Source organism: Phocoena sinus, chromosome 10 (genome assembly GCF_008692025.1).
Source record: "Phocoena sinus isolate mPhoSin1 chromosome 10, mPhoSin1.pri, whole genome shotgun sequence".
Classification (NCBI taxonomy): domain Eukaryota; kingdom Metazoa; phylum Chordata; class Mammalia; order Artiodactyla; family Phocoenidae; genus Phocoena; species Phocoena sinus.
The window spans coordinates 52,298,742-52,401,241 of NC_045772.1; the positions used below are offsets into that span (position 1 = coordinate 52,298,742).

General features: G+C 41.0%; 2 protein-coding genes across 7 annotated transcripts; one reads left to right on the forward strand and one right to left on the reverse strand.

Annotated features, from left to right (window-relative positions):
* Positions 1–3,128: 3,128 nt before the first annotated feature.
* TBC1D30 (TBC1 domain family member 30) lies at positions 3,129–91,455 on the reverse strand. Of its 6 annotated transcripts, none has more exons than XM_032646480.1 (13): positions 90,986–91,455; positions 86,442–86,606; positions 46,995–47,056; positions 46,403–46,468; positions 43,817–43,942; positions 41,801–41,986; positions 29,938–30,106; positions 27,832–28,000; positions 23,373–23,478; positions 14,367–14,479; positions 12,525–12,664; positions 9,955–10,161; positions 3,129–6,697 (listed from the first exon to the last, which is right to left on the reverse strand). In XM_032646480.1, the coding sequence occupies exons 1-13, from the start codon at positions 91,422–91,424 to the stop codon at positions 5,910–5,912; spliced, it is 2,736 nt and encodes a 911-aa protein (XP_032502371.1). In that variant the 5' UTR covers positions 91,425–91,455; the 3' UTR covers positions 3,129–5,909. The 6 variants fall into 6 exon arrangements, with proteins under 6 accessions (XP_032502371.1, XP_032502372.1, XP_032502375.1 ...); XM_032646481.1 differs by having other exon boundaries at positions 3,129–6,625; positions 90,986–91,454; XM_032646483.1 differs by having other exon boundaries at positions 5,910–6,697; positions 91,374–91,438.
* On the forward strand, positions 68,800–70,158 carry LOC116760934 (heterogeneous nuclear ribonucleoprotein A1-like). The gene has a single exon (XM_032646486.1). The coding sequence runs from the start codon at positions 68,859–68,861 to the stop codon at positions 69,750–69,752; it is 894 nt and encodes a 297-aa protein (XP_032502377.1). The 5' UTR covers positions 68,800–68,858; the 3' UTR covers positions 69,753–70,158.
* Positions 91,456–102,500: the final 11,045 nt, after the last annotated feature.

The window sequence follows — 102,500 nt, forward strand, 5'->3', positions numbered from 1 at the left end:
TCATTTTAGAAGGATCACTCTGGCAGCAATGTGTAGCCACGGCAACAGAGAGAGGTGGGGTAGGATGGGAGAGACTCGTTGAAAGACATTTAAAATAGGTTGACCAGTGGTTGTCAAATCTAGTTCAGTATCAAAATTTCTAGGGGAGGTTTTTGTGTTTTGTTGTTGCTTTATTTTGTTTTAATACAGATTTCTAAACTCTCCAGGGGTTGGGAGACACCTGGGTTGAAATATCAGCTAAGTCTCACCCAGAAAGCTGTTGGCCCCTTAGGGAAATGGATCCACCTCCTTCCCAAGGATCAACATCACCTAAAGAAAAACTAGAAGTGCTACAGGAATATGTAGAAGGAATGCAAATATTAAGAAACAGTCAACTTTCTGGTTTTTTAACCTTAAACAGAAGACTCTCGAGGCCCCTGGGATGCAGGGTATAGCAGTCAGATAAGGCTTGCCTGTGCTGGAAGGAATGAAGAGAATGGGATTGAGGGTGACTTTGGAAAAGGTCAGTGGGTTTGATCAGAGCTGAGCACCAGGAAAGAAGTAGACTCAGATTCAGGACATAGGCAGCAAGGAAATTCATGGGAGCTGATCCAACCCCCAGAGTCTATGGGTCCCCATTTGGTCCCTATTTAATTGAGCCCAGGCTGCCTTTGTGGAAGAGCTACACTGCACAGTTCTGCTTTAGCCATCATCCAGTAAGGGCTTCCCATCCGTAGCTGTATCCTAGTGATTCTATGACTCCAGACTTCACTGAAACTTTCATCTGAACTGCCTCATGTGAATAAGAGATAACTGCCATTTCAATGGCCCCAATACTCATGGGCCATTGCACTTCCATCCTGTAGATCAACCATAATTAATGTAACCATTACCCCTATTCTCAGATGTTTACATTGTTTATACTGTTTTTAAATTTCCTCTAGTAAATTTAACAGTGCAATGAAAATTTGCACACAAAACTTTCACTGCTATCACTTGCAACTCTAAAATATCTTAATATGCTTCAATGAAACCCAGAAATGGCTATGTTCTCAAGTTCAAAGATACCAAATCTCAAGCACCACTTCCTTCTCAAAGGATGCAATTAGGGATCATTTGATAAAGTTAAATATTTGTTGATTTTTTAAAAATCTCTTAGTGAGCAAAGAATAAAAGGTACTTTCCTTAACCTGATAAAAGATACCTACCAGGAATCTCAGGAAACATCTTACTTAATGGTTTTCTTAAAAGTCAGGAATGAGATATGAATGCCCATTATCACTGCTTCTATCAATGATGGAGGTCCTAGGGAAAAAAAAGAAAGAAACTACTGCCTCATCCGGAGGTGTAGAGAAACAGGCATTCTGCTTGTATATATAGTAAGTTCAATCTTCAAGGATGGCAATTTGGCAATACATATATATAAGTTTTAAAAATGCACATACTTTCTGACCCTGCAACTCCACCTGGATGAACATACCCTAAGAAAATTCTTAGGGTTGTGTACAAAGTTATAAGTATTAGGATGTTCTCTCCAGTACTATCTACAATCAAAAAATACCTGTTTGAGATACACACTACCATATATAAAACAGATAAACAACAAGGATTTACTGTACAGCACAGGGAACTATATTCAATATCTCTTAATAATCTATAATGGAAAAGAATCCAAAAAATTATACATACATACATGTATAACCAAATTACTTTACTATATACCTGAAACTAACACAATATTGAAAATCAACTACACTTCAATTTAAAAAAAAACACCTCGTGGACGAGACACTGGTTATATGAATTCTGGCATAAACACATGATGAAATAACAGTTACTGAAAATGATACTGTAAAAGAGCATTTAGTGGAAAGAAAGCTTAGTTTTCTCAATATACCTTTTGGTAGATAGTGGTGTGTATATACACGAACACACATAAAAAAACATAGTGGAGAGACCCATACCAGAATACCAATGATCCCTCGTGCTCTTTCTGTTTTCTAGATTTTCTTAACACATGTCATTTTTCTAATTAGGAAACTAATATATTTAAAATGCTGCCTCAAATGACAGCTGTAGGTAGCAAAAAGAAGTGGCTCAGCAGCTCTATTTACAATAGCCAGGACATGGAAGCAACCTAAGTGTCCATCGACAGATGAATGGATAAAGAAGATGTGGCACATAGATACAATGGAATATTACTCGGCCATAAAAAGAAATGAAATTGAGCTATTTGTAGTGAGGTGGATGGACCTAGAGACTGTCATACAGAGAGAAGCAAGTCAGAAAGAGAAAAACAAATACCGTATGCTAACACATATATATGGAATCTAAAAAAAAAAAAAAGGTCTGAAGAACCTAGGGGCAGGACAGGAATAACGACGCAGATGTAGAGAACGGACCTGAGGACACGGGGAGGGGGAAGGGTATGCTGGGACGAAGTGAGAGAGTGGCATGGACATATATACACTACCAAATGTAAAACAGATAGCTAGTGGGAAGCAGCCGCATAGCACAGGGAGATCAGCTCGGTGCTCTGTGACCACCTAGAGGGGTGGGATAGGGAGGGTGGGAGGGAGGGAGACGCAAGAGGGAAGAGATATGGGGATATATGTATATGTATAGCTGATTCACTTTGTTATACGGCAGAAACTAACACACCATTGTAAAGCAATTATACTCCAATAAAGATGTTAAAAAAAAAAAAAAAAGTGGCTCAGAAAGAGTAAAGGGAGATTTTATGAGGGGAGATGGCAGGCTGTACACTTGACCACGGCTCTCCGTTATCTAGAATCCATAAGACCAGGAAGCTAAATGGCATTCTTATTGTTCTATTTTATTAAAACAAAGAAAAATGACAGATCCACAGGTTATTTTTATACACACACATACTTCCACACACACATACACACATTCCTGAATAAACTCTTTTACTCATATTCGGGAACTCGCCATTTTGCCAAGATCTTGGCAGGTCATGGGCCACCCAGCAACCCAGTGATTAGACTGGCGGAGATGGAGTTTATTGGGCTGTTCTCTTGGTTCGCGTGACCAAGGTGGGGTAAAGCTGACACAGGGTAAGAGAAGGGGGTGGGGAAAGTCACAACAGCGTTCTCTGCAGGCGCTCAGATAAACAACGTCACAACAGCTACAATAATGAGAATCTTTATGCATATATTTTTGTAATCAGTACAGTCCGTCAGAACAAGAGAGACTGAAAAAGGGAATACAATATTCCAAACAGTTACAGCCCCATAGGTTGACATTACAAACTAGGTTTAAAGTATCTGGAGGCTTTTGTAAGAGAACCGAGGTGCAGAGACATGAGGAGTCGGCTCCGGCCTAAGTGCTGACGGGGTACAGACATATCTACAAATGAAGAAACCGCTACTTGGTAAGTACTTGGTGCTGGCATACAGTGTCCAATACAAAGAAGATAGAAGTCCATACTGGTCTCTTCGTACATGCTGTGTGCTACAGGCTACTGCAGATCCTTTATTCTCTAAAGTAGGCAAAGCTCACAAGTTGACCGATACACATGGTGATTACATGGTACAACGCATGCACTTTAACAGGACAGAGTGCTTTAACAGGAATCTGTCAGGTTTGGAAATCCTGATGAGGTCATTTTTACCTCAAAGGACTATTTTCCTTTCAGTAGTTTATTCATTCATTTCAACAAATACTTATCCCAAGCCGTGTGCCATCACATCCATTCTTTCCTCAGGAAGACCAACCCCAGGAAACAGATACAGCATGTGCTACTAACCCTAAGACAGGTGGCAGACAGCGATGGCACACGCCTAAGAACTGCAGTAAGTGCCCTCCACCGCCTTACCCACCTCCCCAAACCCAGACCCTCCGGGAGCTGGGAGCTGACTCAAGAGAGAAAAGAAAAATTCTCTATTCAAGTCAGACATCCCTCAAGGGGAAATGACTATTCTGACTCACTGGGGAAGGGGGAGGAGGAGAGAATACAAGGTGGAATGTAAAGTTCAGCAGATGGAAGAAAATCGTATCACTGCCCTAACTTTGGAAAATGCAGTGGGTCTCGTCCCGGGGGTGGTATGCAAAGTAATCCCAACTCTCCACCTACACCCTTCCCAAGACACAGGCTGCGGGAGTGGCTGCTTTTTAAGAAGCTGCATGCTGACTTCAGATGGCACAGAATTCTCCTGCAAGACCAAAACTGCAATAACTTATTAGTCATAGTTTCCATCTTCAGTCCTTTGGAGGGTAAAAATACCACAAAAGGGATAACTTTTCTCATTGTATATATCATTCTTGTGTTTTCTGTGCAAAAAAGCCCACACAACCACATTCTGTTTTATTATAAAAATTAGTGCCTCTCATAGTAAAAACTCTTTCTAAAACTATAGCTTTGGTTTCAGAATTAGCAATCCAATTAGCCCAAATGAATACTGACTGCCTCATCAAAATGCCGGCAAGCCTAGCCGAGGTCTTCCAGGGAACGAGGATAAAAATGCCAAGTCTATCTTCTAATGTTGGTGGGAGAAGGGGATTGAGGAGTGAGCCTTTTGTCCAGCCAAAATGACAGCTGCATGAAGCATTTTTTAAATGAACTACGTTTTCGGATAAGAAGGTCAAAGCTGGTTTTATGAAACGCCATCACAGGACTCTGTACCATCTGGAGAAAGGTCCTTTGAGTCAGGAGGGAGTGCAGTGAATAGCTTCCCAGTCTTGGTTTCTAGAACCTATGTAGCCAGTGCACCTGGGTACAAGGAGCATAAAACCCATCTATTGAACTGGAGGCAATGTGGCTGAGTCACATTGAGTACCGGGAGTATTTACCTTGAGTATCTGAAGTACTACTTCACCTCTGTGTGGCTCAGAGTTCCCATCTGCATGGTGGAGATAACAGGTGCTGTCTCTGGGGAGGAACGGGCGAGCCAGAGCTAGAAAGCCCTGGGGCCTTCTCCAGGGAAAGGCAGTGTTCAAGTAAGAAAGTACTCAACAAAGTACTCCCACCCGTTAAAAAAAGCACAAAATTCAAGTAACAGAGTTGCAGGTGCCATGTTCCGGCTTTTGAGCAGAGGCTTCTCGCATCTGCAGTGGAGAACTGATAGGTAAATGAGCTGCATGGTGGAGGCCAGACAAGCTCTGTATAGAGCCCATTGATCATCCCACCAATGAGGACCAAAACTCTGCTTAAGAAGCGAACACGAAGCTCGAGGAAAGCTCAGTGGAGTGCTTAAGGCATAACCCATTTGTGTCCTCTTCATAAGACCTTCCAGCTGATGATCAAGCTACATTTCAACAGATAAAGGTTTTCTTTCTTTTGCGGGTAGAAATAGAAAGCGAAAGAAAGGCTCTCTAGATTTTTCTCCTGCATTTTAGCACAAGAATAAAAACCAGTTTTGAGACTGGCTGAAAGAAACTACTGAAGGAAAACTCACACATACAAACATTCCCCCCAGTGGGGCATGAAGAGGGAAATTGGGAAGTTCTTTGCAACTAAGAAACTTACTTTCTTTTAACAGTTTCTGTTCTAGCAAGCTAGTGTGTGCATGCTTGAGTATTAATAACACCCAGAGAGCTGGAAGGTTGGGTGGGGGGGGGGTTGTCACAGGCACCCTGAAGGCCCTCAGAACAGGAGGAAGGAAGAGGGGTTAACAGCCTAGATACAAAGTCTTTTCTAAACAGCTCACAATGAAAAGTTGGGGAAACTTCACACTTTAAAACCACAATATTTATTTTGCCACAAGAACCCACTGTATCGATGATCGGAAGACATCCCTATTCTAGCACCCATTATAAAATTTCCAGTTCCCATTTTTCTGAACCGTTGCTCATCTCTGAACCTATCTCTTCATTTTCAATGGACAACTGAAGCTCTCCTGGAGCCATCCAGCTGGAACCCTTCTGCCACCGTGAAGAGGTGAATGTGGGTACACAGTTGCTGAAAGATGTCACCGTTTCTTAGTACTACTGTTTCCACCGCTGGACTTGCTGAAGCTCCTGCTCATGTAAGGAAAGTGCACGGTTGGGGTTCTTTCTGTAGGACCATATAAGCCCAAATTCCTGGCAGTGGCTGACTTCCGCAGTGGCTTGACGCTGGGAAAGGGGCTAAAGATGGGAGTTTTCGGGTGGCTGCCTTGGGGAGACTTGCCAGGGGCCTTGTTTCCTCCGGGTGCGTCTGGCGGCTCCGGGAGGTGCTGCTGGCAGGGCAGGTGCACCTTGGGATCAGTTTCAGCAGCAGCATCCCTTGCATTCAGTTCCAAGGCTTCTAACTTCACCTGGACCACAGACACATCGGCATCAGCATCCCCAAACAGCGGCTCTGGAGACTGCCCTTCAATGGTCCTCCCAGTGCCGCCGTCGGAGCTGCCACCTTCCCTTTGAGCTGCCCCCGCACAATCAGAGGAAAACGCCTGCACTGCCCCCAGACTGTGAGTCTTGCAGCCCTCATTCTGCTCGTCTATCAGCCCGACGGTGTCCCCACAGCCCAGGTGACTCTTGGTCCTCGCCGTGTTCTTTCTGTGGACCCGGATGTGAGTTCGCCATGGAGAATTGAGCTTGGTCCTAAGGTCTTCATAGGGCACAGGAGATATTTTGCCTCCTGTGTGACCAGGGATGTGGATGACAGCATTCTTGGCAGCTCTGTTTGACATTTTCATCTTCTTTCCTAAAAGAAGGTGGTTTATAACTGGAGAGTTGTTTACCTGAGATGGGAGAATGCTGGTCACTGGCCCTTTGTCTGAAAGAAATGTTGAAAGGTCGTGTGAAAGGTACCACAGAGAAAGACATCCATCACAGAACAGGAGTCACACACAGGTTGTGCCCGGACCCTGCCCACATATTTCCCAGGTCTTGGCAGAGTCATGTAACTGAAGTCAGCAGAAACTGAATTCGATCCTAGAGCCTGGGGTACGGATTCCCTCCTCTTCAAAGAGGAGGAGACAAGCGGCTGAGGATACAAAAAGGAACAGACTCTGACCCGTTGTTACTAATTAGAGCCCAGCCTCCCTAATGTTTTTTACAGAGAGCCTTGTGTCTGAGAAGCAACCTCGGAGGTCTTGTATCTAGGAAATCTTTGAAGATTTTTTTTTTTTTTTAAAATAATAGGTCAAACACTATGACCATATAGATTACCAGCTGTCAGCTTCTGAGAGGTAGAAAAACAACACACTGCGTATTATTGAGAGACAGCAGAATGAGAGAAGCGATGAGAAGGTGGTAAAAATGCAGTGACATCACAGCTATCCAGTGCCTGGCTCTAGTTCCACCCCTGTGTCCTCAATTGACTTTGAAAGCAAATTGAAAACAGGAAAGCACCAAAAGCTGTGTTCTCCTGCAAGGCACTGTTAACAGTATTACTGTCCTCATCCTGTGACTGACCGAGCCCCTATTTCCAATGAAGCTTCAACGTGCATGGCCCCAGGGACGACAGCTGCAGGCAGAAGTATCAAGAGCAGACCCCGCCGTCTTTGTGTGAAGAGCCTTCCTCCTGATATCTAGGTCACGTGGCTGAACTCCCGTCTGTGCTTCTCGACTGCTCCTATCTACCTACCTCTGGTCACAGTCCAATCTTCACTGAAATTTTGACACCTGTTTCCTCTTCACTCTATGTCCTCTTACCTACCTCGGTTACTTTACTGCCTCGGTGACTGACCCATCCTCCACCTGCCCAGTTCCATCCTAAACCTCATCACTCGGATCTGCCTCATGTGAAAAATATTTAACTCTCATATTCCTCTCTTTGACTCTTCCAGCTCTCAGACTCTCGATGTAACTATACTTGGTACTAAACCATAAAGATTTCCGTTCCTTGATCCCTCAATCTTCTCATAACCTCTCACCGTCTCCTCAGCTCAATTACACCCCTACCCTGCTAGATGCACGGTGGATCCCTTGGACCACACCTCACCAATAACCACACATCCAGGCATCCCTATGGCTTTATCACACAGGCCTGGCAAAACTCCACTCTAGATCCACAATTCACATTCTCCTTTCCAAAACAGGAGCTGCTAAGAGCTGCTGGGGGGTGGGGGTGGGGATGCGGATGGGGGGAAATCACACAGCCATGTGGATTGATATCCCTTAAATTCATAACTTCCTATTTTTGTTAGGTCCGTAATGCCGCTGAACAAACTTTGTTTCCCTCTCCCATTGCTTCCGACGGCCGATCCAAATCTTCACTACTTTCTTTAAGCTCCCACCCAACCTTCAACTTACTCCCAAGCAAACAACTTTTCCTCCAATTTCTTCATACAAACAGAAGCTATCAGGACTGAAAAGCCTTAACTTCCTGTCCTCCCTAACCTAGGAAGCTGGTACCTCAACCACCATCCTTACCACCTTCCTTTAAATCTCAGAAGCTGAGGACTTTTGCCTCTAGCACAAGTTCAATCTCTCCGCCTGTGCTGCTGATCCTATCCTACACCATCTCCTCTAAAACCCCCGCTACTCAAAGTGCAATCCCCACCCAGCAGCAGTGGCATCGCCTGGAGGCTTATTGGAAATGCATCATCTCAGTCCCACCCACAGCTACTGAAGCAGATTCCTCATTTTGACACATCCCCAAGTGATGCGTATTCACACTAAAGTTTGAGAAACAATGCTCTCAAACTCTGCCCTTGAGCAGCAATCTCTCCCTAAAAATAACCACATAAACCCTGATCTAGAGTAGGGGTCAGCAAACTTTTCCTGTAAAGGACCAGACTATAAATATTTTAGTCACTGTAGTGCAAAAGCAGCCATAGACAATATGTAGACAAATGGGCATGCCTGTGTTTCAACAAAACTTTATTTATAAAAACAGGCAGTGAGCAGAATTTGACCTACAGACCATAGTTTGCTGACCCCTGACTAGAGTACAGACACTGAGCTGATTTAGTACCCAATGGCAATTGTTCACCATTCCACCTAAAGCTTCTGAAAGTGGCTGGAAAAGAACTACATAAAGAATCGGAACATGGGGGTTCTAGCCCTGGCCTGACCACTCACTATAGTTATATAATCCTAGACAGTTGCTAAGCCTTCCTGAATGACCATTTCCTCATTTTTTAAAAGGATATAAGAATATCTGTCCTTGCCTTTCTCATAGATTTAAGGACAAATGAGGATACGTATGTGCCAATGTTTTGAAAATTAAAGTGTTAGAGTTGTTAGTTTCTTTTGTGATTGCTTTTTTAATGATTCAGGATAAAGTGAGAATCTTTAAGAAGTCGCCTACTCCTCCCCAACAAGTGAAAGGTAAATTCAGTTTTTATGCAAGATCAGTCACATGCTCACAAGCCTCTTAAAAACATGTCAAATTTATATCTTGGTTAATCCTGGATCGGCATCATTTTCATTAGGATTTCACTTAAAATAAGACAAACCAATTCCCAAATCAGCATATATTAAACAATAAATCAGACTGTTCATTGGGATTTTGGGAATTTAAAGGAAAAAAGAAGCTTGACAATCCTTGGAAAAGAGCATTTCCAACTGCAGTACAATTGTGTTCTTCTCAGCAGACTCCCAAGACACTGCTAACCCACAGTTAGCAGGCACAGTAATGGCTTTTTCCTTTTCCTCTGATCACAACATCTGTTACATTACTACCTAAATGACTGGTAGCAATATTATTTACCAGTATACAGATGACTAAATTCTACTTCCAAATGCCTGAAATTTAAGAGGCAATAGCTCCAAAATGTCTCAGATCCAAGGACTGCGTGGCTTTGCAACATTCTAATCATTTGGAAAGCCTTCTCCACAAGCATACAGAGTAAAGAAGTATTGAATACCATCAATTGCCTGGTCCTTGGGACCTTTCTCTTATTTAGAGCCTGATAAGATAAAATAAAAAGTGAGAAGATAAAGATGTTATTGTCTCCTGCCAGCTGTGTTGGTGGATGCCGAGCCAGAGTGAGCAGTAATTCCCAGGACATCCTGGGAAGACTCGGTCTTCCTTTCACAAGGTGACATGGAGCTAAAATTGACTCAAACGAAGAAGTACGTTACCTGCCCTGATATACACCTGATGAACCTGCTGCTGCTGCTTCTTTTTAATCCGAGAATACTGCTGCTTCAGTGCGTTGATATCTGTGGTCATGCGTTCCATCATCATACTGTTAAAAGCTGCATGGTATTCACTTCGGCAGGAATTGATCGCGCCTGGACTCAGCTCCGCAATGTTATTGGATCTCAGATTCTGGTCCCCGTTTGGTTCTATATTCCAAGGAACAGAGACAAGGAGACACTATCACAGGAGGAGAACGGGACTAACTGGGAATTATCTTAACCTCCAGGCAATTCTGAACCATAAAAAACACGTACACTAGAATTTGTCGAGTACTTGTTTTTATTTGGTCCTGAAAATATTTCTGCATTTTCTTATTAGGCTCACTGTGAGTCTGAAACGAGCTGTGTGGGTTCACTGTTTGATCTTATTACCCCTTTGTTCATTATATGGACATAAGATCCGCTGTTTCCAGATAAAAATCACTGCCGTTTTCTAAAATTCCCTTAGAAAAATATAACTCTAGCTGTCTAAAGTCAGGGTACAGATTTCCATATAACTACATGAGGATTTACAAGGTTCCATATAACTAACTGCATGAGGACTCACAACTATAAATTTGTAAATTTTACACTGTGGGGTTTAGTCAGTCATTAAAAGTGAGTTTTTCTTAAGGTAAAAACAGCAAGACATTCTATAAGATTATCAAGACTTTAGATCATGGTATCACTAGAATGTTTTTATTCATTCAACAAACATTTCCTGACTGTCTACTATGTGTGTTATGTCTGATGTGGTTTCTGCTCCTGTTAACACCAACAACTAGTAGATTTATCCCTTAAATAAATTTGAGATTACCTCCAAGAAACAGAAAGAAGTACTGTGAGAAAATACTCTCACATGCCACACAGGTAAACAGGGGATAAAATTAGACTTTTCTAACACGATATGTAAAACTTGCCTGGGGACAAGCTTAAAAAAAAAGATTAGTAGGGGATTTCAAGTATCCTAACATCTGCTGAAAGTGTTATTCAGATAAAGACTGAACATCTGGTAAACTTTCTTTTTTATTGAAAATACTTCTCTAAGGAGAAGAAAATTAAAAGAGGACCTCTAATCTAACTAAAGTAAAACCAACAAGAAAGACTGAGGATGAAATTTAGGAGAAAATGACCATGTCATCCCAGAGCCTATAACTGCACAGAAAGAATAACAGGGGGGAAAATATGGAACACAGACCCAGATGACAGAAAGCAGATTCAAAAACATTAGAGTTAAAATACTAATTGATCCCGTAGCTAGAAACCAAAAGCTAAAATTCAGGCAACTAAAGAGGAGATAGAAACCATTACAAAACCAATAGAATTCTTGTTGAGTTCAGATTTTTTTTAAGTCATTGAAAAAGATGACAGGGGAGTGCACACCAAGAACACACACACAAAATGACATGAACCGAACATTAAGCAGGTTAAAACTCAAAACAAGCTAAGGCTTGCAGAACATACTCAAAACTCCCACGACCAAAACAACAGCAACAAAACAAACAGACAAACAAAAAGGAAGCCTTCTAAGCAAGAGGAACAAAAACAAGAAAATAGCCCCATGACTTTGAGAAGGCAGTATAAAGCTAGCAGATGACAAAGAGAATGCAGAGGTGCCTGACATCTTTTGTTTCTGTCCTCTTTCAGCAAGGAGAATGGTCTTCAAACTATAATAAATGTCATATAGGAAGAGCTGCCACCAAAGATAGGAAAGATCACAGTGGGGGAACCGCAAACTGCTTCAAAAGAGTTCATTACACGAATAATGTCCAATCTATTTTCTGCAAGAAAAAACAAACATAGCATGACATTCAATTCACAGCACCACTTTTTAAGGGGCATACTATCAAACTGCAGGACAGTTAGAGGTGAATTTATAGAACTTTAAAAGTTCTGGAAGACATATCTTTGAGAAATTCTGAATTTGGACCATGAAGAAACTTTTGGGAGATGTGATGACTGTCCTCAAGATTCAAAGGAGACATCCAGCAGAAGAGGGAGCAGACTTGTTCTGTTTTGTTCTGAAGAGAAGAACTATTAATAGAACTAGTAAGTGGAGTTTATCTCTTCAAAACTAGAAACCCTGGGCTAAGCAGAGGAATTAGCAGAATGTCTTATGAGATAATGAGTTTCTGATCACTGAAATTCAAGTAGAGGTACCATAATATTTTGGCTTTAGAGAGTACTTCTATAGTGGAAAAGAAGCCAGTCTATAATGAATTCAATTTAACTCAAACAGAATGTAGTAAGCATCTATTATATGCCAGGCTCGGTGCTAAGGAACCGAGCACACAAACTTAAACTAGACGAGTGGGAGGCGAAACGAATCATAAAGAAAAAGAAATATGTATTATGCATGTAACACATAACAGAGAGATCCTCCTAAATGATAAGAGAAGTTACTTTTAATAAAGACCTTTAATAGTGGTAATCAGTTCGGGAAACAACAGGAATTTACAGGACACAATACTACTACCCTTGCTATAGTGAACCAACACATTGTGAGTATCTAATAGATGCCACCTCTTTACCTGTAACTTGCTTTTGGTACTTCTGCAGTTCAGGTGCCAGGAGCCCACTAAAAGGTCCGAGACACCCCACTGCATTAGCAATAGCATCTTCATCATCTGGGTCATTCTCCTCATCGCTGTCTCTGGCCTTACCACGCCGTCTTGGAAAACATAAAAGAAAAAGGAATATTTGTTCAAAAAGTGGTATTATTTTTAAATAAGCAATACAGCCACATGACTTAAATGACATATATATAAAGTATATACATTATAATCTCTATAACATATTTATATAATTATATATTATATTTATATAATTTATACATATATAGAAAGTCCATCTCCCATCCCTGTCCAACTTCTACCCTGTTCTTGCCCCATTTAATCCCCACAGGTGAGCACTGTTACTAGTTTCTGATGTGTTCTTCAGCTTCCTTATCAGTTAAATAAGCAAATATGACTATAGTCTTATTTTTCTCCTCTTTTTCATAAGTGTTAGCATGCTATATATAAGTACACTCTTCTGCACCTTGCTTTTGTTCACCTAAAAAAAAAAATCCATCCATATTCACACAGAGCTTCCTCCCCATCCTTTTCTTAATGTCTCACTGTACTGTACGTATACATTATTGTATGTATGTATGTAGCCCATGTTATGGAACCAGGCTGCTAAATGATGCACACTCAAGTGGTTTCCCATATTAAACTATTATAAACAACACTGCAATAAATTACCTTATACCTACTGTGTTTTGCATGTGTACAGATACATTTGTTGGATAATTCAGAAAGGTAGAATTGCTGGGTCAAAGGATATATGCAATAGTCATCTGGGAAAATACGGTCAGATTGCCTGCCCCAAATCCCATGGTAATTAACCTCTCATGAGCAAAGTGTAAGAGTGCCCGTTTCCCTATAGCCTCATCAACAGAGAGCACATCAACCTTTTGAATTTTTGTCAACCTGACAGGTGAAAACAACAGAATCTCAATCTTGCTTTAAGCTGCATTTCTCTTAGTCCAAGTGAAGCTGCCTTTTATGTAAACTGCCTATTCCCATACTTTCATCATTTTTCAGATGGTGGTCATTTTCTTATTGACTTCTAAGAACTTTATATATGAGAGGAATCAGTTACAAATATTTTTTCACAAATATTTTTGTGTCTGCTTATGGAGGTTTTCTTTTGCTCTGTTTTGGTTTTAGTCATGCAGAAAATTATTTTTAAAGTACTTACTTTTTTATCCTTTATTGTTTTTTTTGAGTCAGTTATTAAGGCCTTCCCAATTCCAAAGAACTAAAGACATCCTTCCACATTTTCTTCTGCTTATTATTTCAGTTTTTTCCATTTAACTGTCTCATCTCTATGGAGTTTATCCTGATGTATGGTGTAAAGTATGACTCTAACTTTCTTTCTTTCCAGACTGAGTCTCATTGGCCCAGCACCATTTACTAAATAGTATATCTTTTCAGTGTTGATTTACATTTTCATATATTAAATTCCTGTGTGTGTGCGTGTGTGTATTTGTTAATTTCTGGTCTTCACAGTATTTTAAACTAGCTCATCTGTCTACACTTTTTTGATTCTACCCTTTTTTAATTACTGAGATTTTTAATATTTGATATTTTTAAATAAGTTGTGGGGCTGTTAAATATCCCTTCAGTTTATGTTCCAACCTTCTTTGGAAAGTACACTTTCAAAAATCTCCCTCTGGAATTTAAATCAAAACCTTTGGGAAAGAGATATTCAGATTTTAAGCACCAAACTACTTCAAATGTATTTCTGGGGTTTAACAAATATTAATAACAAATTAAGGTATTAAGTCTTCCATCATGAAAACAAGAAGGAAAAAAAAAGGACCTTACCCAGAAACTGAGGTGGGCTTAATTGTGGCTGGGAATGGTGTAATGTTGTAGGTGTATTTTTCCCTCAGCTCTGCCAACTGTGGAAAAGGGAATGGAGCCATAGAATACACAGTCTGGAAAACAAGAACAAAAATGCCAAGTCTGAAATGGTGGCCTTAAACAACTCTTATCAATCCTGCAAAGACATTAAAGTTCTATGATTTGGGTGTGAAGAGGTAGATACTGCTCCTTACACAGCAGGTGGAGAGAATATACTTCTATATCGTTTTAGAGAAAGACAAAAGAATACTGACAAAACAACAGTTAGTCCCCAAATCAACCCAGCTGGGACTGGGCACTCCAACCGGTGAACATGGGTGGGCAAATGGGGACAGTCTGATGTTCTCTTGCTCATTTGATAGATGGGCTAATTCAGAAATTCACAGCTCCCTATTACTTCTTTCACAGTGAACCCATCAATCTTCTTCATATGTACCACTCGCTTTTCAAAGCTTTGCTTGATGATTGCTATAGGCATTAAATGTCAACCTTCCAGATACAATTATGTCCGGGGGACAATCTTGTGATCACCTGCAAGCTTTCTCCAAAGATACCACCTTTTCAAATGTCTGTGAATCAGTTCCAGGTGAAAATTGTTAACTGTTATTTTTAAAGAAAAAAAGAAAGAAAAATAGTGACAGGGTGTAAAGCACAGGCTGTTAAAAATCTATAAATAAAATTGGGAAAAGCACCTGTGCTTCCTCCAGGATTTTAAGATTATGTATCATTCTACCAGCAGGAGGAAAATCATCTTGTTTGCTCTCTTAATTTTATGAAAATTTAACTGCTCCAAACATATTTCTTCAATCTTTCAGGTTCTTATTCACCGGAAAATGTATATTAATCACGTTAACTTTCATTTCTTCCAGGAAGCCATTCAAATGTCCTGATAACACTTTCCTAGGACAATATTTTGAAGTGGTATTTTTCATTTCAACAGTACTGTTTTCCTGAAGGCTTAGGAGATGTCTAATATCTGCACAGGTAGGAAAAGGAGGGCTCTGAAAGGGGCTTCCTAGCACTGCAGCCTCACCCCACAGCTCAGAGCCACCACCGGGACAGTCCACCATAATTTCGATTCTAAACAGTCTGCACATCTGACTGTCCCCAAACTTCTGTGGTATCCGCTTATACCTTAGTGTAACATCCCAAGATTCCAAACAAGGAAGTGTTGACTAAAATTCCTTCCCTTTGATTCTCCATTGCTTATTATGCAAAGTTACACAGTTTATTGGGACCACAAAAGTCATCTCCAAGTCGTATTATCTCACACATACTTGATTACAGACAGTCCCTGACTTACAATGGTTCAACTTAAATGATTTTTCCAATTTACGAAGGTGCAAAAGTGATACACATTCAGTAGAAACCCTTCTTCGAATTTAGAATTTGGAACTTTTCCTGGGTTTAGGATACGCCGTAGGTCCTCTCCCGTGATGCTGGGCAAGGCAGCTCCCCATCAGCCACGTGATCACGACGGGAAACAACCAATACATTTACAACCATCCTGGACCCGGACAACCGTTCTGTTTTTCACTTGCAGTTCAGTATGCGATAAACTACATGAGTTATTCAACTCTTCATCACAAAACAGGCTTCGTGTCAGATGATTTTGCCCAACTCTAGGCTAATGTAAGTGTTCTGGGCATGTTTAAGGCAGCCCAGGCTGAGCTGTGATGTTTGGTAGGTTAGGTGTATTAAATGCATTTTCAACTTATGAAGGGCTTATCTGGATGTAACCCCACCGTAAGTCCAAGAAGATCTGTGTACCCAAAAGGCTGAGAAGCAGTACAAATTTACTAACAGTGAACTGTTCCCCACTGGGAAGAAGCAGAAGGCGCCCTGTGGTTCCCACTAGTCTGGAGTGTGAGACTAAGCTGGTTCCCAACCTCTCCAGGCCTCCTTTCTCTCATCTGAAAAAATGAAGGCATGAAACTCAGGATGCCGGTTACCTCTGAGAGGAGAGGGGGTGGCGGGATCAGAGAGGCGGGTATGAGGGTGTTCACCTGTGTTGGGTCGTAGGTGTGTAAGTTTTATTATTTTAATGCGTTCTGTATGCCTGAAATACTTCATATAAATTCATTAATAACACGGTCAGAGTACACCCTCACATTTTTTGATCCCACGAAGTGTACCAGCAGCTCATCGCCCAAGAACCTGCTTTACTGCCAGTATGGAATTCTTCCCTCCTTGCTCCTGTGACCGGTCTTAACTCCACATACCCTTTTGAGGGAAATGGAGAGATGTGAAAACCTCAGCACCCCAACTTTAAGTCCAGAGCATGGCACCTCTGCTTGGGCCTCAGTACAGCAGCATCAGTCTCTGACACATCAAATGTTGGTCCCACTGCTGGGCCAAGAGTCAGCCTGTCCCTCACTCATGAGACTTTTTTTCCTTAACAATTTAGAAACCTGGTTCAGATTTCAAGAAACCCATACCATGCAATGAATAGCAAGGTGACTATAGTTAATGATACTATATTGCGTATTTGAAAGTTGCTAAGAGAGTAGATCTTAAAAGTTCTCATCACAAGAAAAAAAATTTGTAACTGTGTGTGGTAATCGGTGTTGACGGGACTTACTGTGATCATTTCACAATATATACAAATATCGAATCATTATGTTGTATATCTGAAACTAATGTAATGTTATATGCCAATCATATCTCAATAAAAGAGAAACCCACACCATCTGGATTCAAGTTTAAAAGATGAAATTATTAATGCTAGGAATTTCAAAATTCTCTACAAAGTAAGATGCCTCATTGGAGACAATTAGTGGGATGTCTAGCTGAAGATTCACTTGTTTTATTTTTGCCAGTTTTATTAAAAGCTATCAGAAAACTCCTTTGTCCAGCCTCATGAAGGAAGTGTATAAGAAAAGAAAGGGCTAATAAGGACCTACTGTATAGCATGGGAAACTCTACTCAATACTCTGTAATGGCCTATATGGGAAAAGAATCTTAAAAAGAGTGGATATATGTATATGTATAACAGATTCACTTTGCTGTACACCTGAAACTAACACAACATTGTAAATAAACTATACTCCAATAAATATTAAAAGAAAAAAAAGAAAGAAAGGGAAGTACATCTCGCCCCTACTCTGTCCCATCCTGCTCCAGGGTAAATAGTGTGGGGTCTTACCAAGCTCCTCCAAGGGCGACTCAACTAAAGACACTGGACCAAAAAGAACACTGGCTCCATTGAGCTGCATTCTCTATTCCTGGTCTTCCTTTCTCTATAATTTACTTTTAGTTAGCCCTTCAAAGCATACGCCGGTGTTCCTGAAACAAATGTGCTAATAGTACTTTGTATATACTCACTCACTTATTTAAAGGTCTCACATGTCGGCAGGCATGTTTATCCCATGAAGGTACACCACACACACCACCACAGTCCTCAGGATACCTGAGAAGCTGTAATTTCCAACTGTGTAAATCAGAGATTTACAACAGATTTCAAGAAAGGAATTTTACTAATCATCTTAGAACCAAAGTATAGTACATGAATAGGGTCTTAGGGTTAGAAAGAAATTTAAACACAATTTGGTTCAACCTCCCTCCCAAGCAGGAGTTCCCTCTAAAGCGTCTCCAACAGATGGTCATAAAGGCACTGCTTAAACACTTGCAGTTACGGGCACACACAATTCTGCAAGGCAGATGGTTTCATTTTGACAGCACTAATTAATCAAACAGTAACCTTCTACTGGACAAGCATTCACATCCATGTAATTTCTACTTCATCACTGATACGAAAAAGGGAACAGTCCAAGGGCAGGTCCTGCCTCATGGCACATGAAAGCTCCCCACAGGTAACAGTAAATTATTGACAACCACTTTGGGCTAGGTTTTCCTAAGCACCTAAAACCCATCTAGTAAACAGCATCTAACTAACTTTTCTCTATATTACTCTTAAAGAATTCATGAGAGACTTTGTCAAAAGTCTTACTGAAATCCATATACACTATTTCATCAGCATTCTCCCAATATCTTTTTCTAACGTTGTTTTTTTTAAATGGCCATTACTAGTAAAATAAAAGAGTGATGCAATTTGCAGGGGGAAAAACCCAGTAGATTATTTTGCATATGGCCCCTAGAACTGAAAAAAATACGGAAGACCAAACAGGGAGAACGTTTTCATCTCTTCAGCTCGAAAATAAAGATCCGTATGCAGTCCAAATTTTTCATCTGGAGTCATTTCAGGTTTGCTGACAGACTTAAAAGTCTACCATAATTGGATCACAGCCATTGAATTAATTTTTTTTAAGAGTACAGAAAAGAGAGTGCTTGAAATGACATTCAGCATTTCTCTCCTTAATACTCTACGATGTCAAGGAAAACCAAGTCTATTTACTGCCCAAACTACCAACACACATTTAAATAGACATTTATATTTAGGCACTGCTGAAAAGGAGCTGTATTTCTCTTTTTCATTATTGACGTGCTTTAAAAGAAACATGAAAACATAAATTGTACAAAATTAGGCTCAATTCATCTTCACCAGATGTTTCCCTCGGCAGGAGAAATGCTGCTAAAATGGAATTCTAATCAATCAAGCCACAGCCTACATTTTTCCTTCCAGGATTCTCTTAAAGCAGAGTAAAGAAGGGGTGCTCTTTTCTCTCTCTCTTTTTTTTTTTTTTTTTGGCGGTACGTGGGCCTCTCACTATGGTGGCCTCTCCCGTTGCGGAGCACAGGCTCTGGACGCGCAGGCTCAGTGGCTCCGCGGCATGTGGGATCCTCCCGCACCGGGACACGAACCCGTGTCTCCTGCATCGGCAGGCGGACTCTCAACCACTGCGCCACCAGGGAAGCCCATCTCTTAATACTTAAGACTGGAAATTCCTGAAGGACAAAGATGGAGTACCTCAACATATCTATCATTCCTTCCGGCAATGTTTAAACTTTAGGTGAGGTAAAACGTTCCTCATTCTTCTAAAAGGGATTTCAGCTTTTAGAAAGTCATGTTTTCAATAAGGTGGAAGCCCTGTGTTGGGTGGTGAGGAGAAGCACTTGGCCAGGTGTCGAGCTTGGGCCCCAGTTCTGGGTCTGCCACTAGACAACCTAAGAATATGGCAAGATGCTCACTCTCCATGTCTTAGTTTCTTCTCTGTAAAATGACAGAATTAGGTTAGTGGACCGTTAAGCTTCTTTCAAACCAGTGTTTGTCTAAGTGTTAGCTCAAAGCCACTTGCATCAGAACCACCCACGGGCCAAATATCTGCCTTTTAATACACTCCTGACATGCTGCTTATACACAGACACGTTTAAAAACCACTGCCTCGAGTTCTAATGTTCTATAATTCTGTGTATGCACTGAGCAACCAGGTGGATTCTTAGCACTACGTTAGATGTTATGGGAATACAGGGTAATACAAGGCCCTTATCATTAAGGAAGTTGCTAGATAAGATTAACATATTTGAAAAAATACCAAACAATATAAAATAATTTGTATTGAATATTAAGTCAGTTGCTGACAATCTTAAGTACTGAAGGAGTAGGGAAGAGGTATCATCAACGAGGGCTGAGATGACAGAGCCTGATGGGAGGGGAGAACAGACTGAGTAGGATCCGGTAGACAGAAAGGATCTGCCCAGATAGGGTGTCAGAGGGAACCACAAGCCCTGTCACGGGGATGAGCAAGGCCCACAGAGGACTGGGTGGGGACAGAGCTATGGCCAGTGCAATAGGTCCTGGCTGTGAAGTAGTGGGGAGCGCCTCTGGATAGGTAAGAAACGGGGCAACCACAGAATACCTCCAATGCAACCAGTGTGAAGACAAATCCACCTTCCTCCCCCGTGAACTTTTCCTCTTCTTCCTAAGCCAGAAACCTGGGGGCTGTCCTTGGTTCTCCCTGTCTTTCTCCCTCACCCCATGTCCACTTCCCACGGCCAAGTCCTGTCAACTTCATCTTCTAAGTACTGCCTCTGTTCCATTCTTGCTTCGACCCTTCACTGCCTCCCCATGGTGACCCCTTCAAGTCCACCCTTCACAGAGCTGCCCCTGTAATCAACATCAGACACAACTGAGACCATTTCCCTCTTCTCCCTAAAACCTCTCAGGCCCACAGCTCTTCTTCTTCTCTTTCCAAAGGTTCCACAGAGGCCCAAGAACTCCAGCAAGCACAACCTCACAATCACTGACCTCCAGGATCAAGTCCACACTCCTAACCATGGGTTGTGGTCTCCCACGAGCCATCCCCGTACACCAAACTCCTGTAGCTTCCTTCCCACACCATAAAGGTTTTCGTTGCCAATGCCTTGTCTCATGCTGTTCCCTCAGCCATGAACTGCCTGTCTGCTCTGCACCACTGCCTCAAACATACATACACACACACACACACACACAGCCCGACCTACTCCTATCCATCTTTAAAGGTAAAACCAGGGCTTCCCTGGTGGCGCAGTGGTTGGGGGTCCACCTGCCGATGCAGGGGACGCGGGTTCCTGCCCCAGTCCGCGAAGATCCCACATGGCCACTGAGGCTGCGCGTCCAGAGCCTGTGCTCTGCAATGGGAGAGGCCACAACAGTGAGAGGCCCGCGTACCACAAAAAAAAAAAAAAAAAAGGTAAAACCAGATATTAATTCCCTCAAGAAAGGCTTCTGACAGAGAGAGATATTCTTTTAATATTTGAGGAAGTTAATACAGGGCCTAGAAAACTAGGCTGAAACATTTTATTTACTGCAGTTGATAACAAGGAAGCACAGAAGGTTTTATGAAGAACAATAAAATGACCAAAGCAGTAAGTGTGGACAAATACTCTGGCAGCAAAGTGAGGATTGTATTAGAGCAGGCGGACCCTAGAAGGAGGTCCATCATCTCTGAGTGTGGTTTAATTCAGCAAACATTTACTGAGAAAGAGAAGGCAGAAAACTAGTTGCAGACTCTCAATAGATATTTGCTTAATGAATTAATACATTTTTTGTGCAGCGCCAGTAAAAGGCAAAGTGCTATGTGTTATGAGCAAAGCACAGTCCCCGTCCTCAAGGAACTTACAGTATCACTGAGGAAATAAGATACAGCCTCAAATCAAGGTAGAATGTAATGAAGGCTCACAAAAGAGGTACAAGGAAAATGTGGTGAGTCAAAGAAGGAGACGCTTTTAATCGAGACTATCAGAACGTTTCACAAAGAAGATGGCATCTGAACTGGAAATTTCACCAGGAAGCAGGCCTGAAACACGTGAAGGGAGAAGAGAAAGGCTGAACAGAGAGAGCAAAGGTGTAGAGCAGGCATATTCCCAGGCATTTCTGGGAACATGGAAGACAGTGTGACTTGACTAGACGAGGTCAAGGGTACAAAAAGGAGGAATAGGAACTATGGCTAAAAAGATGGGTTAATGCCGGACAGTCAAGAGCACTGGATGATAAGCTGAGAAATCCATGCTTTGTGTTGTAGGCAGTGAGTAGTCACTGTAGTTTCATGAGTGAGGGAGAAGGGATGAGATCTCACAGTCCCGCCTGGGGCATGTGAACCAGGCAATTCTGTAGGGTGTAAAGGATCTCACACGTGGAAAATGCCAAGCTTGGACCTCACATCCACAACAATGTTCAATAAAAGGCACTTCCCTCTAAAAGAATGAGCAATGAAGCAACAGCCCAGGACGTGTGAGAGGAGTTGAAATCAGAACACAGAGGTCAGGGGCAGATAGAGCGTTCCACCTCTGAGACACACAGGAAGAAAGACCAGATGACAATGCAAAGAAAACATGAAATACAAAATATGAATGTTCAGGGAAGTTATACCAGGTGGTCAGTATCCTCAGTGAATCGGGCAGCTGTCTGCTAAAAGTGAGGGATTCTGAGAAAGAACTCGAGGTACCAGGATACAAGCAAAGGAATTGGAACCTCTTCACTTGACAAGTCCTAAATCAGGGCCTGAGTCTCTGTTTTCTAACCTGTTGACTAGGCTCCACCACCCAGAAATGACCTCAGGCATGGAACCCAACATGAAAGTTGACACCAAAAAAAAAAGAAAAAAAGGAGAGAGAAACCACAGAGAAAGAAGAAACTAAGGCCCAAGGACAACCTTGGACAAGACCAACTGTTGGTCAGTGGGCAGGAGGAAGGAAGAACTAGCAAGAGAAGCAGTGGTCAAAAGCGGAAGGAAGGCTTCCCTGGTGGCACAGTGGTTGAGAGTCCGCCTGCCAATGCAGGGGACACGGGTTCGTGCCCCGGTCCAGGAAGATCCCACATGCCGCGGAGCGGCTGGGCCCGTGAGCCATGGCCGCTGAGCCTGTGCATCCGGTGCCTGTGCTTGGCAGTGGGAGAGGCCACAACAGTGAGAGGCCCGCGTACCGCAAAAAAAAAAAAAAAAAAAAAAAAGAGGGAGGAGACTGCAGAAAACTCATGTTATAGAGCCGAATGGAAGAGAGCGTGTTAACAAATCCGCTATCTCTTCTATACTCACTGCCAATTTTAATGATTTGGCGAATGTAATCCTGAGATACAGCAACATGCCAGAAAAATGACCAAACCCTTCAAGTCTTCCATTTTGAAAGTTATGATGCATATGTAATAACATGAGTTGCAAATGTGGACAAAACAAATAAACCAAAATGCTGATTAGAATAATCTCCTTTTTATCCTCAATAATCCCTTCTCAGAAATAATTATTTCCTCCCACAAGTCTCCCTCTACAGCTAAGAATCAGATTCAGAACAAATACCTGGTGATTTGGGGGGTGAGGGAGGAGGTGTTCTGGTGATTTTTTTGGTTTGTTTTTGTATTGCACGTTGTGATTTTTAAGCAACACAGTTGGAACGAAAGCCGTAACAAATATCCATTTCTTCCTTCCTCTTGTGACACAGTTAGATGCTTAACAAATTATATATAGACTCTTGGTCATTTGAAAAAGTACATCTGAGGACTGGGAAAATACATTTCCCAAGACCGCTGCTCTGGCACTGCTTGCTCCCACGGTACCAGGGTCCCCCAAGCCAAGGCGGGTGGCACTGCCCACTCACCTGCATGAGTTCATGGCTTTCCAGAAGATCATTCTCCAGCATCTCCTGGGTAAGGCGCCCCATGGTGCTATAGAATTCATCTGCTGTTTCACAACATTCTATCTGCCTAGACAAAGGACAGAAAAAGGAACTGTTTAGGATACCCATGCTATCAGGTACATGCTGCAGGCACAACAAGACATGTTTTCTCCTGCCATCAAATTGACCAAGTTAGCAACCAACAAAAATCAAAATCCTATGATACACTCGCAGGACAGCCTGTTTTAGGCAGAGAAAAGATTTTAAAAATTCGAAGGACAATGTAAAGGTACTTATTCTAGGATGAGTTCCCACCTTTGCTATGGTGCTCCGCTGACTCACAGCCCCATCTGTGGCATCCTTATTGTCTCCATGTGACACATTCTACACATCAGAATACCCATCACTGATCAGAAATTATAACCAGGAAATTGGGTGCCCAAGTACAATTATTCCCTAGAGGGAATCTGTTTCTCTGGATCTGCAAACTGCAGTGGCATTGATAGACTGAAATCAAACCACAGTAGAAGTGAAAGATGAAATATACAAAAACTTTATCTGCGTATTTCATCAGTCCACAGGATATTTTCACAGGTAGTCTTTTCAGCCCTTCTCAGGACACTGCTGCTAGTTGGAAATTACACCCTGTTTCTTGTGTTTGGTTCAACATGTAAATAAAGAATCTGTCACCTCCCATCCTGTGAGACAGGTGAGACTTTAATCCTTCTTCTAGAGGGGGAAGGAACAACCCAAAGCAAAGAGACCTGTGTATTTGTTTTATCTATTATGACATTCTTTGTATAGAGGATAACTCTATTTGCCCACCAATCATAAGACATGCTCTTTGGCATACACTAAGGTTAGGGGATTTCCATAGAGCCATCCGAAAACAATATGATGATGGGAAAATTCCATGCTCTGAGTGCTGTTCAAATCCCACTGCCACAATCATGTAAATAAATAAATGAAATAAACGGCTGACGTGTTAATGAAAAATACCGAGTAGCATGTGGGCATAAATAAAGTGGTTAAGTTTATACTGTGAGTGGCAGGAAGAGCGAGGAAGAGAAGTAATGCCTAAGATGAGTTTTGAAAAATATTCTGCAGGTTGACAAGGTGGAAAAAGCATCCCAAAGATGTGGATACAGGAGACAGAAGGCACTACCGGGGGAAATGCATGTAGGTCCCCACCACCAGCATGGGAGCGGCTGCACAGCTGGGGGCACCAGGGAGAGCTGAGGGCAGAGAGGTGCAGAGGGCAGATTGCAATGGCCTCCCCTGCCTGCTAAGCCCCCTCAGGACAAGAGTCACTGAAAGGCCTTTAATATGGAGTGGGGGAACAGACATGCCCTTGGCAAGGTTGCCCGGGAGGTGGCATGGCGATTTCGGGGTACGATGGGGAGGCCAGGGAGGATAGTGCCAGGCATGAGGCAACGAGGGAGGGAATCAAGGCAGTCAGATCAGAAAAGAAAGGACATGTGAAGAGATGCCAGTGGGGCTAAGTAGATGGTCTACAGCTTACACGTTCCAAAAGTACCACCAGTATGAGCAAAGGAGGAAATTTCACGTTGCAGAGGCAGGGTGATGGGAAGGGTCCCATGGATAACCACACACAAGGCACATATGTTACTCAGGTACACATAAGCTGGAGATCACCTGCATACTGTTTACGATTTTTTCCAATGCAAAGTTTGTGGACAAGATTACAGGCCCTGGAGTCTGACTGATTATAGTCAGAAAGATCCAGGATTAAGTCCCAGCTCCGCTACTCATTAGCTGTGGGACAATGAACTAGTTAATTAGCCTTCCTGGGGTAGTTTTCTCACTTGAAAAGACAGGGAGAATAATCCTACCTACTTCACAGGGTTGTGGGGAGAATCGAATGAGATGATGTGTGTAAACTTCCTAACACAATGACGGCACGGCAGGTACTTGATGTTGTATCCACGTTGGTTGCCTTTCCTTTCGTTTAACAAGCTGCACGCTCAAAACATGTATAATTATAATAAGCAAAGACTATGAAACATTAAAATTCTACGAGTCTGATTCATAGATCCCTGAACTTCATAAACAGGAGCATTTATAAGCAATAGATTCACATTATTAAAAGCACAGATTTTAGAGCCAAGGTACCTAGGTTCAAAATCAGGCCTTTCCACTTACTAACTCGGTGATTTGGGGCAATTAACTTCTCTGTGCCTCAGTGCCCACATCTATAAAATGGGGATGATAACAGTACCTACCTCATAGGATGATGGTGAGGACTAAATGAGTTAATTTTACATGCTTAGAACCATGCCTGTCCATTGCAAGCACTCCATGACTATTGGATTTTAAGTGTAGCTATTATTATTTCAACAGTGTGCCATCCTTGGGATGACCACATGAATAAATTCTGATCCTACAGATAATGGATAGATGGGAATAAAACGAGAACCACCTCTTTTCCTCCTGCCCCATAATTAAGAACTAACAAAAAGGGGACTGTAACTGACTCAGCATACAGTAAAGTGCTTTAGCATTTTAATCCCATAAGCTAATTACTCAGTAACTATCACACCAGTTAGAGTGTGATAGTGTTTGATAGAGAAATTATCAAAGCTCAAAGAGTTTACGAGGTGTAGAGTGGGTTGGAAATATGTGACTGCAGAAAGAGGTAGACATCGGAAGAAAGTAATCAGATAAGTAAATAGCACAACAAACCCCCGCACAGATGAATTTATTTGCCTAGCTGAAAAGCTATGTACAATAAAACAAAGGCAAAGGAGATAGCTATATGATAGTTAAAAATACTTCCACACAACAATGATTTTTTTTAATCCCTGAATTGAGAGTCAATGGATGTTTCTTACAAAAAGTAAAAAATACGCCAAGTCTCCGAGGAAACAACTTGTCATAGATAAAAAGGCTACTGAAAAAGTTTTTGATCCATGTCGTCTATGGGTACCCACTCAAGTCATTTACAGCTCTAGGAAAGAAATATTAAAAACTTCTCTGCATCTTCAAGTGGCACATATATATACAATGGAATATTACTCAGCCATAAAAAGGAATGAAATTGAGTTATTTGTAGTGAGGTGGATGGACCTAGAGTCTGTCATACACAGTGAAGTAAGTCAGAAAGAGAAAGATAAATACCGTATGCTAATGCATATATATATGGAAACTTAAAAAAAATGGTACTGATGAACCTAGTGGCAGGGCAGGAATAAAGACGTAGACATAGAGAATGGACTTGAGGACATGGTGGGGGGAGGGGGAAGCTGGGGCAAAGTGAGAGTAGCATCGACGTATATACACTACCAAATGTAAAATAGACAGCTAGTGGGAAGCAGCAGCATAGCACAGGGAGATCAGCTCAGTGTTTTGTGACCACAAAGAGGGGTGAGAGGGAGGTTCAAGAGGGAGGGGATGTGGGGATATATGTATGCATATGGCTGGTTCACTTTGTTGCACAACGGAAACTAACACAGCATTATGAAGCAATTATACTCCAATATAATTTTTTTTTTAAATCCTCTGCATCTTCAGTTAACTGCAACAACTTCATCCTGATGTCTCTTCCAGTACCCCAAAGGCAGAATTTTAATGTAATAGTCATAACATATTAGAGATAGGTGAAAATACCCTAGTTTTTTCAGCTCTGCTACCAGACAAGAATGTAAGTAAAATCTGTTTAGTAGTAATAGATTTCAACATAGAATTAACTCTTTTTTTTTTTTTTTTTTTTTTGCGGTACGCGGGCCTCCCACTGCCGAGGCCTCTCCCGCCGCGGAGCACAGGCTCCGGACGCGCAGGCCCAGTGGCCATGGCTCATGGGCCCAACCGCTCCGTGGCACATGGGATCCTCCCAGACCAGGGCACGAACCCGTGTCCCCTGCATCGGCAGGCGGACTCTCAACTACTGCGCCACCAGGGAAGCTCCTAGAATTAACTCTTGAGGAAAAGAAACAAGTTCTACTGTTGACTAGGTACCAAGCACCATGCTAGATACCCTTATACATATTATCTCATTTAATTTTATCACAGCTCACAAAATAAATTATAAAGATTCAAACATAAGTCAAATTGCAGTCTTAACCAACAAACCCACCCAGTCCTCTCCAGATCTGCCTGTTCCTCTTCCACCTACATCCCTTTCCCTCTCCCCAACCAGTGTCAGGAAAGATGCCGACAGCTCGGACCAGGCAGGACACCAGCACTGAGGAGGAGGAGACCTACAGGCTTGAAACAGCTTGCCCCCTTCAGTAAAATGGATTCTCTCTGCCCCCAACGTTCACAGAAGAGCCAGCTGAGAGTTCAGAAGGCAGAAGCAATTGCACCGAGTTCACAACTTTCTCTCCTCCTCAAACCTAAATATCAATCCTTTACTTGTTAGAGCACAAAAATGGTGTAAGGCCCTCAACACCACAGAAAAGAACAGCAGTGAGAAATCACTTACTCTCCCAGTTTTGCCCAGATAGCCAGCGACACCCTTAGGATGATTTCCGAACCTTCAAAGAAGACTGAATCCCAAATCTTTAAAACCGTATGGTTAGGGAGGCACGTAGCGAAGAGAGTCAGAAACCACTGCATCGTGAAGACATTCGTAAGTGGGGGCTCATATCCACCTGAAATAAAACAAACACTCTACATCTCTCCAGAATCGACAACTTGTAAGATATAAAAATACCCTCTTTCAGTCTCCCATGTCCACCCAAATATGTTATTTCCTGACTGATTTCTTTATATCTCTAAATTCTGGTTCCTTCCTTCTTTTGTCCTTCATTTTTTTTTTTTTTGGAAGAACATAGGTGTGTTTAATAAAAATCTAATAATATGAACTTCACAGATTCTTTGTGATATTTCAGAAATCTTAACCTGAAATTTAATTTGGCTCTACCTATTGTGGGGTGCTGAAAATTAAGGAGGATGTTTTCCTTACCGAAAACAGGATAAAAAGAAAGGATTTTAACCTCTCAAAAGTAAAAGCTGATTTTCAAAACCTCCTAAAGCCTACCTTTATTCAAATGCTGCCGATAAAAATAAAATTGCCTATTAGCAGTTACCTGTCTACTTCTTAATTTATACATAGTTCTCAGACCACAATGGAATTAAACCAGAAATCAATAACAGAAATAAAGCTGGAAAATCCCAAAATACTCGGAGATCAAGCAAAGTGAAATTTTACAATATTTTTAACTAAACTATACCCAGTTTTAAAGACCTGGGATCCAGCTCACTTTGAAGTTTCTGGATTCACTAAAAAAAGAGTCCCCTCCCATTTCCTGTGATCACATAAGCGTGTATTTTAATGAAATATAAAAATTTAGATATTTGGACTAATCCTCCCTCCAAATTACAGTCAGAAGGTGCAGTTACCCAAGTACAAGCAAAACAAGATCTGTTCTCCTGCACTCATTTTCTTGCTTCTTACCTATGAACAAAGGAATATCTTCGTTCAGAGACTAGAATCTGAGGTCACCACTTAAGCAAGTACAGGGCATTTAGGGGAAACATGGAGCCCAGTAAAAGTGTGTCTGACTCCGGGACAGAAAAGTTTGGTCTCTCTGGAAGCTTTATGAAATCCCCATTGGTTCACAAGTATACTGCACAGCCAAATTAAGTAAGATTGCTCAAATGAGTTAGAAGAAAATGCTTAGAGACGCTCAGGTGTCACTAAAATGTCCAGTGTATTTTAATCATAGACAGGGTACTCAAAATCCTTTCGTATTTTCCCAGATTGAAATGCCTGGATCAGGAAGTGGCAACCATTTAAAGGAAACATAGCAAACTTCTGACTATTCTATTTCTGGTGTCCTGAGCACAGCCGGGGAAGTGCAAGCAGTGGGTATAATGACAGCTACGAGCTCAGGTACTTGGGAAGCTGGACGAAGCCAGCTAGATGGAGGAGACTTAGAGCTGCTTGCAGAGCTGTCTCCATCACCACCCCACTCAGCCCAGTCCACTCCTGCAGGGCTCAGGTTCTAAACAGAGGTCCAGAAGAGCCCTTCTCCAGCAAGAACAGGCCCATTCATCTCAAGTAAATCTAAATACCCTTCACATGAATGAATAAAAGGAACTCAGTCCAAAGGACTGCTTTTATCTCCTACAACTCTATGAAAATACATATTCCACTCTCCATAACATCAATGGTTGGGGCAAAACCACAGTCTGTGCTAAGTTGTACCTGTAGCTCAGTTTTAAAGAACTCCTATAGTTTTGGTGCCAACTTAAAGCAGTTTAACTAGATGGCAAGACACGGATACCCTTCTTTACCTAGAGTACAATATATACTTGGTGATCTGGCACTGGTGAAGTATTAGGTTCTTGTCTGAGTTCCTAACCATAACCAGTTAGAGGTTCAACATTTGGCCCTCTGTTTTTTGTTCTTGGTTTTGTTTTAGTTTTGTTTTTGTTCTCTAGAAATCTATTTCATTGCACTAAACTCTCACCAATAGAAATATATGAAAACACATATTTCCATTCAAGGTTTAGGCTCTTATGTACAGTGGAACCAGAAAAGTAAACTATTTTCAAAGGTAAAATAGCATTGAATCATCACTACCTCCACTTTCCTTGTTTGCAGTTTTCTGAAGAGTATCCAGGTGCTGAGATAATTCAGGGAGCTTCAGTCTCAAGAGGTCTCGGAAGACGGCCATATCCACAGATAGTGCCCGGAGATTGTTGACAAAATAACTTTCAGGAAGTACCTTGTCAATAAGGTAAATCATAATCTGAAGAAAAAGATAAAGAATGAGATCGCTTCATATAGGCCGTGGGGCAACCAAGCCCATGCGCCACAAAAACTGAGCCTGTGCTCTAGAGCCTGTGAGCCACAACTACTGAAGCCCACGTGCCACAACTACTGAAGCCCGTGCGCCTACAGCCCATGCTCCGCAACAAGAGAAGCCATCGCAATGAGAAGCCCGTGCACCACAACAAAGAGTAGCCCCTGTTAGCCACAACTAGAGAAAGCCTGCATGCAGCAATGAAGACCCAATGCAGCCCCAAAAAACCAAACAAATAAATAAACAAAATAAATCTATTAAAAAAAAAGACTGCTTCATAAAAACAAGTATATTAACATATCCTAAATAGAACATATTCAAATAGATAAAATGCAGTTAGCCAAAGCACACTATCCTTTACATATGTCAGAACCAAATGTTCTGGATTTTCAAGGCTCCTCTCCCCCTGGGTAAGGAGCGGGCGGCATAATTGTCTAAGTACCTCAGACCCCACATCTGCCAATGTCTAAAACTTCTAGCTGGGCCGCTAGACCTGAGTTCATCCTATAAGTAGTTGTGATGATAAATACACCCCTCAGCCTCCCTCTGACAAGCCACGGAGCATGTGCTTTCTCAGCAGCCGGCAGGAATCTCAATGTCGGCTCCCTGATATCAGCACAGTTTTACAACCTTAACCTGAAAACCAAGAGCTGGCCTGTCATGAAACATCCCAACTGCAGCTGGTCTCAAGATTCACTGACCATCAACTTGGGTTATTTGGACAACTGATGTCGGCTTTTTGTCCACTTCCTCTCCTGGGAGAATGCAACAAGGTTTCGTTTGAGCAAATGGTACTTTTAAATTGGGATTTCTTTCATGAGATTGGCTCATGCTCTTCAAATTACTATTTTCATTCTGACTTTTCTATCTGATTTTTCTATCTTTTCTAAGATGTCAAGGACCACCAGAATGACCCAGCAAAATGCATGTGAGCTCTATATGTCAACTTGCATGCTCTGTTTATGCCCTCCTCCTTAGAAGACCTGCTCTTTCCCTAGAGCACACAAAAAGCAAAATTAAGAGCAAAATCATAGGACTTCCCTGGTGGTGCAGTGGTTAAGAATCCGCCTGCCAACGCAGGGGACACGGGTTCAAGCCCTGGTCTGGGAAGATCCCACATGACGCGGAGCAACTAAGCCCATGCGCCACAACTACTGAGCCTGTGCTCTAGAGCTCTCGAGCCACAACTACTGAGCCCACGTGCCATAACTGCTGAAGCCCGTCACCTAGAGCCCATGCTCTGCCACAAGAGAAGCCACCTCAGTGAGAAGCCTGCACACCGCAACAAGGAGCAGCCCCGCTCACCACAACTAGAGAAAGCCCGCACGCAGCAATGAAGACCCAATGCAGCCAAAAATAAATTAATTAATTTTAAAAATAAAAGAACAAACTCATAGTGGGTCCTATACGTTGGTAGAGAAGTAGCTGTCTCATGTTTTGATTTTCAGCATATCACAAAACACTATTTTCCAAAAAAAAAAAATTATCTCCCAGACCTGCCAAGGGCCCATTTACCCCTCATCCTTGGCTTGTAACTTCTACTTTTATGGTCATAGTTGTTTTGTTTTGTTTTTTATAAATTTATTTATTTATTTTTGGCTGTGTTGGGTCTTCATTGCTGCACACGGGCTTTCTCTAGTTGCAGCGAGCAAGGGCTACTGTTCATTGCGATTCGCAGGCTTCTCATTGCAGTGGCTTCTCTTGTTGAGGAGCACGGGCTCTAGGTGCATGGGCTTCAGTAGTTGTGGTACACGGGCTCAGCAGTTGTGGTTCACAGGCTCTGTAGCGCAGGCTCAGTAGTTGTGGCGCACGGGCTTAGTTGCTCTGTGGCATGTGGGATCCTCCCAGACCAGGGCTCAAACCCCTGTCCCGTGCATTGGCAGGCGGATTCTTAACCACTGTGCCACCAGGGAAGCCCTAGGGTCATAGTTTTGAGACTAAGTCAGTAAAACTGGGGACATACTCTCAAGAAGGCCCCCCCACGGCCTTTACTATAGGAGTGAACAGGCCCAGGGAACCGCCTTAGCCTTCTGACACAGGGTCAGAATTTACCAGGTAAATGCAGCATCACCCTGAAAATAGGAGCTTAGCAGTAAAAGCAGTACATTCAGCCTTTGTGGAGGGAGGAAGCCCTCACATAGGCCAGCGGAGGGGAGAGCAGAGAGCACTGTCAGGGACCTTGCGCTCTACAGGTAAGGAGAAGATTTATGGGACCTTAAGGCAAAATTTAAAGGTAACAGTCTATTACTGCACTTTTCATCTAGAATAAGCTACATAATACCAAGAAAGATTTTTTAATGAATTTATAAGTTTTTACGAGGCATCACAATCCCTCAAAATTACATGAAAACAAGAAAAAGAATTCCGATTATCACAGTAATTCTTGTGACACAATGAAATTCTCTGTCCAAACGCATCTCAAAATCTGACATAAGGGCTTCCCTGGTGGCGCAGTCATTGAGAGTCCACCTGCCAATGCAGGGGACACGGGTTCGTGCCCCGGTCTGGGAAGATCCCACATGCTGCGGAGCGGCTAGGCCCGTGAGCCATGACCGCTGAGCCCGCGCGTCTGGAGTCTGTGCCCTGCAACAGGAGAGGCCACAACAGTGAGAGGCCCGCATACAGCAAAAAAAAAAAATCTGACGTAAGATATAAGAGCCAGCTATGTACTATGTCAGCTATGTTACTTCACCTACTACTGTATTCCAAAGACCAAACATTAGATCTTCAAAAAAAATAGGATACATAATGGGAATAGAACAGACAGTCTCTTCAACAAATGGTGCTGGTACAACCCTACACTCTCCACAAAAAGTAACTCAAAAGGGATCATAGACCTATGATCTAAAACACAATACCATAATACTCCTAGGAGATAACAGAGCCTAGATGACCTTGAGTATGACCTTTAAATGACTTTTTAGATACAATACCAAAGGCACAATCCATGAGAGAAATACTTGGTAGGCTAGACTTCATTAAAATTTAAACCTTCTGCTCTGTGAAAGACAATGCCAAGAGGATTAGAAGAAAAGCCACAGACTGGGAGAAAATATGTGAAAAGACAGATCTGTAAAAAGGACTGTCACCCAAAATGTACAACAATTCTTAAAACTCAACAATAAGAAAACAAACAACCTGATTAAAAAATGGATCAGGGCTTCCCTGGTGGCGCAGTGGTTGAGAGTCCGCCTGCCGATGCAGGGGACACGGGTTCGTGCCCCGGTCCGGGAAGATCCCACATGCCGCGGAGCGGCTGGGCCCGTGAGCCATGGCCCCTGAGCCTGCGCGTCCGGAGCCTGTGCTCCGCAACGGGAGAGGCCACAACAGTGAGAGGCCCACGTAATGCAAAAAAAAAAAAAAAAAAATGGATCAAAGACCTTAACAGACACCCAAAGAAGATATACAGGTGGTAAATAAGCTATGAAAAGATGTTCCACATCATAGTCATCTGAGAAATTCAAATTAAAACAACAGTGAGGTACCACTACACACTTATTACAATGGCCAAAATCTGGAATGCTGACAACAACAAATGTTGACAAGGATGTGGAGCAACAAGAACTCTCAGACTTTGCTAGTAGGAATGCAAACTGGTATAGTCACTTTGGAAGACAGTTTGATGAGTTTTTTTTTTATAAAACTAAACATACTCCTACCATACAATCCAGCAATTGCACTCCTTGGTATTTATTTACCCAAATGAGTTGAAAATTTATGTCCACACAAAAACTTACATGTGGATTTTTATAGCAGCTTTATTCATATTTGCCAAAACTTGGAAGCACCAAGATGTCCTCCAGTAGGTCCAGGCAATGGAATATTATTCATTACTAAAAAGAATCCAGCTATCAAGCCATGAAGAGACATGGAGAGACCATAAATGCATATTGCTAAATGAAAGAAGCCAATCTGAAGAGGCAACATACTGTATGATTCCAACGATATGATATTCTGGAAAAGGCAAAACTATGGAAGTAGTAAAAAGATTAGTGGAAGGGGGCAGGGAGTGAAGAAAACAGAGCATTTTTATGGCAGTGAAAATACCCTTATGACATTCTAATGATGACGTGTCATTATACATTTGTCCAAACCCGTAGAATGTATAACACAAAGGGTGAACCCTAATTTAAGCTGTGGATTTTAGGTGATTATTGAAGTGTCAAGGTAGGTTCATCGATTTTAACAAATGTACCCCTCTAGTGAGTGATACTGATAATGGAGGAGGCTGTCGTGGGGGGGTCGGGGGGGCCGCCAAGGGGTATATGGAAAATCTCTGTACTTTCCTCTCAATTTTGCTATGAATCTAAACTGCTCTTAAAAATGAAGTATTCAAAAAATAATGGGGAAGCTTCAAATTTTTAACAAATAGTTAAAAACAAAACAGTTACTAAGAAAAAACAGTAAACACAAAAAAAGCAGGGAAAATGGTTTTCCTACTCTGATAAACTGTTCATTTCCCTAATAACTACAACTTGCAGAGGCGAAAAGAGCTGCTGGAAAAACAATGACACCCAATATTTTCCTTAGTATCGGAAGTGTCTTCATAAACCCAACCTTCCTCTGCATATTAAATGTCTAACCACAAGATTCCTAAATGATGATGATGTCATTTCATTCTACAGAGTTCATTTTCTTAGAGGCAGAAATATAAATATTCAGTTTCTCAGCTTTGAATAATCCATCTTTTTATGTGAATTTTTAGTTTCTCAAATATCACTGAGATTTTGTGATTTGATTGGCATTTATATCCCCTTTCCCAAACCTGTTTATTTCAACATTTCAACTGGACAGCTCTCATTTCATAGTCATGCAAATTACACCAGAAAAAAAAAAAAAAAAAAAGACTAAAGCTGATAGACTGAATAAACAAAATTGTTTCTTAATAAAAAATGTTTTAAACTCACGTATTTGATTTGTCACTGCCTCCTCCCCTTCACCCCTGCCTATTTGATGAACAAGTACCTTCAAAGCTGTTTCCTTAAATACATGAATGGAAAAATCGAGAGGGTGAATACAGATTGAGATCATGTCATGCTGGATTTATAATTAATTACACCACGATGTGTATAAAACCAGGAGGAAAATGTGTTTATTTTTCCATATGACATTAAGTGAGTGATTAAGAATATCACTAAGTTATTTGCTGCAATCAAACACAGAATTGGGGGGGGGGATCTTGAATACAAAGACTAAGTATTCATCCCATCCATCACACAACACTGCAATCAAAAACAGCTTCAGGATTCAAATATGAATAAGCAACCCCATACTACGCCAAGCAAATAAGGCAGTGGCCATCCTCTACATCTGAAATGCTTCATTTCTCATAAAGACTATTTGTGGTGACTCACTGAGTCATATTCAGAGCTGTAAGTTTAACTTGCTAGCGACCCATCTCAAAGTGTTTCAAGAATTTTTTTACTAAAAAAGGCCCTAGGGCTTCCCTGGTGGCACAGTGGTTGAGAATCCGCCTGCCGATGCAGAGGACACAGGTTCGTGCCCCAGTCCGGAAAGATCCCACATGCCGCGGAGAGGCTAGGCCCGTGAGACATGGCTGCTGAGCCTGCACGTCCAGAGCCTGTGCTCCGCAAGGGGAGAGACCAAAGCAGTGAGAGGCCCGTGAACCACAAGAAAAAAAAAAAGGCCCTAGACATCAAGGATTAAAAGATAAGAAACATAATTCACTTCCATAACCTTTCTCCACGCAAACACCTTTCATAACAGACATTCACTCTCAGTCTACTTCATTCATACCTTGCCCCAGATGTGAAAGCAAGCTATTAACAAGATCCAACCAGAATTAAGCATAACAAATAAGGCAGTTTACAGCATGACCTCTCAGGATCTACACCTCCTGGTAGTCACACCCTTGTATATGCCCTTCCCCTTGAATACAAGCTGGACTAGTGACGGGCTTCTAATAAATAAAACATATACTAACAGCCACAAAAAGGGGAAATTGACAGTAACACAATCATAGTAGGGGACTTTAACACCCCACTTTCACCAATGGACAGATCATCCAAAATGAAAATAAATAAGGAAACACAAGCTTTAAATGACACATTAAACAAGATGGACTTAATTGATATTTAGAGGACATTCCAACCAAACACAACAGAATACAATTTCTTCTCAAGTGCTCAGGGAACATTCTCCAGGATAGATCATATTTTGGGTCACAAATCAAGGCTTGGTAAATTTAAGAAAATCGAAACCGTATCAGGCATCTTTTCTGACCACAACACTATGAGACTAGATATCAATTACAGGAAAAGATCTGTAAAAACTACAAACACATGGAGGCTAAACAATACACTACTTAATAACCAAGAGATCACTGAAGAAATCAAAGAGGAAATCAAAAAACACCTAGAAACAAATGACAATGACAACACGACAACCCAAAACCTATGGGATGCAGCAAAAGCAGTTCTAAGAGGGAAGTTTATAGCAAAACAATCCTACCTTAAGAAACAAGAAACATCTCAAATAAACAATCTAACCTTACACCTAAAGCAATTAGAGAAAGAAGAACAAAAAAACCCCAAAGTTAGCAGAAGGAAAGAAATCATACAGATGAGAAATAAATGAAAAAGAAATGAAGGAAATGATAGCAAAGATCAATAAAACTAAAGGCTGGTTCTTTGAGAAGACAAACAAAACTGATAAACCATTAGCCAGATTCATCAAGAAAAAAAGGGAGGGCTTCCCTGGTGGCGCAGTGGTTGAGAGTCCGCCTGCTGATGCAGGGGAAGTGGGTTCATGCCCCGGTCCGGGAGGATCCCACATGCCACGGAGCAGCTGGGCCGGTGAGCCATGGCCGCTGAGCCTGTGCGTCCAGGGCCTGTGCTCCACAACGGGAGAGGCCACAGCAGTGAGAGGCCCGTGTACCGCAAAAAAAAAGAAAAAGAAAAAAGAAAAAAAGGGAGAAGACTCAAATCAATAGAATTAGAAATGAAAAAGGGGAGGTAAAAAATGACACTGCAGAAATACAAAGCATCATGAGATATTACTACAAGCAACTATATGCCAATAAAATGGACAACCTGGAAGAAATGGACAAATTCTTAGAAAAGCACAACCTTCCAAGACTGAATCAGGAAGAAACAGAAAATATAAACAGACCAATCACAAGCACTGAAATTGAAACTGTGATTAAAAATCTTCCAACAAACAAAAGCCCAGGACCAGATGGCTTCACAGGCGAATTCTATCCAACATTTAGAGAAGAGCTAACACCTATCCTTCTCAAACTCTTCCAAAATATAGAAGGAGGAACACTCCCAAACTCATGCTACGAGGCCACCTTCAACCTGATACCAAAACCAGACAAAGATGTCACAAAAAAAGAAAACTACAGACCGATAACATTGATGACCATAGATGCAAAAATCCTCAACAAAATACTAGCAAACAGAATCCAACAGCACATTAAAAGGATCATACACCATGATCAAGTGGGGTTTATCCCAGGAATGGAAGGATTCTTCAATATACGCAAATCAATCAATGTGATATACCATATTAACAAACTGAAGGAGAAAAACCATACGATCATCTCAATAGATGCAGAGAAAGCTTTTGACAAAATTGAACACCCATTTATGATAGAAGTCCTCCAGAAAGTAGGCATAGGGAGAACTTACCTCAACATAATAAAGGCCATATATGACAAACCCACAGCCAACATGTCCTCAATGGTGAAAAACTGAAACCATTTCCACTAAGTTCAGGAACAGGGCAAGGTTGCCCACTCTCACCACTATTATTCAACATAGTTTTGGAAGTTTTACCACAGCAATCAGAGAAGAAAAAGAAATAAAAGGAATCCAAATCGGAAAAGAAGAAATAAAGCTGTCACTGTTTGCAGATGACATGATACTACACATAGAGAATCCTAAAGATGCTACCAGATAACTACTAGAGCTAATCAATGAATTTGGTAAAGTAGCAGGATACAAAATTAATACACAGAAATCTCTTGCATTCCTATACACTAATGATGAAAATTCTGAAAGTGAAATTAAGAAAACACTCCCATTTACCATTGCAACAAAAAGAATAAAATACCTAGGAATAAACCTACCTAAGGAGACAAAAGATCTGTATGCAGAAAATTATAAAACACTGATGACAGAAATTAAAGATGAAACAAATAGATGGAGAGATATACCATGTTCCTGGATTGGAAGAATCAACATTGTGAAAATGACTCTACTACCCAAAGCAATCTACAGATTCAATGCAATCCCTAACAAACTACCAATGACATTTCTCACAGAACTAGAACAAAAAATTGCACAATTTGTATGCAAACACAAAAGACCCTGAATAGCCAAAGCAAACTGAGAAATAAAAACAGAGCTGGAGGAATCAGGCTACCAGACTTCAGACTATACTACAAAGCTACAGTAATCAAGACAGATGGTACTGGCACAAAAACAGAAATACAGATCAATGGAACAGGACAGAAAGCCCAGAGATAAACCCATGCACATATGGTCACCTTCTTTTTGATAAAGGAGGAAAGAATATACAATGGAGAAAAGATAGTCTCTTCAATAAGTGGTACTGGGAAAACTGGACAGCTACATGTAAAAGAATGAAATTAGAACACTCCCTAACACCATACACAAAAATAAACTCAAAACGGATTGAAGTCCTAAATGTAAGGCCAGACACTATCAAACTCTCAGAGGAAAACATAGGCAGAACACTCTATGACATAAATCACAGCAAGATCCTTTTTGACCCACCTCCTAGAGAAATGGAAATAAAAACAAAAATAAACAAATGGGACCTAATGAGACTTAAAAGCTTTTGCACAAGAAGTGAAACCATAAACAAGACAAAAGGACAACCCTCAGAATGGGAGAAAATATTTGCAAATGAAGCAACTAACAGAGGATTAATCTCCAAAATTTGCAAGCAGCTCATGCAGCTCAGTATCAAAAAAACAAACAACCCAATCCAAAAAAGGGCTGAAGATCTAAATAGACATTTCTCCAAAGAAGATATACAACTGCCAACAAACACATGAAAGAATGCTCAACATCATTAAACATTAAAGAAATGCAAATCAAAACTACAATGCGATATCATCTCACACCGGTCAGAATGGTCCTCATCAAAAAATCTACAAACAATAAATGCTGGAGAGGGTGTGGAGAAAAGGGAACCCTCTTGCCCCGTTGGTGGGAATGTAAATTGATACAGCCACTATGGAGAACAGTATGGAGGTTCCTTAAAAAACTAAAAACAGAACTACCATATGACCCAGCAATCCCATTACTGGGCATATACCCTGAGAAAACCATAATTCAAAAAGAGTCATGTACCACAATGTTCATTGCAGCTCTATTTACAATAGCCAGGACTTGGAAGCAACCTAAGTGTCCATCGACAGATGACTGGATAAAGAAGATGTGGCACATATATACAATGGAATATTATTCAGCCATAAAAAGAAATGAAATTGAGTTATTTGTAGTGAGGTGGATGGACCTAGAGTCTGTCATACAGAGTGAATAAGTCAGAAAAAGAAAAACAAATACCATATGCTAACACATATATATGGAATCTAAAACAAACAAACAAACAAAAAATGGTCATGAAGAACCTAGGGGCAAGACAGGAATAAAGATGCAGGCCTACTAGAGAATGGACTTGAGGACATGGGGAGAGGGAAGGGTATGCTGGGACAAAGTGAGAGAGTGGTAGTGTATATATGGACATATATACACTACCAAATGTAAAATAGATAGCTAGTGGGAAGCAATCTCATAGCACAGGGAGATCAGCTCAGTGCTTTGTGACCAGCTAGAAGGGTGGGATAGGGAGGGTGGGAGGGAGGGAGACACAAAAGGGAGAGATATGGGGATATATGTATATGTATAACTGATTCACTACGTTATAAAGCAGAAACTAACACATCATTGTAAAGCAATTATACTCCAATAAAAACGTTAAAAAAAAAACCCAATGCAGGGGCTTCCCTGGTGGCGCAGTGGTTGAGAGTCCGCCTGCCGATGCAGGGGACGCGGGTTCGTGCCCCGGTCTGGGAGGATCCCACATGCCGCGGAGCGGCTGGGCCCGTGAGCCATGGCCGCTGAGCCTGCGCGTCCGGGGCCTGTCCTCCGCAACGGGAGAGGCCACGACAGTGAGAGGCCCGCGTAACACATAAAAAAAAAAAAAAAAAAAAAAAAAAAAAAAAACCCAATGCAGTCAAAATAAATAAATAAATACGTAAATAAATAAAATAGGGAGGGTGGGAGGGAGACGCAAGAGGGGGGAGATATGGGGATATATGTATATGTATAGCCGATTCACTTTGTTATAGAGAAGAAACTAACACACCATTGTAAAGCAATTATACTCCAATAAAGATGTTAAAAAAAAAACATTGCAAAAATGATGGAATGTCACTTCTGATATTAGGCTACAGATCTGCAATGTAATTTCTTCTGACTTGTCATTCTCTTTTACTCTCTCGTTCATTCTGCGGGACCCTGGCCACCACGTTGTACAATGGAGAGGTCCACATAGCAAAGAACAACAGCCAGCAGAAAAACTGAGGCTCTCAGTCCAACAATCTGTGATGAATGAAATCCTACCAACAACCACATGAATGAACTTGAAAGTGCGTGCTCTCCCTACTCAATCGAGCCTTCAGATGAGACTAAAGCCCCAGCCGAGAGTTTGAATGCCACAATGATGTGACTCTGAGCCAGCTAAGCTGCACCCAGATTCCTGACTCAAAGAAACTGTGAGGTAATACACGTTGGCTGTTGGAAGCAACTAATTTGTTAGGCATCTCTGGAAAATCAATACAGTTAGTATTTAGCTTGCTTTAAATATGACGTCTCTAAAAACAAATGAAATTGAGTCAGTTGTAGTGAGGTGTATGGACCTAGAGTCTGTCATACAGAGTGAAGTAAGTCAGAAAGAGAAAAACAAATACCGTATGCTAACACATATACATGGAATTAAAATAAAATGGTTCTGAAGAACCTAGGGGCAGGAAAGGAATAAAGACGCAGATGTAGAGAATGGACTTGAGGACACGGGGAGGGGAAAGGGTGAGCTGGGACAAAGTGAGAGAGTGGCATGGACATATATACACTACCAAATGTAAAACAGATAGCTAGTGGGAAGCAGCCACATAGCACAGGGACATCAGCTTGGCGCTTTGTGACCACCTAGAGGGGTGGGACCTAGGGAGGGTGGGACCTAGGGAGGGTGGGACCTAGGGAGGGTGGGAGGGAGACGCAAGAGGGAGGAGATATGGGGATATATGTATATGTATAGCTGATTCACTTTGTTATACAGCAGAAACTAACACACCATTGTAAAGCAATTATACTCCAATAAAGATGTTAAAAGAATAAAATTAAATTTTAAAAATATGATGTCTCATAAGTGAGACTAAAAACATAATCATTCTCCTCAAATTTGGCAGCTACATAAGTCTGTCATGTGACTAGGCTTTAACCTGGGAGAAATGGTGTCATGGATAATAAGAAAGGTGTAGTCAATACCCTGGAAGGAGGTGGAGCACCAGGGAAGAGAAGTTATAGCTCCAGTATTTCACTCTCTGAAGAATTTTAGTTGCCTTCTTCAGAGCCTGATACTCACTTTCAGAGCATCGCCTTCGTTGCCTTCCACCACTTCCAGAATTAGTGCAGCCAGGATGTTAAAGCCTTGGCAATACCCGACATTCTTGTTCCATCGGGCGTAGGCCAGCAGAACCCGCTTCAACACAACCCTGTCCTGCTCAGCCTCCTGGCCACAGTAAGAACTGCAGCCTGTGCGGTGAAGATCCTAAAATGACAGGGAAACAACATTTTTTTAAATACCTCCTTAAGCTCTCTAAAAAAAAAAAACTTTAGTTTTTTCTCTGCCTCAGCATTCAGTAGAGTCAGAGTATCAACATGGATTTTAGTTTTCAAAAATGTATATGCAACTTAAACACATGGACCAAAACTTTTTTTTTCTTTAGCTTTCTAATATGCTGAGGCATTTTCAAGAGGAATTTCAGTCAGGCAAACTTTCTACCACAAGTATTTCCAGAGTTAACACAAAAAGGGACTCAGAATTAATATTGCATTATAATTCCAAATAAATTGACAGTTTATTTTAATCATACATCTCAAATAAAACAAGTCATTTTAACACATGTATGATAGATGCTAACATTATTTCTTTCTATAAAAAATGATATAATATTTAGCTATCAAAACTCCAAATAGTATTAAGGAACCAAATGAAAAGAATAAAAAAATGTAACCGGTACTGTAAAGAGGCAGAAAAACCATTCTCTCCAAGTTGTTTTATAAATTTGTATAAAAGAGGCAGAAACATTTACTGTGCTTTAATATTTAATAAGGTCAATATCTATAATTTAATTACCCAACAGAGACTATGATTTTCAGGAGCTGAAGTCATTTTACTGACATATCATTCATTTCAATGAGAAAAAAACTTCTCTTAATAACATGATTGTTATAAAATGTGCATTGCCTTAATTCACAACTTAAATAGAAAGAAAATATTTCAAATATGGAATACTTCATCTCTGGGAAACATACACCTAAATTCCAAATAAACAGCTCAAATGTGGACAGTGCAAAGGCTTTTCAAGCATACAATATAAAAGTTCCTTTTTTATATTATATGCTTGAAACAGACCAAGTTAGATGAGAAAATAGCTCATTTTAGTTAGGACCTCCTCCTGAAAAACATATCTTCAAATCTGCCAAAACATTAGCCAACTTCTGGTGACCGAAATTTAGATGAAACAACTTTCCTTTTAAAACCTCAGTTTAGCATCACACGTAATGTACTCATATAAAATAAAAAGCATGTGCTAGAGGCTTATGTAAGAGAATAATAATGGGATTAAATCAAACCAGCATCCTTGGCTTTCGGTGCCAGGCTCTAATCAACTGTAATAATCCAGGTAGGTGAACCACAGCTGGCTTGAGCATTTGACTATCTGGTTTAAAGTAAACCCATCAGTCAATCTAACTATCTTCATAAAATGACAGTTAAGAAATGATCAAAATCCTAATAAGTACCCAATTATTCTAATATGAAATAGATTTAACTTTAAATTTCTCAGTGACTTTTACATTAAAATCCAGTTAAAAGCACTGACCCATGCTAAAGAAAAAACGAATTTCAATTTCCTATCATGTGAGCAAAATAAATAAGTTGAATACGAATGGAAACATTTTCTTCTTACTAGCAACATACAAATTTATGAGGACAAGGCATCATCAAGTTCCCCGTTAAAAAGCTGTTAACTGGGCTTCCCTGGCGGCGCAGTGGTTGGGAGTCCGCCTGCCGATGCAGTGGACACGGGTTCGTGCCCTGGTCGGGGAGGATCCCACAGGCCGCAGAGCGGCTGGGCCCTTGGGCCGTGGCCGCTGGGCCTGCGGGTCCGGAGCCTGTGCTCCACGACGGGAGGGGCCACAACAGTGAGAGGCCCGCGTACCGCAAAAAAAAAAAAAAGCTGTTAACTAATGAAATTAGGAAGCAGGAAATACATGGACATTCAATCCATAAGGCTTGATCCTCTGTCCAGAAAACATCTGGCTCTTAGAATCTTTCTTCTAAATTAGGACAATAAGCCAAACTTAGGGGCATTACCTTGACTATCTGAATTCCCATCGAGTCATCATCAGGATTACTCCTTTCATTGAAAGTGAAGCGCATGGTTTTGTCCCAATCAATGGCTATACTGTGCAAATAATGATCTGCCAACGTCAACCAAACCTAAAATATTAATAAAAAAGAATGCTAAAGTAAAATACATAATTTCATCTTTCTTTATCAGGAAATAATGATTGCATCCAATAAGAAAATGAGAGCTGTTACTGGAACAGATATAGCCTACATGTAGAAATCTCTAAGAACCTCACTGAAAAGTTTGCTGTACTAAACTGTACCAATGAGGGGCTTTCATTTATTCTTTCAATTAATATTGCTGAGTTCCTGCTATGTACCAAGCAATGATCCAGCCATTAGGGATATTGTTAAGAAAACGAAAACATTTCAAATTTTCTTTCAGTTCATTGGAATAGCTAAATTAGCTTATGAGCTTGTTATACCTGGCTCTGGATGGCGCTCTATGCTTGGGCAAGAGCTCCCTGGTCATCCGTGGAGTATGGGCCTGTTTTTACCATAAGGTGGCTTCTGCCTTTAAATCATCCCTCTCTCACACACACAAAAAACTGACAGATGGGTTCCTATAATGAATAACTTTTTTAAAGGAATCACTGGATATTTTTACTCCTTTCGTTACCTTATCTGGAAAAGCTGTTTCATAATACTATTTCTAATGTGCAGTTTGAGGAACCAAAATGTTCAGATTCTAGGAGTATTAAGACCTGGTTTATAAGACAAATGAATTTATTGACAAAACAGAAAGAGACTCGCAGACTTCGAAAACAAACTTACGGTTACCAAAGGGGAAATGTGGGGTGGGGGGATAAATTAGGAGTTTGGGATTAACATATACACACTACTATATATAAAAAAGCTAATCAATAAGGACCTACTGTATAGCACAAGGAACTCTACTCAATATTCTGTGGTGACCTATGTGGGAAGAGAATCTGGAATGGAATGGCTATATGTACATGTATAACTGAATCACTTTGCTGTACACCTGAAACTAACACAGCATTGTAAATTAACTATACCCCAAGAGATAATAAAAATTAAATTTAAAAAAAGGAATGGGAATTGTTGTTGCCAAAAAGGAAGGGGGTGGGGGAAGGATAGATTAGGAGTTTGGGATTAGTAGATGCAAGCTATTATATATATAATGGATAAACAACAAGGTCCTACTGTATAGCACAGGGAACTATATTCAATATTCTGTGATAAAGCATAATGGAAAAGAATATAAAAAAGAATGTATATATATGTATAACTGAATCACTTTGCTGTGTAGCAGTAATTAACACAACATTGAAAATCAACTATACTTCAATAAAATTTTTTAAAAAAGGAAACAAAGACTACGTTTATGAATTAATAAGATGGCAATACAAGTTTTGGTATTTGAACATAATTTACCAGGAATAACACTGATTAATATCTCCAGCCATACTTCTCTCTTAAGCATCAGGATCATATGTCAAAATGCTCACTTGACATCTTCAACTTAGACATGTAATAGGCATCTCAACCTTAACATATCCAAAACCAACTGTCTAATCCACCGCCACCCCAACTATACAGACATACACACAAACACACACACTTGCTTGTCCCCTCTCTGGGAAAATAGTAACTCTACCCTTCCAGTAGCTCAGGTCAATCTTGAAGTCATTGACAACCCTCTTACACTTTTTATTCAATCCAGTAGGAATTCAAGTGAACCCAGCCTTCAAAATATATCTAGAATCTGACCTTCTCTCCATCTACACTACCACAACCCTGATCCATCTCTTGCCTGAATTATCTCAAGTCTCCTACTGGTCTCTCCGCTGCTGCCCTTGTCCTTCATATTCTCAAGTTAGTAGCCAGAGTGGTCCATTTAAAATATAAGTCATATCATGTCATTCTCCTCCTCAAAACTTCCCAATGCTTCTCATCTCACATTGGGCAAAAGTCCTACTATGACCTGTAAGGTCCTATATGAGCTGCCATTCCCCTAAGGTCATCACATTACCTCTATGACCCTCCCCCCATTGCTTTCCCTTTTATTCACTGTGCTTCAGCCACCCTGGCCTCTTGCTTTTGCTTGCATACTCCTCAGTGATGCTCTCAGCTGAGGGTGTTTCACTGTTTGGAGTACTCTCCCACCAGGGAGCTACGTGGTCAATGGCTCACCTCTTTAAGGGCCCTATTCAAATGTCACCTTGCCATTTAAAATGCTACCTCCTTACCTCCATTCCCCTCTCTCCTGATTCCTTTCTCTGCTTTATTTTTATGCATGGCACTCAGCATCATCTGACCTACTTTATATTATATGCATTGTAAACTCCATGAGGACAAAAATTTTGGTCTGCTGTTTTTTTTTTCCACTGCTGTATCCCCATTACCCAGCAGAACAGTACCTGGCATAGAATGGATAATCATTAAATACTTACTGAATTAATGAATAATGAAGAGAGACAGATTTTAAATGACTAAATCTAGAATATCCTTTCTGACATTCCAGACACTTTCAAGAGGGACAAAGTGATGGCCCTTTTGTATTTTAGCCATACAAATCCACCTCACCTTTCTCCTCCATTCCTTTGGTATTCCAGTCGATAGTCTGGCAACCGCTTTGAGCGCATCATACCACTAGAAACAAAGAAGAAAAGCTGTCAAAGTGAAAATATTGACCTGGTTAAGCACTTTTCAACTTTTCCCCATCTTGACATTCGTAGAGCACGAGAAAATGTATACAGAACACTGGGGTAAACATTCAGAGCTTCCTTCAGCCAGATATGACTGGTCTAAGGGCTATGACTGCCCCAAGGTCCCCCACTCAGGTACCCTTAACACACCCGTGATCCAACTGCAGTACACACACAAAGGCTGGGAACTCTGAAATCAAAACGTGTTACAGATTCAGAATAACAGCGTTTGGTTTTTAAATTCTTTTTCACACTTGAACCACTAAAAAAAAGTGCAAAAATTTTCACTGCAAGTATAAATCCAAGTCACTTATAGCTTCACAAGTTATTTTATCTATAATTTTTAAAACTGACTCATCTTCTTAGGCATATCCAAGCACATGTTAATTTTCCCACTTTGAGAATATACCTCAGTGTACCCTGTAGGTACACCAAAATAAAGGTATTTTCAAAACCAAAAATAAAATTACCTGCTGAAAACCATTTTGACCTAAAGATGGCTCAAGAGTGAACTTCAACTTTGTGTCAACTCCTAAAAGAAAAATACATAAATAACTGTTATTTGGGGGAAAAATAAGTTACATCAAAAATAAAAGTAAAAATTAACCTGATTCTACTGAGTCATCATAAAATTTTTAAAACATTTATTTTTACTAAATTGTAGTCAATTTTGTTAAAAGAAAAAGAATACTGATTATTAAGATAGAAAAATGTCCTATGGTAATAGAATGAAACTTATCACATAGAATGGTGGTTTCACCGCTGTCTGGAGTAGTGCAAAAACAAAAAAATGACACCACAGGCTTGGAGTCATACACACTTTAATTCACCTTCAGTTCCTAGAGTCAAACAAATTATTTAACCTGTCTCAGTCTCAATTCTTTATCCTTAAAATGAGGATAATGTCTATCTCAGTTAGTTGTTGCAATAATTAACTGTAAATCACTTAGCACAGTATAATTAATATTTATGAAACTTAGGAAGAGAATTCTCTACTTACAGAATTTGTTTTCTAGGACACTTGCATGGACTAAGTCTATTAAGGAAACTTCAGTGAAATATCAAAAGTTATAAAAATAATGTCACTGCCTTCCCACTTGTGGAATAATCCATTTTAACAAGACTATTTAGCAATTTTCATGTATTTTTAAATTCTGTCATGATAGACTTATTCATTAAAGATAAGTTTACACATTTAATTATAGGCTCCAAACTAAAAATATAACTGGACTCTAATTCCAAGTTATCTACAACTTTAAACTTCTTTGACTCAAATCCCAAATCTATGGAATAGAAGTAAATAAATAGGAGAATATATAAAGATTATACACTATATTCATATTGGGCTTTTTTATTATTGAGGTGAAATTCCATGACAATTTTTTTAACATCTTTACTGGAGTATAATTGCTTTACAATGGTGTGTTAGTTTCTGCTTTATAACAAAGTGAATCAGCTATACATATACATATATCCTCATATCTCTTCCCTCTTGCGTCTCCCTCCCTCCCACCCCTCTAGGTGGTCACAAAGCACCGAGCTGATCTCCCTGTGCTATGTGGATGCCTTTTAAAAAACATATATGGAGTCAAGAAGCTGAAAAGAGATGTGTCTGATTTGCCCAAGCCCATGACAGTATGAAGATGTCCTTCTTGGAGTCCTAGAAGAATACTGTGTACACATGAGTTGGGTCCTAGATTTCTAAAGTCAAGCTGTGTGTGATAGAGAATCCCAGGCATCCAACCAATGCCCTGATCATTCTCTTCAGAGCTTCAGGGCCAAAACCATACTCTGCCTAGATAGATAAGATTTCCTTCTTCGAAGGTATATTAAGTACCCCGACGGATTCCCAATTCTCTGAGATGGTTTAAATTAAGTCCTGCCTCAGTGCAGCAGAATGATACAAAGACCACAAGAGTGCCTCCAGCTGGCGCGCAGGATTTAAGACACGATAAAACGGACCTCTTTGTGAGGTTGCTGTCCATACACAGGGTGCTGAATGGAGGAGCGTACAGTCATGACGTTTGCTTTATTATAACAAAGACCAGGAAATTCGGTCCCACGCTCCTATTTCAACCGACCTAAAAGCCTCGGATTCCTTGCATGTATGACCGAATATGCTCCCTTGACTTTTTTCAGAAGTACCTGCTGGGCACGATGCCGATCGCCTTGCCGAGCTGAAACCCGGCTGGGGTTAGTCAAAATCACAACTATTTTCTCACTATCAAAAATGAGTCACAGGATTTAACTGGAATTGATCATTCGCTGCCTGCAGGCAAAAGCTGAAATCAGGTCATTTCCACCTCTTTTCTTCTAATTGAATAAGGGAGGGGAGAAGGTTTATGTTTCATCTGGTAATCACTGGCTGTTCCGGATTCAGAAATACAAAACATTTTTAACGTGGGAAGGAGGTTTCTTTTTTTAAGGCTAAAGGAAGACGGTGAATAACTACTACAGTCTCTGCAACTAGACACTTCCTTGGGGAGAAAAACAAAGAAACCACGAGGTTCGGAAAGGCAGCGACGTGTTCCACCCTTTGAGGCTCAGTGCCTCGACAGATTCTCCCCTGCAGCCTCAGGACAGCAGGTCCCCAAAGGCGCTGGGAGGCGGGATGGGGTGGGGTTGGGGGAAGACAAACCCACCTGGAAGCCAGCTGGTGCCACTCCAGGGACAAGTGTGCGCTACGCACGGGTGCGAGTACAGCCGGCTCCCTCTGCGGCTACCCCTAGCCAGAAAGCGTTATGTCCAGGGGCCCGCGCGCCAGGGCCGGCCTCATAAAACCCTGCGGAGGGATGCCGGGTGGTGGAGCAAGCGCGGAGTTATGCAGCCTGGAGAAGCAGGGATGTGTAAACACAGGCTGACAGCAGAAAGGGCCTAGCCTAGCACAGCCAGGAGAACTCTCAGTCTTTACCTATAGAAAGAATCTCTACTTTGCAGGAGTGTTTCCTGCCCGCTCTCCACCCGGACACACAAATTAGAGGGTCCAGGTGAGACGATTCCGGCACTCACGAAGCAGGGACCCTCAAGAAAATGCACCCGATTTTTTCCTTCGCGGTCACTGCCTCCTTCTCTGACAACAAGCATCAGACCTGTGCCTTTCTCCTGCCTCACACACCTCTTTCAAGGTGTGGCTTCTTGTGGGTCCGAAGCACAACTGGTTGCTCGGCCTCTGATAGCCCGGGTAGCCGCCAACACTTTCCCACCACTCGGAGAAAACCGAGCGCATCGCTCGCCAGCAGCTCCCGGCACAAGCAGGGCTGGACCGCACACAGGCGGCGGGATGGGGGCGCACGGGCAGCCGGCGGGAGCAGCCGGTCCTCCGCGCCGTGGGAGGCCGCTGCCCCCGCCCAGGCCTCGGTCCGCTCTCTTCCCTCCCAGGCCGACCCAGCCCCGCCTGCGCCCAGCCGCGGTACCCAGCACCGGGCGGCCGGCGGCTGTTCCCTGGCCTACGCGGAGTTCGGCTGAGGCAGAGGCACCAGCTCCGGGGGCGCCACGCTACTTTCCAGTGCCCCATCTGCCTCCCCGGGTCCTCACCCGGCTCCAGGGTGCAGAGCAGCCGGGGCGCGGTCCGGGAAATGCAGCTGCGTTTCTTGAGCACATTGCTCAGGATGGTGCCCACGCCGCCGCCACCGCTGCCGCCGCCGCTGCCGCCGCCGCCGCCCTGCCGTTTCAGGCATCTCCCTCCGCGCCTAAGGGAGCCGGTCAGCTTGTCCTGCCGCATCCGAGAGCGCCCTGGGCTCCCGTGCGGCCGCCGTCCGCCTGGGTCCTCGCTGTCCCGCCGGCGCAGCGGCTTCACACGCGTGGGGCTCGGCAAGACCGGTTAGTCAAGGGTCTCTCGAAAGCAGCAAAAGTGCTCGGGGGTCAAGGGACCCTGCGGAGCACCGCGGAAGCCGCCAAGCGCGGGGCGGCCGGCAGGGATCTGCAGTGCGGAGCCTGCAAGGCTGAGGCAGGAGAGGACTTGGGGCGGGGAGGAGGGCGGGAGCGAGCGAGCGCGCGGAGACGGAGGCAACGCTCCCGCCCCCAATCCCGGCATCACCGTGCGCAGGCGGGGCTGCCTTAGCTCCCGAGCGCCCCGCCAGCTCGCGGCACCTGCGCTGGGCAGCCGCAGAGACCCGGAGCCCAGGAGCAGGGGGCTGGGCAACTGCGCCCGGGGATCAGAAGCAGTGACAGATTTCCGTGCCTCTCCCAAGATCTGGGAGGTGCAGGAGGGAGCACCCCAAGGGAGCGAGTCTCAGGTGCAGAACACCAGCGAGATGCAAGTGCCCACCTCATCGGAGCAGTCTTGCAAGAGTCGGTCAACAGACCGCAGGAAGAATCTAGCAGCGCGGCGGGAACGCTGGTGGAAGGTGAAGCACCAGCTTCATCCCAAATTGTGTTAAACTCTTTTTCTTGGCATCTTAGAGAGGCATAGGAAGCACGTTAAAATTATTATTATATATTATTATTAATATATACTTTGTACATTAATTAAATCTATAATATAATAATTATTATAATAATGGTTGTTTCTTTTGGAAGAGTAGACTTCAAGATAAAAGTGTTCCATTAAAAGCAGGGTTGTTTTTTTTAAGTGCTTCCCCCGTCTCTCCAGCCAGAGACTTCAGTAGGCAGAATGGTTAGTGATAATTACTTTTTTTTTAAATCATTCTTAAACTACGACATTACGACATTCACCAGTGGATATTAATCATAAAGATGAATAAGTCATAAGAAAGGAAAGCATATGGAGGGAAATACAAAGATATTTGTATATGCTAATATTTAGAGAAGGCACACCAGATGGATTAAAAACAACTAAAAAGTATTTATGTGGAAGGGAACAGTGTAGAAGAGAGGAATAGAAAACAGATTTCTCTAGATGTGCCTTATGTAGTTTTGACTCTGGAATAACATCTTATATTACTAATAATAAATCAAGCAAAAAGAAAACCCTAAAATTTGAAAATGAATGGAAACAAATGAACCTAACTAGAAATCCTGTTGATGACATATGAACACAGAAAAGATGAGTAAGTTGTTTTAGAGTGTAGTGTTATGCCTGTATATCAATGGTGGTATAGACTCCAAGGGCAAAAAGAGCTGCAAAGAAATCTTAAATGTCATTCAGTAGCATTACTGTTATTAATAATATTGGTGTTATTTCTTAATTCTTATGTACACTATAGGATAACCTAAATAAATAATTATGTTAACATCATAATCAGTCTGCTAATTTGGGGTGATTTTAAATGTTCCACTAAGTAATGTTGTGATGGATATCTTTGTTGACTAAGCTTTACTAGATTTTTGAACACCTAAAATGAATTTCCACAGTGGGGTTATTGGATCTAAAGGCATAATCATCTATATGACATATATTGCTAAATTAAATCTTAAAGGATTATACCAGTTTAGTCTTTGACACATTTTCATCCTCCATCTTCAACAGCTCTCAGTATTATCATTTAAACACTTGCTGCTTTGATAAAGAGAACTGTCATTTTGTTGTTTTTTTTTTTTTTTTTTTAAATTTATTTATTTGCGGTACGCGGGCCTTCTCACTGCCGTGGCCTCTCCCGTTGCGGAGCACAGGCTCAGGACGCGCAGGCTCAGCGGGCCATGGCTCGTGGGCCCAGCCACTCCGCAGTACGTGGGATCCTCCCGGACCGGGGCACGAACCCGCGTCCCCCACATCAGCAGGCGGACCCCCAACCACCGCGCCACCAGGGAAGCCCCATTTTGTTGTTTTTATTGGCATTTTTTATTAGTAGTGCAGTTGAACTTTTTTTGGTATGTTAACTAAGCAGTTATATGATATTTTCTGTGAATTTCTTACTCGAATATTCAAGTCTACATGTTTTCTTAATGAAAAAATAAATAAATATGTTAAGGTCAAAAGAAACCAAGATGTTTTCAGTGTAACAGAAAATACAGGTGTGCAACCAAAGAAATTAAGTTTTTTTTAATCCTGCAAGAGTATATTTTAAATGGAAATAATAGTATGAACTCATCTTTTTTCTTTTCAAAAATACATATAAAGCCACTGAATAGGTTTAGAACTAAGGACAACCCAGCAGCAGTGAACACCCCCAGCACTCAGGATGTGGTCTCTAAAAACCGTTCCCCACTAAAAGGAACCAGGGTTCCTTTGAGGTGCAACTGATTCCAGTTCTGGGCCAGAAAAATACAAGATGAGCCTGAAATATATTGATGAATTCAGGAAGGAAGGATGTGCTCCAAGACTAATGGGGTCATGTCAAAAAGACATGAGAGGGGCTTCCCTGGTGGCTCAGTGGTTGAGAGTCCGCCTGCCGATGCAGGGGACACGGGTTCGTGCCCCGGTCCGGGAAGATCCCACATGCCGCTGAGTGGCTGGGCCCATGAGCCATGGCCGCTGAGCCTGCGCGTCCGGAGCCTGTGCTCTGCAACGGGAGAGGCCATAACAGTGAGAGGCCCACGTACCGCAAAAAAAAAAAAAAAAAAAAAAGACATGAGAGCCACACAAATAGGATACTATTGGCCAAAGATGGAACACTTTGAGCATCAAAAACAATGACTGCTAATCGACAGATGAATGGATAAAGAAGATGTGACATATATACAATGGAATACTATTCATCCATAAAAAAGAATGAAATTTTTGCCATTTGCAGCAACATGGATGGACCTACAGACTATCATACTAAGTGAAATAAGTCAGAAAGAGAACGACAAATATCATAATGATACCATTTATATGTGGAATCTAAAACATGACACAAATGAACTTATTTATGAAACAGAAACAGACTCACAGAGAAAACAAACTTATGGTTACCAGAGGGAAAAGGAAGAAAACAAACTTATGGTTACCAAAGGGAAAAGGAGGTGGGGGAGGGATAAATTAGGAGTTTGGGATTAGCAGATACAAACTATTATATATAAAACAGATAAACAATAAGGTCCTACTGTATAGCACAGGGAACTATAATCAATATCCTGTAATAAACCATAATAGAAAAGAATATGAAAAATATTTTATATATATATATATAAAACTGAATTACTTTGTTGTACACCAGAAACTAATGGAACATTGTAAATCAACTATACTTACATATAAATAAATAAATTTTAAAAAACAATGGCTGCTATTGATTGAAAGTATTAACTTTTTAAAAAATGCATTTCTTATGATATACTGAAAGAACTAAAAAAGAAGTCCTTCACATGACTCTGGCACACTTATTTTGTAATCAGCACATTCTGGACTTTGTGAATTGCCCTCAGAATTTGAGGACAATGTCAGAAATGATATAACACTAAGCATGAAATATACATTTCACATATAAAAGTCTGTTAAAATGACATTTGTCATCTGCAAAAGTAAAGCCAGCTGATAGGGATATAGAAGCTATTCAGTCATGCCCACCTGACTGAGGTAAAGATGCCTTGAAACAGGCAGTAGTCTGCCTCATCACTTTAGAAGATAAAATCATTATTGAGCCTGGTTGTGATGAACTGTTTGGCTTAGATTTCCCAACATTTCACACCAATCTCAGATACAGAAATCTACACTTATTCAGCCCGATGCTTATAGTTTCAGTACATGTTTGTTCTCCTTCAGCTTTCTCTTAATTTTAATAAGATGTCCCTTGACTGCTCTGGCCTGAGAACGATAATTGAAAGATATCTGATGTTTGGCTTTGGACAGTTGTTTAGAGGGCAACACAGACCCCTGGGTGAAGATGGTGATGAACACCCATAGTTAAAGGAAGAAAACTGGAAGGAGAGGGAAGATCCAGACCAAGGTGGTAAGTGCATGCACAGTATCGTCTTCCAGAGCTCTCATCTTCTCAAACCATAGAGGGTTCATGTTCTCTTTTAACACAAAAGGCTGTTCATTCTCAGTTTTAGCAGTGGGCCAGCAGGAAAGACAGCCTCGCCGGCCAAGAGGAGGGGCAATGGGCTCTGCTTTACAACACTGCCTCTGGGGTAGAAAGGAGGACGTACAGGCCTGGCTGACATCCACCACTCAGACCATCCCACACCCTTTGGCTCGGACTCCCTGCTCACCAAGCAAACTTTTGATTGTCATTTGGCTTCCCATAGAGACTTTGCCGCTGAGGAGAGGACACGCTGACCAGTTAACAGTGGTCAATATCCCTGAGTTTGCTCAACTCTCAGTGAGCTGAAGAAATCAAATTTCTGGGCTGCCAAAGCTGAAGCGTAGACCCTAGATTGCCAACCCACCCAGATGTGTCATGGCTGACAAAAAGGCCTGTCTCTGAAATTCTTCAGTTACAGCATTTTTCTTACTATTAGTGACAGGGGCTTGTTTACTTTCAAGATAAAAATTCTCTTTCACTCAGATTTATTACAAGGAAAAACTGACTTAAAAGAAAATGCTTTCTTGAAAACTTCCCATGCTAAACTACATAGAAGTTGAAACACACAAAAAAATTTAAGTTTCTACTATTAAAGCAATACATAATGAAGGAATTAAATAATATTATTTTGTTTACATTGGAGAGGAAAGCCAAGACTGCCAACTTTCGTAGCAAACAGATAATTAAGCACTAAAATACAATGCTCTAAAAACAGCCATGGCACAAGCCTAGCATTATATTTATTGTATGACTCATAGTTTCTTATTCGTGTCTGGACTATTGTTTTTCAAAAGCAAAAGAAGTCATCTGAAGTCAACCTGCAGAGGAAACAATGCCAGCATGAACTCTGCTTGAGGATCTCAGCTGGTGAGATTTCCAGCCAAAGCCAACTTACCATCACTCTTCACTGAGTGATTTTTACTAATCAAATAATACCAATGAATTCACATTTGGGCAAACCGTACCTTGGCATGGTCCAGAGCAGTTATGATTTAAGCTGAGTTTGGGAAAAGGAAAACTTCACATCGGATGAGAATCTGTTACTGGCTTGCTAAAGAAAATGAGTGCTTTGAGGAAATACTCTGAATGTCTCAGAGAGTCCAATACCCATGGTACATCCCCAGAGATCTAAGCTCCCAGGCCAAAACAAGGAAGTAGGGGTCATTCAGCTACTCCTGCATCTTCAGGCTTATCTGCTGGCAGTGAGGCTTCCTTGAGAGCAAACTACTCCTTTAATGGAGAAAGGGGACAAGCCAAAAGAAAAAGCAAGTCCAGCATAAATAAAAGCTATGTCCCACGGGGCTTCCAGAAAGGAATCAGGTCTAGGATTCCTGTGGTTTCCTAATGATGTTACTTTCGTTTAACAGTAAAATCGTTGGTTTTTTTTTTTTCTTTTCTTTTTTTTTTTTTGCGGTACACGGGCCTCTTACTGTTGTGGCCTCTCCCGTTGCGGAGCACAGGCTCCGGACGCGCAGGCTCAGCGGCCATGGCTCACGGGCCTAGCCGCTCCACGGCATGTGAGATCTTCCCGGACCGGGGCACGAACCCGTGTCCCCTGCATCGGCAGGCGGACTCTCAACCACTGCGCCACCAGGGAAGCCCTAACAGTAAAATCTTAAAATACAAAGGGCCTATGTGTTTATCTTCAGGGACTGAACAGAGCCAATGGTGACAGTTACCGAGAGAAAAAGCTCCGGAAAAAGCTCTCTCTGCAGCAAAGAGAGAGAAAACACAGGGAGCTGGTCTGCTCTGAGGAGGTGAGCCTGGAACTCATCCTCACGGCTTCAGAGGCCCCTGGCAGCTGTTCTCCAACCCACAAGTCTCAAAGGATCAGAAGAGATTGTACCGAACATCAGGCCCAGCACTGTCTCCCATCGGGCAGTAGATGGTACGTCTTGGCACTTGTGCTAATGAAAAGGGTGGTGGTCTGGTGGCATAAAAGTCACTCTTCTCCTCTCTGCTCTCCCCACAATTTCTGAAGGTCTGTGAGCAACTCCTAAATAGGAAAAGTAATATCTCCTAAATGGATGGTAAACTGTGATCAGTCACATAAGAAGCTAACACTCTCCTCAGAACTACTTAAGAGTAGGGCCTTAATAAGCAGTTCCTTCAACTCATTATCCAGGACGGAGCCCACAAAACTAGGAGCTCATGGAGACGAGCATCATAACCACTTTCCCTCATGAAAGAGACAGAAGCGGGACAGCAGGAAGAAACCAAGGGGAAAGGAAAAACCTTACAATTTTCTGACACATCACATGACGTACATGGGACATTTTGTTTTCTTTTTGTATGGTTTCCCTTCTTAGTCATAAAAACCTATTTCTCTACTTAAATACAGGCATCCTTGAAGACAATCGGGTGTAGCTTTTGTATTTTACTTATCACAGAGAAAGGATGCTGTCCAGCGTGGAATAGAGAAGCTTTGACATTCCAACACCGAATCACACTCAGCACCGTCTTCTACCTCCCAACAGTCCCTGCTTATGCTTTCTCAGGACCATTCATTTTAATCAGATATTTTCAAAACCAAAACCACTCAAGCACACTCAAATATTTTGGACGAAGTATTTTAAGAATAACCGGTTTTATTTACAGGCCAGAAAGTTTCAAATTCAAAACTTATCTAATATAAAGATTTAACTCCTAGCTGGAGTGAAGTCCCATTTCACAGTACCATAGTGGAAATACACGTAAAACCCTGCATCCAGGTACACGTAACTTCAGATGCATGGCTAACCCAAGATTTTCTATTTTCTAGGAAGTATTTTCTTGCTTCAGAATAACTGAAACTGATTCAGCACCACTTGAGGTAGGTTTATGTTGGCCATACAAGACATCTTCCTACTTCGCTTATTCATTCATTCGTGAAATAAACATTTATTCCTCAACTGCTGTGGGAAAGGCATTGTGCTATGGCCTGTGGGGAATAAAATTATGAATTCAGTATGTTCTCTACCTTCAAGAAGCTTACAGTTTACTGAGGGACAAAGTGGGTAGTGATAGGACAGTGTGAAAGGTTCATTTAAAATACTATGCAAAATCAAAACTACAATGTGACATCATCTCACACCAGTCAGCATGGCCATCAACAAAAAATGTACAAACAATAAATGCTGGAGAGGGTGTGGAGAAAAGGGAACCCTCATACACTGTTGGTGGGAATGTAAATTGATACAGTCACTATGGAGAACAGTATGGAGGGTCCTTAAAAGACTAAAAATAGAACTACCATATGACACAGCAATCCCACTACTGGGCATATACCCTGAGGAAACCATAATTCAAAAAGAGTCATGGGGCTTCCCTGGTGGCGCACTGGTTGAGAGTCTGCCTGCCAATGCAGGGGACACGGGTTCGTGCCCCGGTCTGGGAGGATCCCACATGCCACAGAGTGGCTGGGCCCGTGAGCCATGGCCACTGAGCCTGCGCGTCCGGAGCCTGTGCTCCGCGACGGGAGAGACCACAACAGTGAGAGGCCCGTGTACCGCAAAAAAAAAAAAAAAAAAAGTCATGTACCACAATGTTCATTGCAGCTCTATTTACAATAGCCAGGACTTGGAAGCAACCTAAGTGTCCATCAAGAGATGAAAGGATAAAGAAGATGTGGCACATATATACAATGGAATATTACTCAGCCATAAAAAGAACGAAATTGAGTTATTTGTAGTGAGGTGGATGGACCTAGAGTCTGTCATACAGAGTGAAGTAAGTCAGAAAGAGAAAAACAAATACCATATGCTAACACATATATATGGAATCTAAAAAAGAAAAAAAATGGTCATGAAGAACCTAGGGGCAAGATGGGAATAAAGACACAGACCTACTAGAGAATGGACTTGAGGACACAGGGAGGGGGAAGGGTAAACTAGGACAAAGTGAGGGAGTGGTAGTGTATTTATGGACATATATACACTACCAAATGTGAAATAGATAGCTAGCTAGTGGGAAGCAGTCGCATAGCACAGGGAGATCAGCTCGGTGCTTTGTGACCAGCTAGGATAAGGAGGGTAGGAGGGAGGGAGATGCAAGAGGGAAGAGATATGGGGATATATGTATAACAGATTCACTTTGTTATAAAGCAGAAACTAACACATCACTGTAAAGCAATTATACTCCCATAAAAACGTTAAAAAAATAAAAAATAAAATACCATGCAAAAAAAATATTGCTACGATTTTTGTCAAAAAGTGTTCTACCTACGTTTTCCCCTAGGAGATTTATGGTATCCAGTCTTACATTTAGGCTTTATTTATTTTTGTACATAATGTTAGAGAATGTTCTAATTTCATTGTTTTACATGTAGCTGTCCAGTTTTCCCAGCACCATACTGTTTTGTTTACTGTAGCTTTATAGTATAGTCTGAAGTCAGGGAGTGTGATTATAGCAAACACAATAATTATAAATGGAGTATAACCTTTAAAAATTGTGAACCACTATATTGTACATCTGTAACTTATAAACATTGTACATCAACAATAATTCAATTAAAACTTAATTAATTAAATACTATGCAAGTACTTGGAGGGATACCATTATCTCTACCTCCTCCTAGGTATCATACATTCCAGTGTTTTCCCAGGGCTTCATTTTATGGAACTATTAAATTTCACCTGAAAGCAGGCCAAAGACCAAGCTCATCTGTGTTCTTCTCATAATTATGACATTCAGCCCTTTACTTGCACATCAGGAGTGGATCTCAGTCTCGAAGACTGAGACCCATCACTTTAGAAGATGACATCATTGTTCAACCTGGTCACAAATGACTATTTAGCTAAGATTTCCCAATCTTTATATTAAGCCATTCTGAGATCCTTTTTGACCCAGTTGGGGGATATGAAAGGAGAGGTTTCTCATACCTGTTGATGCAGGTCAGTTTGGCTTAGAAATATATGTTCCTAGTGAGAAAAAAAGGTGATACCTTTGAAAATAATATGCTTAACTTTGATGGTAAGACTAGAGAGGTGTCAGGAAGAGGAGAGAGATTCGAATTAACATGAATGTTGGCTTGGCTGGCCTGGGAGCCTTAGATCTCCCAGATGGGTTCATTCAGAAGAGAAGACTGTAGAACATGTGAACTGATGAGGGAGCTCGTAAAAGCTGCACCAGATAAGGCCTCAGGAGGCAATGTGGTGTATCAGAAAGGGCCTGCCCATGTGGCGGGGAGACCAAGATTAGAATGCCAACGTCCATACTTACTAGCTCTATGCCCTTGGGCAAGTTACTTAAAATTTCTGCGCTTCAGTTTCCTCAACTTGAGAATTAACAATACTTACCTGAGTACTTGTGAGAATTAGGTGGCATAATGAAAGTCAAGATTCTAACACAGTAGTGGTACAAAGCAGGCACTCAATACATGTGCACTGGGGTGTCCTCCTTAGTGTTTGCTGATAATCGTACAAGATAAAGGTTAAAATGGCCCCGCTCGCAGTCTATCCAGAAGTCTGCCCAGCACAGGATCAGGACCTGACCCACAGGGAAAGTCTGCCTGGCCAGAACAGCCCCACTGAGGTCCTCACCAGATGCTCCTCTTTTGCCTTCTTACCCTGGTGCCCTCACTCAATGGGAGGAAAACTGAGGTTAGCTTCATGTTCACTCCAAAGTGCAAAACCAGAACTGCTAAATGGGGTTATAGAGAGGCAGACATCAAAATTTAAGGACACTATAACTGTCGTAAAAGGGCCTCAGGAGATCATAAATGTCCTCTTTGGAGTTCTCAGGCAAAGACTGCAAGCCCAGCAGTCAGGAGTGCTGTGAAAGGGCATTTAAAACGAGGTGAGGTTCAAGCATTGTTATCAGTAAAACAGCTTCCAACACTATGATTCTCTGAAAGCAACTAAACTGATATTCAGGTCTCTTACTCTGTAAGATTTCCTCAATCCAATACAAATCCTGACCAACTATAATGCTGGAGCCGCAAGGCACAGGGATATTAGCTCGGTGCTTTGTGACAGCCTGGAAGGGTGGGATGGGGAGAGTGGGAGGGAGGGAGACGCAAGAGGGAAGACATATGGGAACATATGTATATGTATAGCTGATTCACTTTGTTACAAAGCAGAAACTAACACACCATTGTAAAGCAATTATACCCCAATAAAGATGTTTAAAAAAAAAAAAAAAAAAACTATAATGCTGGGAGAATACAGTTTGGATTGTTATAGTTTCAGGTAAACTGAAGTTTAAGCAGAAGAGATCCAGTTGGCTTCAATCCTTATTAAGGATATTTTTTAAAATGTACCATTATACTTTCTTTACTTAAAAAGAGAATTCTGGGGCTTCCCTGGTGGCGCAGAGGTTGAGAGTCCGCCTGCCGATGCAGGGGACGCGGGTTCGTGCCCCGGTCTGGGAAGATCCCACATGCTGCGGAGCGGCTGGCCGTGAGCCATGGCCGCTGAGCCTGCGCGTCCGGGGCCTGTGCTCCGCAACGGAGAGGCCACGACAGTGAGAGGCCCGCGTACCGCAAAAAAAAAAGAATTCTGAACAAACTGAATTTTTATGTATTTACTAAAAATCTTACATTATATTATTAATCTCATTGTCTGAGAGTCCAGGACACGTGTTAGAAAGGAACTGCAAATCATCTTAGGAACTACATTAAAAGGAAAATGCATGTCTCCTGAATTATACGGGTGACAGGTACTTGGAGGTAAGAGAAATTTTATGGTATGTCAGCCAATACAGGCCTCAGCATTTCAAAGGGTAGCATATCGGGTGACTTATATCCACTTTTATCTTTACCTCCATAGATACAGGAATTCACCAGTGTAGTCTTAAAAATGGTCATATATGTGTTCTAGTTTTTGCAAGTCAACTTAAAGTTTTGGTACTACAGAAAAACTAAGAAAGCAGATGCTTTTAATAAATATACTTCCGATGTACTCCTTCTCTTCAAAAAACAATACGAGTGTGGCCTATTATATATTCATGTACTTAAAATAGCAGCGCTGGCACCTTGAATTACCACCATCTTTAGTCCTACCTTACCACAGAGTGTCACTTGACAGTATGTCACTCTGGCCTAACACCAGCATCAATCAGATACACCAGCTCCTAAGGAGGGAATAGATTATGGCTAAATAAAGTTAACCCTGGTTTCTCTAAACTTTAAACCTTCCTAATACTTGAAAACTAAGTACCACAGTGTATTTTAGGAAAATACAGAATAATTTTCTTTCACAGGGCCTGAAATACAGTAGGGACTCAGTAAAAATTTTTTTTTTTTTTTTTTTTTTTGCGGTACGCAGGCCTCTCACTGCTGTGGCCTCTCCCGTTGCGGAGCACAGGCTCTGGACGCGCAGGCTCAACGGCCATGGCTCACGGGCCCAGCCGCTCCGCGGCATGTGGGATCTTCCCAGACCGGGGCACGAACCCATGTCCCCTGCATCAGCAGGCGGACTCTCAACCACTGCACCACCAGGGAAGCCCAGTAAAATTTTTTAATTGCATCTATGACACAAAGAGTATCAGGTTGGGATCTTGCTGACTGGACATTTTTAAATGGTACCCACATTAAAACCTGTATTTCAGGGCTTCCCTGGTGGCGCAGTGGTTGAGAGTCCGCCTGCTGATGCAGGGGGCATGGGTTCGTGCCCTGGTCTGGGGGGGTCCCACGTGCCGTGGAGCGGCTGGGCCCGTGGGCCGTGGCCGCTGAGCCTGTGTGTCTGGAGCCTGTGCTCCGCAGCGGGAGAGGCCACAAGAGTGAGAGGCCCGCGTACCGCAAAAAAAAAAAAAAAAACCTGTATTTCAGATGCCACACTTCTCCCACCTCCACGTCTGATTCATCCATGCCCTTGAATTGTTTATAGGCTTCTCAACAGATCATAAACTGCTTTGAGCACCAGGACTAAGACTTCTTCATTGTTGGATCTCTCCCCTTCCCTGCCTGCAGCCAGCATGGGGCTCATACACTTTCGACACTCAGTACATGAACATGAACGATAACATCATAAACTCATCACATCAAGAAGAGAGCTAGACCTTCCCACTCATTAAAAGGGCTTTTTATTCAACTACAAGAGAAATAAGCAGATGTGTTTATGAAAAGTTATTTTGACTGACATTTATGCAATGTACCCCAAAAAAATCCACAACCACTATTCTTAGTCTCCCTGACAAGTTTCCAAAATATAAGATGCTCAAATATGACACAGTTGCTCTACTCATCCGGTGAAAGACGCTCCTGAAATTCTAGATATAATGGCAGTCGGCATAGTATAGCAGCTAAAATCAGACTCTAGAACCAGCTACCTGGATTTGAAACCTGGTCCCACTACTCAGTAACTATCTAAACTTGGGTAAGTTAATTATCTCAGTTTCCTCATCCATAAAATGGGAAAACTATCTACTTCTTAAGGGTTATTCTAAGGATCGAATGATACAGAGAAAGCACTTATGCTGTCTGTCTTACAGTAAGTTCTTATAGTAAATGACTTATTGTGCCATTAATATATAGTATTAAAGGCACTCAGAATATTTTTTTAAAGGAAAACTATTTTAAGCTTATACATCAACATTGTTGTAGATGATAAATGATGCCACCTGGTCACTCAAGCATCTTGCACTTTAATTATGTTACCTTCCATTTGGGCAGAGATTTTAGTGTGAAACCAGTCTAGGAAGCCCATAAAAGGGAACATCCATTTAAATTGACAAACTGTTCACATTTCTCATCATCTTGATTTTTTTTCAAACATGTTACTTGGGGATAATTCACTTCAGTGCAGACAAGCTAATCCTTCCCTGCTCTTCATAAATTAATAAAGCCCCAGCATCAATTACCCAACAGCCTCTTGCTTTGCAAGATCACTACAGGGAAGAAATCAATCTTTCACAGCAGAGTTTAAGTAAGCAATTTTCTTCTCAATCTTTCTATTCCTCCAATATTACAGCTTTTTTAAATAATGCATGCAGTTTTCTAAAATTTGGTTCATTTTGTTTTAAAGGGTTTCCCAAATGTAGTCCATCATTCATCAGAAAGTTCTGGTCTTTCAATGTATTTTTATTAGTTGCCATATAAATAAGTTGTATGGTGTATTCTATCCATTTCTACATGTATCAACATCAATTCCTCGAGTTGGGGTTGAGGGGTTACAAATACACCCTAGAAGGAGAAAGAGTTTGTCAAAAAAATAATTTTTCTAAGTTTGTCAATTTTCCAGTACTAAATTTTCTAATGGAGATGCACCAAGAGAAAAGTAAGCATGGGAGGAGAAAAATAAGTAACAACTACCATGTACCAGCTGTCTGCTATGGATCAGGCACCGGGCTAGGTGTTTAATTATATTATGTCATTTTAACCCAACAAGGTAAACATTATTCCCCAAGAAATGGGGAGTAAAAGGAGAGTGCACTCATATTATCAGGGTAATTTTTTCCTAAGCATTTGCGGGGGGCGGCAAGAAGATATAATCAAATATAAATAGTTAATTCTGAGTGGTGGGAGTATGGGAATTTATTGTATTTTTCCTTGTGCTTTTCTGATTTTTGTTTTTTATTCTTGAAGGAAGGAAGGAAAAAAAGAAGGAAAAAACAAAGAGGTTAAATAAGTTTCCCAAGGCCATATAACTAATAAGTGGTGGAGTTGGGATTTGAACCCAGGTCTATCTCACTGCAAAGCCACACCAAGCCAATAAAATATAGCCAGATATTTTTGATCTGAGCAGGATCAAAAACACTTTGGAAGTTCTGGAAGGACACTTGTTCACAGCCTCATTTATGTTACCAAGTGAACGAAACATCCATAATTTCCTCAAACTCCCCATTTATTATTTACCTACTAAAACAAACAAGATACTGGTAGAGATGATAGAGAAGCAGCATCAACAGGGTCAGCCCAGCACTGCCAGGTAAACAGAAAGATTCCATGATGCCAGAGCAATGAGTGAAGCTCTTAGGTAAGGATTACAGAAGCCCAGTTGTGTCCTATAGGATACGTGGCAGGGCATGCAGGAGTTCGTTAGAACCCACAGTGAGATGGGGCTTGGTGGAGACCTCATGGGGCAATTCTTTCTGCATCAACCCACCCTATAACTCATCCAGGAAAAATCTGGGCCACCTTGAAGTTCCCCCAAGCGACTGCAGATATGATTTGTCTCTGAAAATAATTTTCAGGAGACAGGAAGCTGGTTCATTAGTTGAGAAAGCAACAAACCAAAGACCCTCTCCATAGAGAGAAAATGTTAAATGATGAGGACTTGGGGTATAATCAGTCTCGAATAATTTTTGTGCCATTGTTGTGTTCCCTCTTGTGCAGGGGCCAGCTGTCACAATCACTGTGTCTCGGAGTTAGGATAACATTCGAGATGACTCAAACTAAGTTGCCTAGACTTTTAAAAATGTGTTTGAGGGCTTCCCTGGTGGCGCAGTGGTTGAGAGTCCGCCTGCCAATGCAGGGGACGTGGGTTCGTGCCCCGGTCCGGGTCCCACATGCCGCGGAGCGGCTGGGCCCGTGAGCCATGGCTGTTGACCTGTGTGTCTGGAGCGCGTGCTCCGCAACAGGAGAGGCCACAGCAGTGAGAGGCCCGCGTACCACACACACACACAAAAATTTTTTTTAAATAAAAAAGTGTTTGAAAAACTCTTGCACAATTTCACAGACAGCAGAAAAATCTCATTAACCACTCACTGATGTTAAAGATTTGATGCAGTGAGTCAACGCTTCAGATGCTTCCTTGCTGTATATCCAACAGTTGCATTACAAAATTTGGTGTACAACTGGTCAGAATGGCTATCATCAAAAAGAACACAAATAACAAATGTTGGCAAGGATTTGGAGAAAAGGGAACCCTCGTACACTGTTGGTGGTAATGTAAGCTGGTGCAGCCACTGTGGAGGAGTCTCAAAAAACTAAAAATAGAACTACCATATTACTCAGCAATTCCACTCCTGAGTATATATCTGAATAAAACAAAAACACTAATTCGCAAAAAATACATTCACTCCAATGGGAGCAACCTAAGTGTCCAGGTTTAGAGTGAAAAGACAGTGCTTATGTGTCAGTCCCAATCCCCCCAATTTATCCCTCCCCCCCTTATCCCCTGGTAACCATAAGTTTGTTTTTTACATCCATGACTCTACTTCTGTTTTGTAAATAAGTTCATTTGTACCCTTTTATTAGATTCCATATATAAGCGATATCATATGATATTTGTCTGTGTCTGACTTACTTCACTCAGTATGACAATCTCTAGGTCCATCCACATTACTATATATAAAATAGATAACTGACAAGAACCTGCTATATAGCACAAGGAACTCAACACTGTGTAATGGTCCTTATGGGAAAAGAATCTTAAAAAGAGTGGCTATATGTATATGTATAACTAATTCACTTTGCTGTACACCTGAAACTAACACAACATTGCAAATCAACTATACTCCAACAAAAATTAAAAAAAAAAAAAAAAAAGGCAGTGCTGCAGGGACAGACAGCACGTGACAGGGGAGAAGTAGGATGGCCCCAGTCAGGACAGATGTGAAACTAGGCACTCTCCCACCCAATCTACTAACAAGGGCTGTTGGGAGTGGTGTCTATATTTTGCAATTGTCTTTAGTTCAAGAGGTCACTTTTCATTTCTCCAAGGCCTTGCAATCATGGGAAATGGGGGAAGGGGGAGCAGTAGGGGCCAAGGGTAAGGAAGGGGGGCTTCACGCCAAACAGAGCATGGGAGGGCTGCTGCCAGTGGAGCCTCCCTTCTCCAATGGGAATAGGTGGCAAAGCGGAAGAGAAAAGCCTGGTGGGGTGGAGAAAGTAGAGGGGTAGGAGGAGGGGGAGACATTCTGTCAGGAGATCCCAAACTCCACGAGGTAGAGAAGCAAGTCTTCCGACTGGACCTGTAACATGACAGATCCGAAACCACAGACAAGGGGTTGTGTATGAACCCAGACAGAAACCACAGACGCAGTTCTAAGTGAAGGAAACAAGTCACAAGGTCAATGCTGGGGAGACTGGAAGAGGACAGAAAGCAGATGGATGGAGAAAAATGGTTCAGGATGGAGGATGTAAGAATTCGGGGTCTAAAAGGTGTGTTTTTTATGTGGTGCTGTATAGATGGCACAAAGACAGACCTGTCATGCTTAAGAAGTCAGGGCTACCCCATGTTCACAGCAGCATTATTCACAATAGCCAAGGTGTGGAAGCAACCCAAGGGTCCATCAATGGATAAATGCATAAATGTGGTACATACATATGGTGGCATATTATTCAGCCTTAAAAATGAAGGCAATTCTGACACATGCTACTACTACATAGATGAACCCTGAGGACATTACGCTGAATGAAATAAGCACGTCACAAAAGGACACATGCCCAGTGGTGGCTGCCAGGGACTGAGGAGAGAGAGGAATGGGGAGTCATTGTTTAAGGGGTGCAGAGTTTCCGTTTTGCAAGATGAAGACTTCTGGAGATGGATGGTGGTGACGGCTGCACAGCAATATGACTCTACCTAATACCAATGAACTATGCTCTTAAACATGGTTAAGATGGCAAAGTTTATGTTGCATGTATTTTACCACAATGATTCAAAATGAACTTTAAAAAAAAGCCGGAGAGTTGCAGATCAGCGATTGGTGTTGGGCAGTTTTGAATACGTCTCTCTTACAGCAGTATCTTCCGAGACACAGTTCATCTTCCGGCAAAGGTTTCTGAGCCCCTACCCTGTGCAAGCGGTGGGCTAGACACTGGGAACATCGAGTAAGTAAGGCACAGTCCAGCGTGAGATGCAGACCGGGAAACAGAGCAGGACAGTTCCACGTGGCCAGGACAAGCCTGACCAGAGGAAGCGCCAGATTCAGACTCTGGGGTCAAAAGTACTTTCCAGAAGGAATGATTCCTCAGCTGAATCCTAAAAGTAGAGGTTACCATACAGCAGAGAAAAGAGTACCAAAGCAAAGAGCCTGTGGCAAGAGAGATTGCGGTGAACTTTAAGTACCACCTGTAATGCACCCTGCCTCGAGCACAGAGTGGGAAGGTGTGATCTGGAGAGAGGAGGGTGGAGACTCGAACAGCATCCACACATCAACAGTGAAAATTATTTTTCTGGGCAGTGACAAACCGGTTGGGGGAAGGATGCGTTAGCGTCTGATGCATGATTAATTTTGTGGAAAGAATATCATTAGTGGCATATTAGGACAAGCACAGAATAGTTGAGAGTAAACGAAACACCAACTATCCATGTGGACAGAAGCTCTTTTGGTGAGGGGCGGGGCGGGGGGGCGGGTGGTAAAATACACGTATCATAAAATTTACCATCTTAACCATTTTTAGCGTGTAGTCCAGTAGCGTTGAACTGTTGTGCAACCAATCTCCAGAACTCTTCATCTTCCCAAACTGAAATTCTGTAATCCATTAAACAATTCCCCATCCTCCCTCCTCCAAGCCCCTGGCAACCACCATTCTACTTTCTGTCTCTATGAATTTCACGATTCTAGGTGCCTCATATAAGGGGTACCTATCTGTCTTTTTGTGACTGGATTATTTCACTTAGCATACTGTCCTCAAGGTTCATCCATGTTGTAGCATGTCAGAATTTCCTTCCTTTTCAAGGAGGAATAAGATTCTACCCTATGTCAAGAATATACAATGGAGAAAAGACAGACAGTCTCTTCAATAAGTGGTGTTGGGAAAACTGGATGGTTACATGTAACAGACTGAAATTAGAATACTCCTTAACACCACACACAAAAATAAACTCAAAATGGATTAAAGACCTAAATGTAAGGCCAGACAGTATAATACTCTTAGAGGAAAACATAGGCAGAACACCCTTTGACATAAATCGCAGTAAGATCTTTTTTGACCCACCTCCTAGAGAAATGGAAATAAAAATAAACAAATAGGGCCTAATGAAACTTAAAAGCTTTTGCACAGCAAAGGAACCCATAAACAAGACGAAAAGACAACCCTGAGAATGGGAGAAAATATTTGCAAACGAAGCAACTGACAAGGGATTAATCTCCAAAATATACAAGCAGCTCATGCAGCTCAATATCAAAAGAACAAACAACCCAATCCAAAAATGGGCAGAAGACCTAAATAGACATTTCCCCAAAGAAGACATACAGGTAGCCAACAAACACATGAAAAGATGCTCAACATCACTAATTATTAGAGAAATGCAAATCCAAACTACAATGAGGCAACCATACTCTAATAAAAATTAATTAAAAAAAACAAAACACTAGTCCTAAATGTTGAGAAATGGGTGGGGCCAAATACGATAAATGTGAACAATCAAAAAAAGAAAGCTACGGTGAGGTATCACCTCACACCAGTCAGAATGGCCATCATCAAAAAATCTACAAACAATAGATGCTGGAGAGAGTGTGGAGAAAAGGGAACCCTCTTACACTATTGGTGGGAATGTAAATTGATACAGCCACTATGGAGAACAATATGAAGGTTCCTTAAAAATCTAAAACTAGCTTTCTGCTCGTGGACGCTGCCAAGTAAGCATTGCTGACGTCTCCCCCCAACCCTCCACTGCCGTTATGTCTAAGTCAGAGTCACCCAAAGAGCCCGAACAGCTGCGGAAGCTCTTCATCGGAGGTTTGGGCTTTGAAACAACCGATGAGAGTCTGAGGAGCCATTTTGAGCAGTGGGGAACGCTCACAGATTGTGTGGTAATGAGGGATCCAAACACCAAGCGCTCCAGAGGCTTCGGGTTTGTCACATATGCCACTGTGGAGGAGGTGGATGCGGCCATGAATGCAAGGCCACACAAGGTGGATGGAAGAGTTGTGGAACCAAAGAGGGCGGTCTCAAGAGAAGATTCTCAAAGACCTGGTGCCCACTTAACTGTGAAAAAGATTTTTGGCATTAAAGAAGACACTGAAGAACATCATCTAAGAGATTATTTTGAACAGTATGGGAAAATTGAAGTGATTGAAATCATGACTGACCGAGGCAGTGGCAAAAAGAGAGGCTTTGCTTTTGTAACCTTTGATGACCATGACTCTGTAGACAAGATTGTCATTCAGAAATACCACACTGTGAATGGCCACAACTGTGAAGTAAGGAAAGCCCTATCTAAGCAAGAGATGGCTAGTGCTTCATCCAGCCAAAGAGGTCGAAGTGGTTCTGGAAACTTTGGTGGTGGTCGTGGAGGTGGTTTTGGTGGGAATGACAACTTTGGTCGTGGAGGAAACTTCAGCGGTCGAGGTGGCTTTGGTTGCAGCCGCGGTGGTGGTGGATATGGTGGCAGTGGGGATGGCTATAATGGATTTGGTAATGATGGAAGCAATTTTGGAGGTGGTGGAAGCTACAATGATTTTGGCAGTTACAACAATCAGTCTTCAAATTTTGGACCCATGAAAGGAGGAAACTTTGGAGGCAGAAGTTCTGGCCCCTATGGTGGTGGAGGCCAATACTTTGCCAAACCCTGAAACCAAGGTGGCTATGGTGGTTCCAGCAGCAGCAGTAGCTATGGCAGTGGCAGAAGGTTTTGATTACTGCCAGGAAACAAAGCTTAGCAGGAGAGGAGAGCCAGAGAAGTGACAGGGAAGCTACAGGTTACAACAGATTTGTGAACTCAGCCAAGCACAGTGGTGGCAGGGCCTAGCTGTTACAAAGAAGACATGTTTTAGACAATACTCATGTGTATGGGCAAAAAAACCTCGAGGACTGTATTTGTGACTAATTGTATAACAGGTTATTTTAGTTTCTGTTCTGTGGAAAGTGTAAAGCATTCCAACAAAGGGTTTTAATGTAGATTTTTTTTTTTTTTGCACCCATGCTGTTGATTGCTAAATGTAATAGTCTGATCGTGACGCTGAATAAATGTGTCTTTTTAAAAAAAAAAAAATCTAAAACTAGAACTACCATATGACCCAGCAATCCCACTCCTGGGCATATACCCTGAGAAAACCATAATTCAAAAAGACACATGCGCACCAATGTTCACTGCAGCTCTATTTACAATAGCCAGGACATGGAAGCAAACTAAATGTCCATCAACATGGAATGGAATGGATAAAGAAGATGTGGTACGTATATACAAAGGAATATTTCTCAGCCATAAAAAGGAATGAAATTGTATCATCTGCAGAGACATAGATGGACCTAGAGACTGTCATACAGAGTGAAGTAAGTCAGAAAGAGAAAAAAAGGTATATTAACACATATATGTGGAATCTAGAAAAATGGTATAGATGTACTTATTTGCAAAGCAGAAATAGAGACACAGACGTAGAGAACAAATGTATGGATACCACTCTCAAACGTATGGATGAATTGGGAGATTGGGATTGACATATATACACTACTATGTATAAAACAGATAACTAATGAGAACCTACCGTACAGCAGAGGGAACTCTACTCGGTGCTCTATGGTGACCTAAATGGGAAGGAATCCCAAAAAAAGAGGGGATATATGTATGGCTGATTCACTTTGCTGTACGGGAGAAACTGACACAGCAGTGTAAAGCAACTATACTCCAGCCAAAAATAAATAAATTTTTTAAAAAAGATTCCACCATATGTATAAACCACATTTTGTTTATCCATTCATCCATCAATAGACACTTGGGGTGCTTCCACCTTTTGGCTATTGCGAATAACGTCGGTATAAACGTGGATGTACAGATACCTTTTCCAGACCCTATTTTCAATTCTTTGGGGTATACAGTTGACCCTTGAACAACATGGGTTTGCACTGTGCTGGTCCACTTATACACAGACTTTTTTCAATGAATACTACAATTCTACACAATCTGCAGTTGATTGATTCCACAGATGTGGAGCTGCAGATACAGAGCAACTTGAGCACCCGTGGATTTTGGTATCCACAGCTGGTCCTGGAACCACATGCCGCAGACACCTAGAGACGACTGTATACCCAGAAGAACGCTGGATCTCATGGTAATTCTATTTTTAATTTGGGGGGGGAACAGTCATACCATTTTCCATAGCAGCAGCACCATTTTACTTTCCCTCCAAAAGTGTACACAGGTTTCAATTTTTCACACATTCTTGCCAACACTTATTTTCTGGGTTTGTTTTTTTTTTTTAATAGCAGCCATCCTAATGGATGTGAGGTAGTTACAACCATCTTATTAGCGCTTTTGAGCCTCCAATTTCCTCACCTGTAAAATGCGTGTGTTGGACTAGATGATCCCCAAGGAGCTCAAATTTCATGATTCTATGAATTGAGAGGAGAATTAGGTTGATTTACTGGGAAAACTCAGGTCATTTACTCATTCTAAGGCTCACATTCCCTAACTATAGTCACAGCACTGACACCCCTCTGGATATGGTTTCAAGTAAAACACAGACTGAAATTCAAGTGCAAAGAGCATTAACTTAATGGGAAAGTTTAAGAGAGCCTGGTCCCAGCCATCCGTGGCAAGGACATGGATACCACTGGATGCTGAAGGCGACAGGTCAACACAAGTGGAGCGAATTTCACATGCCACTGGTCTTCCCACAGGTGGGTTAATTATTAGCAACGACTATAACGAGGACGCCTTCTACTCATTGTTCAACTTTCACTTTCACTCATATAAAGGGATGAATCGATTGCAACTAAATTTTTTTTTAATGGTCAGGCTGGGAGGGCAGAGAGAGATGGTCATTTCCCTGGGAAATTTGTCATGTTTTTCTGATGTGGGGTGAATCCTCCCCACTCTCAAATACAACGGCTAAAACTTGAAAGAGAAAATGTATTTTCTTCAATGAGACACCCTGAAGAAAAGTCACCAGTAAGTCCCCAAGAAGAATACTGTTTTTACAAACTGGTGAACAAAGGCTAGCAAGATGATTTGCAGAAAATCCAGAAACATCAAAAACAGAATCCAGGACCCCTGAACTCACAGTCCAATACTGTTTGCAAATTTAGTTCCTCCTCTAAAAAGGAAAATTATTATTATCACATCTTTCCATGAATAACAACAAAAAATCTATTAATATGGATGTGTATAGACTTTAGCTCCATGTAAATCTGTGTCTTTTTGTAGGAACGCTGCAACATTGTGGACCCCGATGTGGGAATCAAACTTGAGAAGCCTCCTTAACGACCTATTAAGAATCCTCCTCCAGGGCTTCCCTGGTGGCGCAGTGGTTGAGAGTCCGCCTGCCGATGCAGGGGACACGGGTTCGTGCCCCAGTCCGGGAAGATCCCACATGCCGCGGAGCGGCTGGGCCTGTGATCCATGACCGCTGAGCCTGCGCGTCCGGAGTCTGTGCTCCACAATGGGAGAGGCCACAACAACATGAAGACCACAACCTCCTCACATTACAAGCGTTGAGGGTTGAGTCCCTTATACCTTCCGTGCATCATCCTGGGAGAATATGGGCAGAAAAAACTCAGAGAGGGCCACCAACGTGGACTAAAAGACATCTGCCCCAAAGAATCAAGATGTATGGAGAAAAGAAGAATGACGTTTGTGTTCCTTTTCCACTAGTTTTTAATTATATTATAACTGATTCTAGAAACTGTGTGATCTGACAAATCAGAAAACTGCTGTATATCAGAGGCGACAGACTGGGCCGGAAGAAGGCAGTGCAGGTCCCAGATCAGGGAAAGGAGCAAGCCTGCCCTCTGCTGGCAATCCTGGGTAGTGGCAGTAAGATGTGAGGAGAAGATCTCCACCTTTAGCTGGAGGAACTAGACACACATAGAGAACCAAGACACCCAGCTACAGCAACTTTCATACACAGCAGAAACCTTCTGGAAGAGATTGCAGGCCAAAGAGCAAACTTTGATGTTGCCTTAGTAACCATGTCCTGGAACATTCCCTTTTGCAAATGGTGTTGAGAAGGCAATACTGGATGAGACCGAAAAAGAGCTCCATCTAAAAGACTAGGCATGGGCAACGATGAGCATTCATTAGAAACAATTCTCTTCCAACATAAGATATTAAAATATATGTCTATACAGAGTCCATTATAAACATCTACTTGTTCATGCCCTCCCCAGAAAAAAAGATTACATTATTGTTCAATGACCTCGGAAGTAAAATCATGACAGAAATGCCAAGAAGCAGGTAGGAAGAAAAAGGTCCTGCGGTCTGGGGAGGGAGATAGGTCAGATCCATATTTAGAACTGAGTAGGTAAAATTTTACAATGCCGTTAAGGACATATTCTATAAAGACAACACAGCTGAATTATCTGTCTTTGCTATTTTCCTGCTGCCTGGTATATACATTTTCAAACTTTCTTGCTAACGAGAGTGATACCATCTAATTTTCCCTACTCACTTCATCCTCACGTAGAGATAAGGCTGCACTCTCATTATTGGTTAGTATTATGTACTAAATGTTCACTTATCAAGTAGTTATTTTCAAATAGCCATATCCTCAAACAGCTTTCAATCTAGTTGAGAAGGCAGTTCACAGACACTAGTGTTCTATGTTCAAGAGGCAGTTACACCAGATGAATTCTGAGGTTCCCTCTAGCTCTAATTTTATATCCAGAAATACTAGATTACTAAAAGTATCCTAAGTACCAGATGTCCTCGCAGCCTCTGCGCCATTATCTCTGCCTGGAATATTTCCCCAGCCCACCTACCCTTAGCTACGTAGCACATTCCTGTCATTCTTCTCGTTCTAGTTCTTTTTTGAAGTGCTTCAAGGAGGATTTGGATGAGTCTCACCTTGGACCCTACTGTCCTTGTACACACAGGCAGTTGCCTACTTTCAGATATAATGTGTTTACTTATCATCTTTTCAACTGAATCACATAAAAGAGGAGCAATCTCCTTGCATGTTATTGGACAAGAGTAAGCCATCCTTTCCCAAAGAGCTAAAGAAGTCTAAAATCCCTAATTATGATCATCTAATATGTCAAACAATCCCATCCCATCAATTTTTTTAAATGTGAGGAACCCAAACTCCAACCTTCTCAACTGCCTTCAAAAGGCAAGTATCCAAATGCTGGTAGAAAGCGCAGCCTCTAAACCTCCCCGCAGTAGAAATAATGGCAATAATAGTAAGTAATATGGCCAGACACTGTTCTATAAGCATTTTATATAATTTCACTCAGTTCTCATAACCACCCTATGAAATGGGTATTATCCTCATGTCCCTTTTTTTTTTTTTTTTTTTTTTGCGGTACGCGGGCCTCTCACCGCTGTGGCCTCTCCTGTTGCGGAGCACAGGCTCCGGACGCACAGGCTCAGCGGCCATGGCTCACGGGCCCAGCTGCTCCGCAGCATGTGGGATCTTCCCAGACCGGGCCATGAACCCGTGTCCCCTGCATCGGCAGGCAGACTCTCAACCACTGCACCACCAGGGAAGCCCCCATGTCCCTTTTTTAACTGATGAGAAAAATGAAGCACAGGGATGTCAAAGAACTTACATGAGACTGCACCTTGAGGAAGTGGCAGAACCAGGATTCAAGCTGTGACAATACAGAGAATGTAAATTTAACACAGTTCTTAGGAAGGCTTAAAAGAGAAAGAGAACTCCCCCTGCTGGCTGTATATACAGTTTTCTTTTGTCACAACTGATAGCAAGGGCACCACCAACCAGGGGAGCCCTGACTGTGTCACCAACCAGTAGGGTGAGTTCCCGCAATGTTTTGTTTTTAACTGAAGTATAGTTGATTTACAATACTGCGTTAGATTTAGGTGTACATCATAGTGATTCGGTTTTTCGTTTTTTGTTTTTTGTTTTGCAGATTATATTCGGCAACACTCTTAACTCTTCCACCTCACTTTGCCCAGCCCTAAGGTTGGGAGTAAACAGAAATCAGATTTAAGTTCTCTTCTAGCTCGAAATTACTATGACTTTGAGATTCAGATGTTTTTCTCTAAAAACCAGTTCTCTCTGCAATGTGCACAAGAAACAGCTACTGTTTTGTTTTTTTCCAAAGCCACAAGAATCTCTCAGGGGCTTCCCTGGTGGTGCAGTGTTTAAGAATCCGCCTGCCAATGCAGGGGACACGGGTTTCAGCCCTGGTCCGGGAAGATCCCACATGCCGCGGAGCAACTAAGCCCCAAGTGCCACAACTACTGAGCCTGCGCTCTAGAGCCCGCAAGCCACAGCTACTGAGCCCACATGCCACAAGTACTAAAGCCTGTGCACCTAGAACCCATGCTCCGCAACAAGAGAAGCCACCACAATGAGAAGCCCACACATTGCAACAAAAAGTAGCCCCACTCACCACAACTAGAGAAAGCCGGTGAGCAGCAACGAAGACCCAATGCAGCCAAAAATAAATAAATAAATTTATTTTAAAAAAAAAAGAATCTCTCAGAAGTTAGAGGTTCAAAAGCTATACAGTACTTTCAAATATTTCACAAATCTGCAGTAAGGATAAGAATAAGTAAATTATGAAAAAATAAAAAAAACAACTCAGCTGCAAGACACTAAGAGTTTAAAGGAAATGAGAGGAAACTGTTGCTAAAATATGTTGTAAGCAATAATAATCCAATTTCTTTCACCTAGTCAGAGTCTTACTTTAGGGCAGACAACACTGCTAATTATATATCAAAACAAACCTAAATCTGTTATCAATATTAACAAATTTATACCAAAAGTCACAACTCTGCAACCAAGTTCCAAAGTTAAGGCACATCCACCTTAATCTAAATGCTGACTTGTTTATATGTCAATTATATCTCAATAAAGCTGAAAAAATACTAATTTCTTTCCATCCAGCAAAACAAATGAGCTTATGCAAAAGGAATACATACATCTGGGTTAAGAAGGAAGATTCAAAAAAAATACCATCTAATTTTGGTCCCCACCAAAATCACACTAAAAATACAGTTAAGAGATTTTTGTTTATCATAACCCACAAGGACCAAGAAGTAAAAAAAAAAAAAAAAGCATCAGAGACAACAGCAATAGAATTTTGAAGATGAAAAAACATATGGACAAGTAGAAATTGACTTAGCAGGTCCTAGAAAGCCAAATCCCAAAATCACACGGGAAAGTGGAAATCCAACCTCTATTACACCACATATTCCACAAAAGACTCAGAGACAGGCAGCCAGGCTTCATAAGGAGAATTGGGAGAAAGCTGTTGAGAAGCAGTTGGATCCCTATATCCTCTCCTCTACTTCATGAGGCTGGACAATTACTCCTCTTCCATCCCTGCCAAAGACTGAAGGTTTCATTTCTGAAAAGGGGTAAAACAGAGAGCTGCTGGACAACCAGCTGAGGGCGGGAACCTTACCTACAACAGAGGGAATCCAGTGACCATATGCACACTGAATACTGAATGCAGAGACCCAGCTCTTAGCTCCATAGACCTTCACCATCCGGGCAGGAAGTCAGAGGACTCTTCCCTGAGGACTCTGACCAGCTCCACAAGAAAAACCTGGAGACACTGACCTGGGGGCCCTATAAGAAAGGGCCCATCCAGATGACACTCCAGTAAAGCTCAAAGCCCACAAGCTCTACTGGGCGAGCTCAGAGTTCAACTCATTCTTTTAGATTCTCACACTTATGAGCAGACAGTCAAGGATCACTGGATATCTGGGGAAAGACTTGAATTATAACAGCATTTTGAACGTTTCTTTCCTCCCTGGATAATCTATTTCCTCCAAATTGTTATTTTCTGTTTGTCTGTTTTAGTCTCTATCATTAATATCCTTAGAGCAATAAGGAAATAGATTGCATCTATGAAATAAGAACAGAATACCATATATATGCATGAAATATTCAACTAACAACTTAAAAAAGAGGTCTCAGTAACAGGAGTGGGAAATAAAGTTGCGATAATCTCTGAGTAAGTAAAGCAAAAAAAAGAAAATAAACAACAGATACAGAAAATAAGACAAGAATATTACAGAACTAATCCAGACGTTCTGACAGCCAAACAATAGAATTCCAGAAAGAGGAAAAAGGAAAAAATAAAAGGAGAGAGGAAAAGCATCAAAGAATTAATTCACATAAATTTTTCAGAACTGAAAGACATAATTGTCTGATCAAAAGAGCCCGTCGAGACCCAGGCACAGTGGGTGAAAACAGACCCACACCAAGCAACATGATCGTGAATTCCAGAAGACCAAGAACAAAGAAAGATCCCACAAGCTTTCAAAGAGGAAAAACAAACAGTCCAGTACAAAGGATAAGGAATCAGAAAGACTCTAGACTTCTCTAGACCAACAATGAAAGCAATAAAACAATAAAGGCAATAAAACAGGTATAGAAATGCCAATTAAAGCAAGGATATAATAAAGATATTTTCATTCCTGCACAATTTCCAAAAAATTTACCTCACAGGCGCCCTTCCTCAAGGAGATACGGGCAATGATATTTAGAAAAAAAAGAAAGAAAGAAAGAAGAAAACACAGGACACAGGAAGTAACAGATCCAACACAGGAGAAAAAGAGAGCCTCCAGGCTGAGAGTGAAGAGAGATCCCAAGATCATGCGTTTGCATCAGACAGGGCACAACCGGCAACAGTTGTGTTGACTGCAGTCAACACAAGATGCTTCCTGCTATTGGACCCTCCTTCTAACTCGAAGAGAGAATGCCCAGGTGAGCTGGTCCAGATTCTAATCTGTGCTTGTTTATCTCACAGTGTGCTGATAAAGCGCCTGTTCTCCACTCCCCTCCATGCCCACAAAAGTGTTCTGCTTGGACCTACTTCTGAGAGAAAGAGCAAGGTCATGTTGGCGAGCTTCAAATCAAAACTAAGCAGCAGCCCACTCCTCCAGCTTAGCAGATCATTCATCAACTGGTCCAAAACACAGCCCTGGCAGATGCCACAGGACCTGCCCTCTGACTCCCCCAGAAGGGGCTCCTGTGAATTCTCTGAGGAACCCAACATCAGACTGTGACCCAGAAACGGTTTGGTTTACCTTTTGAGAGCTTTTCTCTAACAGAGGCAGCAACATTACCCTTTCCCTACACAACTAGGCATGGGCTTGCTACTCAGCTTTTCAAAACCATACGTTGTTTAGGGATATGTACAAGAGGCAGAAAAACTATAAAGAGAAGCAAGGGAATAATTAACACAAACGCAGGGGAGAAAGGAGATTTCAGCCAGGGAGGAACACACAAGGTCTTCTAATGTGCCAGTAATATTTATTACTCAATCTTCATAGGTAGATATCATACGTAGATTTTGCTTATTTTTTTAATATATATACATGTATTAGAATATTCTTCTTTATGGTGATGCATTCTATAATAGATATCTTAAATAGTAAGTGAATTTCTATTTAAATCAGTGATATTGTTTTAATATTGTGGAACACTAAAGGAACCAAAAAAATATTCTTAAAATTTTTATGCCTATAAATGTGAAAATTTACGTGAAATGGGCAAATTGTATGTAATTTACCAAAGATGATATAAAAAGAAATAGAAAATACAAATAATCCTATAATTTTTTAAGTTGTCATAATTTAAAACCTTCCTATGAAGGAAACTTCAGGCCCAAATATTTTACCAGTGAATTCTACCAAACGTTTATGAAAGAAATAATTCCAGTCTTATACAATCTCTTCCAAAGAATGGAAAAAGAGGGTACTCTGTAACTTCTTTTATGAGACTCCCAAAACTTGACAAGAGCATTACAAGAAAGGAAAATTATAAGCTAATCTCACTCATGAACATAGCCATAAAAAATCATAAACAAAATATTAGCAAATCAAATCTAGCAATGTATATATGTATGTATGTACATATACATATTGTGTGTGTGTATATATGTGTATATATTCGTAGGATTTTTTCAAGAAAACAAAGTTGTTTTAACATTCAACAAAAATATATTCAACATATTATCTCAATACAGCAATAAAGTATGTGACAAAATTCAGCATCTTAGCAAATTGGACAAGAGAATTTTCTTAATTTGATAAAGGATTTCTACAGAAAACTTTCAGCAAACATTGTACTTAATGGTGAAATGATAAAAAGAAAACTTTCCTTCTGAGGTTGTACGTGAGACAAAAATTCTCATCTTATTTTCACTACTTCTATTCAAGATTAAACCGGAGATCCTAGCCAGTACATAAGATGAGAAAAATAAATGAAAGGATGGTAAAGAAATCCATAAAACTGACAGTATTCACAGATGATAAAGATTATATACTTAGAAAAATGATTTTACAGATAAAGTATTAGAATCAACAAAAGAAAAAGTAAGATTACTGGATATAGTACCAATATGCAGATAACAATCATACTTCTATGTACTAGAAACAAATAGAAAATGAATTTCTTAAAAGATACCAATTTAAAATAGCATCAAGAAAACTCAATTACCTAAGAATAAATATAGTAAAAGATATGTAAGACCTCTTCATAGACAACTGTAAAATATTATTCAAATAAATTTGAATAATAATTTTAAATACCATAGTTATGGATTGGAGGACCCAACATTGTAAAGATGTCAATTCTCTCCTAAAAGCCAATAATAAGCAAAACAGTCCTGAAGAAGAACAAGATGTAAGAACCTACACTATCAGAGAGTAAGAGTTATTATAAAGTGCAGTAATTAGGGCTTCCCTGGTGGCGCAGTGGTTGAGAGTCTGCCTGCCGATGCAGGGAACACGGGTTCGTGCCCCGATCCGGGAAGATCCCACATGCCGCAGAGCGGCTAGGCCCGTGAGCCATGGCCGCTGAGCCTGCGCGTCCGGAGCCTGTGCTCCGCAACGGGAGAGGCCACAACAGCGAGAGGCCCGCGTACCGCAAAAAAAAAAAAAAAAAAAAAAGTGCAGTAATTAAGACAGTGTTGCATTGGCTCAAGGATAGACAAAACAATAAAATAGGATGAGACCCCAAATAGACCCACACACATATAGAAATTTATATAAAAATCGCACCACAGAGCAGTGGTAAAGGATGGTCTCTGATAAACCGTGCTGAGTCAATTAGATGTCCACATGGACAAAAATGAATTTTTTTTTTCTGGACAAAAATGAAATTTGACTCCTTTCTCATTTCATGTGAACAAAATGAATCAATTTTAGGTGGCTTTTGATCTGAAGACAAAACAATAAAGCTTCCTGAAAATATAATGGGAGAACAGAAAGCACCAGCTATAAAGGCAGGACTGGTTACCTAACCTGTGGGACCCCTTGTTCAAAAATCACTAAGAAAAGCAACAGCAGAGCATTAAACCAATTGTAGGGCCCTAATGAGCATGGGCCCCACGTGACTGCACAGATCACATGCCCGTGAAGCTGGCCCTGCAAGAAGCTAAAAAAGACTAGTAAATTGGACTACATAAAAACTAAGAATTCTTGTTCATCAAATGACACTCTTTTTTTTTAAACTGTTCCATCTCCTTTTATTACAATCCTGTCCTTGTGTTCCAGAATGAATAACTATTTAATACACACACCACTCCTAAAATTGATCTTGACAGCCCCATTTCTTTCTCAGTATATTAAATCAAAAGGAAAAAATCAAAAAAAAGAAAAATCACCTGGTTTAGTACATCCCAGGAACAAGCACCTTTACTAAACAACAGGAAACGAAACATGCCAGAAATCTGACCAAATACACAAAGCAGCAGGTGAGATGCCTGATAGGAAAGGATGACTCCCAATGGAATATTCATAGATGCCCTCTAGATGACACTCTTAAGAGAGTGAAAATGCAAGCCAAAAAAGTGGGAGAAGGTATTTGCATCACATGTATCTGACAAAGACTCATATTCAGAATACATAAAGAATTCCTACAAATCTATAAGGAAAAGGAGACAATCCTTTTCTTAGGAGACAATTAGCCAGTAAACACATGAAGAGGTGCTGAACCACGTTAGTAATCAGCAAAATGAAAATGAAAATCACGCAGCCACTGAAACACTCACCAGAAGAGTTAAAATTTAAAGGACTGACAACACAAACACCAATTGTTGGCCACTCCAAATCTGCCTTTTCCTGTTGGTTTTTTTTTCCCCTATGGCACTTATCACCTTAACCCCTTCTTACATACATTAAAAAAAGGGTTGAGTCTTAGTAAGCACGTGACCCAACTAGGTCAAGGAAAGTAAATTATGGGACTTTCTGGAGCTACAGAAAAAGATGTTCTTTTTGCTAAGTTTGCTGATTTGGAGCTGCTGTTGGCCATTTTGGTGTTGTCCAATACAGAGGAAAGCACAGCTAAGAGATGAAGTCATATTCTTAAAGATACTCTCTGAGCACCTGTATTTACCTGATTTAGCTACACCTGAAGGCACATCCTTGGACTTTTCATTATGTAAGCCCATCAATTTCCTTTATTGCTTAAATCAGTTTGAGTTGTGTTTCTGTACTCACAGCTGAAAGGAGATTCTTCACTATTACAATGTGGTAACAAAATAAAATGGTAGACTGAAAAGTAGTGCATTAATCACTCAAAATTATGTTTATGATAATTTATGCCAATGGCACCAGCTTATAATATGTTACATGAAAAAGGCAAGATACAGAAATATTATACAGTATACCAACTTGGAAAAACTTCATATTAAAAAACCACTTGAATAAAAATTCAAAAACATTAAGAGACTGTCTTTAGAAAATGGTTTTTCCTCTTCTTTTTACACTTCTGTATTTTCCAAAGTTTCCTTATTATTATATTTTAACACTTTTTGTTGAGATATTATTCACATACCATAAAATTCACCCTTTTAAACTGTACAATTTAGTGATTTTTAGTATATTCACAGAATTGTGCAACCATCACGACTATCTGACAGCACATTTTCATCACCCCAGCAAGAAACCCATGCCATTAGCAGTCATTTCCTATTCTCCCTACCCGCAAGCCCTGGCAATGACTAATTTACTTTCTATTTCTGTGGATTTGTCTATTCTGAACATTTCAAATAGAATCATAAAGTATGTGGACTTTTGTGCCTGCTTCTTTCACTTAGCATCATGTTTTCGAGGGTCATCCATGTTGTAACATGAATTAGTAACTTCATTCCTGTTTCTGGCTGAATAATATTCCATCATATGGATGTATCACATTTGTCTATCCATTCATCCATTGACAGACATTCAGGTTGTTACCATTTTTTGGCTATTATAAAAAAAAAAACTGCTATGAACATTCATGTACCAATTTTTGTGGGGATATACATCTCCAATTCTCTTGGGTAAATACCTAGGAGTAGATGGCTGGTTAGGTGCATTACTTTTTATAATTTTTTTAAAAACAATGAGAATTGTTTCTTAGTGGAAAATGTTGAATGTCAGTGATACCAAACTCAGCATCACACAAATTCCTTCCTCTGCCGCAGAGGACAAGGTACTACTGTAGAGAAGAGACCCATAGAAAAAGAAGAACAAAGGCCACTCACTATTTGACAAAAGTATCAGTCTCTACCAGGCATTTATGATAGCAAGATTTAATTACGTTATCAGGATGCCAGGGTGGACACATTAATAAAATGAGTCTATAAGCTGCCTAAAATTCCTGTACTTAGAGACCAGGCTAAAATAAAGATAATACTTCCATTTACATTCACGTTTTTTTCATGCTTTTCGCTTTTCACAGTTTTCCAATCACCACTAGATTGGAATCATCTAGATCAATCACTTGACCTATAACACCTTTCACAAACTCAACCAGCAGAACAAACATTTAATATACCAATGCAGAAAACTGTAGAACTAGGCAATGCTGATCATTAAGATGGCCTCCCTTCTGTTTTCAGGAAAAATAGTTAAACCACGGGATAAGCAAACTACTTAAAAATCTTATCATCAGAATCAAACTCCCGGCCAAATATTCACCTTATTCTTCCCATCATCTTAATGCCTTTGGGTAGATTTTCCTGCACACCACACTACATTTGTTCCATAATCCAGCTGGCCAAGAAAAGATATTTACTTCACGTGCAAACTGCGCTAAAGCAGTATATTCTAATAAACCTGAAACTCTGTATTATATCCTTCGTATGTTACAAATTTCTTATTGCTCCAACAGTAATCCAGTATTAGAGAAGTATCAATCTAATTGCTAAGAAAAAGCAGACCCTTCTTATGTTTACGGTACAAAGAGTGAAGTTTTGAGATACCTATCTTCAAATTCCTTCTCAACCACTAGGCAAATTACCTAAACTTTCTGAATCTCAATTTCCCAATAAAATGTGCCTAAAGACAATATACTTTTGGAATTGCTATGAGAGATAAAACCAACACTTTCGCATAAAGCACATACTCAGTGAAGAGTAGCTGCTGATACTATTCTTATTATTAATTTTAAGATTAATATTGAAGTGGTTATACTATGGTTACCCTTAGATAAACGGTAAAATTTAGGGGAAAAATCTGCTGTGCTATAAGGCAAATATTGATCCCGCTCTTATTCTCACCCGTTTGAAAATAAAGGGATTCTACCGTAAGGCTTGGTGTAGAAAATCAAAAAGTCTAAGCAGTTACATCACCTGTGTTAGAAACAGAAATGATCTAGTCATTTTGGTTCATAATCCACACTTTCTGAATCATCATCCACTTGTGATTCTTATTTCAAAATTAATATATCCCCTTCGGTGTATCAACAGGAAATAATCCATTTTAATAAAAGATTAAAAGTGTCTAATTCTATAATATGACCCTGCTTTTGTAAAACTAAGAACAATAAAAATATTTCATGTATATGTAAAAAAAATTTGTTTAATTCTACAGCGTGTTGTAAAAGGGGAAAAGTCACTTATAGAAAGAATCATAAGCACTGAATCCATATGGAGGGGAAAATAGGGGTTATCTGACTTTTGCACATTAAATGCAAACAATTCAACACGTATGCTGTATTGCAATGCATCACTGACAGTCACTACTAAACTGAAAGTTCAGTGACTAATCTAATTAAACATATTTGTTATTAGTTGACTTTGAGGAAAGAGGACAAATGGGTAAGTACTGGAATCAGGCATTTAGTCACTAAACATCTAACCTCTGGGGCTTCTCTGGTGGTGCAGTGGTTAAGAATCCGCCTGCCAATGCAGGGGACACGGGTTCGAGACCTGGTCCGGGAAGGTCTCACATGCTGTGGAGCAACTAAGCCCATGCCACAACTACTGAGCCTGCGTGCTAGAGCCCGTGAGCCACAACTACTGAGCCCATGTGCCACAACTGCTGAAGCCCACGCGCCTAGAGCCCGTGCTCTGCAACGAGAAGCCACGAAAATGAGAAGCCCGTGCACCGCATTGAAGAGTAGCCCCAGCTTGCCACAACTACAGAAAGCCCGCGCGCAACAACGAAGACCCAATGCAGCCAAAAATTAATTAGTTAATTAATTTTTTTAAAAATCTAACCTCTGGAGTTCTCAAATGGATAAATAACCATTTAGTCAAATTTCTAACAATGTCTACATCATAATACTTTATCACATGATGAGAATGATAATCCTAATTAATACACTGTTACTTCTTAATTCAACAAAAAATTCTGTTCCATTTAATAGTCTTATTACCCAGGTGAGAACTGAACTCCAAGGAAAGGAGCCATTAACCCCATATTCTCTGACATGCAAAACTCTGGACTTAAAGAGACAAAAATCTAAAATACATAGGAATGCTGCACTCACAAATCCACAAATTAAATTGGGGGCGTGTGGACACATTTTTCTAAAAAGACATAAAAGCCAGTCCTTTCATCAGTCAAGCAAAGTGAAACTCTAAATGATTATCAGTCTCTGGTACTTACCAGCCTGTGATCCTGTGCTAGCCTGACATTCCTCTCCGTCTCCTGACACTGGCTCCAACGCCCCCCCTTATACTTTCCCACACATCCAAACCCATGCATTTACCACTTTGTGCTTTTAACTTCTGGTACAAACAATAATAATGGGAAGATGAAAACACAGTTGAGAAGAGAAAAATCAAAATCAAAACATTTCAAAATAAAAAGGGAAAATAATACCATTTTTACTGGACACTAGTGAATCAACCAGAACCCGTGGGAAAATATCAAATACTTATAACACATGACAACTTTTTGTATACATACATATATATAGATATACGTGTACTATATGGTATACATGTATATCTATATATCTCTACCCTCCTCCTCTACCTATTTCACACAAGTGTCTGGCTCTGCGGAAAACCCTATTCAAAACCAGCCTACTCAATTATATTCCTGCTTCTTGCATGGACTATTACATCATTATAACAATAAAGAAGTATTCCGTTTAATACACATTAGGTTGAAACCTTCCTCAGTAAACAGCATAATAATAATTTGGGGATAACAGTGATATAATAAAAGCAGAGGAAGAAAACAGTATTTTCTTTTAATAGCAAACATAAGAATGGAATTTAAGTCATTAATTTTATTATCTGAAGCTAATCAAGCCCTAAAAATTGTTTTATGAAAACAGACACATCTTCATTTGGAATTAAAAAAAAAAAAACTCTAGTAAGTGTCACTTTACATACAAAATGTGACAGGGTAAAGGAAAAAGAAAAGGCAACTTTCACATGCACCTAAAAAGCTGCCACGGGCATTCTGTCAAAACACATTATCGTGCCTCTGTTTACCATACCTGAACATACTGTTCTGCAACGCTGCATGTTAATAAAAAATAAAAAACAAAAATAGGGAAACATTAGCAGAATAAAACTCTTGCATGGAGAATTAAAAAATCAATTCACAAGCTTTTATATCCACTATCTAACATGGATTAGTAAGTTAATATTTAACTCAGTTAATAAACCACGCATCTCTTACTTATGAATGGATTACCCACGAGACAGGTTTAATTTGTTAAACTATGTTGTCCTTTTCGGATTTCAGAGCAAGTTGTAAGATCCTGTTCCAAGAGTCTCCTTCTTTGAAATCAACTGTTTAATTCACTTATTAGAGCAACACAGCATAAGAAAGTAGAGACATGCCTTTTAGGTTGTGTCTCTTTGCTGCTGTTTTAAAAATAAAGATTTTAGTCATTATGTAGCATCAGGCAAAAATAACCATTGTCAAATTGAAGTGCTACCTCAAATCTATAATAATAAAACTAACTACATTGTAACATCAGACATGTAATATACATTTTAACTGAAAAATATAGGAAGCTGTCTGAGTTGTTCATTGTTCTTAGTTCTGAAGGTATAGACTTCCACTTAAAACTTCTCAATACATATATTCAAAAGCATAATGACTACTGACGTGGCTTCACTAACATTCCGGTCCCACGTGGCAAAAGGGCTTACCCCAATCCAGCACTTACTTCTCTTCTGAGACACAGCCTGCAGGCACGCCGTCACAACATCGCAGTTCCTCTGTACTTTGTGCACAAGCCTATCTTTCTGCTTCAGCTGCCGAAGTAATTTCGCCGATTGAATGCCAATCCTGTACTTTAGCTCTCGAAGGATCATCTTCAGTTCATCTGTGTCTATCAGTAAAGAAAAAGGATAATAGAACAATAAATACCCTGAGAGGAATACAAATTCCAATGTGATACCAATCATGAGATAAATCTCTGGAACATCCATTTAAACCAAGTAATCCTGGATTCTCACCCAGGATTACATGTAAACATTCAGCTGAAAGATTCTGATGAAATAAGTCACTCATCTATTAATATTTCTTGCCCTGTCCATGCAAAGACTGTAAGATAATTTTATTCTTGAGGCTACTTGTAACATGTAAGCAAAGACTCTTATGATATCCAGCTCTGGTTTCCAATTTGGTTCATTGCCTTAAAATTGGCATGTATTTTTTCTATCATTAAAGTGCTCAGACGGTAAGCTTACAGAAAAAGAATCTTTAGTCTGTTAAATCAATGATAAATCTAACAGCTGATAACAAATGTTTTTTAAAAGCACTCACTTTTGTAAATGATCAAAGTAATATTACCACATTTTCTAATATAGATAAATGTAGTGATAATGGTTTTGTTTTAAATATACAGTCTTCCCATAGCTTGACACTGACTACAACATTTCATTTTCAAATATGGTAGAATATATGTCCTTCAAACAGATAAGTAAAAGACAGTTCGCATCTATAAAACTAATATTCTCAACAGCAGTTTTTCTACAAATGAAAAAAGACTTGGGAATCAGAAGGGACCACAACATCTATATGAATAATCATTACAATTGGGGAGTTTCGTTTGTCATACTGCATATTAGTATGACTAATGTCGTACTTCACTAGTCACCATACTGTGACCTGTCAGGCAGGCAAAGCCTTCCACTTGGCGTGGCACAGGCTAGGCCCTCGTTAGGGGTCCTGTGTGGGGTTTGGATCTACTCATTTTCAAAGGGATTTGGAGAAACTAGAGAGGATCAGAAGAGAACAAAAGAAGTGTGCAAAAGTAAGAAAAACATTCCAGAGATCACAGGAAGTGAACTGTCGGGGTCTGTGTCAGAGAAGTGGGTGAGGGTTGCTTTAACAGCCGTCATACTGGATTGACCTCATTATGGAAAATGCATTTGACCTTGAGTTAAAAAGAATTGCCTTTGGATCAATCCACTTATCTGTGTGATCTCAGGCAAGGCAGTGCTCCAAGTCTCAAATTCTACAAGATTATTCTGAAAAACAGATGTGAATAGCCTTTATAAACATTAATATAAAGAGCACTAAAGTAAGAATAAGGAATTACTGTTAAGAAGAAAACAACAGCCAGCTATTTCTCTCACCTTGAGTTCAAAGGTGGTGAGATATAATGAGAAGTAAGAACACACTTAGGTTAACTGAAAACATTTGGATTCTGAGGATGATTAAACGTGGAATCGAGCAACAAGAAGACACCAGAGACTCTTCAATCCCAGATTCCTTCAAATAGAGCAAATTCGAATGTTTAAAGTTTTTCCCTCTATTAACAGAAACAAAAGGGATAGGGATATCATCATCTTATATTTGAATTACACTTTCCTTCCACAAAAGAGTCATTTTCGGTGACTCTTCAGATACCTAGAGCTCTATGATTTTCTGAATGATATGTACTGTCCAATGTAGGAAAAATCTTCAGAGTTGAACTTGAAAATGTCTTTTACAGCAACATCTGCTGGTATATAAATATCTGGAAGACAGAAATAAGGTCTCCTTTATCTTTATTATGTCCCACAGCATCAGCCATAGCTCCTAACACAGTGTTCAATAAATGAGGAAAAATGAGATCATCAACTGACAAACTGAACAATTTCTTCTTTAAGGAATTCCAGTGTATATTATAATAAAAACAATATCTAACATTTATTGAGCACTTCACACCCATTAACTTACATAACTCTCACTACAGCCCTATGAAGTAGTGGTATTTTCTTTTACTGAAGTATAGCTGATTTACAATATTGTATTGTAATTGTAATATTGTATTCTATTGTAATACAATATTGTATTAGTTTCAGGTATACAGCAAAGTGGTTCAGTTATATATATTTTTAGATTCTTTTCCATTATAGGTTATTACAAGATACTGAATATAGTTCCCTGTGCTATAGAGTAAATCCTTGCTGTTTATTTTATATATAGTAGTGCATATCTGTTAATCCCATACTCTTAATTTATCCCCTCCCACCCCCTTTCCCCTTTGGTAACCATCAGTTTGTTTTCTGTGTGTGTCTGTTACTGTTTTGTAAATAAATTTATTTGTATTATTTTTTTAGATTCCACATATAAGTGACATAATTTTTTTTTCTCTGCCTGACTATGAAGTAGTAGTATTATCTCTATTTGTAGGTGAGGAAAATGAGACTCAGAGAGGTTAAAGAGCTTGCCCAAGGTCACACAACTAGTAAGGAACAGTGGCAGGATATTAACTCAAGCTTTCTAACTCCAAAGTTCACGCCCTTAATGACAACAGTGAAAAGAGTGCCTAGGTTTCCTGAGAAACCATTTTGGTGCCTCACATAAATAAACAACCCACGCATGCTGAATATCTAAATAGGTGCTACAACGAAATCCCTATCAGAGGGAAGAGCAAATTAATACACAGGTTATCTACATTATCGAGTCTTAACTACATATTATGTTAGGAGGGATATTTTTTTGACCCTGAAAAAAATCAAATAACCTAATAAGCTGTAAAATTATTTAAGTAGACAGCTGTTTCCATTACCTGATTCCTTATTCTTAGTACTCTAATGATGTTTATCGATGAAGGAAAAGGGATATACGTGTGTGTTTGCGTGTGTAGGGCTATCATAATATGGCATCATGTACATTCCAATAGGGTCCACTACAAGGAAAGAAGAGATTAGCAGATAGCTAACCATGCAGAAAGACGGAGACTTGGGCAAAACTGACTCTTACAGGTCTTAGGAATGATTAGTAGAGTGGTCACTTATTTGCAATCTGTATTTCCAAAGCTGTACTGTGACGTCTTCCTTAAACTTTAGCTTGCCAAATTTCCTCTTCCAAAAGGAAATCACTAATCCACAAAATTCTCTCCGTAATGAAAAGTAAGTAACCTTGTAAAAAACAGAAAGCCAGATCGTAAGTCTTCAAAATTGATTCTGTTGGATTCTGAAAGAACTATTGCCCTGCAGAACTCTTGGCATAAACACCCTGAGAACAGCCAAATAATTGTATAAAATTAAACAGCACAACTCCAGCTAAAGTCCCAGGCGGGGGGAGGGGGGAAAGTGGAAGCCATTTGTAACAATCAGCTGGGAAAAAAATCCTCACCAGGAAGCCAAAAGAGGAAGCTGAAAGCTGTTTACACAGATTTCAGAAAGCCGGGAAATTTATTCCTTTTCTAGTTAGGTTCCACCCCCCCGACCTCGCCCCATCCCCGCCCCAGCTGGACTGACTTTACAAATAGGAGACAGGAGACCCATCCATAGTATTCTTGTTCCTCCCTTTCCTGGTAATTTACCACAAGGACATTAACTCAAGAAACGTTATGGTGGCTTAGCATGTTTTTCCACACCTGACTTCATTTTGTAAATTGAGGTCTTGATATATCTATACAAAAAGACAACTGTAATAACTGTGTCAGTGCCTGAAAGGAAATCTATTATGAACAGTTGAGGGAAAAAAAATCTCAATTAGGACAGAGCATCAGAGTCTGATAACAAAAGAAACCAAATTAGCCTCTCCCCCCAAAGCCAAGGCCCTTTTGGGATCGACCTCTCCAACTGAAGGTACTGGTAGTTAAATGCTGTGATAATGACGACGCCCTAGGGCCCTCCACTAATCCTCCACCCAAAAAATCCACCTAGTGAGCTTCTTGAAACCAGACGTTCTGAGAAATGGATTGCACACGTTCTGCTTAGAAACTGCATTACTGAATTATTCTGCCTCACTAGTTAAACACTCTCCCAGTGGTGTGGCCAAGGAAGGTGGATGTAAAATAAAATTTTTAAAAAGTGGATTTTGTTGTTTTTTTTTAAACCAGCCCCAAGAGTCGCCTCTATTCTCTCCCAGGGCCCTCTAGATAACTTCAGATAGACAAATCGGAAACTCCAAACCTGTCTTAACAGCTGTTCTGGTGAAATTAGAACCTGGACTGCCTCTCCCCTTGGGCCTCCACAAACACAAGGAGGATGGGGGACGGGGGGAGGGGGGAGGCCCGTTGGTACCATTCCGATAACTGATGCTTCACTCGACAACTCGAGAAGGGATGGGGGTACAATAAGAACTTAGTCATGAATCCGTGACACTGTGGCCAGACGTGCCAGGTCAAAGGAGACGTCCCAAACTTAACATCTGGGCGCACGGCCCATCAGCACAGGTGCGCGCTGGTGAGCCGGAGAGCGCGGACTGTCCCAGCGGGGGCGCGGCTCCGGGAAGCTCCCGGGAACCCCCTCCCCCGGTCCTCACCTTTCTGCCACAGGTACTGCATCTGGTGCCGCTGGCTCGGCCGCTCCTGCAGCTCCTGTAGCACACGGGAGTCGCCGGCGCCGCCGCGGCCGCCCACGAACACGTCGGAACCCGAGGCCTCCGTGGAGCTGTCGAGGCTGTCTTGGCGCCGCTGGCGGCCCCAGGGCCCGCGGCCCCCGCCGGCCGCCTCCTCCTCCTCCGTGCAGCTGTACAGCTCGGTGAGCAACCCGCTCACCAGGGACGCCGTGCAGCTGCCCCGAGGCTCGCCGGGCTCCGGGTCCTCCTCGCCTTCCCAGGAGTCCCGGGAGCCCCGCGCTCGCTCCGCCGGGGGCGCCCCTCGCAGGTTTACAACCAGGGGCGCTCTGGGGCCCGCGTCCTCCAGCCTCACCTCAGGCTGCGGGAGCCCCGTCCGGCCCCCGCCGGCGGGCAGGACCTCCATGGCTCCCGCCGCTCCTCCCGCCGTTCCTCCCGCGGCGCCACGCCGCGCCGGCCAGTTCCGGGAGGAGGCGCGGCCTCGGCCCCACCGGGGGTGTCCTGGGCCGGGCGCAGCGCCAGCGGCCTCCGAATACCCCACGCGCCCGACCTCCCCCCGGGTCTGTACGCGCGGCGCCGCCCTTCGGCCCCGGGTGGGGAGGATTGGGCGGCGGCCACGCCGCTCGTTAACTGGGGACACCTGCAGCAGGTGAGGCCAGCCTATGCCCGGGAGCGATCTCTGAAGAGCGTCCAGGAGCAGGATGTGGCCAGAACGAATCAGGATGAAGCCTTTAGCCCGGAGGGGGAAGGGCGCTCTGGCTGCTGCCACCTTCACGTTTATGAACGTGATTAACTCAAAAAGAGGGCAGCTGTAGCATCCTATTCAGCCACCGGCTCGAAATAGTGCCGGTTCTAAGCGCCCATCAATAGGCCGAGGCCGGGAGCTCCCTCCTTCACCTACTCCGGGCACAATGCCCAGCCCTTCTCACCTTCCCACCTGATCTGGGCGCCTTTAAAGGCTTTCTTAGTTTAGTTTCTGACTAACTTTTCTGAAGACCTGGCATATACTTGAGATTTAATAACGCTGTGAACTTTTTTCCTTCGGTGAAAGATCAAGTACTGGATTAAAATCAACTAATGCCCTGGCGCAAGACCTAACAGAGAATGAGGATTTAATACGTGTCATGAGAAGGCAAAACTAATAAACTGATGCAGCTGATTCTATCAGTAAAATCAAAAGTTTGCCTGATATCCTAAGAGATGTATCTTTACCCTGCACCTCAATGGAAGAACTGGGTGCCCCTCCACTGTAGATATTTTTGTGAATTTAGTAATAATTGTCAATGTTTTTGAGCACTTTTTGTGTGCCGGGCACTGTTCTGAGTTCTTTGCATGAATTATCTCATTTAATTCTCACTTTAACCCTATAAAGCAGTAAGCACAACTTTTTTATTGAGGCATAATTGACCTATAACATTATATTAGTCTCAGGAGTACAACATAATGATTCGATATTTGTATATGTTGCAAAATGATCACCACAATATGTCTAGCTCACGTATGTCACCATATAGTTACAAAGGTAAGTACTATTTTTTCCTCACTTTTCAGATGAGGGGGCTGAAGCACAGAGAGGCTGAATAACTGCCAATTTACAAAGAATAAAGTGAACTTTCTTTAAAGCTTAAAGTGTCTGGCTTTCAGTACAGATGCGTATATATTTGTCTATCTCCTAATGCTATTAAATACTTGCCGTATTTTTTAAAGGAACAGCAGAGCACCTAGTGAACAATGGTGGTACTTTTTGTTCAACACACTTTTTACTTTTCAAGGCACTTTCATAATAGAGCCTGTAGAAACCTGGTGTCCCTTGGCATCACCACCAAAATACATGTAAACGTAGAGTGAGACCAATAGTAGGACCCTTTTAGAAACTGGAGTTACTATAAGGGAAGCAGAAGTTTTATAACTTTTCCTTTACATATCCAGAATTTAAAATTATACTAGAAATAGTATTTTATGGTTTTGTAACTGTGTTAACTACTACTGTATCCATTTAACTTTAAAATGTATGCAGTAGAAGGAATGGAATTATTTGTTATTTTATTGTTGTTTTGTTTTTTGAGGTTTGGGGTTTTTTTCTGTTGTCTCCAGCATTGAATACAGTCCTGAAATCCTTCCTTCAGATGTCAAACTTTGCAACAAGCAGGACTTAAACAAAGGGAAACGCTGAAATTGGATCTCTTTTCTTAGTTGACTTCCCAGCTCTTTCTCTCTATCTCTAGTAAGAGATGTGATAACTACTAGTCTTCAGCACAATTCACATCTCGGGTATCACTATCAGGACCTGTAAAGAAACTCAAAGTTAGCTGAAATGGATGGTGAAAGAGACCAGGAAAAACAGTAGGTCATTGACAGTCAACATTTCTAAATTAATCAAACTCCAAAATCATCTCCTGTTACCCATCATTACCAAATCACCTGAGGACAGAACATTGGCAAAATAAAAACTAACAAGGAAAGCAGATTCAAAGTCCTTTGCCCTTGTTGGAATGATCTTGGCCCAGATATCCACGTGACTCTTCTCTCACCAGTTGAGGTCTCTGTTTAAATGTCACCTTTAGGGCTTCCCTGGTGGCGCAGTGGTTAAGAATCCGCCTGCCAATGCAGGGGACGTGGGTTCGAGTCCTGGTCTGGGAAAATCCCACATGCCGCAGAGCAACTAAGCCCGTGCGCCACGACTACTGAACCCGTGCTCTACAACAAGAGAAGCCACTGCAATGAGAAGCCCACGCACCGCAATGAAGAGTAGCCCCCCTTGCTGCAACTAGAGAAAGCCTGCGCACAGCAACAAAGACCCAACTCAGCCAATAAATAAATAAATTTCAAAAAAATAAAATAAAATGTCATCTTCTCAGTGGATTCTTCCTAACCACCCTATTTAAAATTGCAGCTCCCTAACCCCCAGTATTCCCTTCTTCCCCCTCCTTGTTCTCTTTTCTTCCATAACACTCACCACCTTTCAACATATTATGCCATCTATGGATTTATTTTATTCTCTGTCTTCTGCCACTAAAATATAAACTCCTGAAGGCAGGAATTTTTGTCTGTCTCCTTTGTTCACTGATGTATGCCCACCACCTAGAACAGATGCTAGCACATTATATGTACTCAATAAATATTTGTTGAATTAATTAACTGAATGAATAATATGAAAACTAGAGAAAAGATCAACCAATTACCTACTTGCCTAAGAAAAGTGAGTTCCATTAAACAGAGTCCTAGAAGAGGTGTCGGCAAAGAGCAGCCCATTTTTGTACCCTACGTTACTGCTGCCCGGTGATGGGATGGTCCCCAATGAGTTCCCTAAAGGTCTGAAGCCAACTAATTGGATATGAGAGGGAACCATTGGCGTGACAGAATATGATTTCAAACTGATCACAACTAATTAATAGCTTAAAGTAAATTTACTATGGTTAACTATGCTACTAATAATAATCAGCATTTTAATTTGTTTGGAACTTTAGTTTTAATATTTAAATAATTATATTAATTATTTGTATCAGATATATGGTCCAACATTGCATTATATTTACAAGGAGCTAAGAAGCATCTGTCTCTAAGTTGAGTACAATTTACTATAATCTGTAGAATATAATTTATATAAGTCTGTGTACAAGATACAGACCATGAACATTTCAATTATTTCCAAACCTGTATCAGGGTCTTGCCAATAACCTTCTGTCACCTGTCATTTAAAACTACCTTAACCTATGTAAGATGGATTTTGTATATTGTTTTCTTGCTCAACATTTTATTATGAGTATTTTCCCTACTATCCCATTTAATAAGTGATATTCTATTTAAAAAAATAAAACTACCTTAAGACTCTCAACATTATTGATAACTTTTTTCAGCGTGTGCAAGCACACATAAAGATGAAATTGCTATGATGAAAGTTATGACTGTTCTTGGAATGGCTGATTTGTAAAATCTAGCAGTTAACCTTTTACTCTAATCCTTCAGGGATTACTCATTCTCTAGTCGCAGGAGAAATGCACAAGGTCGTTGCTGGGTTTCAGCTTCTCATAGAAGCTCACTCTCAAAATTAATTGCTGGTTACAATTTATTTATATCCTTGGAATGCAATACAATCTCTATTTTCAATTTAATAACTATACATGAAGAATCATATTTTTCAATCCCAAAAGTTGGGATAAGAGGTAAAAAGGGGATTTTCATACTTTAAAAAGCCACCAAACCTTAGACCTTGGGGAATACATAGTAATCCATAGTAGACAGTCAATAAATAAGAGCTATTAATGTTGAATGACATTTAAGTCATAAAATTTGAGTGCTTAGAGGAACTTCGGAGATCTCATTTGACTACTGCTTAATAATTAATTATTATACTATATTTCAAAGTGACAGATTATTTAACCTTTCCTTTGCAAGAGTAGAAATAGTTGTGATTGCTCAATGCATATCAGCTGGGAACTGAACTTCTGATCTCTCACCCATATTCAAGTGACATTCTTTGAGAGTAAGTGAGGTGTCTTAGGTAGCCACTGACAAGGGCGGACTAACATCAATGGCCTCAACTGCTTTGTCTAATTCATTGTTTAGTGCCTCTTCCACGTGAATGCTTTCTGGTGGACGTATACACATCATACTAAGATCTTCACACTTTGTGCCTATTCCTACATGTCTATCCCTGTGCCTCCACACCAGAACTCCCCATCTCCAATCTCCCAGTCATTTTCCTTCCAGGGTCGTGACCAGCCAGCAGAGGCCATTCACCACTGCCAGTGAGTCCATATATATTCTAATCTCAGGTCACTTCTTTCTACACAAACTGGAGGGTCAGCTCTGCCCATTAAGATGGTTTTCTCTCACCACTGTCATTCAAGGCCAAGCTGAGTGAGGCTGTAATACAACCATCAACCACTTCCACTTTGCACCCATATACCAAGCTGTTCTATTCTTAAACAAAGCTCAGACTTTTTCCTCCTCTTTCAGCTGGTCTATAGTCCCCCAGGTGTGAGCTGAGATAGGAGTAAGGGGCAACCATGATGAGTGATATGGGAGTCTGGGCTATCTCTTCATGGACTTGCTTGTGCCCTCTGGTCTTGTTCATGCTTGGTTCCAGGTGTACCGTTTCATCTTCTATAGAACTACTGCTGATCCTGACAACTTTATGACTTGGGAATCCTAGAGGACCCAACTGGTGATGGATAATTCAGGTAGCATCATCATTTAACGCCTCATGGTCAAGAGTCCCATCTCTCTCAGGGCTCAGTACATTAGGAGCTGTTTTTCAAAAGATGCGTGATTCCTGCTGTAGGTATCATGACCTTGCTCCAAAACCACAGGGGTCTGTATTGTGATTTTTTCCTATTGGAGTGTGTTTCACATTGCATCTGTTCCCACCACTGACATCTGGAATGCCATAGGGTCTGCTTGCAGGTATGCCCCAAGCAGAAGGGCTACCTGCATCACAGGTTGGACCTGCCACCAGGATGGTCTTCAAGATGTGACCTCTGCACTTGTACAGAGCTGCACTTTCAGAATGTCCCCACACTTGGCTTAATGCTTTGTTGTCATCATCTTGAAGTTATTAATATTTTCTTTGAACTTGTGTTTTGTAAGTGAAGTCCAGTGGGACAATGGAAGGTGTGCAGGAGCAGTAGAGATGAGCCAGGACTGGGGGGTAGAGCAGGCAGCAGCCAAGCACTAAGAAATTGTCACATGTGCGTACCTCCAGGCAGTCCAGGGGGCCTCAGGGCCCCCAGGTGGGCAGGCAGAGACCAGAACCCAGCCTGGTGGCATCAACTGTAGAGAGAATAGTGGAAAAGCAGAAGTGGTGGCCAACAGCAGTAAGAAAGAAAGGTTTTCTACTTAAAACTGGTGCTGGGACCTGCTGTGGGGATCCAGCTTGCCCATCTGTTTCCTGAATGCCATCTTTGTGATGTTTGCACAAATCTTTGAGATCTGGGACAGGAACTGCTAGTTTTCAGGCATTACATTTTGTTAGTAAATTATTATAAAATATCAGCACACATATGGATATTGAAATAACGCATATCAGAAAATTATTAGAATTCTTCACTGAGTTGAGTCTCTGGTTTTGAAAACTTCTGCAATGCGGCAAATCAAATTTCCACAGTCTTAGAAAGAAATTAAAGATCAATGCATTTGATGGAAAAGAACACTATTTTTAAATGTAGCTCCAGACAAACCAATTAGTAATGATGAAAACAACTTAAAATTTTAACTTTTTCTTATAATTGAAGATGCAGTGTTAGAATGCAAAAACAGGCACTCCAAATTATATAAAAACTTGAAGCCATATGAAGTTTCTTGTAGGCCCTTCACAAGTTACAGGAAATGTTGGAGGAAATATTACAATGTAACTATTACACCAGTTACAATTTTACAATTGCAAAATTATAATAATTTATGATTTACATTGAAATTAAATTCATATCTAAATAAAACTGATCTGTAGAGAGATTTAAATGTTTTTAGAAAAATTGTTCCACAATCATCAGCCCTACCTGTGCTAAAATATGTATTTTGAAATAACCTGTCAAAAGTTTATCCCACTGTTATACACCCTATAAAATACTCTTAACAGCTCCAGTAACAGTTATATCAGAAGATCCTCCTCAAAATTAAAAATTATCAAAAATTATTTGCAATCAGGCATTTGCTGAGAGTCACGAGATCACTTTTAGTTATATCAATTGAAAATGAAGTTGCTAAAAATACACATTCTGATTTTGAAATGAATTTGTAGGAAATTGTGAATTTATAGGCCTACAAAATGAATTAATAGGAAAGCAAGCCAGAACAATTATATAATCAATCAAGATATCACATTAATAATCATTATTTATTGTATTACATAAATTATAACACCAAAAGTTCCTCTGCAGTTTGTAAGATTACAGTGTTATTCATGTATCACTATAACACCCATTGCATTTTGTAAGTAATTCAATATTTTTTCATGAAAAACTTTATATTTTACCACTTTCAGTGGCACTTTTTTCCTGCTTTTTTAACAAAGGGCCCCACATTTTTATTTCACGCAGGGCCCTACAGATTATGTAACCAGGCCTGTCTGCTACAGAGTGCTTTTCTGCTCCAGGCTCCACTCAAATCTGGTATCCTTTCCTGTCACTCAGTATATGGGCTGGAGCAGTACTCCTAGGTAGAATGGGTTGCTTATGAACACCGAAAGGTCTACCAAGCACTGTGCCTCCGTTTCTGCAATAAGAAATGCAAGAAGCAGCGATTTGTTTTCGCTTTGGAGGCAATGTCCTGACATAACACTGGACCCCTAAGATCCTCTACCGAAGTGCCAAGTCCCCGAATTTTTATAGGGTCTCTCTCCTACCCTCTGGAGCACGTGTTATATGAAAGATTCCAGCATGTTAGATGCCTCTCGTTCATCCTGCCTGATCAGCATGATGTCATCGATGTAATGGGTGGATATGATGTTCTGCAGGATGTCCAGATCTGTTTAAACTCTATTACGACATATGGTTATAATAGGTGTTTTAACACACTGATGTGCTAATTCCTTCATCTCGTCATTTATTATCTGTTTTTGCTGCCTGGTTTTTCTTTTGGTTATGGGTCACATTTTCCTGTTTGGGGGCCTGTGTAGTAATTTTTTTTTTAATAAATTTATTTATTTATTTTTGGCTGCGTTGAGTCTTCGTTGCTGCACCCGGGCTTTCTATAGTTGCAGAGAGAGGGGGCTCTTTGTTGTGGTGCACTGGCTTCTCATTGCGGTGGCTTCTCTTGTTGTGGAGCACGGGCTCTAGGCTCATGGGCTTCAGTAGTTGTGGTGCACGGGCTTAGTTGCTCCGCAGCATGTGGGATCTTCCCAGACCAGGGCTCGAACCCATGTCCCCTGCATTGGCAGGCGGATTCTCAACCACTGAGCCACCAGGGAAGCCCAGTAATTTTTTTTTAATTGGATCCAGGCCATTGTAAATTTCATGTTGTCCAGTATCTAGATTTTGTAGTCTTCCCTTAAAGAGTATGGGGCCTTATTTTGGCAGTTAAGTTTCTAGCAGATCAGCTTGACACTTTGAGACTTGTATTTAAACTTTGTCATTGTAGGCGTACAGTACTTTTCATGCATGATAGTTTAGCTGTACTACAAAAGTATAACCTTTCTGGGTTCTCTACTGAATGCTCCTTGTGATCAAGAAAGACTTTCCCTTCTGGCTGGTTGGATCTCAAACATTTCCAGCTCCTCTGGGAATTATTATATATCCTTGGTCATTCATTGCATTACCTTATGGTGCCTTCACCCTAGGCATGTGCATCTTTGTGTTCAACAATGTCTCCCAAAGTTATCTACCCAGATTTATGAAGCTTTGCACCTACATAGCCTCCTCTTTGGAACATTGCCCCACAAGTTCCAGTTACTTCAGCCCCCCCTTAACTATAATCTTTCTCTCTTCAACTCAGTTTTGTTCTGCATGGGACCTTTTCTCTGGCTCCCTGGTTCAGGATGTGCCTCCAGGTAGAAAACTGGGGCAACTGTTTGTTTCCCTTCACACGTACTCTTTAAGGGCAGACTAAGAGGAAGAGAAAAATTGCAAATAAAAGTAATAAATAGGCTCTTGAATCGTTTGATAATTTGTAAAGAGAAGTGAATCATACAAATTCATTTAAAAATATTTAAATTTTTTTCTGATTTGACCTCAAATTGACATCAGTGAAATTCATATAAACTCATAATATGTGATTACAATGAGTGCACTGATGACTAAATTAGTGCCTTCAATTCAAGGAATATCTAAGATTAGTAACTGTGCAAGATAATTTGAAATGCCCGTCTAAAAATATTTGATAGAGCTCCTGAAATTTCACACACGCACACACACACACACACACAAATAATGAACTACAAGGATGAAAAAAATTTTTCTGAGCTATTAATAATAAAAAAACAAATACTGATCAACCATGCTAGAGAAAAAGTAAATTATCTTCATATTCTCTCTATAGAAAATATTACAAACCATGGTCATATGAAGAGTCGATTAAAGAGTACATAGCCATAAAATTTGGGGAAAAAGTTTGGAGAGGCATGCCTGACAGTTTATTAACAAAAACATTTTGTTATTTTTACATTTTGCATTATTTGTAATATTTCTCAACTTTTAATAGTTTATAACATTGTGATTTCTTTTCTCAGTCTAAATAAATATACACTTTTGTATCTAGTTTTGTATTTATAATTGCTATTCTTTTTCTTAAGGAGCCCCCAAAATCGTATATAAGCTTCAGGCCACACAAAATCTGGATTTGCCACTGTTATCATCATCTCTCCACCTAACTGATCTACCTTCATCCATTCCTGTCCCCTTCTAGTCTGTACACCGTGCCACAGCCAAAAGGATCTTATAAAAATTCATGTATGATTATATTTCTCCTCTACTCTTCCAGTGATTTCCCATTAGCCTTAGGATAAAGACCAAAATCCTTAACATAGGGTCTGGGCCCTGCCTACTTATCCCCTTCCTTCTCTCTCTCAGCTGCAATCATGGTGGCTTCTTTTAGTTATTTGAATGCACCTCCTTAGGACTTTTGCACATGCTGTACTCTGTGCCAAGGAGACATTCTACCACCCACCTATTCCATTAACAAATTATCTCCTTTAAACTTCAGACTGTCATTCAAGGTTATTTCCTCAGGGTATCTTAGACTAGATCAGCCCCCTACACCCTTAAATGTTCATCACACTCTTTGCTTTTCCTTCATAGTATGTCTCCCTATTTGTAATTATACACTTCTGCGATTGTTAGGTTGTATATTTCTCTGCCACTAGATTGCAAATTCCATGAAAGAGGGACAGTGTCTCCTCAGCACTAGCCTAGCATCTGAAACAAAGTTGGTACCTAATTATACAATCTCTGGCCCTAAATAATTTACAATCTAGTTTTGAAACAGAAACAGTGAGAAAATTTAACAATCTGGAGCATCAGTGCAGATGGAATAGATTATTTTTGTGTGCAGAAAGTCCTACTGGAAGTCTTGAAATCTGAATACATGGGGGTTGGTTATTCCATCAGTGTGCAAAATTAGCCTAGCTTGAGGCTGTAACATAGTACACTGGCCATCTGAGAAGTGCTCTGACCAGATTCCCAGCACAATCCTTTCTTGCAGTAGAAATCTACTTCATTCCTATTTTTCACTGTGCTTTTTTTTTCTTATAATTTTTATTGGAGTATAGTTGATTTGAAGTGTTGTGTTAGTTTCTGCTGTACAGCAAAGTGAATCAGTTATACATACATTAATACATATATCCACTCTTTTTTAGATTCTTTTCCCATATAGGTCATTAAAGAGTATTGAAAAGAGTTCCCTGTGCTATACAGTAGGTCCTTACCAATTTTCTATTTTATATATTCTACTTCATTTTTTAAAATTCTCTTGTCTTCTGTAGACTTACTTTTTAAAAAGTAATAAAACTAAGGATGCTTCCTTTTGCATAAGCCTGAGAGTTGTGTATGACATTCCCAAGCACTTCCATAGTTATTTTTCCTTATACTACAGTGCTTTCACAGATTTGAAGACTTCCAGTTGGAGGGTTCAGCTTAGAGAAAATACACCTTATTTGTTAGGAACCAGGAGGTACAGCCTGTTGTTCTCAGTTGGGAATAAGGCTTGGTGGTTCACCTTGCCAGGGATATTTCCTTTGTTATTGTTATATTCACCAGTTTCTTTTATTTTTTAGACTCCACATATAAGTGATATCATACAGTATTTATCTTTCTCTGTCTGACTTACTTCACTAAGCATAATACCCTCCAAGGCCAGAGATACTTCTATTTTCCTAGACTTGGGCAGAGGGGCAGGGTAGAGCTGTTCTAGAGCTATCACAGAAATATTTGGAGCCCTAGTGTCATGGAATTTTTATCCCTAAACATTACTTAATAACTTGGTTGGGTGACCATGTCGCAGTGTTTTGGTTTTTGTTCAATGTGCACATCCTCCAACATCATCTAAAAGGTCTTTCAAAAAGTCACCAATTTTTAACAATCCACCTGCCAATCCAGGGGACACAGGTTCACGCCCTGGTCCAGGAAGATCCCACATTCCGCGGAGCAACTAAGCGTGCGTGCTACAACTACTGAAGCCCGCACTCCTAGAGCCCGTGCTCCGCAACAAGAGAAGCCACCGCAATGAGAAGCCCGCGCACCGCAACGAAGAGTAGCCCCCACTCGCTGAAACTAGAGAAACCCAGTGAGCAGCAACGAAGACCCAACGCAGCCAAAAATAAATAAATAAATAAATTTTTTTAATTCACCAATTTTTTTTTTTAAAGGGAATCTTTTTTTTTTTGTTGTTGTTTGTTTTTAATTTTATTTATTTATTTTTGGCTGTGTTGGGTCTTCGTTTCTGTGCGAGGGCTCTCTCTAGTTGCGGCAAGTGGGGGCCACTCCTCATCGCGGTGCGCCCGCCTCTCACTATTGCGGCCTCTCTTGTTGCGGAGCACAGGCTCCAGACGCGC

Bases quoted from the DNA above. Each gene is read 5' to 3' on its own strand.
- TBC1D30 (XM_032646480.1), bottom strand. From the start codon at position 91,424: ATGGAGGTCCTGCCCGCCGGCGGGGGCCGGACGGGGCTCCCGCAGCCT. The intron at 46,469-46,994 runs GTAATTTTATTT...CTTTGTTTCTAG, and splicing joins GTCAAAATGGTTTTCAGCAG to TGGTATGATGCGCTCAAAGC. The intron at 14,480-23,372 runs GTGAGTGGGCAG...CTTGTTTTCCAG, and splicing joins AAAGCCATGAACTCATGCAG to ACTGTGTATTCTATGGCTCC.
- LOC116760934 (XM_032646486.1), top strand. From the start codon at position 68,859: ATGTCTAAGTCAGAGTCACCCAAAGAGCCCGAACAGCTGCGGAAGCTC.